General features: G+C 39.5%; 2 long non-coding RNA genes across 2 annotated transcripts; one reads left to right on the top strand and one right to left on the bottom strand.

Moving 5' to 3' along the window:
• Positions 1–37,201: 37,201 nt before the first annotated feature.
• On the bottom strand, positions 37,202–38,392 carry LOC118566438. Its single transcript, XR_004933011.1, has 4 exons — positions 38,312–38,392; positions 37,513–37,582; positions 37,366–37,396; positions 37,202–37,254 (listed from the first exon to the last, which is right to left on the bottom strand). It is a non-coding gene; the product is annotated as an uncharacterized LOC118566438 (long non-coding RNA).
• A 4,003-nt stretch (positions 38,393–42,395) lies between these two features.
• LOC105936196 lies at positions 42,396–110,025 on the top strand. The gene is made up of 4 exons (XR_001166847.3): positions 42,396–42,988; positions 90,584–90,859; positions 104,397–104,452; positions 108,479–110,025. It is a non-coding gene; the product is annotated as an uncharacterized LOC105936196 (long non-coding RNA).
• Positions 110,026–144,179: the final 34,154 nt, after the last annotated feature.

The raw sequence follows: 144,179 nt of genomic DNA, 5'->3' as shown, positions 1-144,179 counted from the left end.
GTCTGTGAAGCAGCAAGAATCTTATCACCACCAGGTGTATTTTCTGTTGTGGCTACATTGGTTTTACAGATTTGTATCAGGCAATTCAGTGAGCTTATGATTCATAAACCGATTTCAGGAACTCTTACTCCTCTCCTCCTTTAGTTTGCTCTCCCAAAGAGCTAAAAGTTGTATTAATGGATTTATCTTAATCTTAATAAACATAACTTCTTCTGTCTTCTGTCTCATTCTGTCTTCTGTCTCATTTTGGTCAGGCTTGGCCAATTATTGAAGGCTGGCTTGTGACTTCCCGACTTAATCTTGATTGCTCGGTATATTATCTGTTTTGCCATCCTTACTTTTCCTGTCACACCTCATTGGCTTTGATAAGGCATGTCCCTGCATTTTCAAAAATACAAAGGGATGTATGTAACATTGCAAATAACTTGGGATTTAGACACATGGGTAAATATATATTAGCTTTGTTACTTAATTTAATATATATACTTATATAAACCTCCAGTACACCCTTGCCATGAATACTGGTAGGAAAATGCCTTCTTTCTTCCTTTTATGAAACATTTATTTTAAACTTCCACAACTGCAAATGTGCAATCTGGACTACAGTGAGCAATCTGTTTCCCTTTTCTTTTTTTTTTTTTACCTTTAAACTCATGGAAACAGCGAGCAGCTAAGTTCCCTTCAACTCAGCAGGTGCTACAAAAGCTCATTTCATAAACACCTGCTGGGAGTTTGGAGTATGTTGAACTCTGCGGCTGACCGACGCTGGAATGCATTCATCAGCACCACAATTAACAACATACTTTGTATACTCCTGGTAACCATCAGGTTAAGACATGTTTATCCTCGCCATAAGCTCGTTGATAATGCCTTAAAGGTTTGGCCAACTTTATCTACAAGAGATCCTGGATCGGTCGGACTCCCAGTGCTGACCTCAGGTTCAACCTCTCCACAGTTTGGCGGTCAGGACAACCTAAAATTCCCAGGATGAGAGAACTTTAAATCTAAATGTTATTCTTCTGAGCCCTCAAAGGATACATTGTGTGGGTATCCAGAAGGACATACCAGGCTGTGAAAGAGGCTCTTTCTTGTTTTTTGCCCATTGGCCCCCTCCCAGTCTCTCCGGGGCGGCCTGTCTCTCTCCGACAACAGCTGCTCGCTGCCTGTGGAGGCCGGGGGTGAGAGGTGCAGCTCCAGACATCTGTAGGCCTCGAGCCTGGGCCGCCTTGGTCTCTCTTTCTTTTTCACACACACATACATTGGAGGCCACAGTCTGCCCGGCACAAAGAGCTACATTCATTCCCCTCATACAGTCTCTACTGGTGAGGAGACTGTCTATAGCTCACAGTCTCTCACTCTTTTTATATCACCTGTCATTCTCCCAGGTAGTCGCTCCCTTTTCAAACTCTGTTTCATAAGCTGCGATGGCTGCGGATTGCAGGTAGATGAGGTGCATTGACGCTTGTCTTCCGTCTAAAGTGTGACTGCCTTTAAAAAAAAAAAAAATCTGTGAGAAAAGGGTATGGAGTCAACTTTGTTCCTAAGTTAGCGTTTTACCTCCTCACCCTGAGAACAGGCACTCCAGTGCTAAGGGCTTGCTGACTAAGTTCACAAAGGGATACTGAGAGAAGCCAAAGCGAACAGAGATCCTTTGTACAGGATGAATGTGGCCATGAGAAGTTTGGAAGCAGCATGGTTTGTGAAGCATCACAAAGTTGCTTTCTAAGAGCAACTTCCCACTGATTGCTGGCCCTATAGGCCATGCATTGGCTTTGACACAGCTAGTCACCCCACACCACAACAACGTGGAGTTAGTGTGAGAACGTACCACTCCCCAAAAATGTGCTTTGAATAACATATGCAAGTTGGTGTTGGCATCACGACTCGGATTAAACGGGAGGGACTGTCAAATGATCACTAACACGACAACGTTTGTTAAATCTGCATTTGTTTCAGGAATGATTACCATTTGACCTCTAGATCTAAATGTATTTGATTCATGGGTTTATGTGATTGAGCTGATTGCAAAATGGATTATATACATTTCCAAGAAAGAGACTGCCAGGTTTTATTCAGAATCCTCTCTGTAGCAACACATCTGAATCCAGTTAGGTTTGCTAGCAGGCTTTCAGCTAGAATTAATCCATCCATGTTGACAAGGTGGCTGGATTTCTGCTGCAAGAAATCCTGATGCTGTGGAGCGCTTTTGATTTACAACTTGAAAACAGCGATGGAGGCACCCTTTAGTCAGAGAAACAATTTGTTACCTTTAACACTAATGCTCAGACATTATTACTCACCAAAAAGTTGCACTGAGGTTTTAGGTATCTCCTTCTTCTGGCTGGACGTGCAGAAATATTCAAAAATATTACACTCTATACATCAACATATTTTTCAGTGTGGCTATTTGACTACTAAAGTAACAGAGAATTAAATTATCAGAAATGCAATAAAATATGGGATAGTTATTGATATTACAGCATATTGACATACTGTTTTACTAAGTTGATGTCAAAAATCGAATAAAAAGAATCTATCTATCTATCTATCTATCTATCTATCTATCTATCTATCTATCTATCTATCTATCTATCTATCTATCTATCTATCTATCTATCTATCTATCTATCTATCTATCTATCTATCTATCTATCTATCTATCTATCTATCTATCTATCTATCTATCTATCTATCTATCTATCTGTCTGTACTCAAAACTCTTGGACTTTCGGACTCACCATGAGTGAGGGACAAACAAAAGTGAGCAGCAAATGTCACTCATATTGTGGAAATCTGTGATACATGGTGAGGAATCATAGCACCTGTTTGGTCCGTGCTACCTTGAAGCAGGTCTTCATTATAAAGGTTTGCAGTTATTCAGCCTGATGCTTCAACCACTTTGACCTGATGAGGCCAATCTAAGGTTTATTCGTACAAAAACAATCTTTAAAGGTCAGGTGCTGACTAGGTTAAATTACTGTAACCTTAAGAGCCTTTCGCTTGAGCGCCTCTCTAAATATCTATTACTTTTTGTGCCATACACAGTCCTTTGTTGTATCTTTGTTCTAAGACAGTTTGGTAAACATGTTTTAGAAAGCCTTAAATTACCCTGTGTTCCATCTTGTAGTAATTCAACATCGTTAACTTTTTTGGGCACATGGTAATATCATGTAACCTGTGATTTTTCTTTTTAAAAAGGTCTTAAAAATTAGATACTGCACATTATTACTGCATTTGGAAAGATATTACCCCACTTGTTGCTTGTTATGCTAAAGTTTAACTGACATTTTTTTACATTCAAAGGGATTACACTTGCCCGTTTCAGTGTCAATAACTTTCTGTTTGCCTTGTGTAATCGTCTTACAACTCAGGTTCTTTTTTATTTCTCAAACCATCAGTTTGCCTTTCTAATTTAGCTGAACTGTTTACAGTGTGGGGGTGGCCAGTTGTAACCTAAGATAAAGAGTAATATTAGCCTCAACCTCTGTACTCTTTGTGCAGTATATGGAAAGTCGATTCACTTTGGACTCAATCTAGCATGATGACTACACTAGGAGAAAATGTCTCGTGTTTCTTCAGAATACAGGTTTGCAGATGGCTATACTTTCCCGAACCTATTTTAGCATTATGACATAAGAAACTCTCAACTGTTTCCCAACGTCATGCATCTTACCAAAGTGTGCTGCTATTATCCTGTCCGTGTAAAGAATTTATTTTGCATACATCTAAAAGAAAGCATTCACTACAGCGTTAACAGGTTGAATAGGTCATTATTTACAGCAAAAGATTTCCATTTAAGAAATTGCGGAAAAAAGCAGATTTTCAGACACACTGTCTAAAAGATACAGAACCCTTTTTGCTTAATATTTGATATCAAATCAGACTGAAGTTTTCCTGTTAAAACTTCTTCTTTTTTGCTAAATGCCATAATAATGAGATCTTTATCTCTTTCTGCCTTAGACTTTAGAAGTTTACACACTTCAAAATACATGTGCCTTCACAAAAAAGGGAAAACCAGATGAAGATGATGATGTCATGATTCTCCAAGCTTTTGATTAATTCATGAAATTTAAGTTAATTGGAAGCCCACTTGTTAAAGAACACCTCAAACACACAGCATTTTTGAGTAACATCATGGTGAAAATTGAAATATATATTAGCTAAGATATCAGGAAGAGAAGATAGATAATGGATTGACAGAAAATGTTTTTGATGTCAATCAATTCCCACAATTCAGCAGCAAAATTAGCCTTGCTTGGAGCCAAAGTGTGTCATAGTTTGAAGTGAGAGTGTGCTTAAAGATCTTTTTCTGAGGCCTTGTAAATGTGACGCTGATTCTTTATAAAAACTAATATCTCCCCCATATCGTTTTTAAAAATACAGTACGCCACTAAGCGTTGTTTTAAACATGCAAAACGTATAGAGGCAGTGTACTGGAAAGCTAACCACAGAAATATTAATATGTTTTTCCAGATATCCAGCTTTGTGTGGACTAGGCCTGCATTGCGGATCTCTCACCTGGAGGCTTGGTGTGGGCAGAGTGTTTCAGTCACGCCTGGATGCACTCATCTAATCCACCTTTGAATATCAAAGAGGCTGACTGACAGCTACTCACTACCTAAATGATAACTGCACCGGTTAGATTTCGAGGCAAAAAACAACTTTCTCTGAGCATTCTGTTTTTGTAAATTTTTCATTGCCAAAGATCTTGGTCGTTCCTTAGATCCCTCGAGCAATTATCCAAACCACATTCTGATCCTCTTTAAGAACCTCCTGGACAACTCCCCCCATTGTACGGTCGTCTCCCGCAGCTCTCTCATCTCTGAGCCCCCTGCCTGCCACTCAGCAACACCGATCCCTTTTGGATAGCTCGCAGTACCTCACCTCCACATCCGACTGGAACCTTTCCCTCTGGGCAACCTCCACCCTAATGACACAGTCAGCTTAAGATCATCCTCTTATCCAAACTTTGCCTTCAGTCATAGCTTTCTGGAACTAACTCGCACTATCTTCCCTACAGACATTGTTTCATCAATAAACCTTTTAAAATTGTTTCCTTGTCCTGAGCGTTTCTCCTGCACGTGGGTCAAAAACGGTTCTGCGGTCATGACAAAGTCAGCATCGCGCAAACTCAATGCAAACTCGTATTCCCATCTGCCTCTGATTAGTGACGACATTAGCAACGCCAAATGGAAGATATGGATCTCATTCCTCCACAGACAAAGCCTTATTCACTGGCAGACAGCTCAGATGTGGGAAGATTTCAGTAAGTCTGACGTGAGCCAGTCCGCTCCTCCTGGGTTGCAAGTATTTCTTTGAGCAGGGAGTTGTTGTGACATGGATAAGTCGAAGAATGTTGACTTAGACATGTGGAAATATGGATACCAAGACAGTATTCAGAGACCTGTGCCATCAGAAAGAACATATAAGGAGATTAAAGCTCATACTACATCAAACAGATGTGGGAATTTCTTCTAAATGATAAAAAAAACACGGAGCAAGCTGTCTGCATCATCGTTTAACGTACCTGCAAGGAGTCTGTTCTATTAGCACATCAAACAGATCTGTGTGTTTTGGATCACTTACAGCATATCAGTAACAAAATTATCTTGTTTACCCAATTTGGGTTTGGCCATCATGTGGTTACGCTCTTGCTTCAAGGTAAATTAACATCCTTGCCAGATCTAGAAGTGACAAAACACAGGAAGCCTACTGGGGACAGTTTGTTTCAAATAACTGTTCTTTACTGTGTGACTATAGAGCCCAGCACCTAGATGAAGTTTCACCCCACACAAGTAATATCTTAAATATTAAGAGATAGATACAGACAGAGGTTAAAAAAAGGATCCCTACATTCACGTGCAAACATAGCAATTTCTTCCAAAAAATAAAAAAAATAAAATAAAAGGTCACATCTTGATGTTCAAACTGTGGTTAGCACTTCAACAGTGGCAGCAGCAACAGCGTAATTCTCTTTGCTGCACGGGCTTTTACAGTCTCGGGTTTTACCACTGCTGCAGGAGCAACACATTAAATCAAGTTCAGAGGTTGTTGACCTGTAACTAAGTTCTGACATAAACCGCTCATAATGTGTGTGACTCCCAAACCATAATATCTCCACACACACACACACACACACACACACACACACACACACACATAGCACTGTCCCAATCTTTCACCATAACCCTTTCTTCTGTAAAATCTTTTACCACCAAATAAAAACATGTTTGAGAAATACGTCTGGATGACAGCTATGAAGAACATCACTTCAATAGACTCATCTGACTTGGGCGTGCTGTTTTTATAGCATTGATAAGTGCTGTGGTACAAAACCAACAAGCGAGTGTTTTCTTATGTCAACAAAAGGAAGACTTGCTGTCTACCATTTGTTGAATCACTTTATAAGATTATCTTGACCCAGAGCACCAACAGATAACCCCACTAAGCACACCTGATTTCAATTAAGGGCTGGTTAAAAGGGTTTCGCTGAACCGCGATCATCTGGATCAGGTGTGTTAAAGCAGGGAAACATCTAAAACATGCAGGGCGGTGTGCCTTGAGGACCAGGGTTGGGAAACACTGGGTTAGACTAGAGGAGTGTGGTGGATTGTTAAAATGACACACAGAGAGGGGATCCATGTCAGAGGTCCAAGGATTGCAGAAAGCATGGCTGAAAGGATAATCCGAGGGTCACAACAAGCAGCACACATGAAAAGGGGACTGGAAAAGGAAACGGGGGGGGGGCTTAAAGGAGTATACAGTTTTGAAAAACCTGAACTGAGCCAAGTGTGGGCTAGTGATCCATCCATATGCATCTTGGCTGGTTGCGTTGCATGATGGGCTTGTATATGATCCGCTTGAGCGGCCATCATTTGGGCTCGTAGAAAAGAAATGCACAAAGCTATGTAGACTACAAATTCCTCAAAGTGACACAAAGCCTACACAAATTGAAGCAGAGCCATTTTTACTATTGGCAAGTGCAGGGCCAGTTTTTGATCACCAGGATGCAGTGGCGTAATTTTGTTTTCTGTGCCCATGATGACATCTTTGTGCAGAGCACATACAGAGTTAGCATTTCTTTAATGCTTACCTGCCAAAATACCTCTCCATGCCCAATTAGCTAAAAAATTGTAATAAAGACATGAACTCACGAATAATTTAAAAATCCTCATTTTATTCTGTTGATAGTATTACTGTTGCATTCATTTCATTTTTACATATTCAGTAAAGGTACAAAAAATACATACTGTGTTATATTTTGCAATGTCAATGCTGACATAAAAGTAAAAGCATTTTATACAGTTAATCAAATCACACTATAACTTAACATCACAGCCTATATTTACAGTGCAGCGCATGACCTAAAGGGTCATCTTAATGTTAGAGAAAAAATTTACGATACACAGAAAACACCGCCACTCTAACTAAGATTTTTTTTTTCCACCAAACCTCAGAGAGATTGTCATACTTAACAAAACTATACATACAACTCAAATAATTTCACATTTGGTTAAGGTACAAACCAAAAACTTCTAAGTGTTGTATTGTAATTTAGACCAATACAAAGTTGTGCACAATGGTCAAATGGAGGGGATAAAGTTGTTGTTGTTTTTCGTTTTCATTTTTTGCAACTAATCTAAAAAGTGCGACATGCATCTGTATTCAGCCTCCTAACTCTTATATGCCTAAATCAAATTCAGACCAAATGTATCTTTTTTGATCTACAAGTAAAACATCTAATTCTGGATTTAGATTAGCAGTTGATTGACGAGGCTTTCACCAAGGGACCATTGTGATAATTCACCAAAAGGCATGCAACAGTAAAAAGTTGGTTTATGCTGCCTGTGATTGAAAGAGGACTGACAACTTAGCTCTATTTGACAGAAATGTGAGTTTCCACAGCTCACAATAAAGTAAAAAAGGAATTTGGCACAAGTGTTAACAATGTGACTTACTGTTGACCGATGTATTTGAAATCTAAGGGCCAAATCCTTTTGCATCAGTCTCAATGACAGATAGTTGATGAACAGGAATATCTCATCAATTGGTTGAAGAAACTGGGCAAAAATAGGTATATTGCAGGAAATACATTATGACCATGGGGTGCCAAGAGTAATATAAAATGTTAAAAAACAATTATTATGTAGCTGTCTCTGAGTGTAAAATCCTAGTTTAAAAAACACTTTATTATTAATTAGGTCACTGTGAGCTAAATAATGCCAATGTGTTGGTGCCATTTTTTAACATGTTATTTTACATTTGGCTCTATAAAGACTTCATAAATACAGCAACACCTGTCAGTTTACTCACAGCAACTATTTTTGGCTCAGAAAACAGCTAAATATAAAGATAACAGCCATATTGGCAGATTTTATTGTAAACTTAAATTCAGTCTTTCTCTCCTCAGCACATCACAGTCTCTGAGGCGTTGGAGTGCAACGCTCTCCTCCTCATGTCAGCACAGCGCTTTAAACACAACAATGCAGCAGACAGTAGCCGGTAGGTGAGACATAGTCACCCAGACACCGTCCTCATTCCCATTGGTTGAGATACCTGGAACCTATATCTTCTGATTGGTTGGGCAGGCTGACTATCTTCCCTATACCTCATTTTAGGTGGAGTACCGAGCAGTGGCGGCTGGCCAGTAGGGGGCGCTCGGGCGCCGCCCCCTTTAAATCGTTTAGATAATAAATGATTTCTGAACTGCAAAGTACTTAGAAATGTATTTATTCATACTGTGTGTCCAATAGACATGTTAGAATTTATTAAAATAGTAAATACATAATTCTATTTAATTGCTCACATTGTGCACACTTCCTCCTTTCCTATGTGCGGGGCGCCGGTCTAATGGGAGTGAATGTAGGCGCCGCAACTTGGGCAAGCACGTGATCTGAGGCTGACTTTTAATTGGTTATCTAGGTTTTTGCATAGGGGCGCAGAGCTCTGCGTCCCGGACACACCTATTCTGTTGCGTCATTACTGGTAGAGTGTCAGTACTGGCTAATTTTTTTAAAAACATTGTGTGATTGGACAATCCCCGATTCGACTCAGCTCAGCTGCAGTTCGTTAGGTTGATTCACGGTTATGCTTGCAAAGTTGAGTAGTTTCAAAATGAGAGAAAATTCTGTTTTGTCTTTACAAAAAAAATGCTTTTACAAAGCGTTCACTTGAAGAAAAAAAACAGGATAAAGGAGCTTGGACCGGATCGTCTTAATTTACAAATTCAGCAGCAGGCAAGTGATCTCTCCACTCCATGGTTGGACAAAGCAGTGTAGGTAGTAGTCAGCCAGTGAAGAGGCGTTGGATACTCAGTGTAGAAGACCATGAAAGGATTGCTGCAGGTGAGTTGTTGTGGAAAATCACTGTTACACTGGTTTATAGTAATGTTATTTAATATATTAGGAAGATGTGCTTTGTAGTTAGAAATACCTTTAGTTGTGTCTATGCTGTGTAGGTATGTTGATGTAATGTTTGTCAGCAAGATATTTTATTATTTAAGTTGTACTGAAGTTTATGGGTAATGGGGAATAAAACATTTGGTTACTGAATTTTGTATAATCTTGTCCCACAACAATGCTGTAACACATTTCATAACACAGCCTTAAAAAATGGCAGCAAATGTTATTAAAATCAGGAAAACAATCTAGAAGAAGTCTTTTCAGAAACTGTCACGCTCTTGAAGATCCTCATCACCACACCCATGACCACAGCTGAAAGCTGAAAGGTGCTTTTTAACTCTGAAAAGAATCAAGACTTTTCTGAGAAACTCAATGACTCAGGACAGGCTGAATGCATTGGCCATGTTGTCAATGGAGAAAAGACTAGTCACAGAGATGACTGACTTTAACAAGAATATAATTGAGAAATTTGCTGGGCAGAAGGAAAGGAGGGCAAAATTCATGTTCAAATAGTGCTATTTTTTTAAGATTTGCTTTGTTTGTTTTTCATTTGTTTGTTTGTGTGCGCCCCCCTCAGTTTTTTTAGCACCAGCCGCCACTGGTACCGAGTGATGCCTCACCTTGACTCCTCAGTATTCTTCTTGTCACTGTGGCCAGATTGCTCAACCTTTGTCCTTCATAAGTGATAACATTTTTCAAAAAAAATTTTGGACTTCCAGGTTGTATTGTTTCTATGTGGTGTTTTTACTGAGCTGCAGATTTCCCTCCTCAACGGCAAGGCTGACCAGTGTGGTCCTGGTGCACCTAAATCCATTAAGCCACATCACATAGGGCAATAAAGAAGCTGCTTGCGGACACTACAATGAAACCACTGTATGATCTTCCTTTTGCCTTGATTTAATCCCTGTGTTTTGCTTGATTTTCATTGTGTTTCAAGGTGAACTCTGAAACACTCACCTATAGATTCTCTCTCATGAAATCTTCTTGAACTAAGTCCTTGCGGTATCTTGTGCTGCAACCTCCTTGAGAAAACAGGACAGCGATCTGTAACTGTAGATGTAATGATTTAAATTCTGTAGCTTGTTCAAATTAAGATTTTGGATTTTGGATTCTTGATTCCTGATCAATTACTGTTCCATTGTTTGACTGATGTTCTTTTTCTGAAATGCTGTTAGTGTCAAGCCAGGTCTGTGCTCTCCCATGGATAGCATTTTTGCTCAGTCTGTATTGCATTGTTGAATTGTGTCCGCTGAAATGAACTGTCATTGGGCCACAAAGTGGTTCAGAAGCTGTTCTGGGTTATTTTGTGACCTCATGATGAGTCGTTGACAGAGTTTTTTTTTTTTTCTTTTGCTGATCAGAAACAACTAAATATGAAAATTTCTTTTTGACATTATTTTAAGGTTTTGCTCCTACTGAGAGGAATGTTTTGAGCCGGATGGTGTGTGTAATGTTCAACTCAATATGATAAGAGTCCTACGTTGCCGAGTTTGCTGTAATCAACAGAACAATTACAGTTTCACATCTTTCTCCCCTCCTCTTCAACGCTCGGAGCAGGGTTCATTTGAAAGGCACTGTTTGTTAAGGCTTTAGCGGTTAGTAAGTACTTCCTTTGTTTGGTGGGAGCACGGAGACGGGGGTTAATATCTCCCAGGGAGCAACACACAAAGAGGGCCTTCAGCTCTCCTGGCCGGAGAAGGGTTGGCTGGATGAATGAGGCCAGGCCACGGGGCAAAGGTGCCAGGGAGGGCACTTGAGGGTGGGGAAGTGCAGGGGGCAGGAGGCAGAACAGAGCTTCACAGGTCAATGGGGTATAAGAGCAGTGGGATAGGTCGAATTCTCAGCAGGGGGTAAATAATCAGAAGAGGTATTATTTACATCTTTGTTGCAGAGGTTAGAAGAGTTACAAGAGGTTAGGATCACTATCAGTATACAACTAAACTAAAACAACAACTAAGAAGACAAGACTCGGGTGATAATGACCTTTGGCTGTAAGCTCAGTGTGTCATAAAAGCAGAATATATTACAGCACAGTGTTGATGTTTTGAGAACGTTTAGCGTTTGCTGTGCTCTGGACTTAATGCTTGCTCATTCCAAGTAGTGCAGTCGATATACTGTAGTTGAAAACAGTTTTCCTTAAGATAGTGTGCATTCATTACAAACGGTTTCATGGCTATTCACTACTCACTCTGAGAGACAGAAATAATCAGAGACATGAGTAAAACTTTATCCCATCCCTTTTAAAGTATTCATAAACCCTATAAATTATTTTGCAGTCTCATACAGGTTCTGTTCCTGGATTGGCCTCCATTCAGTTCATGCATCTTCTAATAATTTCTTACTTGGTTTCCTATCTAATAACATAGTACTCTGTTATTATCGCTAAAAGACTGGCTAACTTATCTGCCAGAAAAAATAGGAGCAGAGATGACTCATAACTGTCAAGCATTAGTTATTGCAGCATAATAACACCTAATTGATACACTTTTATCGAAGCGTCTTCCTCACAGTCTCAGGCGGATCCTGTCTGATCCATGAATGGCTCAGACAGGATCCGAATAGAATAGAATTTAAAATTCTCCTTCTAACGCATAAAGCCCTTAATAATCAAGCTCCATCATATATCAGAGCTCTGATTACCCCGTATGTTCCTAACAGAGCACTTCACTCTCAGACTGCAGGTCTGCTGGTGGTTCCTAGAGTCTCTAAAAGTAGAATGGGAGGCAGATCCTTTAGCTATCAGGCTCCTCTCCTGTGGAACCAACTCCCAGTTTTGGTCTGTGAGACAGACACCATGTCTAATTTTAAGACTAATCTTAAAATTTTACTTTTTGACAAAGCTTATAGTCAGAGTGGCTTATGTTACCCTTAGCTTTATTATTTTATGTTGGAAATATATTTTTTAAAATCTTAGCAAACTTCTGATAAATTGAAGAATTTTGTTCTTGCAAATTTCTGACTTTACAATGTCAGAAAATTTCTTAGTTTAAATATTGAAAAGAACAGAGCCATGTATTGTTAAGCCAAAACTTCCTTCCATGAGTGAGAGCATTGGAGATGGAACGTCACTGGGTCTCCCAGCATGACAATGATCTCAAACAAATGAGTGGCTCCGTTAAAAGCATTTCAAGGTCCTGGAGTGGCTTAGACAGTCTACAGACCTCAACCCTATAGTAAATTTGTGGAGGGAGTTAAAAGTCCATGTTGCCCAGTGAAAGCCCCAAAACATCACCGCTCTAGAGGAGATCTGCATGGAGGAAAGCACCAAAATACCAACCACAGTGTGTGCCAACCTGGTGAAGACTTACAAGAAGCGTCTAACCTCTGGCATTACCAACAAAGATTATGCTTCAAAGTATTGGGTTAAACTTTTGTAATTGACCAAACACTTTCCCACCACCATTTAGACATAAATTATTTAAAAATCCTACTATGTGGTTTCTTGAATTTTGTCTCTCATGGTTGAAGTGTATCTATGATGAAAATTACAGACCTCTCTCATCTTTCTAAGTAGGAAAACACATCTGACCAATTACATTTTGCCCCACTGTACATGCCAATATATCATGTTAAGCAAATTAACAAGTATTCTGATGTTTTTATTACTTATGTTACATTCCTTGCAAGTTAGTTCATGCAAGGAACTCAATCCTCTTTAATTCCTGTGCAGAACTTGTGGTCACTATGGCTTTCCACAGATTAAAAATAATTATTTATTACCACAATAACAAAGAGCAGAGTCAGGGAGGAGTCATTTCATGTTCAATGCTGTCTTTTGGCATATAATGATCTAGCTACTTTCACTGTAAATGTTCGAGGATCATTGTCTCAATTTGACCAGAGTTTTGCAGCCAAAACTTCTGATTTTGTTAGTATATAGTTTGGAGAATTAAAAGCAGTCCTTGGTGGCTGTTAATGAATATGTGGTTCTTTAGTCACTAGAGATGCAAGAGGATGATAAATCGCTCAATACACCTCTGAATAATGTGCCCCCCCCCCCTCACTTCTGAAATGATGTGTATGTCCCTGTGCAGTAGGATTAGTAAATCATCTATAATTGCATTGCTAAAACAACCCAGGAAAACTTTGTAATCAAAGTATAACATCAAGTCATTTAAACTTCTGGAATATTTATCTCGTCAGTTCAGTAATATTTATCTTGTCAGGTTGTTAATCGGTGTCAGTTGTTCTGGTGTTGACTAAATGAATAACAGGTGCTCTGAAGGGACAACAACAAGATGACCTGAAAACAGTAAGGGTTTTATTATGGTGGAGGCCACAGACACTTTTCCCTCCTCATTTCAGGACTATTTTTTTCAGTAGTTTTGTATTTGATAAAGGTCAGCGTTAACATTGGCAGCATGAGGCGATACCTTGACCATTGCAGGCAGTCCTACTCCACCGGGATGGAGCTACAATACAGGACACTGCCAGGAGGTTTGCTGCGTCTCCCAGGATCTCTCATGAGCATTGAGGAGATTCCACGAGACAGACAGCTACTATAGAAGAGTTAGGAAGGGGTCCTTAAACTATCGAGTGCAAGGAAGAACAGGATGAGTACAGCCAGGAACCTACAAAGTGACCTCCAGTGGACACAGGCATAGAAGTCTCTGACCAAACCATTAGAAACAGCCTGATGGCCCAATGATCTCTGGTAGGCCCTGTACTTACTGCCTGACACCGTGGAGCTTGACCGGCATTTAACAGAGAACACCAGAACTGTCAGGTTTGGAGGGCAGGTTCCCTCTGAGCTCATGTGGCAGATGTGAAAGGGTCTGGAGAAGCTGCTGGGATCATTATGTTGCCTGCAACATTGTTCAGCATAATCTGTTGGGTGGTGGGTCAGTGTTTGTCTGGGGAGGCATATCCATGACCTGTACAGACCTGTACAGGATAAACATGGCCGCCTGAAGGCCATTAGGTATCAGGGAAAAAATCCTTGTTCGACGGTACAATGGGTCCAGGTTTCCTCCTAGTGTATTATGAATCTGGGCTTCATGTGGCAAGATCATATTTAGGTCAGTTCAACACCACCAGGTTGCACCTCAGACTATCCATCAGCTCAGTGATGCTCTGGACAGCATCTGGGAAGAGATACCCCTGGACACCATCCGTCATCTCATAAGGAGCATGGCTCAATGTTGTCAGGCATTCATACCAACTACCGTTTTGAGTAGCTGCATTAAATTTTCATCAAACTGGACTAGCCTGCTCACGAGTGTTTTAGTTTTACTTACTTGGTGACTTCAGAATAAGCCTTTTCTTATAATTTTGTTCTAAATGCAGCACCCTTTCCACATCACTATGGATATCCAGAATTATATTTTTGTTTTGATATCTGATGTGTTTTGAAAGTGTTCCATAAATGTTTTTGAGCAGTGTATTTCTCATAGCACTCTGAACCTTTTAGTCATTTGGTCAACATTACAAAGAACAAACACATGGTGAACCCCATTAAATGTGCATTGTGATAATTACAGATAATGTGGTAATAATTGCAGAGAATTTACACCAGAGTGCAGTTCTTCTATTCAAATGGGGTGTGTCCAATAATGTGTTTTTAATTAGTTTTACCTTACCCTTATTAGCACTGTAATGGTGCATATCTCTTGTTAATTAGAAGAAAGAAAAATGATCCCGTTGTGGCTAAAAAAAATAAAAAAAATAAAAAATTGAAGAGGGAGAGAGATGTGTCTCCTCTGAATCAAATCTTCCTAAGGGTCTCCAGCTGGATTCCTATTGCGATTCAACTAACCAGTGGTCTCTTTGTGCTGGTTCATTCAAGATTTTACCTCTCACATCTGCACACTGTACTCTCTGTGTCTGACCACCATCTATTACTTCCACTTGAATACTGCTGTGACCTCTTCAACTAAATGTAAGTAAGTCTTGCTGCTAAGTGGCTGATGGGAGTATTTTGAAAGTACCAAAGGTACATCATTACAGGCAAACCCGATATACAGAGTAAAGTTTTAAAAAGTTTATTGCGATGATGGGTAGTGGCACGATAGCAGAACCGGACTGAACAGAAACTTATAGAACCAAGCTGACCAGAAGCCGTAGACTGAAAACTTGATCCAAAGCCACTTGATGCGTATCCAGCATATGCAGAGCAGATAACAGAATTCCTCAGGAATCCTCCCGTCTAAACGGTGCACACAAACACTGGCAGGTGAGCTAAAGGGGCAGAGTGAAGACAGGATCCAGGGAAGCACAGAGGTAGACCAAGGGAAGCCGGATTGGAAGGTATGCAGCCAAAAATGTTAGCATGTAGTAGTGTAACTTAGTCCTTTTAGGAACAATAACCTGACTGCATCCGCTCTTTAACAGAGAAGGCTGTTTGAGGCAACAACAAAAAACATTAAAAAAGCATTTCATGCAAGTTATGCATGTCCACAGAAAAATCCAAATGTATATAACATTAAAAAATAGAAAATCTTTTTTTTTTTGAAGGAGCCGTACTCTGATCATTTGTTAGCCTCAGCCTTTGAAAGTTGCTGGTAATCGTTTTGCCCTTTCTCTAACCTTGAAATGAGTGTAGTTACTTTACATTGAAGCTTGAATAATTTCTGTTTCCCTTCAATTTTTTTTTCCGTTCTTGTGGACCTTTTTAATATTTTCCCAGTTCTGCAAACATTTCCTCCCCTGTTAATAGCAGTCTTATCCCATAAATGATCTCATCCAATCCTCACAGCTTTAAATTTGGTGTTCTGTTCTAATTCAAAGCAGTCCTTTGAAAGAATAACATTTACTCTGTTTAACCCACCCTCTCCACCTTTGCACATTCTCCAGCGTACAGAACTTCAGGAGTGTGCCAATAATAGCTCCCCTCCCACTTATTTGCCTTCTCTGCACCACACTCTCCGAGTAGACGTCAGCAGAAGAGAGGACAGGTATTAGGGTACCATTAGAGCCAAATCAGTATAATCTATCGGACTGCATTCCAGTCAGAATAAATGTTTTATATCTAAACGGGGATATCAGTAATAGATACTGATTGTTCTCATTTGAGGTTAACCTGAGATCTCTGAGTCTCTGAACTAGAAATAGTCCAGCGGTGAATAGTTTGGAGAGAGTTTGCCAAATAAAATAATGTTGGAAAGTTTACCCACTGTACTTGGCTCTTGTAATTTCCTTCAGGTGCACAGAGTTATGTAAGTTATGTGCCCTTGGACTTTTTCTTTCCAAATCTTCTTGTACTTTATTTATTTTTATTTTTTTATACGACCAAGGTCAGAAACAGCAGACACTCTTTCTACAGTTTCTTTGTGTTGAGGTTCATAAACCAGCTTGACAAAAAAAGAAAAAAGAAAGTCCCAAAAACTTGCCAAAAACTACATCTGTACAAGATGACAGAATGGAACAAACTATTGCAGTTGATGCCATAAAGCCATTTACACTTCTAAATGTGAACAAATTACACTTTTTTGTAATGTCCCTGAGTCTTTTCAATCTTAGTAAGATGATATATTTCCAAAGTGGGGGAAATATGTTGCACAAAATTAATCAAATAGGACTTTTAGTTTGGTTATTTGGACACACATGATCTTTTGAGAGACATTGTGTGGTCCGAATTCGCAGGCACCGTGAGATAGAGCATGTTAGAGTTGGGTTTCTTTGTTCTCGTCTAACAATGTTTGCCAATAATAACTTTTAATCTGATACACAGACTTCCCTCTGTTGGGGAGTCCAAAATGAGTGAAGTCATTGGCTTTGTGGTCAGTGAAAAAGAAAATATGATTTAAGAGAGTGGGTAACCATGACCTGAGCATGCCTTGCAGGCCAGAACACTTCATTTTGGGTTTTCAGCTGGGGGAAACAGAGTTCAACCAGGACACCACTGCACTCTCTTAGCCTCCTATTTGTGATATTCTTTTTATACCAAGTTATTAGTAAAATAAATATTTCTCATCCTAATTTATTTTGTTTTCAATGCTCAGCCGTTGCCTTCTCAATGAAAGACAAGGACGAGTTAAAAGTAAATATATATATATATATATTTTTTTTTTTGCAGACTAGTAAAATGGAACCTACATTTCTCCTGTTAGTGAGCCTATGTAAACAGCAGAGAGACATGTGTCCACTTTTGCAGACCAAAGGACTGCAATGGTGGCTTTGACAGGTGGCTCCATTTATTACCCAAAACATAATAGGTATTAAATAACCCATACTGCCAGTGTACAAAGGGAAAGGGAAAAGATGCTAAGCACTAAGCAACCGTTTTGCATCCACCTACACTCACCAGTCCCGGTATTGGTTATGCTCATTCAATTGCTTGTTAACACAAACAGCAAGTAAGCCAGTCACACGATGGTAAATCAGTGCATATAGGCATGTGTTGAGGACGACTTGCTGAAGTGCAAACTGCATCAGAATAGGGAAGAAAAGTGGTTTAAGTGACTAAGGAACAAGGCATAGATGTTGGTGCCAAACATGTTGGTCTCAATATTTCATAAACCGCTGATTTACTGCAATTTTACCAGACAACTATCTCTTAGGGACACAGAAAATGTTCCACAAAAGAAGTTACATCCAGTGCGTTGCAGAAGTTGGTAAATCCATCTTCAGAAAGTAGTTTTCCTTCATCCTGTTCACTTATCCAGCTGATTTTAAACCAGTGATCTCAAACTCAAATTCTCGAAGGCATGTGTCCTGCAACCTTTAGATGTGTCCTTTGCCCTAAACACCTAATTAAATTGCAAAAATACCTCACAAATACAAATAAAATACAATTAAGCTCTGCAGGGCTCTGCAAATGAGCGCATACTGGAGTGAGGTGTGTTGAAGCAGAAACTTTGAAAAGGTGCAGGGCACCGGGCCTCGAGAACTGGTGTTTAAGACCACTGTTTTGAACAGTAGTCCCTGTCTATGCTGTGGAGCTGGAAATGCAAATGGTTGAAACTAATCTGATGCATCCTGTCAGCAAAGAACAGGAAGCCATGGCTTAAACAAATACATGCTCCCCAAATTTGGAAAAAAGGCCGATTGGAAAAAAGGCTTCCTGATCTGTTAAGGCTGAGACACACCAGATCAATTCAATTCAGTTCAATTCAATTTTTTTATATAGCACCAATTCACAGCACATGTCATCTCAAGGCCCTTTGCAAAGTCAAATTCAATCAAATCATACAGACAGATTGGTCAAAAAGTTTCCCAAGGGAACCCAGCAGATTGCATCGAGTCACTCACCCTGAGCGTAGAGCCACAGTGCACAGCTGTCTGCATTGTCGATGGCTTTGCAGCAATCCCTCACATTGCAGCATTCCTTCCCCTTTAACAGGAAGGAACACCTCCAGCAGAACCAGAACCAGAATCAGGGTGAACGGTTATCTGCCTCGACCCACAGGGGGTCAGAGAAGTCAGAGCAGAGACACGCACAAAAAAAGCACAGAAGCTCACATTGATCCATGAATGTTACAGGGTACTGGCAGACCATGCGTCTACCCTGGGCTGAAATCCTTGAGTCAGAGAAGAACACTTCCGCTTTGGGGAAAATACAAAATAAAATCTCTGAACCACAAGACAAACTGTGGTTCATATAGGTTCATCCTGGAAACACACAGCTCAATAAATAATCAATAAAAATTTCAATAAACAGTATGCTTACCCATTGTTGGATCTAAGAAAAACAGAAAACAGAGCGTAGCAACTTCTTTGAGCTTGTTCAAGCAGCTATTGCAGCTTTATGTTTACTGCCAGGCTTGTTTATGCTGGCTTTAATTTTTTTAATGCTTACAAACGGTTATATTTAAATAATTCAACCTTTAATTTGCTATCCAAAGATTGGCCACTTTATAGTATTTGTAAAATCGATGAAATGTAATATTTATCTTATTTGAAATATAAATAGACATTTACTCTCTAGGAAAAGTAATAGAAAAAGATTAAAACCTGTTGCAGTTCAATTCCTGAATGACTAAAACAAATTCCACCATTGTCTTTGTAATGACTAAATGAATGCCTGTTTATCCACTGTTTGTCCACGCCTTCATCATGCATTGCACCAAAAAGTGTTTGCTGAGGTTTTTTCTTTCCCTCACGCTGAGGTAGATTACTCTTTTTTATAATATTTGGAAATAATTATCTAAATTAACTTTTAAAGACTTTGTTCTCTTAATAGAAAATATTTTCAAATATAACACATACGTAATAGCATAAAGTATGGTACAGAGCAACTATGGCATATAAATGACTGTAAACCTTCTGAATGAACCAATTTGTAAGTGCTTTTAGTTTTAATCTTTTCAGCTGGAAGTTTTCTTGTAACAGCAATTATCTTTTTTGCAGTTGACATAGTGATATATTGCTTTCCATTTACCCCCACAGAAGTGTTGGCATACATTCAGAAGGCATTCAGTAGAATACAAGAACAACTCTGTCAGCTTCAACTCGTCTTGAATGCTAACAAAACAAAGCTAATATTTTTCAGGAACTCGACGGCAGCTAGGTCAAACAAGTCTATCATCATCACAGACAAATTTAACTTGTATATACGTTCAAATATCTGGGGTTCTTAATTAACGACAAATTGCCTTTTGAAGCACATATTCAGTTTACTGTAAAGAGACTGAAGTTTTTACTCAGATATTATTTTTGAAATAAATCCTGTTTTTCTTTTCTCTGTGGAAATTTGAGGACTCAACTTATTTTTTACAATTATGGACTGTGGTGATGTATTGTACATGACCAGCTCGGCTCAATGTCTTCACATACTGGATAGCGTGTTTCATGACACTTTGCAGTTGACTCCAAATTATGGAGCCCTAACTCATCACTTTCTGTTGTACGCTAAGGTAAAATGGTCATCTCTGCATGTTTGTTGGCTTGGCCAATGGTATGTTTTGATTTACAAGGCTATTCTTATTGTTATCTTTCAACTTTGTTGACTTTAAGTAACAGAACCTACAACCTCTAGTCTCAAGACTTGTAATTTGAGTGTTCCTCGTGTCAGAACAGAAAGGGGGGAAAGAAAGCTTTTAGCCTTTCTGCTCCAACTTCATAGAACAGTTTGCAATTGGAGCTTAAACGTAGGACACTAGTATTTAAGACAATGATAGATCCCATTATGTTTAAGTTGCAGAAGTAATATCATTTTACTTTTGTCATTTGCATATATTTTATTGTAAGTTTATGTTTATTGTGACAATGTGTTGTAATTGACTCTGTGTGCTGCCAGTACTGACATGTCTCTCTTGTCAAAGAGATCTTTTGATCTCAACGGGACAAACCTGGATAAATAATATTATTCTAATTTTTATTATTTAGCAGATGCATCAGCTGAAGGATTGAAGTGTTTTGCCTGTGGGTGAGGTATTTCCTATTTTTTGATATATAGAAATTATTTTTCAGATACTGTTCATCTAATGAAGACTTTTGAGGCATAAATGTTAATTTATTTTGTCCTCCACTTGTCCATTTTTTTTTTTTTTTTTTTTTTTGGACACTTGTCCATTTTTACTTGTTTTATGCCCACAGTAACATATGCTCTCATTGCCAGGTATCAGTTCAAGGCATAAATATCTGTGAAATAATATATTTTAGGAACAAAAGAGGACCGTGCCACACTATTCAAAAGAGGCAGCAGAATGGGTGCCAAGGCGTCGGTACAAATTGCCCAGTTAGAGCCAGCTCCCCAACTGTCCCCAGCCCCAGCCATTTCCTGACCTTGCCCACACCTCCACAGCGGCAACTGTGGCAAAGGACTCCCCAGAGATACCTGGTAATGCTTGAGAGGAGCAACCTCAGGGTAGGCGGCCCCAGGTGGGGGCAGTCTGGGAGAACGCGAACCAGAAAGTACAGTGTGGACCCTGTCAGCAGCCTGGATCCCAGAAACCAGCAAGTAGATGCCTATACATGTCGACATATGCTAAATCAGAGAGGAATATTTCTGACACCTTGTTGAACATGTGCCAAAGAGATCTAATCTTTTTATTCAGGTTGTTTTAGCTTATCAAGATCCCCCTTGTTACCGCCTTTGAAATATGTATTTTATTTTCCACATTTCAACAAAAATAACAAAATTATTGCTCATTCCACTAATCAAAAAAGGAATTGAGAACCCTGCAATGATATGCAACCTTAAAAAATCTGCCAACAGAAGAAATTAATGCTAAAAGAAGGGCAACTACACCGCAACAAGTGGTTTTTAAGCTTCATATTTTGTTTTGTGTTTTTGTCCTGTGTCATACTGAATTACAGAAGATTTCAAGGTAAAAGGGGTACAACTAGGTACTACCAAGATGTATCTAATAAAGTGTGTGGTGATTCTGCATGCTCTTTAAATACGTAATTTTCTCAATATTAATCTTGCCACTTTCAATTGCAAGTATTCAGTATTTTTTTTTATCTCAAGTGAGAGATGCCTTTGTATGCAGAGCATTTCAGACCAGAGAGAAATGTCCCGGATGTAAACACCCTACAGAGACTCTAATACGACTGCAGCCCAAAGAACAGATGCAATGTCTAGACTATAACTTCACAAAACCTGTGTTAAGATATATTTTACCCTCCCAATCATTTGACAACATTTTAAGATTATTGAGTTTGATTAAAGCCAGATGAAAAGTGTAAGATTTAAGACGATTTACAAACATTAGCTGGATTACGGTGATGAAATTCAACGACGAGTGCTTTGAGGGCTTTGTCCAGGCACACTTTGTTTTTTCAGTGACTAACCCATAGGATTATGATGAACAGCCTAATTCTTTTCAGAATCACACCTTTTTTAAGGACACCTATCATTCAAACTCTTGCTTATTACTTTCTTTTGAATCCTATTACTCTGAGCGCCATCTTTCCTCTTCCACTCTTCTCATCTATTTTGCTCTGTGCGGTTGTAAAGCCTTTCGTGACTAGCTGTCATTAATCTTCACTCTCCAGGGGCAGGATCTTGACTGCATGCCAGGAGGCGCTCTTACAAAGCCAGAACAGCTATCCAAAACACAGAGATGCTTTCTTTTTTGCAGAGCACTACATAGCTAAAACTCACACCCCTGCAGCCCTTTCAGCAACATAGCGGCACACAACAAAGTAATGACTCTGTACGCAAAAGTGCACATTACACCAAAAGTCAAGAGCATTTGTTCTTTTTCGAGCATTTTTACACACATGCCCTTAAGAATCTTGGTACTCCTCTTTTTTTATAATCTCACACCTTTACCCGTCTGATGTAATTTGTGGTATTCAAACCCCTTTAACATTTCTACTTTTTGTCACAGAGGATTTATGTGATGCACCAACACAAATTTGTGCAACGTCATGATTGCAAAGCGGAAAGAAAATGATATATGGTTTTTGAAATATTTCAATTAGTCAGGATGTTGGAGAACCACTTTTTTTTTGTGATTACAGCTGCACATTATTTATGTTGTATCTCTACCAGCATTGCACTTCTAGAGAATAAAAGGTATTAGAAAAGTTACTTGCACACTCATGCACAGTAGGATTAGGACATCAGGTTCCCAGAACATCTGGGAATGAAGATTTCCAGACCTCGCCACGGACTCTCAATTAGAACAATGTACAATTTTTTGAACTTCACAACTATGCACTACCCTTTGTTGGTCTTTTATATTAAATCCCAACAAAACATTGAAGTTAGTGGTTATAAGAAGTTGTGCGAAGGCTCGAGGTTCTGTATACTTTAGCAAGACACCTTACATCCCTTCTATATTTGTGAGGCTTTCATTTAATTTCTAAATCCTCATTTTTATTGTGTTATGTTTATATTTCAGCAAACCTTGTTACGTTTAGTCTGTTTTTAACCTAAGAAAGACACAAACAGTAGCGCGGAGGGGGGAAAAATCAGTTACAATAACATGTGTCACTCAACCAGTTAACATCAGAGTGTGATACGATCAAACTGCACACACCTGTTTACCAGAAGCAACAAAGAGCACAGAAATGCTCACATACCTTTCCCAGCATGCATCATATTTTGTAATCCTGTTCACTGTTTGTTATATTTTGGAAATGTATTATTATATTTTTTTTTCTCACATTTAATCATGTGTGTAAATGTTATGATGGAATTTGTCACGTTTCATACTTTAGCTATGTTTCATACTGGCTTGGATGAGCTCTTAGCTGGGTGAGGCAGAGTTTACCTAAGTGGCTGAGCTCCCTAGGTGAACTGAGCCACAGCGTCATCCTCAGTGTGTTGGCAGCAGACTCTGGACTTTGTGTCGGAGACAGCAAATAGCACACCGCAGCAATAGGGAGAAGAATGAGTTGTAATTTCAGCAGTTGCCTGTCATAAAAACCCAGGTCGTTCACCATCATAAAGAGCTACTGTGAGATTTATAGACTATTGTTGGCAATATAAATGTCAAAAAGAAGAGACATACATGGGAACAGAAATTCAGCTCTGTAGTAACACCATCTGTCCTTTGTATTACATCTCACTGTCTTCTTTTGCAAGTTTACATTAAAATTATACATAAACATATATATGTATATATATATATATATATATATATATATATATATATATATATATATATATATATATTATTATTTTTTTTTTTTTTTTTATTTCTTTATTATTATTATTATTATTTTTTTTTTTTGGACACATTAATTATCATGTCTGAATTAAGCCAATGCACCAATTTTTAGAGCAATACTTGAAACATACAACTCACTTGTGTGACATCTTGGTACAAACAAAAGAAATTCTCAGCTTTAATGTCAAACAGTGAAAAACATAATTAGTCTTTATTCATACAGTAAATATTTGGTTATTATTTATTTCCATTTGCAAGCCTGCAAAAGCAGTTAACATTTATGCTCTTCTTAGGGTTAAGGTTAGGGTTATTTGAGCTACTTTATAAAGTCATAATTTTAGTTTTATGAACATAAGTTGTTGTTTTTTTTTTCTTTTATAACCTTGCAGAATTGATTTTCTGTTTTTCTTGCAAACCCTCTCTTTCTGCATTTCCCTTTTCAGTGAGAGGAGATACAGTCATCTGCACAATAAAAACAAATAAGGGGCCACCAGCAATAGCTGTGCTGCAGTATCACTTTCGAACAACAAGTGCACCATTCAGCCTTCATCAACCACATCAAAACACACACATACCCTCTCAGAGCACATCAGCCAACCTGTGCAAACCACCAACACGCACTACTTAACTCACCCGCTTCCCTCTGCCCTCAGATCCTTCAAAGCTCTTTTGCCTCAGTCTAGACAGACCACCATGCTTCTCCTGAAACGTTCCTGCCATCTTCAGTGATCCAAAAACAGGAACTTTAAGCACAGTTCAGACATTTGAATAAATAAATACAAAGTGACCATAATGTGGGTTTGTTTTGGGGGAACTTTTCAGTCTTTGAAGCTTGTTTTTGGTGAAATTCCCATATTCTTTCTGCACAGTTTATGAGCTGTGGATGTGTTGCAGATGTGAAAATCGGATGAAAAATGTTGCAAAGGTGCAGCCATGTGTAGCTGTTTGAGAGCAGTATTTCTTTAAGGTTTTCTTTCCTCCATTTGAAGCCCATAATTAACTTGTTGGGTCTGGAACTAATCATCTCATGAAATCCCATATAATCACATATTGTGCATGCATGTATTTAGATTCAGAGCTCTGGCTGTCAAAAAAGTCATGTTTCTCATATATCCAACTAGTATTAAAGACAAACCTAAACATCTGAATAATCTTTTTAGCTTTAAAATACACACAAAGCAAGAGCTGTAATGCCGAGATGGCTATGAGGATTAAAATTATGTTGTAGATGCATTCATTACAAGAACATTGTGACTATTTTTCTCCAAATGTTTCATCTCACTAAGCACTTCTCTTCAATGTTTTGTCTGCTTTGATCACATAATATGACGCTAACACTTAGTTAACACAAGTTAGTACTTTACTTTTGAAACAAAAAAATGATTTGGATATGGAAACAGCCCAACATAGACAGGTTGAAAGCTAAAAAAGTTTTACTATGCACGATTCAGCCTCTCTGTTATAATTTGGGATTCTTCAATCTTATTCTGTGTCCAATTCCGGTTATATTATCATCCTATATTAATATTTTATTTTTTCTCCTTACAAAGCTATTCACATGGTAACTTGCCTGGTAACTCAAAAGGGGACGTGTTTCTAGAAAAGGGCAGAATGAATTTGCAATTTTTTTTTTTTATAACCTTAGCTACTATTAGTACAGTGGGTGTTACATGTCACATGATGCTAATTCCAGCTTGTAATGTAGTTGTTATTTTAAAGGGACTTGCAAATGAAAATCTTTAGCTTGTTTGAAGAGAACTTTTTGTCCCCTCCCCGAGGGCGTCAGTTAGCCTGTCATATTTCACTGCGCTTGTCTCCAGGGGAAACACATTAACCTGCCTCAGTTGTCACGCTACACTCATAGCTAAGAGTGAGTCAACGTCAGAGGGGATGTTAGACCTCGGCATGCCAATCGCGCACATCAAAAGAGCAGGACAAAGTGACTCCATACGACTGGCCTTTGTGGCATGGCGTGCGGCAGTTCAAAAGGAGCCGGTCAGTGGACCAAATAGGAACAAAATGTTTTAGAGCAAGGCTTCTTTGAATTACAATAATGACAGTAGCGGAGTCAGGGCTAATTATACTGGATTTGTCAGTCATGGAAACAGTTTATTGCTGCTTTGAAGTGGTTTTGGAGTGTGATACACAGGAACATTCCCAGAAAGTGCACAGTTCATCACAAATGCTGGTTCCCCTGTAAGATTTATGTTCAGTAATAGCACAAGTGATTTGAATTAAAAAGGAAATTATAACAAATGTGCAGTTATTTAGTAATCATTTTTTGTACCCAAGAGTTATGCTATTTTTGATATCTTGATATTTGCTCCTGTTGATAAATCTAATTAAATGTTTTGTCATAGCAGAATATTTTTATTTTTTTTCAAAAGCATGACAAGCAGGAACCTGTGATGTCCTGCTTGACTTTGCATTATTTAACTAGGCCAATAGCAATGCAATATGCAAATACCTTCTATACATTTCATTAAAAAAGGGGCACACAGTAGTGTCGTGATCATCCTGTTAGGGATTTGAACTTATGCTGCGCTCCATTTACCTCTGAGGTTGGAACTAGGAACTGGGAATGGTGTAACACCTGAGTGAACAGTATTCCAGTTACACAGTAAGAGAAGTTGGGAATCCACAATAAAAAAAAATAAATAAAAAAAACAAATGTCAAGATTCCAGTATGGCGACGGCCAGAAAAACTGTTGTTTTGTTTGTAGTACTTCTTATAAACATAATTTAAAGCTGCACTTTCCACATACAAACACCACTTTTAATCTGTTCAGTTCAGATTTGCATCCGTTAAAATAAACATGTTTTCATTACAGCTTCTTGATGCGAGGAGCTGCCATACTGGATCTGACAATCAGCCTTTAAAAAATTCCCCGGCAAAAGTCTGACTTTAGCGGCTATTACAGTTGATTTTGCTGATCTAAAGTCAGGATTTCCAAGTTCCGACTGCAACTGGAATGCAGCATTAGTTTCTTTAGCTATTATCTATACTTCTTCCCTCTTCTCCTATTGCTGCTGTTTCAGTTTATGTATTGTTAATTAGGTTCCTCGCCTCTTATGTTTATTTTGTGTTATATTCTCCCTGTCTGCCCCTGTTAATTATCCCTCCTCTCCCTCTCGGTCTCATTGTTTTCAGCTGTTGCTCGTCTCCAACTGATTGCCCTCGCATGCTTACTTTGCTTCTCCTCCAGTGTATAAATACCGTTTGGTTGTCATTGTTCTTTGCTGAATAGTCCATTGCACTATGCCTGGTTCATGCTCCTGGTTTCCTGCCTGTGCCTCCAATGTAAATTACCTTTTCATTATCATTAAATCCTCTGACTCTCCATGCGGCTCCCTGATTGCGTTTTGGTCCGGCAATAACTTCTCAGAACATGACAAATATGAGCTTTGTCACTTGCCAATGATGATTTTTTTCTTTTAGTAAATATACAAAATAACTGAAAACAACATGCATGACAGGAAATAAAAAAAAAATCATAAGATTTTAAAACTGACCACTTATGCCCCTATTTTTTTAACAAGCATTGCCAATTTGTTCAGTCCTACTTCCTAACAATTTTGGACAATTTACTTCAACCATAATATAGCACTTTGTTTCTCCCGTTGGTTAGAATTTTTGATGAATTACGGAGATGAATAATACACTGTTTGAAATCTATTCTGCAATTTAATTTCATTGAGTATAACATTTTCTGAAGATCATACACACACTGTTCGACTAAAATGGGGCTTTTATCTCTGTTTGGATCATTAGATTCTTCCAAAACAGATTAAGATGTGAGAATAAACATGAAACAACTCTGAAAAACAGCCTGATGATAGATAATATTTATCAAAGTTACAAGTTTCTTACAGATCATGAATAATTATGAAAAATTACTTTAAATCAACAGCTGAAGATTGGATCACAAAATTATGTATATAGAAAACTAGTGGGATTTACTATTTCTTACCACTGTTAGCAATACATGGTAATAATATAGGATTTTCCCTCATTGTATGTATTCAAACAGGAAAGTATTCACAATTTTGCAGTGATATTTGTGATACAGAATTGTTAATTAATTGCCATTAGCAACTTTCACTATGTTTTCCATGTGCAGCAACCGTTTTCGGATTCAGAATTTAGGCTACTCTGACATCGCTTGTTGGAGATATTACTTCAAAGGAAGTTCTGGTTGCATTTCCGACCGGAGACATTTAACAATCCAACTTCTGAGTACAAAGAGAGTGCCACAAAAAAAAAAACGTTAACACATGTGGCCGGATACACAAGCACTCAAAGTAAAATCAACACACTGTCAGAATTTTTATAACTTCACACTTCATAAACAGTGTTTCATGTTGCAGAGCCATACTCAAATATGTTCTTCTCTCGCCACCACACTTAATGACAAGAAACAATGGCTCCTTTACTAGCTTTGTGTGCAAATTTCAAGAGAAAATTCACTCCAACCATAATATTGCCACGTTGTTAGTCGGTCTCTAGGCACACCTTGGGGTGTGAGGAAGGACAATCAGCTCTTTCACAGCTCTGACCCAGCTGTCACACCTTCCATCCGGGGCATCCACTGGCTCCATGCACAAAGGCGATTGTTCCCAGAGGAGCAGCAATGAACTGAGCGCCAAACAATAGACACAGACAAACAGCAAAGGTTAAAGTTACAGGAGAGCAAGGGGAGTTGTAAAAGTGTGTTTGCACGGAGCATTGCTCCAGTCTGCTCTCACTTCAGCCTCTTTAGGCGAACAAACACGAGAGATTCTGAGAAGTATCCCTTCTTTCTTTCGGGTTGGTTGCTTCATATTCCCAATCAAATAGCCCCTTTGTCTGAATGTTTTGTCCAAGCAAAGCTGAACAGTGCACTGCATTGACGAGACGCAGACAGATTATCTTGTTTGAATGGCTTTTCCAGAGCAACAGAAAGGCCAGCACAACAATAGGTAACTTGTTGGAGGCACAACAAATCTAATATTCATTTAACATAGACTTGTTGTAAGCTATCCATGGGGGCTGCTCGCGCTGGTACAGTAACTGTTTGTATTTGCATAATACACTTCACCTCAGCGGGGCCGCTAATTGGGCCAGTTGGATGGAGCCAAAAGGCCTCTAATAAAAGACTGAAGCAGGACAATTATCAAAGGAGACAACAATGCGGGGATTGAAATAATTCCCTTTGTGTGCTGACCAACACACAAAGGGAATTGTGCGTTTGGGATTTCTCCAATAGGAAAATCTCTATTACATATAGCTCAGTATAAGCTGTCAAAGTCAAGTTTGGAACACTGGCATAGGTATGACGGGGCGTTGCGGTGTGTCAGGACGTGTCAGACCTCTCCTCAAACGTACAGTTTGTGTTGGAGAGCAGCTTGAAGGAAGTGCGTGACAAAGGTTGGCACAGGTAACAAAGCTGGCTCTCATACTCCAGATTTGGGCTTGTTTTATTACCTTCTGCAAGAGTTCAACATCTGTTAGATTGCAATCATTCTCACACACATCAATAATAACCACACGCAGTTTCTTATCTTTCTCAAAGCTGTAAACTGAGTAGGCACAACACATGAAACAAAGTAAATTTCCCAAGAGTTAAAATTAATTGACAAAGTCTGTTATAAAACATATTGAGGTAAAAAAAAAAAATCTTGAAGGAAACATTTTCTAACATCTATCATCCTGTCCCCACTTTGTTCTGTTCTGTGTTTTGTGAGAAAAAGAGCCAATCAGTAGTCAGCGGATTAGAGGCATTGTGCGTATGGTATGGGCAGCCAACCACAGGGTCAAAAACGCTTGAGGTCGACAATCATGCATGCACACATACACTTTGGCAGTTCAGAGAAGAAGATTAAACCAACCTGGATATTTTTTTTTTTGACTGTGGGAAGAAGTTAAAATAAAGAAATTCCACATGTGCTTAGGGAAAACTCTGCACAGAAATTCCCGATTTAAACTGGAAATGTTCTAGCTGTGAAGCAAATTCAGTTTCATAATGCTTGCTGTGGTTGTAAAACATATATATCTTATATCTATATATATATATATATATATATATATATATATATATATATATATATATATATATATATATATATATATATATATATATATATATATATGTCTGATATATTGGAGAAAAGATGTAACACACTGGCACATTTTAGATATTAAAGTGATTATTGTGTTATTTAAAATAAGAAAATATGTATATCATTTATCACATTTTCAAAATTGGTACCTGCATTTTTATTTCTAAGTGTGTCCTCTATAAAATCTCATAGTTTGAGGGTCTGAAAAACAATTGTACCCACTCCCCCTGCCCCTACACCACAGAACCGGCGCAGATCCCTTACAGCTTTGCCTGAATGTGCAATTGTTTGGGTTGGACAAATAGTAAGGATGAACAAAAAACACATTTCTGCAAAATGATTTCTAATGGTTATCATTGTGATCTCAGATAATCTCATAACAAATTTGGTTGAGTGATAAAACTATTTGAGTTTGAAAAAAAAAAGAATCCCAAGTAAGTAAGAAATGTTATTTTTTTTCACTTAATCACTACTATCATTGTTGTTGACACCCCTGTTGGCACGTTGTATAAAATAGATGTTCTTAAGCATTTAAAGAGTAAGTAAACCCTCATTCAACTTTTTTTCAGAAACTGCATAAATAGGGCTTTATAGGTACTGTCTTTATATTGCTGTGCAATTTTAATGCAATGTAGTTTAATTCTGCAATATTTGGCCTAAAATCGCCTTAGTGCTGACCTCTATGGGTTGAAATGTGGCTTCTACACATTTACTATTTCTAAAAACGAATATATCTATGTATCTTGGTTCATGTCCACATCTCAGCCTTGGGTTTGGCAATAATAGTGCATTGGATGCACCTCGTAACTTGGTACTGAGAAGTTGGAGTGCCGTAATCTCTGATATAATAGCGTTCCAGTTTCCTGCTTGTGGACCCTAATATTCTCCATTGTTCATTTATGACCTCTAGAACCCCTTTTACAGCCAAAACAATGAAAAAAAAACACGTGGCGTTCCAATTTCCAAGTACAAACTGAATGCCCATAAAACCTCACTCAGACACACGCCACCATGGCAAGTCAGGAGCTGGAATTAAAGAAATACAGTGAACATTGATCATTAATATTTTTTTCAGGTGAGTATTTTATTACCTATTACCTATGTTAGTTTAACATTTTAATTCAGGTACTTGGTTTACTTTGTCACATCAAATTCACTGGTACTTTCCATCATCCAGACCACACCACCACTTAACCCATTCCATTCATCCCCGCACTTGGGCGTCTCTTGGCACTGCTGACTCTGGTGACATTTTTCTAAAATAGGCTGGGAGCAGGGTTTTGCTTTTACATCAGGTTTAGTTACACTTTAAGCATGATTTAAATGTATACATACGTTTTTTTTTAAGATTGTCAGCATCCAAGTACTTTCAATTAGTGATCTATAACCTTATTTTTTCCTTATTATTATTCATTACACAGAGATCAGTTGTCTTCGCCACTCTTCCCAATAGGAAAGGCAGGAGAACGTACCAACCAAGTAATGATGTGTTTAAATATTTATAAATCGTGAAATACTATCACAAATATCTAAAAACCAAGACCTACCCCATCTACAGCTAGAGTAATAATTGAGAAGAACCACTGGAACTGTGGCAAAAAAAGCTGGACAAAGACCAGTTTATTTTGACACGGTGTACATTGACTGTGATGTTACAAAAGGTCAAAAAAAAATATCTAAAGCTGTCAGAAAACGAGCATGTTTTTAGTTTTGAAGTACATGCATTTTAAGCCTTTTACCGCGGGAACCAGAACCTTTTCAGGACGCTGTGCACACAGGGATGGGATATTTTGCAAGCATATTATCATAAAGGCTTCACAAATGTTAGTGTGAACTAAAGAACTACTTGGCAAATTGTTGATACCATACTATAAATCAGAGCTTTGCGCCTTTAGGTAATACCTTAAAAATCTATACAGAAAGAGTTAACTCTTTCACATCATTTTTTCACCTTGTTTTGCCTTCTTATTGAAAGTCCTGATCGAATCCTGATGAAAATAGTATAATTATCGGAAAACAATTTCTGCATTCTGTTCACATGACTCAGAGATGTTCTATGGGTTAACATCCATCATGGTTTGTGGATCATCAGAGTCACAGTTTGTCTCAACTATATATGGCCGAATTGCTTGTGCCCAGAGTTCTCAACCTGTAATTGCTGTATTATTCAGGGAAAGAAATTGATGCCCTGATGTTAGAAACCTGGATGTTTGCTATGCAGAGGGAGCTAATTTTTAAGAGTACATTTAAAACTGTTTTTAATTATAATTGTACAGTTTGTCTGTCTTTTACATTGTAATATATTTTTAGTACATTAAGAAGCATATTTTGCATTTAATCAACTATATTTATTATTCTTGTCTCCTAAGCCTTCTAAGCCAGCAGAAAATATTTAAGTTAATTTAAAGAGGTGCCAGTACAACCTGGAGTTCTGTTATTAGTCGGTAAGCACATAAAGCCGTCAGTCAAAAGAAACTTCATAACCTCCATAGGAAACAGGTGCTGAGTCAGTGAGGAAAGGAATGTCAGAAGAATGGGGAGGGAAGGACGGCGTGTCGGTGTGGATATGGGTGAGAAAGAAAGTGTGAGGACAGCGTACATAAGTGGTGAGAGAGAGTGTGTGTGTGTGTGTGTGTGTGTGTGTGTGTGTGTGTGTGTGTGTGTGTGTGTGTGTGTGTGTGTGTGAGTAACAATGGAGGGGAAGCCGGGGAGCTGAGGAGAGAACAGGGGGAGGAGACTCTCCGGGGGTTGCGTGCGGACATCAAATGTTTACCTGTAACAAAAAGAAAGGGGAAGGTGTACAAGGCAGAAAAAGGAGAGGAAAAAAAGGCAGTGGTTTACAGGGGTGGGCGGGGATCTGTGAGCTTCGCACGCAACTTAACAATACTACCTTTATGAAGACTGTATTGCATTAGTCAGTGAGCACACACGTTTGCACACAAACACACACTCGCGTAAGGTATCAGAGACACTCACACATGGCGTCGAAATTACCAGGAGTAGATGACTGAATTCTTACAGCTTTCAAACATATTGGAGAAGGGAAAAAAAAACATTTGTGACATAATTTTATATATATATAAATATATATATATATATATATATATATATATATATATATATATATATATATATATAATTAATAATTATATATATTTATATATATATATATATAATTATGTCACAAATGTGTTTTATATATCTAATTTTTCATTTTTAGTTATTCTAAACCTTACCTTAGGGATGTGGGTTTCCTGTTTGTCTTTTATTATATGCTGGCCTTCAATCTGAATTATAGTCAATATTCAGGCCACAACAACTTTGTAACCAACAAGCACCTTTCCTTTCATTGTGGGTCTTTTTCCTTGGCTTTGTTTCTCTCCCATCTAAAGAATCACAACTCTCAATCTCGAGCCTTATGTGCCTCAAATAAAGAGCTTGAAATAACATGGGCTGGTGTAGATTAGATACCGCATCACAAATAACAGTTGTATGTTTATTTTTAAAGTTTTACACCTTATTCTCGGGGACCCTAATAGCGAGGATATTTATAATCACCTCAGTGTCATATAGTGGGAGGATAGTTTACATTTGCTCCAGCACTGATTGGCAGCTAGCGTGTAAAAGGCAGCGTTATTTGGATTTAACCCAGGGCGCCTGCGGTCAGAACGATATGTGTACTATAAATAATTTGGCAATTTAAGTTGTATGATTGTGTGAGCAGAGCGGGTGCAAGATAGCCGCACACACTCACACTTACATCAGGGCTTTCTCCCTGGTGAGTGTCTTCAGTCAGCGCGCAGGTACAAAAGAGAGCATTGTTCAGCTGGCAGGCCCCTGCGTGCCGACTCCCCCTCCATACCTGAGCACAGAGACAGGTGTATTCCTCCTAGTCACGCATATGCCCTGCCACACTCCCAGCTCCCGGCAGAATGCTTGACATCATCACCATCACACACACACACACACACACAGACACACTCCTCCAAAAGCACAGAGAGACTGAAATGTATCATATTATAATTAAGATCTTCTAATAATTAAGATCTTACTGTTTTTCGATTATAGGTTTAAAATATGTGTTAAGATGATTTAAAGTGGACAGTGAGACTGAACACCAGAAAGTTGGCTGAGCTTAAAAGTGCTTTTTAGATTTATTAGACACTCAAGTACAGAGCCAGTGCAAAGCTTTCATGCTGTAATTTTTTTCCATATATATATATATATATATATATATATATATATATATATATATATATATATATATATATATATATACATAATTATGTCACAAATGTGTTTTATGTATATAATTTTTCATTTTTAGTTATTCTAAACCTTACCTTAGGGATGTGGGTTTCCTGTTTGTCTTTTATTATATGCTGGCCTTCAACCTGAATTATAGTCAATATTCAGGCCACAAGCACTTCAATGTTTATCTTTCTCAGGGTGGAATGCCAATTCAACAGGCGACTTCAGTTGCTTTTAGAAAGAAGAAAAATTTGGGTACTCAAACTTGAATTTATTGTGGATTTTCTCTATTCTACACTTGGTCCAAATTATACATGCAGGTTTAAATAAACAATTCAAATGCCACTAATATTTGATGAAATGTCCCTTAGCAGGTTGCATCTTTTTTTTATTTATTTTTTTTTTACCTTCAGCAATATAAATCCATAATGCTGATTAGATATTTGACCACTACTCTTGGAGTTCAATTCAATTTAAATGTTCTGTCAGGAATTTTTGGGATCATGGTCCTGTTGTGTCACTTATATGTCTGACGTGTCCAGTTGGAATACCTTAGATAAAAAGGGTGTTCAAGAGCAACTCGGGTGCCACCAAGGCAATAAGCTGGATGCTGAAACAGAATTGTTACAATTCAGGGTGAAGTTAATTTAACATTGCCATAACTGAGAGGCTGCTCTCCAGAAAACAATAGCCTGCTCCTAATTTGGCACTTTCAAATAGGTGTGGTAATATCCTGCCCTAGTTCTGTTTCCCTGCCAGAGGTAGTGGCACATCGCACAATGTGACTGTGACATCAGAACTGGTTTTGTAATTGTAATAGCAGCACAGATTAAGTTTTTTGGAATAACACCTCAACACTTTGCAAAATTCCCTGAGGATGCTTGAGAAATGAATGTTTAATAGATCATTAAATGAGCTCTACCAATTTTACGCAGGAAGATTGGTCATGTGCACAGCCAGAATTACAGTGACTGAAAAAATGTACAGTGAAACTTAACCAAATTTTAGTTTGGTTGTTTGGATACAGTCGTCAAATTATTTATTTTTAGTTTCTGTAAAATGTCATAAAAAATGATATGTCTCTTGAGGAATAAAAAAAGTACAACCCCAAAATGTTATTCATTCTGACCTAAAAAAATTAATAAGTAAATTGGCAAAATTACACAGGTACATCACATCTGGTGCAGATAATTCTTTTTTTTTTTTTTTTTTTTTTTTTTTTTTTTTTTGCAGATAATTCTGACATTGCGACTCATAATTTTGAAAGAGGTTTGCATCGCTTAAACAATTTAGTTTTGTGGGCTCCTGACTGTTGAGGGGAGAGTGCAGTCTAAGGAATTCAAAATTAATATTTCTTTTGATTCTGGTGAGCGAAGTAAATCAGCAGCCTGAAATCAGTCTACAAAAAATCTACAAGCAGAGGACATCTACTGCCAACATGCCCAAGTCTGATCATCCAAGTAAATTCACCTTAAGAGCAAACTTCTAAATACAAAGGTAAAAACATTATTACTGTAGACATCACTGTTTCATTTAATGGAATACGTTGGAATTTCATCATTTTAAATGATCTAACTGGTCATTTATTATATTTAGGTCATCAGCTGACCTTATTCCCTGAGCACATGATTGCAGTACTACCCCTAAAGGCTTATAGGCAATTGGCAAGATTGGTGCATCCATTTATGTGATTTCTTCTTACCCTGATGCGTCCATCACTTTTGAACAGGGCAAATCTGGACTCAGTAGACTGGATGACTTTCTAACTTTGCTCCAGAGTCCAATACTTATGCTCTGTGGTAAATTGAGGCATTTTTTTTTCTGATTAGCCTCTCTGATCAATTGTTATCTTAAGTGTACACAGATGTTTGGTCTGATTCACACGATTTTCCTTATGTGGAAATACTCTTACTTTCACTGCTGAACATGGCTGTGAGCGCTGCTTTTGTTTAACTAATCACCTTTCATGAACATTAGAGATAGTTTTACAGCCATTTCTGTTGTGTGAATATTTTTGTTCCTCTGAATCCTTCCAATTTTAAATAATAAATCAGAGAGTCCTTACTCCACCTTTAGAGGTTTCAGCAGCCTACTGGGATGTTTTCTTTAATTGATGCATGCTAATAATTTGATCGTTCTGGTAAAAGCTTAACAACTTTGCTATGACCAAAAAATGTGTCTTCTGACATGTTTTTTTTTTAAGAAATGAGAAACAAGTCACAGATTTGGTTATGGTTAAATAGCTTGTTGCTAACTGAAATATAATGCATCTATGCAATAATTATCCAATGGGAGGCTCATAGCCACTTGCCTTGTTAAATCCAGGTGTTGACTTTTGTTTTGGACAGACTGTGTACATCATATTAACCATTCACAGTATGCACCTTATACAGAAGGGCCTGACTTTTCTAAGAAGATTTATTTTTTCATATATTTATGAGTTTGTGTGTTTTTTTTTGTCGTCGTTTTTTTTTTTGTCTAGAACTGTGCACAAATTCTTTAAAAACAAGCTCAGGATCGTTTTGAGCCTAAAAGAGAAGCAAACACACATTATGATATCTACATGTACCAAATTCCTTCTTCAGCGTGTCCCACTTGGTTTTAATATTTTGTAAAAATATTCCATTTCCATGTTTTCAAAGTTAAATTTAAAGTTGGCTTTTTTATGGGTCCTATTAAGACTAAAAAGTCCAAAACCTGCACCCATGAGTGAATATTGTTATGAGTTGACACCAAGCTTTATGCTGATTTAATAGGCGACGGTGATGCAAGATATGGAAGTCATCCTGTAACTGGCGGGTTGCCAGTTTGATCCCCTGCTCCAACCGTCTCAGTTGTTGTGTCCTTGGGCAAGACACTTCACTCACATTGCCAGCTGGCGGTGGTCAAAAGGGTCCGGTGGCGCCGATGTATGGCAACCTCGCCTCTGTCAGTCTGCTCCAGGGCAGCTGTGGCTACTAACATAGCTCACCACCGTCAGGTTGTGAATGGGTGAACGACTGACAAGTACAAGCCATTTTAACATTTTAATGGATACAATTACAGTAAAACAAGCAAAGTACATTTTGAAAAATGTGTTCATAAAAAAAAAAAACATGTTTTATGGTTACCTTTCCAGTAAACTTCCATTCCTCTTGTCCACTGTTGGATAAAATGCACAAATGTGTGTTTGCTCTCACAAATTTTCTCTTTAGCTCTCACAAATTTTCTCTTTACATCTTTGTATTATTAGGCATCAGGGTAGAAGAATTTTTTACCTGTGGCCATTCTGATTTATTTCAACCTCCAGCCCATCAGTGCATGTGGCCGCATGTCCTGCGTCTGGTTCTGAAAAAGGAATTTTCTGTTTATAGGAATTTCTTTCTTTCCAGTATCTCCTTTTGCCCACAGCCAGATCAACGTGGAGGATTGAACATAAATGAAGCAATCCATTGGCTATGTTGTTCTAACCGGTACTGTTTTTTATAAAATTTGATTGTTACACTGTGTTATAAATCAAAACATGTAAATAAAAAATATACTTTCATATTGCGTAATTATTGAGCTCTAATTGTATAAGATTTTTGTAATTGGTTTATTTTGAACTGGATTCCAAAATTATTACATATAACTAACTGGAACTGTTTCTTGATCTTGTTTCATAAAGTCAGCTAAAATAACTCGTATTTTAGAGTTAAATAATTAAATTAATAAGTCACACACTAATGACAAATATCAAATCTATTCATAAAGAGGATTTAAAAAAAGAAAGTTTACCAAAAGCTTTAGAGCTTTACAGTCAAAATAAAACAAATAAATAACACAAAGACCCAATTAAAACAAAGAAAAACAGCAATCTACTAAATTAAAACTTAAAATAAACACACATGCAGAAACAAACAAAAAAGATCAAAATCGCAGCAAAGTTACACTATCTGCCTAAATATTAGTCTCCAGTGAAATCACATGCAAACAGAGGAGTCTCTAGCAATCATTTAAATGTCAGTAGTCTGAGCAATGTGTTCATAAATCGGTAAATTTATCATTTTGAAGCAGCTACTGCGAAGTGGTACTCACTTTGTTATTTCGGGCTAGATCTTGAAACACCAAAGAAAAAAAACTGGTCGGTTGATTATAGTGCTCACACAGGTTTCTGAGTGTGAGGAGATTCAACTTCAGAAAGTTGTCAGGTAATACAACCAGATTCCTGTCAACAGAACAGCTGCAGGGAGCAAGTGTTTTAGGCACAAAGAGGCCATGTTAGAATTTAGCATGTCCAAACTAAGTGACTTCCATTTTAAAATTAATAAAACACAGAAAGTTCAACTTCTTCTAAGAATTGACTTTACAGTTACAGTCCAATAGTGGTTCCAGGAACTTTTTGAAGCAAAGTTTCTTTGGCAGGTAGACCAGGATGTCATCCGCAAAACAATGGAAGGGGCAGAGTGTACAAAAACAAATAGCACATTTCAGCTGGTTTAGAGCAGAGACTTTAATACCAATCAGCATTTTAAGTCACAGCAGCAAAGAGAGAGGTCTAAAAGCCATAAAATCTGTGAATTTTCTGACTCACAGGTTGATGAATGTTATTTAAAGCTTTTAAAATTTATATTTCAGTGCTCTGCTATGCTTTAAAACCTGATTGTAATTTTTAATTACTAATAATGGAAAACATATGTGAGTGTACTGAAATGTTTTTGGTTGACATGGATTCAAAAGTGGTTGGAAGGACGTTCTATCATAATTTACATGGTTTGCTTTCAAAGGTTCGCTCTTTACTAGACCTGACTCTGGGAGAACCTGGAAGGAATCCAGCCTGATCAGTGTCATAGCACAAGAGGATTAGCTCTTTATCCTGGGTGCTTACGGAGGAAAAAAGTAAACAGGACATTTCTTATAATGCAAAATAGGCTAAGGAGTTATTTTTGACCGATTCTTACATTAGTAATCCTTACCCACTTAACTCCTTTTAACATGCTTCCAAAATGTTGGTCAACAAAACACATGGAGGTCTACAAACTGGCTGAACATGAAATTGCATCTGCTGTCCACATGGGAATGCAGCCTCAGGTTTACTAGATGATTTTTCCAAATGAATTCCCCATTACACTAAAAAAATAGTTTTAGAACACTCTAACTGTTGTTTCACATATCTCCTTTCTTTCCATCTCATACTAAAAGACGGTGTAAGTCCTTTTAGGGCCGGAATTAATGCATCCTTCGGTGCCTTCTGGTCTCATAGACCCTTGTTGTCTATCCTGTCGCTGAAGCTTGGCCACTTAGAGCCACATAAGGAAACATTTGTTCCCACTCTGTTTGAATGGAGCCTTGTGTTGGAGGTAGTCAAAGAGATACAAGGGAATAGGACATCCAAACAGTCCAACACAAGAGCTCAGCTCTGAAGCCCCTCTCTGTCTGAGGCGGGCTAGTAATGAATGTGCTCCAGTCTTAATCACTCTCAGAGCTCATGCTGGAGATATGAGTGACTTGATTGTCCTCTGTGTTTTGTATGTCTGAATCCAAGGCGGCCCTAGAGGCTGTGGGTTCTAAATATTTGATTAGACTACAGAAGATTTCAATGTGTTGTAAATTTGACACCCCTCTGTGGGAAAGACAAAATTAATGTTATTGCTGCTTAAAACCATCCAAGAGCTCCCTACGCTCTTTGTGCCTAGTTTTCCTCTGGATTTTCACATGCATTCCTCCCATCTGTCGGAGCAGATGGGTGGAAACCTCAGAATGGTTTTTTACTCTCTGGAGATGATTAGCCCTGTCACACCAATCTGGAAAACATTTGAGTGCTGATTACTACAAAACTGGGCACACACACATTTTCAGGCTCTTGCGTCCATGCTTTGGTATGATTACAGACAAATGCATCATGTGAAAAACAATGATCATCCATTTTCATTCAATCTGGCTGTTTTGTGAAGCTGAGCATAAAGTAAATGGAGCTTCTGGCTATGTTATTTGCATTCACTGCATAGTTTTGGTTTAAAGACTGCTACCAGTTAATTACCCTCATAAGATATCAGCCCCTGCTAATCCTTTATTCAGTCTTAATTCATCAATAACGAACATAGTGAGAATTTGTGTGAGAGAAGCGAGGTCAACACAGTGAACCAGACAAAAATGCATAACCCTCTTTTTCTTTTCCTTTTTTTTTTCTCCAACGTAAAAGAAAACCCTTCACACAGCAGCGGTGGCTCAGGAATGCGAGACAGGAATGCTGCTGAGTTACTATAAAGGGGGTTTGATCACTGCAAACAATGTCTTTGTGTTTTCATCTCCAGCTCTAGTCACGCAATGCCATGTGCGCAAACCTCAGCAACTTTTCAACCCTGCACACAAGCAAGCCATCAAGTACCTGCAATTGACAGAATTGCGTGCAATTCAGGTACTCCTGGACTCCGCTGGAGCTCGTCCAATGGAGCTCGGGAAAAGCTGGAGTGGAGCTTCACCCGCTGCTGCGCAGATAGAAAGTATTAGCATGTGAAATTGCATGTATTGTAACCTTAGTTAAGGTAAATGGAAGTGACTTGCAGCAGCGTCATGCCTCTTGAACCTTTTCACACTTTCTCACATTAAAACTGCAAACTTCCCTGTTTTTTTTCTCTGGAGTTTGCATGATAAGGACCAACACAGTGCTAAGTGAAAGGAACACGTTAAATGATTGTTAAAAATACATTACAAAAAAAAAAAAAAGAAACTCAAAATTGGAACCAAATATCTTTAAAAGTCACCTACTTGGTACATTAAGTCTACTTCTGTGTCATTTCAGATGAGTACAAATACAGCATAGGTTTAAAGCTGGATTCATTTATAAAAAAAAATATTTCAAGCTTTGAACATCTCACCTTTATTACAACAAGTATAAGACGACTACAAACCCACCAAGACATGACCATCTGCCTATACTAAGAGGCAGGAAAAGGAGAAGCAGCCAAGGGGCCTATGGTGACTCTGGAGGAGCTGCAGAGATCCACATGGAGAAGAACCAATACTACACATCACCCTGGAAGCTCCATCCCTATGGGAAAACATGGTTGTAGCAGCATCATGCTTTGGAGAAGCATCTTTAAATACATACCATATCCTCAGATTTCAATATGTAAAACAACTTTGGGACAGATTATATATTTTTTCATTCCATTTTATAATTATTGCATTGGTTTTTATTTGTCTATCATATAAAAATATAAAAGTGAATAAACATAACTGGTTATAAAAGGAAAAAAGCGTAATAATTATACAGTTTATGGTTACTTTTGGTGAATTTAGCATTTCATAATGAAAGTGCATGAGTTTATTTCATTAATACCCCCTGAAAAAGTAATAAATATACTCATTGTTTCAGGGACTTTATCTTTAGATTGTTAATGACAAATGCAAACAATTGCAAATACAAGTTGATATAAGTCAAAGCACATTTTAAGAGCAGGCATGCAGCTCTATTTCACTGGCCCAAGCTGTATCACAGGCAATCAGGTAACAATGTCTTGTCATTCTGTGCTCCACTCCTTAAAATCCAGTCGTCTTTTTTGTTTTCTCTCCATTTCAAGTTTAAAGGAAGCTATGATCCCAGATATACAAGCAAGCCTGGAGGTGGTTAAGACATGAAAGTGAGGTAACAGAGACAAAAGATTCATTCATGGGAAGGTGATTCATCTCGGCATCTCTGTATCTGTGCGCAGCGACAGATGATCATTATTACTCACACACACTGCTCACACGCAACCTGGAATCAGTCCAACAGATCACAAGCGATTACTGCCAGGTTATAATAGTTTTAATATCTGAACCAATGCACTTCTGTCAGAACACCAGCATATACTTTTATTTTAGTCTAAATACATATTTAACAGGAAATATTTTTTTTTCGAAATTAAATTTTTTATGTTTGAAGTAACACATCCTATCACATAACCTGTGTTTTCCAAAGAAGATATCTCTTTTCATAGAATTTAAACAGGACTTCCTTGATTGTGTCAACGTAACACAGTAACATGCGTTTGAAACAGATTTTTTTTTTTGTCTTGTAGTTTCCAGACGTTCTTAATTTGACGTTATTCCTTCCGCGTTAGACGCCGCACCGGTTGACTCCATTTACCACAATGCAATTCGCGGTCGCGTCAGTTGACAGAAGCGTGTGTCTCACTGCCCTGTTCAAACTATGGCTCATTGAGGCTGCGGCTCTTCACGGGGGAGCATCATAACCGCGGAGCAGCAGCGGAGAACATCCCTGCACCGAACCGTGAGGAGGATCCAGCATCTTCGAGTCCCGACCGGAGATAATCTCCTGGATCCATCTCGGTTAAGGATCCATGCCATGGATTAAGGGGTCAAACCAACCAAGTTACGTTTCAGCGCTGACACGTGTGGAAAAGTTATACTTTCTGCCTTCAGCTGGAGGATTAAAACTGATTTAAACCAAGGATCGTTTTTAATGGAATAGAGGAATTGTTCTCCCCCCCAGGATGAGTTGGATCTGTTGCTGTTTTGCTCCTGCTGTTGAACAAGTCGGCTCACGGACACTCGCTTCTCTCTGGAAACACGCACAGTCCAGAGTGGTCAATAAGAAGATGCGTAAGGCTACCCTACTTTTTTTGGATATTTGGAACTTATGCTCCCTATCGGATTTGGACGTGCCACAAGGAAAAATACGGATAGAAACATCCTGGAATATAACCGAAAGCTGTGCTTGGTGACTTTCCAGTGATTACTATGGTCAAAATGAGCCTCCTGAACAAGCAGGTAGGTGGAGGGAAAAGTCAACTTCTTGCTATTATAGCAGTAAAATGTTATACTTGAAAGTGTTGATTAGTTTTCTTTCTGAAGCTTATTTAGGGGATGATGGTTCAGCTTCTCAGTTGGATCTCTGTTTGGAATGATCTTTTATTCCCAGAGCGTTCTGTTTTGGTCAAAGGTTCCATGTTATCTCCCTAACACACCCCTATGGCCAATTTCTTCTCTAATTGCGCCTTAAAGTCAAATTGTAATATCTCTTAAGGGTTGTTTCTACTGAGTGAATATAATAAATCTTAACACGCGCATGTGCAGACACACACACACACACAAACTTATAGCAGCAAATCATACAACAAAATGCTCAGTTTGCCATACAAAGTGTTGTATTTGGGTAGAGTGTAAATGATGCAAGTCTAACAGAAAAACAAACCAAAACAAAAAAAAAAAAAAAAAAAAAAACTTGTGAATGAAGCAGATAAAATCCAAATATTAACTTTTGTGATCATTTTGGTCATTTGTTTGTCCTCCTATTACAAACAAACAACAATACCAGGGGCTTTGTGCTTAAGGCGCCACAGGTTACATGCACCAGAAATAGTCCTAACCGGTTGTGTGTAATCATTTGATGTGTTGTTTATTGGCAACCGCTGGCTTGCCAACACGTTTACCGCTAGCCTAGTATTAGCGCTGTCGCTAAACTGGCCAAAGTGGGATGCAAACTTAAACTCTTGCTTCAACACAGAAAGTCTCCCAAACACAAGCAGCATTATTGTTCTCAACAGTAAGCTGACATGTTTGTAGTTATTGGTAACAATATGATCACATCAGCTTTAATACAGACCTGCTCTACTGGACTCTGGACACGTTAAAATAACTAAAGGCTAGCTGACCTGATGTTTTTATTTTTATTTTTTAAATTTATTTTTACCTCAATCAAAATGATAATTTTGTTTAATATTATTCAATCTCCCATTTACCAACTAATATACTCGGCTGCATTCAAAGTAATTTAATTGGCTAATATTTAACACCCTCCAAAATAAATTTTTATAGTGTATGTCATTTAACATGCAAGCTTGTATATAGTGTAGCTATGCACCTGTTTGACGTCTCAGCAACCTGTTCCAGGTCGTTAGAGATCGCTTACAGCAAAAAAAAAAAAAAAAAAAAAAAAAAATGTATGTGTGCACAGTGTGGGTCCTTGAAAGCCTTCCTCTCTGCTACAGCGACTCCATTCAGGTGACAGTGACCTGGTTGTGTCTGGGTTGTCCTGTCCTGGGAAGTTCCTTTCGCTATCGCTGGCTCCCTCTACCTGACGATGCAGATGTGCCTTCATTTCTCGCACACACGTGATCTACAATAAAGAAAACCCCCCTAATTGTTTTTTTTTTTTTTTTGCCTTACTGTATGCATGCATGCATACAAACTGAAAGGAACTTATCAACCCCCCCACCCCCTTCCACCCCCTGTATTAAAAATCTTCTCCAAACAAGACCCCCTTTCTCCGCTGAAGAGGGACCCTCTGTCTAATGCCAAGTGACTCTCATGGCCAGCATTGACGGTGGGACACTCGCTGCACAAAAGGGGCTGAAGTGTCAAATAAACTCGGTCAGAGACCCCCCCCCCCAACACAACACACAAGTATTCCTTTATCTGGCACCCTGGGAGGCAGACAAAGACAGACTTTGTGTCAGTGAGCTTGACTAAACACAGGAGTTTTTTTTTTAGTTTTTTATTTTATTTTACTCTTCTTCTCACAACTCTGGTCTCCTCCTCCTCCTCCCCCTTTCGCCGTTTAAACAGCAGAGCGGGAGCGTGGCTCTGTTGACGTGACCCCCCCCCTGCCCGCTCGGCAGCTGTACACGTAGGGGTCATAAACCCGAATATGGACATCAGTTGTGGAAAATGATTACATTTGTAGACTTTTGTCATTGCTTGATTCCCCAGTTGGAAATTATAATGCAGGAATCCACTTTCTCTCTGGGCTCTGCGTGCGGTTCTGGCTGCTCTGTCATACGATCCGCTTGCGGTGAACCGCAGCCGAGAAATATACACGCCGGAGTTGGACGTAACAGCCCCGGTTTTATTTTGCTAACCAGTTTAGCGGAAATTTCTCATCACCTGCACTTCTTTGTGAATTGAGGCTAATCTGTTCTGTCGTATTTCAATAGAATGGACTTGATTTTCTGCGGTTTTGCCCGTTGTCTTGTGATACTCGGTTCCGGATCTGAACCGTTTCCCTTTACTGAAGAAAACAACACCTAACTGATGAAGGAATTCACCCTACCCCGAAATGTTTAGAGCCGCTTGGTTAGATATTTCAAATGGAAACTTTCCAGTAAACGTGGTCAGTTCAGAGTGGCCCCAGGGATGCACATGTGTGTATTAGCATGCCCCCCCCCCCCATCCCCTCTCTTTGGGCATGCTAATGCTCATGCTAATGCTCAGGCTCAGAAAGAGAAAACTACCCCCCCCCCCCCCCTTGCATAGTGCTTTAGGCAAACAGATAGAGTTGCTGTGGTCGAGTGTGTTAATGGTGTGTTTATGAGCTTAAGTTGAGTAGCGATTTATCATGTCTGGTTTCCTGACTTTGATCAAGCTCATTGGTGCAACTGCAGCACCGGAGCTTGAATTTAATTCATATATTTAAAAAAAAAAATCTTTATTAAGCAAGATGGCCTGATTTTTGCATAAAAACAAAAGAAGTATTATATCTTGGCACGCACAGGCAAAAAATTGAATTGCTGGACAAATATTTCCATCATTAGTGTCAGAGTGGAGGCTGTGAACCTCCATGTAAAATATCTCTTGTGTACCTTTGCCTATAGAGCGCCATTTGAGCTCAGCTCAAGTGTGTTTAGAATAGGCTCTAAAGTTTGTCTAAACAGGAGAACTGTCATTTATTAGTCGTGCAGGAACAATGGGGAGCTTGTCTCAGGGGTGGTGGTGGCGGAGGGGGGGGGGGGGGGGGACTTAGGTGGGGGGTCGGTGGAGCCAGGGGAGGGTGGCTTGAGATTGGGCAGCAGCCTCGGACCAAGAACAAGCCCCTGTCTGATGAAGAACTGCTGACCCTTCCTGAGTAAAATGGCACCTTTGTTTCGAGGTGTATGTGTTTGTGCCCGTTTTGTTTATGTGCGTCTGAAAGGGAGAAGTGGAGGGGTTTTGAAAAAGCTTGGAGCGAGTGTGTTTTTATTCTGTCTGTGCTCCATTTAGGATTTTTCCTTTCCTTCTTCCTTATGCGTGCTATGCTAAAGTGTAGAGAGAATATGCACTGTGTTCTAAAGCTCTGCTTTAACCTGTTTTTTTTTTTTTTTGCATCACATCCCTTAAAGGGGTGTCAAGATTCCTCTCATAAAGCTCTTTGTCACAGATGCCACACACAGCTTCAGCCTCCCCAGATGCTAGGACATCAGATCAGCCTTTAGACTAATTAGCTATTTTTCAGTTTTTCTCTGGCTCTTTGCCACAGTTGTGCCAGCTTGGCGTTTTGTTTCCCTTTCTACAGGCCCACAACAGTTTACCGCGCTGTAATGATACTCATTAGTGAGGGATGCTTTAATTTTTGAAGTAAACCCTGAATGAAGATGGGGACTTAGGGGAGGAGGGTGAATGCTGGTGAGTAACAGCTGCAGATTTAAGATTTCCTGCTGGGAAATTAGTTGAATAGGACACATTTTTGGATATTAGGAGTATACTAGTTGAAAAAAAAGCCTATAAGCATTGTGCGTCACAAAAAGTTGTTTTGAGGGCTTTATAAGGATAATGTACCTAAGTAACATTTAAATTTTTTTTAAGTATAAAGCTTCCCTTTTCACTTCTGTTATTTATGTTTTGGAACCTTGGATGGGTGCACAACAGCCTCATGCATCTTTCTTACATTGCTCTTGACCCCAACAAACATAAGTGTACAAACTGTAGAGCAAACAAGCAAATACCCACAGCCCAGCACACGGGCCTCTCTGTCTGCACAGATGGGCAAAGAGTGGTCCATTCACAGTCCAGTTTAGTCCCCACCCCGCCTCACTGTAAGGGCACTATGGATGCGCACATAGGAGAGATGCATTCAAGCAGTGAAAATGTCCTTATCTCACACGAAAGAGGGCGAAAGAGAGAGAGAAATAATACCAGGTGGAATTATCTAGATATTTGAAAAGCTTTAACTTCCAGATTTTTCTCACAGCATGGTTTCATATTTTATCTCTGTTTGGGAGGGAAATGTCCTTGTTTTGGGTCCATCCAACCTGAATGGCCTTTTTCTCTGCTGGGTATTGGACACAATGAAAACTGCACTGCATGTCAATGACCCATTCCTATCTAAGTAACCCATCCCTCATCTTGTCCACGCTGTTGGATTTCTTCTCAGTTTTAGTGCAGGATAAAATAAGCATCTATCTCTTATATAACAAAAGACCCGAACATTGGCTTTTTTTTTACCACTCTTTATGGAAAATTTAGATACAGGGATTATCTTGTATTTAGGTTTTATGACTATAAATAAGCTAAAACTCCTTTTCAGTTAATTCTGTGGGAATCAGATTTTCTTCTGAGATTATTTTGTCAATTTCTGGATTATAATAACACATATCTGAATTGAAAGATTTAATTAAAGTATTTTTCAGAGTACTTCCTTACACAATGGGAAAACAATTACTAATTCAAAGTAGACACATATTTCTTAGACTCTGCTGCCCTCTTGTGGAAACCATATGCAACAGTTTACAATACAGGGAAAATTCACTTCTCTGCAATTCTCATCTTGGCCACTTCAATGTCGAAGTCAGTAATTTAAAACTTGTAAAACAGTTTTTTTTTTTTTTTTTTTTTTTCACAATGGAAATGTGATTCTTAAAAAAATCTTGTTTTTTAATGTCATTAATCCTAGCAAAAACTATATTTTCATAAAAGATTAAAAAAAAAATTAACAAATACATTCAAGCAAATTAAGGTTTTAATTATATATTACATGTTCAGTAAATTAGAATTCAAAAGTTAAATTTAATAACTTAATTAGCTAAGTGAACTACATTATTTAGATTAATTACACTCAGACTGATGTTTTCTAGTCTATATTTCAAATAGTTATTCCTTTATTCATTTATATAGCCTTTTACTATAGCCAACCAGACAGCTAAAGCACATTGCAATGAATTAATAAAAAAATCTTTCAGAATCAGATAAAATAAAACAGATAAGCTTACAAATTTAAAAGAATAAACTGTTAGAATAAAATTAAATATAATGCCACTGTGCTACTGAGTATTAACATTAACTCAGTGAATTATGATACATTTTCACTTGCAGCAAATGAAAACACAATATATAAAAAGTAGATTATTACATCAGACCAATAAAACAAATCAATATAGAAATCTGGACTTAATGAAAAGTGTGCTTAATACCAGCTAAAAGGTTGTATTTTTGAAAGGTACTTTTAATCTGACAAACAAGCTTCGTCAGAATGCTTATATTGTATGTTTTTATTTTATTGAATGCATGTTCTAATTTATGTATTAACTGTGCCTTAAATCCATAGTTCAATATTTACATTACTATTTTTAATAACAACAAGCATGTTTTATATTTCTTAGGTATCTCCTCGCATTATTTTTCAAATGTCAAATGAAAGGGATTCATTTTATGTTTAAAAATGAACCTCCTTACGCTACAACATTTTACTGAAAGATGATTCATTGAATAACCTGAATCTTAATAACATTCCCTCAAAACTATGTACAAGAAAAGTTGAAAATTAATTGACAGTAAAGGTAATCTAAAAATACTCAGGTAATGTTCCAAAATTTAACCTTAAAAGTCAACCATTTGGTTCCTCTGCAAACATGACGCAAGTAACCGTATAAATAAAAGCTTTAAATTGACAAACAATCGGACTCCAAACTAAATAAGAAATGTACGAAACATAAACTAATTTGATGGACACATCTCTTGGAGAATCTCCAAAAGTTATCCTTTCATGCACTTGTTGCAGAACTATTTCTCTCCAAGTTGTATTTTCTTTAGATTACCACTAGAGGTCAGACTTTACTTAGTTTTCTAAGTATATTACTCTAAATGAAGCACAAGTGAGGAAAACCTTGTTTTATTTATGACATTGAGAGAGAACTGCAGAAATTGTTAAAGGACCAATTCCATTTAAACTGCTACTTTTTCTGACTTTGGTTTATATTTTGCAGCAGAGATCAATTATTGTATGTTACTTGACAATATGTTAGTCATTTATTGGTATAAAATGGAAATAATTTAACAAGTATGCTTCATTTGATCTTTTACTTGTGGCAGATTTAGCCATAGTCAGAAATAAAGTACAAAACTATTTTTTATTATCGTTGTACTACAAACAAACATGCTATTACAAATGTGAACAGATCTATAGAAAAAGGCTGATTCTAAAAAGGCTCTTTGGACTTTGCAATCTCCACTGGTTATAGCTCATGTGGACACATTTTGATTCTGTTAATGAAAGTTATTATTATTTAAGTCTAATAATTGATAGTATTTCCAGAGTCTAAAAGCCACCTGATTAAAAATAGTTCTCATAAAAAACTACTTTAAAGCTGTGTTTTAAAGATTGTTTATTATTACACCTAATTGCTAATTACGCTACTACTGCCGATATCAGATAATAAAATACTGGGTTTTGGATCCCTATTTAAAGGTCTTTTTAAAATAATGTAATTTTAAATTAGGTTTTTGTATCTATGTTTAGAGCTTAAAGTATATGAGAAGTTCATTAAGCCTGAAGGTTATTTAGCTATGTCCTGCTTGTTTGCTTGAAGACAAAATTCCAAGAAAACACAGATTTTATTAATCAAATGAGTTGCAAAATTACCTTTTTTTGTGACCTTGAAACTTTGATTTCATCAAAGATTCCTCCATATGCAGCAATTACAGCCTTGCACACCTTTGACATTCTAGCTGTCAGTTTGTTCAGGTAATCTGAGGAAACGTCAACCTGATGCCTCCTGAAGCTCCTCCCACCTTACGGTCAAGTTGCTCCCACAAAAGCTCAATAGGGCTAAGATCTGGTGACTGTGATGGCCACCCCATTATAGGCAGAATATGACATTGAACATGCATAGAAGCTATTTCTGGTTCATTTAATGGCATTTAAATTGAAGAAAATTGAACGTTTTATTAAATATGTAAGGACATTTATAACTTTTGAGCGGCAGTGTAGAATTATCATTAGATGTACACTGCCAGTCAAATGTTTGGACTCACCTTTGTCATTCGATGGCTTTTCCTTATCTTTATGACTTTCTACATTGCAGACACATAGTGACGACATCCAAACTATGACTCATAAGTATATAGAGTTAAATATCAAACGCAAAATTGTGAAAATACTTAAAAACTCTTTCTTTTTTTTGCATTTTCTAAATATCCCCGCTTTGTTTTGTTTACTCCCTTGGTCACTCTCTGCCTTCTCTCGATGAGCTTCATGAGGTTAGTCACCCGGAGTTGTTTTCCATCTGTCTGGAACGAGTTCCTAGAGGTAGTAATAAAAATAAAGACAAACCATTGAATAAGAAGGCGAGTCCAAACTTTTGACCGGCAGTGTAAATATTAGTGTTACTTTCATGATGCTTTAATTCATATTTGTTCATGCATTTAAATTTCTATCCCATTCGCATTGGGAAAAAAAAAAGGCTTGAATAACTGCTGACTTTTTTTAAAAAATCCATGTCTGACTTCAGATTAGATAGATAAAAGTTTACTTTCATTACATTTAGAAAGTGCCCGAGCTGAATACAGTGTGCACAATCAAAAGTGAGCATTTGCAACCACAAGATGGCAATGTGGTTACATGAAAAAGGGCTTCCCTGCTTGAAGGTAAGCCTACTTTACACGCTACAGTAACCCTATGATCTATGGAGTAATGGATGTAGATTGGCATTATTATCTTCTTATTGCCCCTCATTCCGGCTCATCTCCCTTTGAAGATCAAAGTGTTAAAGTGCCTCTGTGTGTACCGACGCTGATAAAAGCAGAGCAACCTTCAATAAAGCCAACTGCTCACTCTGTACCTCTCGCTGTCTTGACCCCTTTTTCTGGCCTTGCGAGTGGTAACGCTGTTGAATCAACAGTTCAGACTTCAAACTTTTTATGACGGTAGTACGAACTAAGTATGCATGAAAATAAGCATAACTTGGAGCTTTTAAAAACATGAAAGTCAACAGCACCACGGATTGGGGTTATGAACATCCGTCAGCCTGTCTTGGCTGCAAAAATTCTGCAATGTTGTCGGGCTAGCTTTGCTCCACCTCAGTGAAACTCTGTTTGAATGAAGGTAACAGCAATACAGGTGACTTAGTTTCAAGAGCAGGTGTGGCAGCTTGTGATTGGGTGGCAGCACAAAGCCAGATCTGGTGATATGTCTCGGTTCCCACAGTGTCCGTCTATAAATGTGGCAATGCTACGAAGGTTCTTTCGTGTTTTCAGTTGGTATCGACTCATTTCCGTGCAAAGAAATGTTTTATTGTATCAAATCTCGTGAACCTCGTAAAGTAATATTCCCTTAGTGGGAAGATGTCTTCTGATGGGGCACATTTGTCAGATTAAAGATTTTTGAAAACAACAAACATTTAAGCAGATATTAAACATACATTTCAATAAGCCAATTTTTTTTATTGGTCTGATGCAATATTTAAAATTTAAATGTTGTGTTTGCATTAGCTATGTGCAGACACATCAAGCCTATATGCAAATCATCGAGTGACTAAAATAAATGAACTTTTCAATATTATTCAAATTTGTTTAATGTTACTATTCTTATGCATCAGGTTGAGCTCTTGTAAATGTTGACTATTATTTTTGTTTACCTGGGTCTAGTTCTCATCTTCCTCTTACTTCTCCTTGCATGCAGTTGAATGCTGTTCTGTTCTGTTTAAACAAATCAAAATGGAAAAACTGTAATTTTTGCAGGTTTCTGCCAGTGGGAGATTTAAGCATAAAACTTCATGGGAGTAGATTCTGATTTGAGGCAACTTACTTTTTAGTTCATGCGTATGGACTGCACTTCCAATTGATAATTGGTGTGTTATAACAGTCTGTTGTGTATGTGGGTTTCGGTTTGTGTTTATGTCCAAAAATAAAATAAAAATAAAATCTGACAATGCCTTAGCTCGTCTTAGGTTAAGCTGTTTATTTGTAAATCAAGGGGACTCGCGTGTATTCAGTCAAAAAGTGCTGAAAGGAAACCAGACATGGCCTTCTTTAATAGACGCTTATTCCACAGCGCTTTTCAGTATGGGTGATACGGCTCACCCCCTGGGAGCTATCGTGGGGTGGTGTACAACATTTGACAAAACAAAGTTACCAGCTGTGCCCTGGAAAAGTTTTCCATTACTTATTGTAATTTGTGCTCAATAAGGAGGGGTTAACCTCCTCATATCGCACACAGTACATCCACAGTAAGGAAACATGTCCAGACACCAAAGGTATTAAAGTTGGATGTAGATTAAAAATTATAATTTTGTGTTAAATAAAGGGCTAATTCGTTCTTTCTTTAAGGAGTATGGAGCTCTAGTTTCTAAGCTGCTCAAATATACAAATGAAAATATATTTTTGTAAAATGTAATTTTATACCTACATTTAATTTTACAAAAACGGATGAATAAGAAAAAAAAAGAGTAAACAGCGTTTACTATGTTTTTGGTTATTATTTTTGGACCAAAGACAACTGTTAATTGAGAGCCATGTAAGCGATAATCTACTATGGATTTAAAACGCCAAGCTGGCACCATGGATTTATGTTTTACTGAAACATAAAAGCATTAAACAAGTTTTGAGAAGCCTGTTTGTAGAAGAGAAAATTAAGATTTATCTTTACTCAAAAAGGAAAGAAAGAAAGAAAGAAAGAAAGAAAGAAAGAAAGAAAGAAAGAAAGAAAGAGAAAAAGTTAAAATTATTTCTCCCCTTATTTTATGAACCCGGTGTTGCACATTGAGAGCAGAAGGTGGGATTTGCCCAGGGTGGCGTTCATGCAAGAACTGCTGCTAGCTTCTTCACATTCACGCTTTCCATGGCCTGCTTTGCTCGAGCAAAGAAGGAACCTCGACAGGTTGCTTATCAGAACCGCTGCTATCTACTTCTGGTCTAATTATTCTTTTGTTTCCTGTTTGGCCGCAGTGAAACCTAGGAGTTTTGCGCAGTTTACCTCCAGAAATTGGCTACTAAATCTGTTTGGTGTTTCAAGAATTCCTCTTAACTTAATAAAGAATCACTGAAATCCTTCATCAGCTTTTGATAACAGCTACTGGAGATTAGTGGAGCTGACAACCTGACCGGGCCTGTTCTGAGCAGACAGGCGGGAACTGTCACAACTCCTAGAGGAGATCTATGTTGTCCCCCCCCCCCCCCCCCCCCCCATCCCCCCTCTCTCCCACACACACACACACACACACTCACACACACCCCTGAGCTGTTTGCTGCAGACAATCAGTGGAGGCAGGTTTTAAGGTGGAGCTGTATTAGAGATACAGAGGAGGAAGTGTGCAATGAATTTTTTACCCCCATGTCTGTCTAGTCATTGGCTCGGGCGGACCTCTGTCTACTCTTCAAGTTAATCATTGATGCGGGACTTTGCTGTTACTCTGAACTTTGTAGGTGGGCAAAGCTTCAGGAAAACATTTGTTCATTAACCGCGTTTTATATTTTGAACCTCAGAATGGAGGCTCTTGCGTTACCCGTGTTTTGCAGCTGTGCAATAAAGCGTCACACGGTGAGCCTTTCTCCCCGAGCATTTATTATCGCTCTGCGTCTTTGCTCCCTGCAGTCGACGTTAACGGGGTGTTGTTAGCGGCAGCCGCTCCTTTACAGGCTTTTCCTACAGTATGCGGTGCGCTTTTTTTTTCATCTTTCTACTGGGGTCGCCTCCACTTTAAAAGAGGCAATTAGAAACTGGGAGCCACCTCTGCACAATGAAAATCTATGTCTTTTCCATCTGCTGCTTTTCCCCGAGCCTTAATGGCCCTCAATCAGCAACGGGGCTAAATGCGCTTCACGTGTGTAGGTGCATTAGCAGCTGTAGAAAGGGAGTCTGCGGCCTGATCTGTCGTGTTGTTTCAGTGGACACGTGTTTAGTCGTAAAAGAGCGAGTTTAACAATAGCGCGCGCACGGGGAGTTTTCAGTGCGGTGAAAGCAGAGGGGTTTGAGTCAGGTGGGCACGTGTTTGTGTGTGTTCCTCCAGTGGTTTAGAATGGCAGCTTTCCTTCTGTGTAAACTATGCAAGCTTAGCCCCTTTCAGACATCTGTCTCATTCCCTCTCTCTCTCTCACACACACACAAGCACAGACACATGCACGTTGCTCTGCACCTTTACCATTCGTTTCAGCGTACCATTGATTTAATGCACACCAAATTATGAAGAATTTCAATTTTTTATTTTTTTTTTTTAATTCAAACCACTGCTGAAAGTTTGGACTCTCATGCAGGTGGCTTTGACCAGGCAGAAGTCACTCAGGTGAGACCTGACTTTTCCAGCCCTCCCAGAACTGTGGCGCCACGCAGCTGACTAACCAGGCCCAGGGCTCTGGAAGGCCGGGACTTGTTCAAACCAGGGAGGAGAGCCAGAAGGTGGATTGTAGCGAGAAACATTTTTGGAAAATGTGAGTTAAGTCGGGGACTTGGTGGCTACAGATGGCAAGTTTTCCTCAAGCCAGCTGCCAGCTTATCAACTTTAATGATGTGAGGGCAATGGCCAATCTTTCTGCCCCCTGAGTTTCGGTGTCCTTTTTGCCCGCCAAGGCAACAGGAATCGTAGCGGTGCACCAATAAAGCTCCACATGGTACTGATTGAAAGGTTATAAACTTCTTCTCCGGCCTTTTTAAAAGCAAATGGGATATTTTTTAAAGACCTGTCGTAAGACGCACCCCTTTTCGGATCATTAGAAAATATTAATTCAGTATAATTGATTAAATCTTTGGGTTCCAGCAAAATTGATAACCATTCTCACAAGCCAGTTACCAGTAAGGAGGGTATACCAGATTTCAAAAAAGAGAGTTTCAAAACCGCAGAGATCTTTCATTATTTTGGTTTTATGCTTTAAAGACCATGGGACAAAAATGTGACCTTTGGCCTACTAACAAAACGGCATGTGTTGGGGAAGTCTAACTCTGTACGCCACCTTGAATGCACTATCCCTGCTGTGTACCATAATGGTGGCAGCATCATGCTGTTGGGATGCTTTACTTCAGCAGCATCCAAGACGCTGGTTAGAGTTGATTGGAAGTAATTTGGAGCCAATACAATCTTGGAAGACAGAAAATTGTTGGAGGCTGCAAAAGACTTGAGACTGAGGTGGAGGTTCACTTTCCAGCAGGATAATGACAGTAGGCAGTGAAGCAATAGAAGGGCTTAGTTTAGGCCTGCACAATATAAGAAAAATGGGTAATTGTGTAATTTTTGTTTAATACCGAGATCCCACTATTGATGATGAATAATCTGCATCTTCTCACTCTTTTCCATTGTCACCCCGCTATCTTTGTAAGCTTTAACATATGGTTGACTTAAAGCTGTGTAAACCAATTTAGGCCTAAAGCACAGTGAAAGTCCATCCGACTGCCTATGTATTACTGGCATGCAGAGTTCGATACATTTTGCCAGAAATATTATAACCTACCAAATATTGCATCTGATCGTGACTATTGATCTCAAGTAGAACAGTCTAACAGACAAATCACAAAGCATATTTATGTGTTTGACAGTCCAGGTCCAAATTATCCTCCTTCATGGAAGACATTTAGCAGGGTCAGGTTACTCTGGTAACAACACAAAACATATATATAACATATATTTTTTTGTTTTTTTGTTGCACTTGTGTAATGTTTCTATTTCAGCGAATGAGAGTGCATCCTGCGTCATGTCACCATCGCCTAACCCTAGTTTTATTACCCTGTGTGATGTGTGACACCCTGTGTAATGTTGCAATGATGCTGATGGGAGGCAAGCACTCTGCCATTGAGAGGTTACTTGCTATTTTTCCCCCATGTTCGATGGACTAGTTTATCATTAGGCTCAGATTTATTACTTGACTTCAGATAGTACAAAAGTAAAACCAATTTTACACTAGAACAGCCGGTAATCACAAAAACGTAAATGTTTTTGCACATTTTCCAAAGAACTGCCTACACCTATGGTGTACAGTGAGGCAATAATGTTTGCCCAGGTCATAAAGAATCAACAAGAACCATAAAAACACCTTATGATGTCTGGGTTTCTGTTGCCTGGCTATTAAGCTGTAAAGCCATAAAGCCTTGATTGGACTGATACAGTCGAGGAGAGTGCAGCAAAGATGAAAAGGAACCTTGCATTGCCATACTTTCATAATCCTTCACTGGGCTTGGTTTTTACCAGTAAGTACACAGTTAGATTCTTTGAATTCCCCGACCTCACACCCTCGCGCTCGTTTGCCGCCAAGTGCTTCTGGCTGCATGGGCGCTTGTTTGTAGCACATTTGATGTCACAGAGAGTTCAATTAGTTCTTCAAGTACATGCGTCGTTAGATTTGCCATTGTAGTTTGAGAGAACTTTATAGTTTGTTAGACTGAATTGTAGATAAGGCAGAACAGTATGCAGGAATGTTTACTTTGAACCTTGCATAGACTCTGACTCGTATTCAGCTCCTGTGAAGGCAGGCCATAGCTGACCACACCAGTGGTTTGGACAAACTGCTCCTCTGCCATTTTCCTTTTGTCCTTCATCTCTTCTATCTGTCTTTCTATAATTGTGTCCCAGACCCAGACATGTTCATAAATAAACAGGGTCTTTCCCTCCCCAACCAGACCCAAGCCATGTTTATGTTCAGGCCTGTGCTAGGAGAGGGGGCCATCTGGACCACTGGGTCTGCCTCACCACCTTCTGCTTGGGTTCAGGTGGAATCAAGATGTGCAGCTTAGGTTTGCTTAATAAACGGACAAAGGCCTGAGACACACACTGTAAGAACCGGCAGGTATGTTTTTTTTTTTTTTTTTTTTCCCCAACCCTTTATTGAGGATTAAACAAGTCTTGTCCTACGTTTCACACATTTTATTGTTTTAGGACATCAGGAAGTGTTTAAAAGAAGAAGAAAAAAGACCGGATTCAGTTTGGCTTTAATGTAAGAGAAGTAATGGGGGCAAAAGTATTCACAGCTGTTGAACTTTCTCACCGTTTGTCACATTACAAACACAACTCTGCTTTATTTTTTTTTGGAATGTTAGTGACTATTTCAACTTTTGTGGAAGGAAAACAATTCATGGCTTTTAATATTTGTTTTGTACAAAGTTTGGTGTGCATTTGTACTAAGCCCTTAGATGTTGATATGTTGTAGAACCTTTTTAGGCTGCACATCTTTTATGATATATATGTCTACGCCAGCCTTCCCCCTTCTGCTCCAGCTCAGTCCCATTGGACAGAAGTGATTTTTGAACATTGATTTTTAAATCTTGCTATAGATTAGGATTTAGGTTTGGATTTATAATTATGCATTGATCTGAAGTCCTGCATTGTATCACCAGCTCTATGTTTAGGGTTGTAAAACATATATTCAAAATTTATGAATACTTTTGCAAGCCACGGCTTATATCTGTACCGTATATCTATATTTTTAAAGGCATTGCGATGTCACATTATCCTCCATCTTATTGAGATGCAGAATGTGCCCAAACATGTTTTGTTTTCGTAATTACGCCAGAGCACATGTTGTTCTTTTCAGTCGGTGGCAGGTTAATCGGCTAGTTCCTGCGAGCTGTTCGAGAAAGTGAGTGAGATTTGTCAAGACAGACAGTAGAAGAGATTTCTGGTTTATTTACATTAGCTGGATGTGGTCTCCTGGTCTTCATTTCATTTGCTCCAGGAGCTGGGCTATTAAAACTAATGAACACTTATTACCCTGAGCTGGATCCTGAGCTCTTTGCTAAACATCCCTTCTGTAGCTGTTTGTTTTACTTCTACCTGATTATTCAAACAGAGCGGTAAAACATGTGGCCGAGCCTTTAGCCCCTGGTCTTTGCAGGTAGCCCCATAAATAGTCTAATCTATGAAATGTGATTGGACTGCTGGGTGTTTTTTTTTTTTTTTTTAATGTGCGCAAAGACGGGTGGGCTTCTCTTTTTCTTTCCTGGCCATCCTGAAGCGTGTAAGTTTGTGCTTTGTCATTGTTTGAAAACCGAACGGTGCATCTCAAATTTTATGACCTTTGTCTTTTCGTGAGGAATGACGGGCTCTGCTGGTGACCTCTGATCCTGACATCTGCTTCCCAAATGTGTGCTGCACATGGAGCCTATAATTTATCAGGTGCCTTGGTTTAAATTTGCATTTAAATTAGAGATGCATTGATCAGAGGGTTTAAAGCTGGATTTTGATCTGTGGTTTTTGTAACTTTTTGACCAACAGATACAGATTTAAAACCATTTTGCTTTTACATAGGCATAGGAGGCATAACTAACAGCATAAAAACTATTATTTCTGCCCTTTCTGCCATTCGTTTTATTACTCTTATTAGGAGGTGATTGTTTTACAGAAACACAAATGAAGGCAAAATGATTGTGAACCTCATTATATTGTCTTGTGTGTCTTGAATTAGCAATAAGCACAGTTAGCATAGTTCCTAATAGTAACCAAACTGACTCTGTTCATTCTCTAAAGAAATGCAGAACCTTTCCCAAACTTAGAGCTTTCGTAAAAGGCTTTGAGAAGGCATTTTGAGTTGACTTTAGCAATTGATATCAGCAGTTAGAATTGCTTGAAGTGTAATCTACATAATGTTGATCATTCCCCTAACTCTGTGATTTCCAAAAGGCAACAAACATGCAAACAAAGATTGAAACGCCAAAGAATAAAACTGATAAGAGCTGGGCAATACATCAAATCCAACAATGGTTTCAATATCAGTATTGGCTAAACCTTAATAGCAAAGGACAGCTCAGATGCAATATTTAGTAGGACAATATGTTTCAAACAACAAGTCTTCATATTCTGCTTATCGATCAAATAATCAGCCGGTTTAATTGGTTCCATCTGCCCTTAATCCCTCCGGCTGATCTATATCTATCTATATCATTAGTAGTTTAGATGCAAAAGTGCAAGGAGCGTTGCGAGGACATTAGTAATGGTTGAGAAAGAAAAGTCTCTTGTTCGTGTGGGTCAACCGTAAAACAATATATATTCTTTTCAATTTTCTCCCACCTGTCGCAATAAAATGTTTTCTTGATACTTGGCAGCCCGAAAACAACAACTTCTTATTCTGTTTTATTTTGCTATATTTTAATCATGTAAAGCACTTTGCATTGTCCTTGTACTGAATTGTGCTATATAAATAAATTTGCCTTGCCTTGCCTTGCCTTAACCATTAAAATTTAATTTTTCCTGGTACTCATTCAACTTGGTTTTAAGTCAACTCGCTCCTTTGTGAAATCAACAAAACACTCTCAAGGGACGTACACATCGACAGACAGACATCTCCTACCAATGTAGGAAGTGGGAAAGGAGTGAAATGACCTTCACCTGCAGGAGTCTAGCACTCTATTGTGACTATTGTGTGGGTTTTGCAGAAAACAATTTTATTTAAAAAAGTATAACTCTTACAGCTTTTGGGCCCAGTGACTCATTCATTTATTTAACCGCCTCCTCCTTCCACAAAAAAACAACAACTCTGCACTGAAGAGTGTTTGCTTGTTAGCGTGAGCTGGGAGCCTTTTGTTGCACATATGTCTTCATCCGTGCTGTGACCTTAGAGCTCAACGTCACTCCAAGTAGCTTTGGGAGTGCAGCCTCAATCATCCCTAGGTGGAATTTCCCATCTGTGAGCGTCGTCTGTTTCCTTTTGTTTTACCTTAATTAAATCACGTGAGAAGACGCACCTCAAACAGTCTCCTCGTTGTTTAAGTGTGTTATGAAATAAAATGGTGCATCTTTCAGAAAGCAGTGCAGAGGAGAGACGAAGATACAATGACAAGTCTGAGAATGCTTTTTTTCTCTCAGTGGCATTACCTCCGCAGCTCTGAGCAGGAAGCATGCCAGCTACTTCTTTTTTTTTTTTTTTCATTGAAACCTTATATGGTCGAATTAAAATATAGGACTTCATGTGCTGATATGTCTGGGTCAGAGCGACAGTTCTAACACTCTTGTATTACATTTCACTTAACATGGTATCATTGTAAAAAATCTGTAATTAAATCTAAAGCGCAAAGCACCACACCTATAAATCTAGCACCATTATAAAGGCCTGTGCTGGCTTGATATCTGGACTCCACCTACGTCAACGCCTGCAGCTGGCACCCACTCACTGTGTCCGTGTATGTACCTACGCTTTAGACTATATCTGTCCCTGTTGTGCTTAGTCACTTCTACCACTTTTTCCTCTAAAGAGTTTGGGGGATCTCATAACAGTGTGAAACCTTTTATAACCTCGTTTTTTTTTTTTTTCTGAAAATCACAGGTCTTGACGGCAGTTTAGCAAATAATGAAAGGAAAAGATTAGAACATTACACTGTGATGTCGGAGAAACCTATTTGACCATTAAAGTAGACTCTGGGTAGCTGTGTAACTTAAAGACACGGTACAAAAAAAAGAAAAAAAAAAAAGAAGAATTAAAGACAGACAGGAATCTTAGGGGTTCAGAATGTGTTAAAGTAGCTACTGGTGGAGGAAATCCTGAATCCTCGCTACAGGGGCCTTCCTCTGTGAGGGTTCCAAGAAAAAGGTGCACTATCAGGCGGTTCAGAGGCACCCTCACTGTTGAAGAGAACAAAGTCTTCCCTCCTTCTTCCGAAAACATCTGAAGATGTATTTTTTTCTTTTACCAGAGAATAAATGACAGGGGTAATCCTTTGGTGTCCTGCAACCCCCAGCTGACCGTTTACTTCCTCTTTGTGTTTTGCTTTCCACCGCTTTCTTTACCTCCCCCTCTCATCAGATAATCCTTTCTCGCATAGAGTGGTCAATTAAGGGAGCTTAGTTGATAGAAAACGAGACCATTTTGGATGCAAGGAATGTGTGAAAGCGTAGCAGAAAAAAAAGAAGTGGGTTGTGACTGGCCCTCAAAGTGCAAAAAGGAGGGAAATGGAGCTTTTTTGTGGGTTTCTTTTCCTGAAGGATGTTCTTTGTCACTGTTCGAGGGTCGGACACCGACCTTCGAACAGTGGATTAAAAACTGTGTCTGAAAATCTCACATCCCCGGCTCCTCTTTTGTTACACGAGTGGCTTCGATGAGTGATTGTAGACGTCACTGGGAGATAATTCTGTAACTGTAACGTTTCAGTGTACTGACCTTAGCATTCCTGAGTTGTCTTGTGGATTAAGAAAGACAAATAGGCAATATGCTGCACAGCACTCACAAAAGTACATGCAATATTTCTGACCTGCTTGCAAAGATTAGACATAAATAACCAGGATTATGACTTGGAAAAACGATCTGGTTCTCTAGCCTGTAGAATTACAGCTCGATCCAGTCCATTTTGAATTCAGGGGCATGTCTGTCACAGGACTATATGTTTAGAGTCGTGAAGGACTATTAATTTGTTATTAGGTAACTATAAGAAATACTTTTACAGTGGGTTGTGAAAGCTGTAGAGATGGTCTAAGCAGGTACATTTCAAAATATCCTAAATTTTGATCATCTCAGTGAGCACTGTTCAATGCATCATCTGAAAACAGAGTAAAGCAATGCACATCTAAAAGACACGGTGAGTTTGCAAACTGGAAGGCCATGCAAGAAAAATATTTATCAGCGATGAAAACTCTGGATAAGCTGCAGAGACCCATAGTTTAGTGGGGAGAATCTGTCGACAGAGCAACTATTAGCCATGCATTTGTTAAACCTTGCAAAAGAACCTGGTCAGAGTTTATAGGAAGCTGGATGAATTTAAATATTGGGTGAGACTGAAAGAAAAGTTATTAGAGGTTGCAAAACACTTGAGATAGGGTTGGGTGTAAGTAAAAACTCTGCCAGAGTAGACTGATATAAAGTGATCAATTGCTACTTTGCCTTGCAAATCTTGCAGCGATCACCCAGCAGGTGAATTGATCTTCAGACTCTCGCTATCCAATCTGGCTAAGCTTGAGTAATTTTGGAAAGAAGAGGGGGGAAATACTCATTCAATATGTAAAGCTATATATCTATATCTATATATATATCTATATATATATATATATATATATATATATATATATATATATATATATATATATATATATATATATATATACTGACATTTCTTAATCTATGACAAAATGCCAGTAAGTTCAAGGTGTTGGAGCCCTTCTGCGAATCACCGTACTTGTACAGATGTTTGGGAATTCTGTATTCTGAATTCTTTTTTTTTATGCTTTGGGTTATGTGCACAGGTGAAAACCTGCACACATATCTAATAGATTTTAAGATGAATGAGTCGCAGGCCATTTCTGCAACGGTTGTCGAAAACCAGCTGGGAGTAAAAGACATGAATTCTGTGTACAAAACATGCAGGAGACGTGCTTTGGAACAGACTCCACACTGTGCCACTTGGAGAGGAGAGACGAGGTGAAGGATAGAGGAGGGCGGGGGGTAATTGCCACATTAAGGAGAAGGAATTCAAAATAAATTTAATCTCCCAATCCCTTTTGCCCTCCCCCTAAGTTTTACAGTGTGCATGCTCTGTCTTGTTATGGGACACCAGCAGCGTACAGAGAAGGAGAAACTGAGATGTTGAAGGAGTTTGAGGTTCTGGTAGTCGACTAGCTCCGCTAGGATGAACGTTTGTGAGAAGCTTCATGCTGAGAGGGGCAACTTATTGTTGAAAACCTTAAGTTTTATAGTTGTTTGTTCTGTGTATATATGTGCACACCCATCCAAAGGAAGTTTATCTGTACTCTTCTCGGCCACTACCTTTCCCTTAGTGGCACTCCTTCGTGGTTAAACAGTCATTGGAGTCTGATAAATTATGGAGTTGGAGGTAAAATGAGCAGATTTTGAGATCAGACTGAATGCTTTCTGAGACGTGCATTCTTGCTGTTGGCAACTTTCTTGCCAAATTCTCCAATCACTACGGTCTATGGCAATTGCCTAAAATGAAAGATTGTCAAGCTTGCAAATGGCAGAAGCCTTGTCAGACCCCTGTCACTGTGCTTTTTCAGGTCTGTCAGGAGAACATGTGGCATGCTCTGCTTTTATGTTAAATCATTCCTTCTTCTTCCACAGCACTGGTAACTTTTTGCATGCTGAGGCAGGAATTCAGTGCAGAGTCCTGCTGGCTCAGACGCAGCAAGCATAAACATTGGAGCTAAGGCCTTCATAACACACACAGTTCTGCATATCTATTGTCAGTGTTAGAAGGGGATTTACTTTTGTAAGACTGTAAAGATTTTCCCCATAGTTGTTTCTTTTATTACTCTGGTTTTAACATTAATGTGCAATGAATCTGTTGTCAGAAATGGAGTACATTGACAATAACTTTTATGTAAAGAAAACCCACTGGGCTTTGATAGTCTTAGAGCAACAAAATAACTAAACAAACTGTTTTTGTTCTCGCTCTATATTAATCAGCATGTTTGACAATAGTTAGAAATGGGCATACCTCTGCACTATTTTGTACTCTGTGGGTTGTGATCATTTGATTGCAGTCATCCTTGCATGCTGGAAATGCTAATAATTTGTTAAAACTGGATTCACAGATGTGTCACTTCAGGCTCACTTCTGTGGTTTTAATAGCAGCAGGCATAATAAGATTCCCAGTATCAAGAGATGCCCACGTCATTTTCTTTTTAAATTACAAGTCTGACGTGTTTAAGGGACAAGTCGAAGTCAAATATGCTGTCTTTAATGATCTCTAGTCTCTCTATCAAAAAATGACTGTAGGTCATACATTCTAATCATCACAAAGATTAATTTGACCAGTTTTAACAAATTTTTGTTATTTATAGAATTATAAATAATTTCATCACGTAAAAAACTGTTAACAGCTGTGAATCATTTTTACAACTGTTAAATTATTCGGATGTAACATTTACCCAGTAGAAATATAGTTATCTATTTATGGTAAAAGGAAAATAATAGGTGAAATCCATAATAAATCATACAGGAAGTATTTATTTTGGAGAACCACAAATCTCTTTATAAAGACCTTTGCTTAACGGCAAGAAAATAAGATGCTAATGATAAGTCAAGTTTATTTTGTTTTTGAATGACCCAAAGTCTAAGACCCAAAGTTATCCAAGAGTTTGGTTTGAGTGATATAGGTGTGGTCTTCACTGTGAGGCTACAGCTAACTTAAACAGACTCGTATAGACTATTCCAATCCTACGGACCACGAATAACCTGTGTTACAAATCAGATGCAGCCTTTCAAAAGGCGGTGTATAAATGGTACTGTCTGAAAACATTAGAGAACGACATTCAGGGCATCAAGCTACACTGATGAGCAGTCATTTGTACTACAAAAATGAAGAGGGGATAACATGAATCATTACATGCGCTAAAGATTGTTCATAAGTCTTTATGAAGGGGTCACCAACATGGTGCCCGTGGGCACCAGATAGCCCCCCTGGATTATATGTGGTTCCTTCAAGCTGGTAAAACAAAATAGCACAACCCTCCAATGAGCTGCGTGTAAAATGTTATTTTATTAGTTTCTCTTCATTTTTAATCATAGATTAAGAAATATTTCATAAATCAGGGGAAAAAACAAAAGCACTAAAAACATGTTTATATTACATAAAGTTAAGGTGAGGTCTAATTATTCTAGTTCAAAGGTCAGTACTGGTAGCCCTTTGTATAACACAGTTCCAATGAAGTAGCTCTACGTTTAAAAAAAGGTTGGTGACTCCTGCCTTAGAACATGAGTCTATTTCCAGTCCAAAGTCTTTGTTTTTCAGCTTATGACTGAGTTAGGTATAAGTTATAGACTTGAGTCCTCGTCTCTTCTAGGGTTATAAAAAGTTCTGGTTTCAGAATCACAAACATTGCCATACCTTTCCCGAGGTTTACATTCACTGAGATGCCAGAGGGAAGTACAGCAAGAGCTTTTCTCCAGAGAAACGCAGCACTGCCCCTCCCCCATCTGTTGCTGTCCACTGCCGGACAGCCGGCTACAAAAAAAAAAACAAAAAAAAAAAAACACGATTTCTGCTTGCTTGCAAAAAAAGCAAACATGGACAGTCATGGTACTAGTGATGTTTTATATTTTGTAGCAGCTGTGTGCATAACTGTTTAATTTACGTTTTAAATAAAATAAAAATGACAGGTTGTACGTTTTGATTTCATTTCTTTTTATTTAAGGTCATCATGCTGCAAGAATCTCATACTGGCTGAAGCGTAAATAGCATTAGCCTGTTAATAGTTCCTATTTAAGTCGTCGGCAACAGCAAGGCGGCAGGAGGAGTTGTTTCATTCAATCAGTGCTGCATAAAAATGATCTTACTTTTCAAGCGTAAAGATTACAGGATACAAGTTGCGCAAGTCTGTTACTATAGCCATTATCATGTCTGACTCTTCCATCTGACGTTCCACAGGGGCAGAAAATATCTTTGTAAAACAGCAACAGGAAGCCTTCTCACACATTTTTAATTAGCCTGGTGTTGCTTGATTATTGGGTTCTCTGTTTGAAAAAAAACTTCCTGTTATAGGAAGAAATGTATCCCCCCCGCCCCAACCTGCCGCCACAATACTGAACGATTGACAGCCTGATTGCACAGGATTGTCTCTGCCGCCTCCCCACCATCTCATTAGAAAAACACCCGCCTGAATTTTAGGGCGCTGACAGGCTGATTCCGTGTGATGTGTTTTGCCTCGCACGCTGACACGGCGTTCCCCCGGCTGCCAGGGTGAACACTGCGCCCTGTGTTGATGGGGACGGCAGGCGAACAGATCACATTTCCAGCAGAAGCAGGAAGTGAGAATTGGAGGGTTCCTGCTACCAGGCCCCCTTCTTTCCTTCAAGTCCTACATGGAGCCAAACTGAAACCATGTGTGCTCTTACCCCGTTGATCTGTGAGCACAGCCGGCCTGGCCGCCTGGTTGACTGGTTGGCAAGGGATGTGAACTTCCTAACAACATGTGATTTCAGGAAACATTATTTCCCTCCCTCTTGCCATTGTTATTTGAATCCCCCATTTTTGTGTAACTTTACTGGGGTCTCATTGGAGAAGTGGTAAGTGATTCCTCTCTGTGTCAGGACTCTCGAGATGCGTGCTCCCTCCCTTCCTGAGCTTTCAGTCAGGGTTAGGCACACGATGGATGTGATTGGGGAAGTACAGTAGTGTGTCCCGCGGGGTCACAGGTCATTTCCCGCTGCCATGGGTTAACTAGGAGCAGATTAAGAGAAATGTTTCAAATTCACAATGACAAGAGAGGAGCTCAAACTTGTTTGTGTATAGCTAAATTCATCATCGAAAATGTGCAGTTTCACTGAATAGGACCATCTTTTTATACTAGACCTTTGTATTGCTGGAAAGAAAAGGTGTGGTCTTTTTTTGGTCTCCATCTAATTTGCCTACTTGTTGATTTGCATTCTGTTTTTGCTGTGCTGAAACTTCCTCTAAGCATTAAAACTGTGCCCATTGCCATGTATTACAATATTTTAGTCAGTCTTGACATGCTGAGGCTTGGGAATACCTCTTGGATAAGGCATTTATGTTGATGGAAAGCGAGGGTGGATGAGGTTTATGATTCGGTAAAATACCCGTCTTTCTTTTCAGCCCTTCTAATGCAAAATGGCTGTTTACAGAAAACACTCGCTGATGAAGGGATAATCTTGGAAAACATGTATTTCTTTGGCTCAGCCATTGTGCCTGAAATAGTTCTGTTGTTTTTTCAGAAGAAATGCCCATTAAACTTGTAGGGAAAAAGTGACTTTAGAGAGCTTCAAAAGTAAAAAATAAAAATAAAAAGGCAGGATGTCTTGCTGGTCCTTCAGCTTCAGAGCTTGCGACTTCCATTTTTCTTCTCCTCTATCTCATGTGAAAGTCAGTTCTGAGTGCCCACCATCCCCACTCCAACAAACAATTTTTTCCCAATGAGACATGCATTGTGGGGACACCTGTAGGCTGCCATCTCCATTGACGAGGGGGGGGTTGAGGGATGGGGGCGTGGCAGCAGTACAAGCTTTTAATCAAGAAGCGTTGACTAATCACCCAAGGATTAGCCCCTAAAACAAGGCCTCTTTCATTCTGATACTTTGCAATGCGGAGACGTTGGGGGGGTTTGGGTGCAGATGGCACACTGTACGAGTGTGTGCTTTGTTTGATCACGCATGAGCATTGTGCATGTGCACACATCAACCGCATATATCCTGAGGCTGGGTCCGCTTCTCTAACCAGAAGACAGCTCTGCATATTTCTCACAGTAGTCACATATTGTGACGGTGCAATTACTGGTGTTTATTACCCCCAACCATAGCCATAAGAAGTCTAGAATGGGGTTGTATTTTTGAGCAACCATAGCCTTCGTGCCATCTCTTGCTCTTTTGTGCATCTGTGTGCTGGCACCCTCTGACAAAGATTGAGTTTAGCATCCCATGAATTGTTTGTTTAAGTGTTTTTGCGAGTGGGCTGTGGACCTGTATATTGTTGCATGTAAATGAAGCAAGGAGACTCTGTTAGGGCTCTGTGGCAAAATTCAGACCTGATGTTGCCCAGGCCCCTCTGGTGTGTATTTTAGTGTCTGATGAGGTAATTCATAACATGCAGTACACACACTCGGCCATGAGCAGAACAGCGCAGGCAGAAGCAGAGTTGCACGCCCAGATGTAACGCTGAAAGAGAGAAGTAAACCTTGCGTTGCTCAACACCAGGTGTTGGGTGATTGCTCCAGGATTTGCAAAGCAAAGTAGTAATTGATCACTATCACTCCACTCTGGCAGAGTTTCTAGTTGCCAAATTAGAGGAGAAAATGCAAATAAGATGTTTACTTAAAAAAATATATGTTCATTTTCTCTTGAGCGTGTGTTGATAACTGTTGTATGGTAGAGGCTTGAGGAAAATTTGGTTAGTAGAGAGGTTTTGGACTTTTGCAAAACCTTAAGCCTCAGAAAAGGCTTAAATATAGGTCTTCACGAAAATACGATATGCTCTCAAAGTGCTTTCAACTCTCTGTGAGAGAAATTTGTGGTGAATTTTAAATACTTCCAACTTGCCTAAGCAGATAAAGGTCAAGGTTTTTTGATACACAGCAAGAACTGTGCTAACCAACATGGTCCACAGGTTTTTTTTTTTTTTTAACGTATGTACCAACATACATCTGTTAACTTTGCCCTTTCGTCTCTAACTGTTTGCATTTCTGCTCATTTTAACTGACCAGAAGTATTTTAGCTTGAATTGACTTGGCAAAAATGTACCTTTTTGTTTATACACCTATAAGCCTGCGTCTAAAACTAATCAAGAGTCAAGTCAAGAGTATTTTATTGTCACCGTGGCGAAATCTGTCTTTGGCCACTTCACTAATGAATATTTATCTGCTGTTCCAAACTGTTGCTTTATTGTTTTCATTAGGCACCATTATAGATAAAGCTATGGAAATTCATATTTGATAATTCATTCATTTTTCATTATCAATTTATTATGTTAGTTGCACCAAACTGTCAACTTCTGATAGGATGATCACTCCCTCATGGCGATTCCTTTTTCGGAAGCTTTGGGTGTGCTGATTTCGGAGAGACACGCTGGAACAGAAATCTCAGAAAAATTTGACTGTTGAAGAAGCCAGACCTGAACCAGTCACAAACTCTGATCAGCCTTTGTTGATCAACCTTGGGGCGACAGAGGCGCAGGAGCTAGGGGGTAGGTCCAATGTTAACACAATGGAACCGGAAAAACATCCTGCAGAGTGGTTTGATTATGAAACTGATAAGACTCAATTATTGAGCTTAGCAAATATACTTTAATGCAGCTTATAAGCACACAGAAGGCTACAAGTTGGTCTAGATACATTTGTCAGTTTCCCACGTTATCCCATGTAATCCACTTCTACCATCAGCTAAGATTTTTTTTCCTTTGCACGGTGAGCCTCTAAAGCTTGTCAGTTTCAGGTTTCACGCTCCTATCAGAGTTACCTGTGACACACTTAGCCATCTCTGAATAAGGCATGCTGAAAGAGCCAGCAGGGGCCCAAGACAATTCTTGTAACATGACAAAAGAACAAATTAGGGCAAACATGACCAGGATTTGTGTAAATTTCAAAAGCGTCTGGAGTGGTAGCACGTTCCTGAGGTCTTCTTTTGTTCATTTGATTAACCATGACTGAAGGGTCTGTTTAAACTGGGTTTCTTTTAGGCTGTCAAGAGATTTTGTATGGTGTCCGATACGTCACAGTGGGACGAACCTCTTTGTCAATGTGTGGCAGGTGAGTGGGAGTACAGTGTGCCTTGTCAGTCACATTTACTTATACTGGATGTAGAAGAGGAAGAAATTACACTTTTTTTGTCCAGCTTCTACCATCATAATCTGCTACTTGACACTTTATTGGAAAGCTCCTTCAGTCCACTTGTTTCAGAATAAATTGTATTTCATATGTTCTTGAGAGTCATATGGATGCTTGTCGTTTGTCTCTCCCCGGGAACAGCACCAACCATGCGTTAGAGGTGTTGTGTTCTACTCATCCTATGTGGATATGATAACAAAGGAAATAAATGAAATATCACTAAAGCATTTGCGGTTTAAGAGTTGGAACGGTGAGACATGATTTAGAGCGGATGGGAGGAGCAAGAAAGAACCTTGGCTGCAGATCTTGAATTAGGATTTGTGTGTCTGTTTATACATATGTGTGTGTGTGTGTGTGTGAGTGTGTGTGGGGGGTGTAAGAGGCTGTCGTTATAAAGCACAGTGCTGGGAACTAAGTGTTTGGCCCTCCAGGTGTGTGTGCTGGTTTGTTGTCGGGGCTTGCGAGGCCTGCTGCGGAGGCGGCTACGTGACAGCCGTAATGATAGGTTGTGGCGGGTGAAGGCATGAGTGTGTGTTGTTGAGGGCAAGTGTATACTTGGCTTTAGCTGACATAGACATTTGCACACATATACAAAAAACAGAATGAAGACGGTCAACAATGTGCTGTGTGTCAGTCTCACATCCCACACAGTGGAAGCAATTAGACGCCCGACATCAAGACGAGTGAGCACTTGCCAAGTTCTACAACTCGGGGTCAGATAATCCTCAACCAACCAGTTCTGTGGAAAATAAAGACGCTCAGATAAGTTGACAGAAGGGTCAAACGGAGGTTGAACTGTAATTCGACAGAAAGCGCATCAGGTGCCTCCTCTCAGTCACCGTCCTGATCACTGAGCTAGATGATTCACATCTTCAAGCTTTTCTGGGAGCATTTGAATCAAACTGAGATAACTCAAACAGTCAGTTGGTTATTTATTTACTTTTAAATGAGAATAGCTCAATCAGAGTGATGTGCAACAAGCTGGAAAGATGGCCTCCTGTCTTACAAACCTGGTCATGAAGACAATTTGTGTTTTCTTTTTTGGGTTACCTGCTTTGAGAACATCAGAAAATAATGCCTAGAAGTAACTTCGGTATCTATTTTTAAAACTTGTTTTGAATTTTAGCTTCTCTGGTTTAAGTCTGAAATTAAATATGGATGTGCAATTTAAAATATGCCTCTGAATGTTTCTGATATTAATTTGGTCTCTTTTTTATAGTACTGTAAAACAAGCTGAAAGATGGGAAATGTGTAAAAACAATATCTTGAGACATACAGGACAAATAACCATACTTGCACACAGTCACACCTAAGGACAATTTAGAGAGACCAACTAACCTAACAGCCGTCTTTTTGGGCTGTGGGAGGAAACCGGAGTACCTGGAGAGAACCTATAAATGCACAAGGAGAACACGTAAACTAGACCTTCTTGCTGGAAAGCAAATGCACCACAGTGCAGTCCTCACAGAGGGCTAGGAGCAAATTATATTTGTTAAGTACATTGTTTTTAGCTTTAATGTGTTAAAGAAGTGTGAAATTGCCCTTTGGATGGTAAGCTTTGACCCATAGTCGGCATGAATGATAAAGTCTATTTAGATAGCCTATGAATTGTACTTAAGAGACAAACCTCACTGAAGGCAAGAATTTACTTGAACAGTTTGTGCTGTATCATCTCCTCAGTCAGTATTTCAAAGAGAAACACAAGCTAAGAACTGTTTATTTCCAAATGAGCTTTTTGGGTATTTTTGACAAGTGCTATTGATGGAACTTATTAAAGGAGATATTTACTTTTCTTCTGGTAGTCATTTATTATAGTTATATTCCTGCTTGACAAAGATGCTTATTGTTGTGGCTTCCAGCAAGGCCTTGTGTCTTGAGGAAGCAGATCCGACTGCGGCTCTTCATCCCCCACACTAAAAAGCTCTAAGGTGGACATTTTTTTTCCCCTTACCGCCATTGTCTTACCACTCTTGCCGCATCCGTTTGCCCCGTTCTGCATTTGTCTGTTCTGCGATACCACAAAATGCAAAAAGGTGCATGCATGGAAAGAAGAGCAAGTGGACGAGACAACAGGCAAGCTATTGTCTTGCCTCACACAGGGTGCCCTTGGAGCTTCTTATGTCTGCACGTCTGATCCGAAAATTTGATTTGCGGTTTTTAAGGCAGTTAAACTGGAAGTGCTTAATGTCAAGATGGCTCTTAAACATGTCAGGTATCTTCTAAAGGTGAGAGGCATTAAGATAATGGCACACACAACAAATGATTTTCAGACAGTCATCGCGAAAATGGCAACGTGCAACAATCTGTGCCCAAGGGAAAATTAATAAAATTCATTGCCGTTGACAGAGGAACAGTGGGAAACCAGTCACTTGGTTTAGAGGCTTTTGTCCATAAGGATCAGGAATTATTACTAGGTTCTTGGGAGATTATTTTCAAAATAGACTTTCTATTTGAATTTGACTCCAACGGGCTGAGATCAAAGGCATCAAGAGGATATTTCCTGCTGTCTTAGTGCTTATGACTCGTTTAAAGAAATCCAACTGTTGACAGCAGCTGTTCCGCTCAGTAACTTTGACTTTGTCTTGCAGAAGCTGCTGCTTAGTCAGTCCCGCACTGGTACTTTAGCATACCCCCCCCCCCCCCCCCCGACCCATGAACAGGGGTTAGAAAAAAACTGCTTCATGCTTAAGACAACACTATTAAAGCCTGAAGAGATACGTCTTTCTTTTATTGTTCACCAGGTTCCCTTCATTGCATTTCTATTCCCATCCCACAAACAAAAGTGTTTAGAGGGAGTATCGGTGGATATATTTGTGATTTCTCTCTCTCTCTCTCTCTCTCTCTCTCTCTCTCTCTCTCTTTTTTTTTTTCTTTTTGGCAGAAGAACAATGCTTTAGTTTAGACAGTGCATTCCTGATTGTTGACACACTGTGGTATGGAGAGGGATTAGTGAGAGCTTGGCTTTCTGATTCTTCTGCCTTGGCTCATGAGCAACACCTGGATGTTTCCATAACAACGGACATCACAATGAACTGCAACTTCGCCACCAACCGGTTCGACAGAGAGTCCCTTGTCCAGCTTTCTGTAAGGAGGGTCACTTAAGAGAGTAAAAGAGGAACATTTGCTTGATATTTCCTGCCAAGGCGGTTTTTATTTTTATGTCCTCTTAAGATTTTTCTTTTTTAACTCCCAACAGAAATTTTTATTGGCTGTAGATTTTAGTTTAAAGTTTTTGGAGAAAAAGCCATTCCTACTGTGTTAAAACTGGTTACCTGAGTATGACGAGCCCAAATGTGTTTTCAGGGAGATGGTCTAATAGCTAAAAGTGAGACATGATTGTTCACTAACATGTAGATGTCTGAGGGTCTCGCAGTGAACTGCTCTTCAGCCTCATCATCAGTCAGGAGCCCACAACACTATATCCAGAATGCAGGAGAACACTTCCTCTATCATCACAGCCTTTAGCGTCCACACTGGTGCTTTTTTTTCTTACTTTTGCAAACATTTATTTATCAATTGTGATCATTTTAGGTCTAAAGTATCATTTTCCTTCGGACTATAAATTAAGGTAATGTTTGAATTGTTACAGCCTAAGCCCAGTCTTGAATCCGATATAGAATTTTGTGAGGGAGGTAAAGATTATGGTGTTGGCAAGGAGGCCTAAGTTCCAACCTCATCAGAGCGAAACTGGCAAAATAACAGTGGAAACAATTATAAAATGTATTACTAAACTGTAGAGAAGGTTTTTTTGCATTACTTAAGGAACAAAGTAAATATCGTATCGTAAATACAAACTAAAAAGCGTAAAAGTCAGAGGCTTCAGGTTTCCTGGGGTGTGTCGCCCTTGGGCGAGTATCCTGGCGGAGCCTCGGGGTTTGGGTTCTGTGGGGTATGCTGCATGGGATGTGGGCCGGTGCACGCCCGGGTGTCTGGCCCTACCGGGGCCTCTGGTGTGCTGGGGGGCCCTGGGCCTGTTGAGGTTTTAGGGGGGCATGGACATTACCATCTAATAGCAGATACTTTCCCCTGCAAGGGAATTGCACTCTGCTAGTGGGGGGAGAGGAGGGAGGGGGAATGGGGACGAACCCAGCCTGGGTGTGTTTTGTCGTATGTGTGTTTGAGAGTTGTTTGAATGGTGGTGTTGGGGTGGGATTATATTCTCGGATGGGGAGGGGGGCCGTGGGAATGTGGCTGTTTGGAGCGCTCCATGTCCGGCTCCCTATCTGGTTCCTGGTGTATGTCATCTCCTGGTGCGGGTTCCATCTGGGGAGCGGGGTCTGCATGGTTTGGGCGGGCTGGTTAACCAGAGGAGTTTAATTTATTTATTTGTTTAATTAATTAATTCATTCATTTCTTATTTATTTTTTTATTGATTTTTTTAGGTTTGGTGGGTGGGTTGGGGGTGGTGGTGTTGGTCCTCGTGTGTGGTTGGCTCATGGGTCCAGGGACAGGCCCTGTCCCTGGGTGGTGCGGCCGGCGGAGCCCCCCTCTCCGGGTGGCGAACAGAGGTGCCTATCGGAGTCAGTTGGAGAGCTGGCTCCCTGGGAGAGCATGAAGCTCCTCAGTTCTTCCCTCCCCATCCCGACTCCTCCCTCTGCCTGCTCCATCACGTTGCCTCACATGTAGGACCTTGGGGAGGGGGGCGTTGTTGGAGGGTACCACTTCTGGATGACGTCCCACACCCCAATTTTATTAGGCTTTTTAGACATTTTCATTTACAACATTTTCACAACACACATATATGTAGGGCTCTGTTTGGGGGCAGGGGGGCAAAGACATCTGGGCGGGGGGCTTATTGTGTAGGCCTCATCCCTGATGGCTCTCCCTGTCTCCATTCACATTTAGACATTGAGGGTTCCGGGTAGGTTGCTTGGAGGGGGTCCGCTGGCACCAGCTATCTTCCGGGGGTGGGGGGGTGCACTGTGCCGGGCACCACCTTTGGCTGTCCCAATTTTAAACAGACTCGAGAACAACACACACCAACACAACATTTGAGCAGGCAAATGGAGGATTGGGGTCTGTCTCACACCTCTGTTCTCTGGTCTGGGGCCTGAAGGAGGAGCGAGCCACCTGTTTGGGGGTCTTGGCTGGCGGCCGTTGTTGGGCTTCGGCAGCTGGCAGGGACTGGGGCTGACACCACTGCCCTCCATGGGAATGGGCGGGGGTGTGGGGCTGGGGTATGGCGGGGAAGGGAGTGGGGGGGATAAATATTCATGATTTATTTGGGTGGGGAGTCGGCGGTGGGCTCTGGTTGACTAGCCCGTCCGGGCCATGTTGGCACTGTCCTCGGGGGGCCTGTCCCATGGTCTGTCTGGCCTGGATCAGGATGGGGGGCCCGGAACGGAGAAAGAACCAGGAAGGTTGGGTTGTGGTGCAGTCCCCCCCCCCCCCCCCCACACACACACACCACTCCCCATCTTGATTTTAGGGTTCACGTACCGGTCCGGGTGACTGGTCCTCCTTTGGGGTGCCGGCACCTAGACCTGGGAATATGGGATGTGTGCGATAAATGGCGTCACCCCCCCCTTTTTTTGTGTTTGTGTGTTGTGTGTGGGGGCACTGGGGTAGGAGTGAGTGATTGAGACTGTGTGTGTGTGTTTTTTTTTTTTGTCCATTTGTCAGGTTGGGTTTTAACTGCGGAAGCATTGTAACAGCTGTGTATGAACTGTAGCTTGCACTTGCTAGGGCAATTTGCTAGCTAAAAGGTTGACTACACGGAACTTCATAAGTTGACAAGTATTTACCTGGTGTTTAAGTATGGTTGCATGTCCACTGCCATAATGACTTCTTTGGTGTAGTTTATGACTCAGGCATGGACTGACTTAATAGCAAGAGTCTGTTTGAATGCTAAAGGTAGCTGGGTTGGCACGTTGGACTGTTTGTTTCTCTTTGTACCAGTTATGTTTACTGTCGGGGTTATGCCATTTCAAGTTGTTAAATGGGATGTAGAGCTATCAACATCCCTTACCCTGTTGAACAAATTTTATGCACAGCTTTTATTCATTCCCCCGTTCTTTCTCCGCCGTTGCTGTAGTTGACTGAGAAACGTCCGCAAAAAACAGACTTTAATAATAGAGGGGAGTCCATAGGCTCCTTTTTGTCTGTGTTCTCACTTATTTAGTTTTTGTTGTTGCAGTACCTTCTAAAAGTTGTGTTCTAAAATGTAAAGTTTTACATAAAAATGTTGTGCCTGGGTACAGGTTCAAATAAAACTGCAGTCGTTTGGTACACATGAATACAAAACCATTAGAGTATGCTAAACATTTTTGGTATGTATTCATGTACCTTCACACTACTATTGTTTAGAAATTCCCTGTTTCATATAAGTTTCAATGTAAAATATCTGGTGTACCAAAGAATTAGAAATGTCGGCTCAGTCTCGGACTTTCAGGTAACATCACGGTCTACACAGAAGAAGAAAGCATAGGAATATGACGTTACCCATACCCATATATCCAGTTTTCTTTCAGTTTCCTTTAAATTTTCTACTATGTGTTCCTAATGTGCATGGTAAGATATGTATTTAGTGCATTTGACTATCCTTTTGTTCGGAGAGAGGGGATGTTTCTTGGCAAGCCAGACAGAGGACAAATATGCCAAATGGGGAAAACCCATCAGTTTGAATCCTGTCTGAGTCACTCAGTGTTTCCATCTTGCTCACTGTTCATTCACCAGGTATTTATTGTGAAATAATGATTTCCACTGATGTTTATATTGAAAATGTTCACAGGTGTTGCCAGCTCATTTATTCTCATGAGTAGAGCCATTCCAGGGAAAATAATTTCTCACTTGTTAATAGAAATACTTACTTGCAAGCAAGTCTAATCCAGTGGAACCTCTGGATACAGATTTAACTTGTTTCAACAGGCAGTTTGTATCTAGAAAATTTGTATTTGGAAAGATGGTTGTTTTGGGATACTTGCCAAAACATGCACAGATTTCAAAATTATAGTTATGTGAAGCACAATAGAATAATGAATCCTAGAGTTACTGAACAGTGAAATAATGATAAAACAATAGATAATAAAGACAATGAAATGAAAGTTGCCCCGTTATGGACAGGGAACCGGTACAGTGTGTGCCCCACCTCGCATCCAATGCTGCAAACAACACATGGCGCTTACAGGCTACTGGCAAAACAACTTTGTGGTGCGAGAGTGGTGCAGTGGTCGGCTGTGTGCTCTGGATCGTGTGCCTGCTAAATAGATCCAACACATTAATGTTCGGAGGGAAATTCGTAATCAAGGCAGTGATTTGCCGTATGTTTTGGGAAGAATTGAGATTCCATTGCATTCGGATTTAGCAGTTCTACTGAATATACAAAAGCAGCTGTTTGGTCAATTAATTAATGTGTTGCTCTGGTAATACATTTAAGCTCAATTCAGGTCAAAAAAACACAAACAGGCTTAGTCTAAGTGAAATTTATCTGTGTTAAATACAACAGCTCCCAGTCTGTTAACAGTGAACGTGCAAAATTCAAAGAGCAACATCAGTGGGATCATAACTGACAGCAGGTAGGTGTTGGCATGCTGTTAAATTTAGCACATGATTTGCAAAAAAAAAAAAAAAAAAAAAATGTAAATCACCTGTTCTTCCTGATAGCAGACATATCAGACAGACGTGTTTACAGCTGAAAGTGCAGGATGAATGGATTTTCTGGAAACCGGACCTTTAACCTGATCAAGAGTGCACAGCAGGTGGCTTGTTTGGCGTGGTCTCTTTGTTTACACAGTTAGACACCTGTTTGATTGCTATCGATGAACAGGAACCACAGGGACACACTCCGTGTGATGCCATTGGCTGGTTTTTAGTGTCAAATTAGTTCCTGCTTGAATGTTTGGAGCATTTGCAGAAATGTCCTTCTGCGTTTAGTTTTTTTTTTTTTTTTTTTTGCAGAAATGGTTGACGTACTTACATTGTTTATTTTATCAGACGGTCATACCGTATCTGCGATGCTTGTGGATCAATAAGAAAATATTCTTCTTTCTGCAATAAGGCATTACTCCGAGGTTTTTTTTTTTTTTTTTTCAGTCTAATTAATGTTTTAGCAATGTCATGCCGATGAGGAAGTATTTTTGGGACAGCTTATCCTGGTGTAGGCACTAAGGTGTTTGCTTTGGAAACAAACAAAATTCCCCTGTCCATAATGAAGTGTAGCAGGCATTAACCGTGGCCCTATTGAGGGCGGTGTGCAGCGTGGGAAGTTTGGTGAGCTTCCTGACCCCACGCACCACCACAGCACATTGCCCTTCATCACGTGATAAAGGAATGCGCCTCATCTTTTGTTTTAGCATCCACTGCACTCTTTTAGTTGAGAGCAGTTTTGCATACTATAGACTAGAGCGATCACTAGCTTGGCATCTTGCCTCCCCATTCTCCTCTTGAGTTTTTTTTTTTTTTTCAAACAGGATTTGTGGGAAGCTCTCCTCTGCATCTTTTAAATCACTTTAAGCGCCACTTTCTTTTTTTTTTCACTCAAAGCGGGCACCAATCTAATGTCATCATTTGGACCTGCTCACATCCAAAGAATCAACCCTTTTTTTTTCTGTGCTTAAGGTTTTTTTGAGCAGGGGAAAACAAAAGACTGGTGCAGTGAAGCGCATCTCGGCTTGTGAGCTGAATAGAGGGGCCCCTTTCATGGCTGTTTATGAGCTCCCCTCTTCAAAAACACACATACAAATCACATCCAGTTCTCCCAGTAGCTCCCTCTGAAACAGGGATGCTTGCACCAAGGGAAGAGAAACGGGCCGACATTTAATGGGGCTTCTCTTCACTTCTGTCACAGCTTGCATATGTCCGCATCAGCCCAACTGTTTCGATACGTCAGTGTGTTTTCATATATTAACCACCTTACATAACAGCAAGATTGGCCTCATGCCAGTCTTGGCATGAGATATTTTAATTTTTCTGATTTGGGAATTTAAAAACGATGATTTGTCACTGCTCTAATGAAAGACAGTTTGCAAGTACACAAATCCATGGGCTAACAACATGTCTGAAGATGGATCGCTGAATCTGCAACTAATGACTACTGACAGTGAAAGGAATGAATTTCATGCCTTAATTAAACCCAATCACAATTTTTCAAACAAATTGGGGCCTCTGGTATGATCTTAGGTTAGTGGACTCCAAACTATTTAAACAGTATTGTGAGAATAGTGGAAACAGTTCTGGATCAATTTGGCCTTTTTTATAGCCACGCGTTGCCTTTTCTTTTCTTTCTATACCTATTTTGTGTCTGCGAACAAACCATTTCTTATCCGTGTGTGCAAACTGTGGCCTGTAAGTTTGTTTCTCTTTGTAAAAAAAATATTTTGATGGTTACAAGATTTCTCAAATCTAACCCATAATTAAATGTAATTGTATGTTATTTTCTAAAGACTATTTCGATTGAATTTGTACTTGATCCTTGTTGCCTCATATGAAACATAAAAGATTATGACCTTTGATTAAATCAAAATAGCTCTGAGCAACCGTATGTCCTGTAGATATTGTTTATTGAGGTTATGCCGCCATATTTCCCCAGAGTATACTATGAGTAGATTATAGGAAATGACTTGCTTGTCGAACTCGGTTGAAAACGTCCCTGTGGCGAATATTCATTGATGCACAATCTGTATTAAATGTTATCCCCGGAAACATCTTGTGCAAAATGAACACAACTACACAGGTACAAAATAGTGAAGTGGTAAAATGGCAGCAAGCATGTCGTAATAATCACAAAAAATACAAGACTATATTATTTTTAGACATAAAACACTGCTAATTTGGATTTTACAATTTTGTTGCACCAATTTCAAGTGTAGCTCCAGAAATGGAGCATTTTGAGTGTGAAGATCTGAGCTGATCTAAAACGTAGCCTCCTCTTTTGTTTTTTTTATAATAATATATTAATATAGCAATTGGTTTGTAAATCTGGACTGCCTACAGAAATGTATTTAATATTTTACCCAACCCTGTCTTACTGAAATGCACAAATATTTACTTGAAAAAGCCGTCCTAACTACTGCTTACTTATGTTAATGTCAACCATAGATGTGATCATAACATCATGGATGCTAGCACAGACTATTGAACATTGATGAGTTCTCAAATGATCATCCTCCGTCCCTCTAAGTTGACCTTAAAATCTGGATTTAAATGATGAGTTTCCACGTAGCGGCTTTATCTGATTATCTCAAACCAAATAATACTCATAATTATATTAAACAAAAATAAGACTGTGGTTGAACATTTCATACATCTTGATCCCGGATTGCACCAGTTCTGTAACTGTTGCTTTGTGCTTTATGTCTTTTTCCTCTGCAGTTGCCTGTTCCTCTTGAGCAACTCTGAGCTTGTTTTAGGTTTAGTTTTAAAGATACAGTTGATTGACTGAGGAACAGAATGGTTCTGCGTCAGCCATATGCACTGAAAACATCATCATATGAAGGCCTAAGGATCCCAACCTTTCAGTACTGGTTGTGATGGCTGTTCCAAATGCATGGAAGTTCACTGGTTTACATGATGATAATTAACTAAAATATTTCCCAATTGTTTTGCAGTTTTTGCTAATATGTCCCGACCTTCCTGGAAAGCTCTAGGGAACCTCTCTCCTAACATTTTGCAATGCATATTTTATAGAAATATCAACTTTAAGCTTTACACTTTCATGTGTTGCTGTTTTTTTTATTGTCATTTTAGAAGTTACGTTTTTGGAATTCAGGTCTAGACCCCACTTCAAATTACGTAAAATATATGCTTTGCATTTTTGGTGATCAGTGAATTATTACTTAGTGGCTCTTCTGTACTGCTACTCTTTCAATCTCCAGAAATACCAAAGCGAAGATGTATAATCAAACTTCCTAACGTGACTATAAAGAAAAACTATTAGACGCACGCCTCTCTCTATTGATTGTTAGATATGGCCAGAGAGCTGACCTTCTCTTGACAAATGGCAAGTCACCTACACTTGAAGGAGGTCTCCCCTCAACTACTTTTTTCCGTTTTGTGTTACATCCTGTTCAACAGGTACGAAGCTTGACAGACAGCAGGAATGTGAGCTGAGAGATTTGTTTTGTAATATGGGCCCATTCTTTTGGTGTTCTTGAGCAAACAGAGCAGTGCTGCGTCCTGTTTTTTACAGGTTTCACACGTCACTGTTCAAACTCTCAAATAGGCCGGTCCCCAAGTGTACATTTAGGAGAGCAAACATTGCTCTAATACTTTACCAATCTGACCTTCTACTAACTTGATACACACAAATAGACAAACGCGCACACACCATCCCATGGCTCTATCTGAAAGGGTGGGTGAAATGTGAATTTTTATCTAGAATTAGCTTTGCTCTGACACAGTTTATGTAAATGGAGCCTTTGCTTCATACCAACGCCCGTTCTCAACCAGCTTTACCAGCCCCGGAGCATTCAGCATGGAATTTTTTTTTTCATTCACCTTAATGAATGTCTTTTTATTGTCTTCATGTGTGGCAAAAGCAACGTTTTCTTAGTGCACCACAGCTCTTATAAACATTCAGGGTGGGTGCTGCATGTCATGTTTAAGTAGCACATGAGTGCAGTGTTTTTGGCTCCATACTTTATTAAAAGTTCTGCCTTTTGTATGCGTGGGTCAAATGGTCGGAAAAGCTGGTGGGAAGTCTGTGGGAAAACGTGAAAACTTATAAAACGATGGATTCTCAAGTGCTCCACGAATTCTTCCTAAATGCAATAAAATTGTTTTTATTTTTTTAAGTGGCACAGAAAATATGGAGGAAACGCATAGTGCTCCTCGGGTGTATGCAGAATGCTGCATGTCACAGGCTGATTTATTTTATGTAAAGCAGTAAGTGTGTATGTGTCTGGGCTTGAACAATACTGTCGAATTCCCTGCCATGTTTTTTTTATTTTTTTTTGCAAACATAAAAGAATACCTACTGCTTTTTTAGATCCCGCTGTAATCCTGTCTTTGCTGTCCTTTTTTCCCCCCTGCTATGCCCCTGGTATACAAGGCATTCCTTTGTGGTTGTGTAAATTGATTTGGGCCAAAAGCTGGAGAAACCAAGATGGTAGAGAAAGCAAAGAGATCGAGGGGGTAAACACCTTGTCATGCTGTGCCTGGTGCACGATGCGCGCTCGTATTTTCGAGCCCCGTTTCAGCAGCAGTGGGTAGCTGGCTTATCATCAGCCTCCTCAGCTTTTTTTTCTTCTGTCAAGCGTGGCCTGCCTTAATCTCTCCTGTGTACTGTAAACCGCACCTAATAACCCTGCGCGCGATTAAAGCAAACATCTTAATAACAGCCTGCCTCATTATCAGCTCACATTGGGAAAAACGAGTGGTTAAGCCTGAGCTTTGCTATGTGGGCTCATGGAGAGGCCAGAGAACACGATAGCCTGCTTACTTGGTGCCTCTCATCGAGATAATCCAACAACATGAGCACGTTTGATTGCTTTCCTTTTCTGAATGTAGAAAATTGTCTGCATGAAATCTTCTAATGGGGTCTAACCTTTGCAGGTTATTTAGAGACTGATCGCAAAAGCAAGGATGAGCTGCAGAACTGAAAGTATCATGTCGCTCTAGAGGGTGCTGTTTACTGAGAAAACAGCTTTTTATAACACTCCTGCAGCTTTCACTCAGAAGGCCCCTCTCTTTTCTTTTCTAAAAACCAATGTTTTAAACAAAGATCCTGAATAAAGGAAGTATATTGTTATCAGAATTTGTTCAGATCTATCTTAAATCCCAACAAAACAAGTCAAAATAAATGTCAGTTCCACAATGAACGATGAAAAAAAAAAAAAAGCTGCTTCACTCTTGCCACGAATGAGTGGCACTGTGGTGCAAGACATTTTTGGACACGTCATTAGCCGTTGTAATCCTACTGTTTCCTGCGCTTGTGTGTGTGTGTGTGTGTGTGTGTGTGTGTGTGTGTGTGTGGGTCCACAGTCAAATACAGGCATAAAGATGTTTACACAGGCTTCACACTGCCAACAAGAGCAGATGATGAGCTGTCAGTCAGACCTCCGCTGGCATAACGTTCACGGAGAAGAATGCATGCGCAGAGATGGTTACACCTGTGCCGTCTGTGATCTCCTGCGGCGGATTGTAGGGTGTAATCCCTAACATCGCTTGTGTTTATGCTTGTGTTTTAGTTACAGGCCTGACTCCTGCATGCTTCTTGAGCTTATCTGGGACCTTTGTTACAATTAGTCCCTACTTTGACTCCAGGGGCACCCTCCTCTTCTTGCCGCACACAGGCATATAGTAGTAATATCCTTTGAAGTTTTACCAAGAACCAACAAAAAAAAAAACTAAATTGCAACCACAATATTATTATGATTATAACTTTCTTATGGCCGTTGGGGGAGTGTGAACCAACTTTTCATTTTTTAAATTAAACAATATGAAAGGTGTGGGTCATTCTAAAATAAGTCTATCACTGTATGTTTAGGTTCTTTTTTCCCATCTATCTTCCCATCAATTCTAACCAATTTCCCTGCCCCTTCCTGACAAAAATCTCCCCTCAGCATGGCTGCCACCACCTTGTTTCAACATGATGAAGGTTTCTGCCGGGCAATTGATGGTAACAAGTTTCCGCCTCACTTGGCATTTTGCATGTAGATCAAAAGGTCAATTTTGGTCTCCACTGACTAGAGTGCCTTCTGCATGTGTATGCCGTTTCCCCTACATGACCTGTGCAAAACTGCAAATGGAGCCTCCGGTGATTTTCTTTTAATATTTGCTTTCTTTGTGCATTCTTCTATAAAGGCCAGATTTGTGATAATGCTATTTAATCACTGCCCCTTTACCGATTTTCTTACCTAAACTGTCGATCTCTGTTGCTCCAATAGAGTAACTACGGGCCTATTGGCTACAACTCTAATTGGGCTCTAAATGCCCAATTGAACAGCGTCTTATGTGATGTCTAAAGCTTTGGTTAATGTTTTATATACTAACCCTGATTAAAACCTCACCACAACTTAATCCATCACCTGTCTTGTGCTCATTGATAAAGATAAAGACTTGCGGTGTTGGTCTCTGAGGTCTTTGCACAACAGCGGTACTGACACTGAGAGTTGCACTCAGCTAGAGTATCATTACTGACTAAATGTTTTGAAGTTGGTTGCAGTGAATTGTATGTTGGACTATGAGAGTAAAGGGGGAAGAATACTCCTGCTTTGTAAAAAAATCAACTACAGTTTATTGAAGTTTGTGTAACTTAACGAAATGTGAAGAAGTTACTAATACTAAAATAGGTCATCCTATAACTATGTTCTCAAACTTAAATCCTCAGGCTGGTGTTCTGCAACTTTTAGATGTATCTCTTGCACTACACACTTGAATGAAATGGCTAAATTAGCTCGGTAACATGCAGTCAGTCTCTGCAGATCACCGCCAAAGTAATTCAATTCAATTTTATTTATGTAGCAGCAATTCACAACAGATGTCAAATCAAGGCACATTACAAAGTCAAATTCAAAGACGGATTGGTCAAAAAGTTTCCTATCTAAGGAACCCCAGCAGATTGCATCAAATCTTAACAAGCAGCATTCACTCATGAAAGACCGTAGAGCCACAGGGACAGTCGCCTGCATTGCCGATGGCTTTGCAGCAATCCCTCAGACTGAGTATGGGTGAAGCTACAGTGAAGATGAAAACCCTTTAACAGGAGGGAAAACCTCCAGGCGAACCAGGCACAGTCTCAGCGGTCATCTGCAGAGACACAAAAAAGCACACATTGATCTAGGAATCCTTTCTATGTTATATGGTAATGGAAGATGATCTGCTTCAATCGGATTGTGTCACAGCTAACAGAATGCCGGACCTGGTGTACCTACTATAGAAAGAAAAAAGACAGAGAGAACAAAAAGTCTAAAGTTAAATAAAAACAGCAAGTATTGTGAATTGGAGAACAGTAGAAGCACTAAGCAGAGTGAGAGAAATGGATCTTGATGTTCTCCAGCAGCCTAAGCATATAGCAGCATAACTACAAACATAGCTCAGGATAACCCAAGCCACTCTAACAATAAGCTTTGCCAAAAAAATAAAATTCTAAGCCTAGTCTTAAAAGTAGACAGGGTGTCTGCCCCATGGACCAAAACTGGGAGTTAGTTCTATAGGAGGGGAGCCTGATAACTAAAGGACCTGCCTCCCATTCTACTTTAAGAGACTCTGAGAACCACCAGTACACCTGCAGTCTGAGAGCGAAGTGCTCTGTTGGGAATATATCGGGTAATCAGATTTCTGTTATATGATGGCGCTTGATTGTTAAAGGCTTTATATGTGAGAGAAAGAATTTTAAATTATATTCTTGATTTAACGTGAAGCCAATATAGGGATGCAGAGACACATCTAAAAGTGGCAGGACACTGGCCCTCAAGGACTGGAGTTTAAGACCCCTGCTCTAACTGATTCCATATTTTTGTTATGTAAAAGCAATATCTCTTCTAAATTTAGAACACAAAAAACAACACGTTTCTCATGCACTGGTCTTCCACAACAGGATCATTTACAGGAACCCTTACACTGGAACTGTTTCCTTATGTACTTACTATTTGAGGAGGTCTTTTTTTTTTTCGTTGTTTTGCATGGTTAGTATTTCGTCATAAGTGACGATAGCTTCAGGGTTGAGCTCATAAACGGGGAGGAGAAACTTTCGATGCCAGATTGAACTCATTTTTTTATTTTAGTAAATGTACTAAATTTAGAGTCCAGCCACTGGCAAAAGGTTGTTCCAAACTTACTGAATAACACACCTTTCGAGAAGTGACTCTTTACATCTGCTATTTTTATACCACTTTTCCTCTTTCATTTCTTCCGTTACACTCTCGTCTCTCTCTCTCTCTCTCTCTCTCTCTCTCTCTCCCTCTCTTTCTTTGACAGACACTCAGAAGTTGTTCTGTGTTTGGCTTAAAAGGCATCGGGTGGATTATAATTGAGAGTAGCCTAATTCAAACTAAAGGAAGGCCATGCTTCAGCCCTCAGCTCTGACGTGGGTGGAAGTGAAAAACCAGAAAAAGGTTCTCTCTCACACACCCTTCGCATGGCACTCTTGTAATGATGGCATTTCAACTCCTTAGACTTAGCCAGGCAATTAGATAACAGAATCTGAGTTTCTACTTTTATTAGCAGACCCAGCTTTGACAGCGCATAAGGTAAAAAAAAAGAAAAAGAGAAACTTCTGCTGACCGAGAACGATTACAACACTACGTAAAGTCTGGCCCAGCATAAGAAGAGTATTGAAGCCTTATGTGTTTTTTTTTTTTTTTCAGGATGATGTGATCCATCCGTCTCTCATCTGTTTTTTCTCTCACCGATTTGTTATGGACGGCACTACACACTGCTGTTCAGTGGTCAGTGTTTTGGAAACGGGTCCTGCAAGCTTTGAATCCCTTTTTTTTTTCGTTTGTATCCCATATTATCCAATTTCACCCTGGGATCAATAAAGACTTTCTAGCTTTGGCTATTACAGGCTTTAACTTTGTTTCACCTGAAATAACCTAGCTCAGTAAAGTGAAGATTTAAAAGGTATGGCAATGTAATATACCTGTGGAGTTGGAGAAGAAAATACTTGCCTTCCCTTCTTTTTTTCTAAACACGCTGCTATAATTGCATGCCATCTCACAGTACCACAATGCTTCTGAATGTAATAGTTCCCTTAGTTTGAGTAGAAATATGTCATATTGAGGTTCTTCCAGCACCCCACCAGCAGGCAGCCGGTTCCAGCAGCTCCCACTCAGCCCTGAGTTTATCTTTGTTAAATCTATTTATAGACTTGTTGTGTGTTCCTATTTTCCCCACTTTGCTGGTATACATTATGGAGCTTACCATGTTGTGGACAACTTTGTTTTCTTATTTTTGTTCCACGTAATTTGTTTTCGGAGACCGCGTGATCGGCCACGCTCCTGTTGTTTCTACCAAAGATCAGCTATTAACTCTTGATAGCTCCATTGTTCTGCCTTCCACGGGCGTGACCCTATACTCCTGACCTGAGAAGGAGGAGACACAGGACCTGAACTGGCATCGAATGCCACAACCAAAGGAGAATGTATGGACCAGTCATGTGGGGCGGCAATGGCACAAGGAGCTAGGGCGTTTGTCCTGTAACTGGCTGGTTCAAATCCCCGTTTAGATCATCTCAGTTGTTGTGTCCTTGGCAAGACCGCATTGCCTGCTGACAGTGCTCAGATGGGAGGGCCTGGTGGCGCTGATGTATGGCAGCCTTGCTTCTGTCAGTCTGCCCCAGGGCAGCTGTTGCTACAACGTAGCTCACCACCGTCAGCATGTGAATGTGTGGGTGAATGACTGAATGTAATATACGGTGCTTTGGGGGCTTCTAAGCTTGATAAAGCGTATTTAAAGTGTATTTAATTTTAAGACATCTTCCAAAAAAACCCTGTATCAACTTCTAATGGTGTCACTGGAGACTTTTGCACACTCTTGTTTTTACTCTACTCAAGGATTATGGAATGGGGCTTTCCTTATTTGCAAAGCACTCACAAGAGGCCAAGTGCTTGCACTGCAGTCCTTCCCAGCTGCAGTTAGAGCAGGGGATCCTCATCCCCTTACCATGAAGTCTCCAAATTAACAGTGGCAGATCCCCTTGTCTCAACGGGGTATAAATGTTACATTTTCCTTAGCTGAAAGTACTTCAAAATCAATGCATTGAAATAAAATCACAACATTGTCACGGGTTCTTCTTGGTTTATTTAGAGTAATGAAGATTGCATACTTTTTTTATTTTCATAGTATACTGGGATTTGTAGCCAAGGTAAAGAATCAAACCACATTTAACAAAAAACAAACACACACACACACACACACACAAAAAGGTGGTGTCTCTTTTGATGAATTTTTGCATGTCACTGCCTGAATAAAGGTAAATGATTGGACTTGGAAAACTAGAATTGTCAGAGGAACATTGATTTGTTGTTCTAAATGTATTCACTGTGTACTTTACTCACTTCTGGTCTCTCCTACAACATTATTCATCTCTCCTATAACCTCCATTACAATTATGAGCAAATTGAACATTATGCAAATAAGGTGACGATGTCATTCAGCTACTTTTGGGAAAACCTAATGCTATGCTCCTTGCTTAGGAGAAAGTGACACGGTCTTGGTTCAAAAGTTCACTTCATTCTTGATTCTTAGAGTAGAATAATCAGTCATACCTGATCTAGCAAATTACTTTAGGTAATGTAGATTTTTCAGCTGAGAAAAACTAATAATAATCTTAACAATGGTATCTTTGAAAGCGTATAATAACTAATAACTTTACAGAACTTCTCTTCAAGAAACCTAAACTATCCCTTGAAAGGTAATGTGTTTTCCCCTTCTGTAACAAAATGGATTTATGCCAGAAACATATACTGTTACCATATTTCGGGCCTGTAAAACTTTTATTTTCTCTGTTGGCACAACTGGTAGCCAAATGTTCTTACCTCTTTAACTTAACATGAAAACCTGGAACAGGATTTATTGGTTGATATTTGCTGTGGTACACTTTAAAGATCATCTTTATCCTCAGAATGGGATCTTTACACAAATCATGCCATTACTCTACTTTCCAAGGCTTCAGCCATCCATACTGTACTGTAGCCTCCAATGATTCTGTTTGCTTAGCTACTCTCCCACCACCCATCATGTCCCTTTCCTCCGTCCCTCCCTGGCAGTCCCTTTCCCCTACTCTCACCAAACAGTGGGAGCCTGTCACTGTGTCACCAACAGGGTGATGCCCCTCTCTCAGCCTCTCGGGGCCCATTTGTTTCTGTAGCGCACCATGTTTGCCCAATCATTGGAGATCCGGATACAGGGATGAATTGTTAACTACTGCAGGTCAGTCATTGCCTCCCTCCTTCCACTTCCCACTCCCAGTTTTTTTTTTTTTTTTTTTTGCTCTCTCAAACCGCTGTTGACTCATCTCCATAGAAACCAGGCAAGGTTTTTTTCCTTCATGTGACTGCCACCAGCCCACTCCACTGCCACTCTTTGCCACCACAACTTCCTATTCTCTTCATCTTCTCTGTTGGAGTGCCCAATCAAAAGGCTGCAACGGGTAGTCATATAAATGCAAAGCACTGATGATGCAACCCCCTCTGAATACAAGGGGAGTAATGGATATGTCATATGGGTTTAAAATTTTCAGATTTTTTTGCAACATCAAATTTGCATGTGGTTTTCAATGTTTACAGTATATTGCAAAAAAAGTTATTTTTCCTATTATAAAAATGCTTCAATTGCAAATATCTGTAATCATAGTTACATAAACCTAGTCTAAAAGTATGCATGTGTTGGTGTGTGAGTATTATTTGCTCAGGGCAGGTGAGTGTTTGTCTACCTGTCTCCATTTATGTGATCAGTGTTTGCTCAAGGAATGCACCACGTCCGATTTGTCATTGACTGTTATTGTTTGGCTCATCCGACTGGTGCCTCGAGGTTCAGTTGCGTTGTGCCCCGGCAAGCGGGAAATATTTGCTTTTCTTGGTTTTTCCTCTTTGGCTTTGCATATTTGCACAGGGCTTTGACAGGAAAGGTGACTTATAGAGAAGTAAGTCACTTCTCTCTAGTGACTTATAGAGAAGAAATGAAGTACTTCACCGAGTGTGAACTAGTGGAAGATCTGCATTAGGACATAAAGTCTTTGGTTAACTTGGTCAAGTTGAGTATCATTAATTTAAAAGATTTGCCTTCGCTTTCTATCTGCATTGAAAGCTTCTGTTCAAACCTTTGGCAGCTAAGAAAGACATTTTTAAAACAAAATACTACTTTAATAGAGACTGAAAAGTATGTTGTTGCAGACATCCAATGTCCATCTTTTGAATGCTCTAACCAGATACAAATTTGAACCATGTTATACACAGATGTAATATATTATTTTCTCTTTTATACTGTTTTCGAAATATATTATTGTCTTGATGAGGGTGCTTACTATTTTTTACACACGTAAACCCAAAGTTATCCATATGACATGCATATTAAGGATTAAAGTAAGTGTTTGATTTTACCAACATATATCTTCTGAATGAAGGTACTCTTAAAATTTGAATATGCAAGACTCTGTGGAATGAGCTAAAATTTAAAATGATGGCAAGGAGGCCTTCCATCCTTAAAAACTTGGATATATAACAAACTTATATGACAATCATGGAAAATGGCTGATTGCTGTAATGCCTATAAAGATTTTCCACTGAAAATCTTGAGAGGGGAATAAATCATTTTCATCAATCCATATTTATATAAAATGTCAGTGAAAACATATATTAATATATTCACAATAGATATTCCTTCTGCATTGTTCTTTCAGAAACAAACTTCTTGGTTGGATGAAAACTTTAGGCTGATGAAGGAGCAGAGGTGACGTCACACCACTTTTAGAGGAAAACAGGATTTTTGCACGCAACAGACAAACGTTTAGAGATTGCTTTGGCAGAAATACGTTAAATCTGTTGAAACAAATAAACCCAGATTAGTGAACTTTATTGGTTAGATATGAGAAAGTTTCATCAAATGTATTCCTCTTACTCGAATTGAGTGGGTCAGTTCAATTCAAAATTACTTTGTTAATCCCATTAATGCCATTAGATGGATTACACACAGCGTCTGCAGCTTTATATCTTTACAGACTACATATTTATTTTAGACGTTAGTGGCATTTAGCATTTTTATGAGTGTCAAAGTTAAGACAAATTTGTGGGTTCGTGGTTTTGTTCCTGTTTTTTGTTTCTTGTTTGTCGTCGTGTACCACCGTCTGGGTGGTCCTCATGGCTGATTTGATCATAATCACCCAGTCCCACAAATCAGTGTCCGGACTCTGGCCAGGAGCTGATTCTGTGTGCCTCACTGGAGCGAGGGGCTTGAGGCATTAAGCTAAGACCCCCGGCCGCTGCCCTGCCCCAGCCTGGCCACACTTCAGCTCTCCACACCACCTTTAAAATAACTTGTCATGCATGACATCCTTTTGGAAAAGGGCTCATTCAAGAATAAACCAGCCACAACGTAAATAGAGTACTTGTTTTTAAACCATAAACTATAGTTTTATGGCTTAAAACTTTTCTCTTTTTTTGTATTTCAAATATTTTTTGTTCAATTTCACAGAAATATGTTTGCTTTTGAATAAATGTGTTTGTTACAACTGTCGGGTAACCTAAAGTGCCTTTGATATCCTTCTCTAATACTACTCTCAGAACAAATGTTTCCACCTGATCTAAAGATTAAAGTCACATCTTTGTCTTTGTAGGTCCTCTGCCTCTCTCTGAGCTTGAAGAGCAAGGATGAAGGCCCGTCAGAGCTGTCTGCCTTGCATACATCACTCTCCGCTGAGCTTTTATCTAGCCAGACTGGTCTTTCCTCCATCCAGACCCGGCTCCCGGCAAGTGCACCGTCCTGAGACCTGTGGCATTAATAAAGATAATGCTGTTTGGAATAATAACAGCCAATTCGACCCAAAAGAGGAAAGAGACAGGACATACAAGTGTCATGGAATACAAAAGAAATCAAGATGAAAGGCTGAAAGGTGAGTCTGTGCACCTCTTCTGCTCTCAGGTGGGATCCTATATCAACATGTACACATTCGAGCAGTATTGAGTGGGTTCCTATGCCAATTTTGAGCCTTAGAATCATGACACAGACATGCAATTGGTTCTTTTGTTTGCCGAGATCACAGAGGGAGCCTTTTGACTTGTCTTTCCTTTTATTTTTATAATTTCCTCCTTCTTTCCTTTCTCTTCATTCACAATTGTGAATGCAATTTAGTTTGATGAGCAGGTGGTCTTTTTATATACATCTGACAGTGCTTTTGGTTCCCACCTCTGGCGTGTGGGGCTTTCAGTTGGAGTCAGTCATGTAGGCCAGGATTAGAGAAGTGAAAGAGGGGGTGGAGGTACAGTCAGAGTCTAGGTAGTGGCAACCTCAGCGCCCTGCTGTCAGAACCACGCAGAGTTGTGCTTGAAAGAGTTATTCTGTTGCTTAAGCTCTCAGACACACCCCAGATGGCTTTTGTGCCAGCTGGGGAATTACTTTGGGACAGAAGACTCCTTCAGACTTCGTAAGTCGCTGTGCACAGCAGGTAAAGAGTTGTGGTGGAAGCAGACAGAGAAAGCAAGATGTTGTAATTTCTTCATTTCTTAGGTTTCACAACTAACACGCTGGGAAGACCTGTTGTCTCTATTCTCCCCGAAATAAAGTGGCTTTTTGAAAGCCTAAATATATACAAAATCTCATCAGATTTTGCACAAAATTCAACCCCTAGTGACATTTTTGTATTTCAGTTGATTTGATGATTGCTCTATGATCACCAATACACTGAGCCAGCCCAAAAGGTACAACGCAGACTTTTGAAATTCAGTGCACAGATACAACCTGCTGAAACAAGAAAATAAAAAAAATCTCTTAGAGGTATGTCCTAAAACCAACAGAAAGTTTGGAATTTTTGAGTGATTTTGAGACTTTAAATATATAGAAGTTTGACAAGTTCCTTCTAGGGATTTTAAGGTAATCGGCTGCATATATGGTCGGTGTTCCTTTAAGGCATGGTCGGAATTAAAAGTTATTAAAATGGTGAGTTTTGAGCAGATCTAGGGGGTGGGGCCAGGCATCAAACTTTGCTTTCTCACCACTAAATTTGATGCACTTTAACTTTCACATTGAAAGGACATAATTGCGGAAATGACTGTATTTTTCAGCAGAGTAGCGTTCTCGCTTGGTTTGGAAACTGTTAGCGGGCTAGTTAGCTTCCACAATAAAAGGTTACAATACCTGTAAGTCTGCTAGTAATCTTCACAAGACGTAGCAGCAGATGCCAGATGTAGGCGCGTTATTGGCTTGCTGTGAATGTACACGTCATGACATCATTGTTGGCATCGTCGTCATGATAAAAACAGAAGAAGAAGACTTTATTGTGTGACAGGACTTCTTCTGCACTGTGTTCCAGGCTTCTAGTCCACACTGTTTTTTGTGGCTGGGCAGAATATTCTCAGATGCTTCCACTATATTTCCTTTTAGTAGACAATAATCGTTTTATATAAGAATATTGATGTTATAGCAGTAAGTAACCCAAGAAACTCAAGATTTTTTAACGTTTGTCAGAGTCAGATGGAAACGAGGAAAAGGGACCTCCTGAAACGTTCAGTCCTGCACTATTTTACAGGATTCCAGCCCACACACTATTTTTTGATGCTGCTGGGGACAGAGAGATAGAATATTTTCAAATGCTTCCACTGCTGTGTAAATTAAAAAATTTGAAGTCGTTTATTCTGAACTAAAACAGCTATTGCCTCAATCATTCAGCGCTGCATTTGTTTGTCAGGCACTGATAAAGACTGAGTGAAAGCCATTGGTTAGCGGTAGCTTCCACTAATCACCTTATTTATTCAGTGATTTAGCGGTGGAGGAGTGACACTGATTAATTTAAAAAAAATAGAAATATATACATAAATAAATACATGTTCGATAAATATATAAGCATAACATAAATAAACAAAATGCAGACAAACAAACATAAATAAATGTAAGCAGTAATTAAAATGAGACATAAATGTAAATATCTCTTTCAATTAGCTTATTTATTTATTCCTCTTTGATAATCACCTCATTTATTTATTTTCATTATAATTGTCAACTTTGTTTATCAATTAGTTTTTAACGGAATCTATTTTTGTGTATTTTATAATACACTATAAAAGATATTCTTCCCTTTTATATATTTTTATCACATTTATTTATTCTACCCTATTTATTTATGCCTGTCCTTTTTCCATTTCTGTACACATTTCTGCCTCATTAGGAGGGTTTAATCCTTACAGCCACTACTATAATCACTTTATTAATTTGCTGTTCAATGTTAATATGATACTGGTATGAATATGTTGCATACCTACATAATCAAGAAATTCACTTAACAGCTAAAAAATGTTTTTAACACCAGCAATCCAATCATTTATTCATTTGATGCATTTTTGTGTTTTTATTTTATGCTTATATACTTATTGAGCATGTATTTATTTCTGTATATATTTTTATATTTATTTTTGAATATGTCAGAGTCAGTCCTCCAGAGTAGTGAGGCTAATATTTTTGGTAGTGGAATATGAGTAAGGAAAGCTAACTTCTTGGTTGCCTGTGCCCACTACTGGAAGTGAGATAAGTTGGTCTCACCTAATTTCCGACGCAAAGACAAACACTTTTCGTGGCAGGTTGTGAAGTTACGGTAGTGAAGTCTGATGTCATTCTGTGGCAATACGTCTGTCTCTAATATCCAAATGTATGATCAAAACTTACCCAAACCCACCGAAAATGTATCTGACCTCTAAAAGATGTTTAGGCAAAACAATTGTGCCTAGCTCAGCCCTAAGCCATACTTTAACTATTATGTTTGGTGCACATTCATAGCGTTTTAAGACCTACAATTTTTTTCTTCATAATTTTGGATATTAGTTATTCAAGGCCTTAGGGGCCTTACTGATTGAGCCAGGATTCAAACCTGGGTCCCCTGTATCATAGATGCAGACTTAGCCTGCAACACCACAGAGGGATTCTACATGAAAAAGCTGTCCTTCAGCCAGTTTGAGTCAAAACACCTTCTCAGTTGTCATGTTGACAACGATACGGTGCAATACCAGTGAAAGCAGTTTTACAAATAAAAATAAAAAAATACAGCCTCTTCACTTCACTTCTTTGCCTTTGATCTGCAGTTTTATGACACGGAGCAATTAAGCAACCATGTTACTCCTTGAGGGAATTTATGCTTGATTACATTATACACCTTGCATTCTTCTGCAATAACTCCATGGTGACACATAAACAAGCAATCAATATTTTGTCAATAAATGAAACAGGTTTGCTGTTTCATGTTGTCATTCATAAACAAGAGTCTTAAAAAAAAAAAATCTTTGGATTTTATTTATCGGGTTGCATGGTGGGAAAATTTGTAGAAATGCTGCATTTCAGCAAGAAGGTCTAGACTCAAATCCAGGGCCCCTTATGTTTGGATCTTGGTTGTCCTCTCCATGAAGTCATAGGTTCTCTCAGGATACTCTGGCATCCCCCTACTGCTCAAAAGATGCAATGTTGGGCTCATTTGCCACTTTAGAATGCCCTTGTGTGTGAGTGTTTGCGTACATGGTTGTGGTGCAAACATATTTTTACCATGTCAACTTCCTATGTTTGTTTATTTGCTAAATTTTGCTTTTCGGAACGGTAAATTAATTCAGCCCAAGTGTTGCCTGAAAAATTAGAGTACTTTCATCACTAAAATATGTTAAAGGCAATATCAAATCATCAGCCCCCAGAAAAAAGGCCCAATAGAAAGCTTTGTCAATGTGAAAAATAGAGTGGTAAGAACATAGCCAGAATATCGGGCTGTGGTGCTTGTGGTCTGATCTGTAAACCTAACTGGAAGGAGTGAGTTGGTTAGGCTGCTCTGTTAGCCATTTTCTGTTTGTCCCCCAAGCGTTTATCACGGAGGTTTCACAAGTGGCCACTTCTACGTGCACTGATAAACAGCGAGGATTGGATCCAGACCCTGCTGGGTTCTAGCTGGAGCCCCGGGGCTTGAAACCACACAGGCCGGGAATGTTAGTCATTTGTTTGTTATTGCTGATATTCGCCTGGTCCTAATCCTTGCAGGATTAGCTGGATTACATGTTTTCCTCATTTTACCTTTTTTTTTTTTTTTTTTTTTTTTTTTTACTGTTGCAGACTTCTCATTTTACATGGGAATATTTACAGGCCTCGTTAATTAATGCATGGAAGACACGTGTGCAGTGGCATGCATATAGGTTTTCGCTGTGCATGCATTCCTGTATCGTAAGTCAAATGTTTTTTCTGTCGGATGTTTGTCGTCAGGGTACTTTGACAGATACACCCAGTAACGACATCCTGTGACCAGGTTTAAGAAAACTCAGCTACGTCGACTTACTATTTTTATTTCATGTTAGGTCATCTTGCGCTGTGGTTTTCTTGAGGCTAAAGGAGTGTTTAGATCTAACAAATCGGAGCTGAAGAAGTGTTTTTTTTTTTTCCTGCTGTTGGTCGGAAATACTCCAAGAGCCCCGTAGGAACCAATTAATCAAAGAGACCAAATGTCAGCGTGGCGTCACTGGATTCGGAAACTACTGATGTCATGAAGGAGGAATAAGTGGTTTGAGGAGGACAAGCGTGTAGAGAAGCTACTGGCTTTGAGTTACCTGGGTTGAAGACTGAACTGCATTCACTTAGTCACGTGAACTCTTTCAGCATGACCTTTTCAGGGCTGATTCCAATCACTTCGTAAATCTCTCTGCAGTTTCCAAACACGAGCTTGCGCACGCTCATTAACGTGCCGTCCTCTTTCAGCCACACAGTGAGTTTGTGGGTGAGAAAGTCCAGCAAATCTGCTCAGACGCCCTGCTTGCAATCTCCACTGCCCAATTCCTCCCACAAACGCACAGAGAAGGGGATACACCAGTGTTGCAGGACTGACAGACGGAAAACATGTAATTATCTTGGTTTATGGGAGGCCAAAAGGTTAAGAATGAAGGTTCCTAATTTTATGAGATATTCAGGTTCAGCTTGTCTGGGTGTGGATCTTAACTCCATTAGAGTGAAGTGTTCTATACGCTCTAATTGTTACCGTTTGACCTAAAAATCTCGCTGTGGATTGAACTCACCAAAACCCAAGTATATTGGAGTGTTTAGAAATTTACAGAAGTGTAAGAAATGGTTTTAATTTATTCATTAGTTTATAGCTTGTATGAAATTTGGCAACCCCTTAAATACTTCCCATCCCTCAAACCACTCAGAAGTGGATACTATTGGTAGGTGGGACTAACAAAATGAATGTTCAGCCCTCCCTCCACACCCGTCCCCGTCCTGCAACCAAAGTCGTTTTACTTGCTGCTCATGTAAAAGCTCTGGAGCCCACACAGTCACGGCTGAACTTCATGTGGTGTTGGTTAATTGGCGTTTTTTTTTTTTTTTTTTTGGTAAGCGCAGATATGCTCCACTATGCATATCGTCCTCAATGTCCCTTGCGCTGTTTGACTTTATAAAGTGTCTGTTAATTGGCTACACGGTCACAGTCTCCTGCAATAACCATCCCCTGTGGTACCTGCATGTGGCCCATTTGACCTGGAGGCACTGAGGTGAAACTCTTGCATTCAACAGCCTTGACTTTTGGTCATTTGCCAATTTTCTTTCTTGTCTAAACACCGTCTTTGTTTTTCCTCTTCTCCTTTTTGGTGTTTAATAGGATATTTGAAGGTTATCTCTCTTTTACTGGAACGGTTTTGGGGTTATATAAGCAATATCCAGTTCATTTCAACACCTTTCCATAACCTTTAGAGTCTGCTTTTGCGTGAGTGTCTGTCAGCTTCTGTCAGGCACTTCCACCCACTTCCGTATATTTTTTTGCCTCCTTAAAAACCAAAGAATGGCCTCTCCTTAAACTACCAGTAGATTTGATCATGCCTTCTCCCTGCACACAGCCAAGCCTCCAACTGAGCTGCATCAGCACTGCTCAAAGACCAGGGAGGACTGTGATCCCACCATGGGGTGTATAGCTGTGGCTCTGGCTGTGCTTCACGTTAATCCCCATCTCTTTTAACCACAATGGAAAACATGTGCTTTCTCTGGGTAGGCTACAGGCCCACCATGGATGAGGCAGTTTACCTATGCTCTAAACTAACATCTCACAGCCACGGTGACCGGACCTGGTCACAGGTTATGTTATTCTATGAAAGAAAACTCATAGATAATAGTTTAGTGACATTTTTATTTGACATAGGCTGATTTGTCAGTTCATACCGTGTGAGATGTACTGATCAGAATCCTATGGACGATTTCAATCTCAAGTTTTTTGAGAACTATATCATAAAAATATCCAAAAATAACATTAAAGATATTTTTTGTCAGCCTTCCTGCCATGTGTGGTCATTAATTATTTCTGCAAGCCAACCAGTGGCAACGCACAATGTTTGTGTGAGTGAGAAGTTGCTTTAAAACTTTATTTTTATTTTTATTTTTTTATTAAGGAGACTTTTTAAACTGTCTCTCTGCCATATTAGCGATTACACTGGTTAACACAACAGGTAATATTAAAATCATCATCTCTGTAGTTGTTAAAGCAAAGCCTTCCAAAAGTCTATGAGGATTTCTAAATCCAGTGTGATGCTAGCCTGGCCAGCCAGACTGAATTACACTGAGCATAAATCAGTCTGGTAAGGCTCCATTTCCTTCAGCCCAAGACAGACTGGACCAATCACAGCGCAGGAGGCGGGACCTTTCGATACATCAAGTTCAGAGGCAGAATCAACCATAATGCAGCAGCACTTTTCTGCTACCACGACAGTCAAGATACACAGAGAGATTTTTCTTGCTTGGTGCCTTGAAAGATTAAGAAAGTGCATGAGAGTACACCATGTATATGAAGTATTAGATAAAAGCAGCAAAAAAAAAACATTCACTGGAGAGTTTGCTTGATGACATGACATGTTTCATGAACTAGAAAATATAAAATAAAAATAACAGAGCGCGTCGCTTGGAGTTTTTTGTGTGACATCCGTAGTTATCCGATTGGTTCTAAGCTGTCCACACTGACCCTGTGAACAGGTCGATTTCAAAGGCGGCACCCAAAGTCCCGCCTTTGAAATCGGGCTCTACCCGCTCCTCACCAGGCTGATACGCAGTGCATACGGCGTACGTCAGTCTGGCTGGCCGGGCTAATGTGATGTATGACAGATGTGAAATAATCACAAGGCTAAAACTGAGCAGCTTTGGTGTACTCAGTTAAGCTTTCCTATTATCTGCTGAAGGTTCAACTCTTTCTTGCTGTCTTTCATTTAAATGAACAACTCAAATGTCTCAACATTTCATATAGAAAGTAAAGCTTATTTTTCTAAATACCATCTTTTATCCCTGCGCTCCTCTGACATTTGATAAAGCTCTCTGATACTGAAAATATCTAACTTCCCATCTGATCAGAAAACATCAGATTTTAAGTTTCCTACTGGTCGGTTATCAATCGCTGCAGATCCTGATATAATATAGTCAGGTCACACCCTCATCTCTCTTTTTTTTCCAGAGAAAAAGTGTGAACTCTTTTGTTTTTGTAAGAAAAAACTGGGGTGGATAGTTTAAAATTATCCTAAAATTACAAAAAAGGGTACAGAATAAGCCTTTGGGAAATGACAAAAAACAAAAAAAAAAAAAAATCTGTTAAATATTTTCCATTAGTTTAGATAGAAGTGTGGCAGAAAGCCAGTGCTATTAAAAAAAAAAAACAAAAAAAAAAATATTTTTCTGTTTAAACCAATTATGTTTGGGGAGATGTGTTTCATACTGCAGTTTAACCCTTTGATCAGTTTGGCCCGGTTATCTGTGCTAAACAGGAAGTGCTTAACTTTTAGTTTTTCTGATGGCTGAGAGCTGCCAAGCTTCTTTTATGAGCCTTCAAAATTCAGCATTTTGCTTACTGCTTAATGGTTTTAAGAAACAGAATATAGGCGAGGTATCTATAACCATTCCAAGAGACTTGTTGTTGACTCCTTTGACCCTCTTCCGTCCACCATGTCGCCCCCGCTATGCCGGTTGTACTTGTAGGTAAGTTAGGTTCAGTGCAAGGTGACAATTTCCCAACTCCCTGCTGTTGCACTTTGTGACCAAATCACATCCTGGCCTCCACAGGTGGGAAAGGTGATCCGAAGGTTGAGTGATCTCTTCCGAGAGTAACGGTAACCACCGCCAGCTTTCCCATGTTGCTCTGCCCCGTTTTGCCCTTTCCTGTCACCTTATCTGAACAGCCAGTGCAATCTAAGCTCCTCTGTTCTGCACGCTGCTCATCTCCACTGGTGCTCTTCTCGGATGTCTCTGTGCAGACAGAATAAGCTCACTTGGGCTGGATTTGAGTTAAGGTGACTGACAGAGTCCTGACCGCCCCATTGTGGGCACAACCATCTCGACTTCCAGCCACCCACAACTTCCCACTGTCTGACCTCTAAATCGGAGAGGGCAAAGCCGGCACAGACAATGAGCTTCACATCGCATTTTTGAGAAACAAATTTATAAAGATAGAATTTGTGACTGAAATGAGATTTGATTGTCAGATGAGTCCGAGGGTATCCCTGCATTTTTGATGTTTCCTACTTGCCTGAGCAGAGACTTAATGTATATTATTTATGGCATGGTGTGGTTCCTCTTGCTGTCTGGGTTTGATTAAGAGAACCGGTCCCTCAACAGGCAGTCAACCAACTTATTTCACCATTTCTCAGAGCCAAAAACTTTACAGATCGTCAAATACTTTCATCACCTGATTGTCAACATAGACACAAGCCGCCCAGAAGTATTTGCCCACTCACCCCGCTGCCCTGCAAAGATTCAGCTATCCATGCATTTATTTATCTGCTAACTCACTCTCTCGCTGGAACGTTTAATGTTGTTTAACTTGAAATCACTGACTGAGGCCAATTTGACACTAATTGAAGCAGAATAAATGACTGCCGTTTTTGTGTTTTCAGTACGTGGTAACCTGAAGAGAACTTGAATCATTCGCGAATCATCTATCATTTGCATTCAAACCAAACGCACTATAAACATGTTTCCACATGTGCTCATTCCACAGCGGCGCTGCCAAACAGCAGTCGGAACGCTGCTGAAAGGAAGCTTATCAAAGCCCTCTATGATTTTCCAGGGACTCTGTAAAAAAAAAGAGCTCTATTATTCTTAGAGTGCAGTCACTAAATATTCCCTATTTGTTGAATCCTTGGAGTTTTATGTCTGTTTTTGAGTTAATATTTCCTTCCTTTTTGTGCTCCCGCAAAATCAGGAGGGTTGGTGCGGCAAAATCTGATTAGGTTGAGATTTTTGTGCGCTTGTGCATGTGCATGTGCCTGCTTCATGGACATGAGCCCCTTAGCTTTGAATGTGGGTGTGTACTCGCAGACCTCAGCTCAGCTTGGAGATGTAATCTGATTTGCAGAAGGGAACGGGTCGTTTCACATGACTAGTTTAAAAGACCGCTGGCGCAAGGTTGTGCCAGTGTCCCTGATTGGTCTGTGTGTATGTGCTTTTTATTCGCATGCTTGTGCGCACGGACACACACACACACACACACACACCCACACATAACATAAACCATTTATTTGTTTTCACAAAGCACTCTGTGGAAATATGAGTGTTTGTTGGTACAGGCTGCCACACAGTAGAAATGGAAAGGTGTTGAAGTTTGCGGCGCAGCTCAGCGAAATCGGGGCTGCTGCATTTATTCCGTTGGCCTCACTTAAAAATGGGATTTGTTTGGGGAGAGCTACGTGAACTAAGCCCACCAATAATTAACAGCCGATTACACATCTGGAAACGAGTATAAAACTCTGCTTCGATGTCCGCTGCCGCTTTTTGTTTGCAGCTTTCTGTTTATAAATATTTCATAATCAAAGGTTTATTTTTGAACTAATGGCGCAGCAGAAGCGGTGGTAAATAATTGAAATCATCCTCTACAGTGAGTTGCAAAAGTATTCATACCCTAGATTGTATTTTTTTTTTTTTTTTCACATTTTGTCTGGCTACAACCACAAACTTCAATGTATTTTATTATGATTTTATGTGATGTACAGACACACTTTAGCAAATACTTTTAAAAGTGGAAAGTAAGTAAGTAAGTAAAGATCTGAAAAATGTAGCTTGCCAATGTCTTTAGCCACCCTTAGTCAAAACCTTGTAGAACCACCATTTGAAGCAATTGGAGCAGCAGGTGTTTTGGACTGTGTCTTGACCTGCCACCAGCTCAGAGACTGAGACTAAAATGTTTGTCCATTTGTCTTTTCAAAACAGATCTAGATCTCAGTCTGTTTTTATTCTTAGAACCGAGTCTCAATTAGATTTAGTTCTTAAATTTTGATTGGGTCACCATGCATTGCGATAATCTCTTGATCCAAACCATTTCATTGTGGTTCTGGCTGTATGTTTAGCGTTGTTTTCCTGCTCAAAGGTTAAGCTCCACTCTTGCCTGAGATGTTTTGCAGTGTAGAAAATGTTTACCACCAGTATTGCTCTGTATGCAACTCCATCCATCTTCTCATCAGCGCTGACCAGTAAGTCCCCAGGCTTCGACACTAGGCTTTACCTTGGGTGTTTGTGCTCAAGTACAGTGTTTTGTTTTTTTTGTTTTTTTACATACATTGCATGTTGTGTGTATGCCAACATTTTTAGTTTTGGTCTTATCTAACCAACTTCTTCCATATAGTCACTCTATTGTTGTTGCCTATTTTGCACACTCTTCTCTCAGGAATATCTAAATGCACATTTCTATAAATGAAGATTTAAATCACAAAAGCACCTTATTGCCTCATTATCTGTTATATGTGACATTTGATCTCTATCTTTTTTAATCTTTTATGCATGCTATATTGTGCAAAAAACAACAACAACCTGTAACCTTTGTTCATTGCTTGTTGTCTGTTACGTGTACTCTTAGCCGGAATGTCCAAAAATAAATTATACCCCTGTAACACACGATGACGATAAGGAATCTTTGAACTTCTTCAATATATTAGCCTTAACCCCAACATGGTTTGTAGCAAAATGCAATTATGTGGGTTTTTTTTTTAACATTAGCTTTCTTTTTTCCATTTTTTCCATAAATGTCGGTTCTGTGCTCGAGTAACAGTTGATTCTTACAACTGAGCTGTGGATCTCTGCAGCTCCTCCAGAGTTACCATTGATGTCTTGGCTGCTTCGCTGATTAATTATCTTATTGCATGGCATGTCAACTTAGGTGGATATTCATGTCTTGGTAGATTTGCAATTAAGCTGTATGCTTTCCATGTTTTTACACAATATACAGATTGGCTGTAGGATGTAACCATAGCATGCACAAATGTTTGTGTGTTTTTTGGGCTACTAATAAACGTAATTTTATTCCGTCTTGAGATCATTAGTTGTGGTCATGTCAAACACAAGTAGAAGCCATGAGATGCACTAAGGGCTGTTTGTAGCCACAGGATTGTCACTGTTTCCATGTATTGGGGTTTTAAAAAAATGTAAAACAGATCTTACATGTGAGCCATGATCTCATAGTTTTCACGCTTGTCCGGTGAACGCTTTTGAAAGTGTGTGGTTGGCGTTTGTGTGTTTTCTATCCCGTCTCATAAGCATGAAGCTCTGATCCCATCAGGCGTGTCAGCAGGGGCGTTTTTTTCATAAGGTAGTAATCTCACCGCACAAAGGGGTGTCCAATATTAGAGAAAGCCCCCACCTCTGAGCTAATCAAGACCTGACTGGCTCTTCTGCTTGCTCACCAACCTCTCTAAACATTACCTCATCTAGCTAAGCCTCATGCACCTACAGTCCTCTGCTGTACATGATAACTCACTTAACCCAGGGTGATGGCTTGGAAACCAAAATTGAAACACAAGAAAAGGGGCATACAAGAAGCAAAAGCAGCACATAACTACCTGTGGCGTCTGCTGCCAGGGCAAGGTGTTTTTTGAAAGGAAAGAATCATTTTACCATGTCCTCCAGAAAGCCTGTGAAGCAATTTCCCCAGTATTCAGTTTCTCTCCCCACTGTCTTATTATTGCTGTTTTCCCCCTCAACTGTTGGAGCCTTCAACCTGAAAGGAGGTTTTTGAGTTTGGGCTTTGTGTCACTCGGAAACAGTGCATTTGTTGCCGAGGTAACCTATTTGGGACAAAGAAACGTAGACGCAGCGAGCACCTTTGACTTTGGGCTGGATGAGGAGGAACCTGGGCAGTGATTAGTTCAGCGAGTGCAGCTTTTGGCTGAAACATGTTTGCATAAAAAAAAACCAAAAAAAACAGTAGGTTTACTGAGCCAGGTCCGACCTGAACCTGTTAACCGTAATGTGGTAACACAGCTCAGATTTATGTTGCGTAATAATAAGCAAAGTGTTCTTGTAGACCTTCCTTAAAACTTTAGATTTAACAGAGATGGTTAAACAAACTTTAGAAATTAACCACTAGTTGCAAACATTGCTAAAGTTATTATCTGCCTCAGAGCTTCCTATTGACACTGAACTACCTGGTTTGATGAGCCTGGGCTACGTTTGATCACCTGCCATTCAAAATCTAAAATACTCATACTTTTCAAACCTGACTGGATAAACCTACACTGAACAGAAATTCTTTAAAATTGAGTAATTAATTTGTTATTCATCTTAGAAAACCTGTATTAATTATCAGAAAACTCAAAAACAGAGCCCTTTTAATTGTTTTTAATGATATTTGGCATAAAAAAATCTATCAGGCTCATCTTAAAACTAAAGAACCAAAAAACCTTATTTTGTGGACTAGTTATCTGAATTGGAATATTTGCCATGAGTTATACACATTACTATTTGTGATTTTCTAAACCTTTCCTTCTGAGGATGCATTTAGATTATTTTCCCACAAGTATTCGCCAAACGCAGCTTTATTGTTGTCTCATTTTGTCAGCTGGAGGTATTCTTATTACTCTAATTATTAATGGTGTTAGAGTTGTATGTAACAGTATAAAAGGTTTGATCACACTCCTTTTCACAACTCACTACCACTTGACTCTTTTAGGGATACCTGGTCAAGACAATAGTATTAAATTCAGAGCATCAACTACGAGTATAGTCACTGAGATGGCAATGACGGCTCGGAAAGGATTCGTCAACCGCTGGTCTTCTATTATTTATTTATTTATCTATTTTTTTATATTATTATTTTGGTTTTTGCTTTGCATGGGGTTCCAGATTTGTTAACTTGATTTTCTCCTGAAAAACATGCCAAGTGGGAAGAGCAGAAGACGGGAAAGATAATCATGCCCATCACTTTATGATGTTGTATGCATTAACTGGCCATTGAAAAGGGAAAGTATATTTAATAAACTTAGTGTGCACAAAGTCTTTAAGTACAATATTCAGTTATTGTTCTTCAAAATGAGCTCCCGGTCTCGTTATAGTAGGTTAGTGAAGGCGACTTCGGGTGGAGCTGACCCAGGCAGAATTTGACTCAGTTTTTTTGTTGAATCTTCAATGGTCTGCCATCATGGAATGCCATTCTGAATCATCTTCTTCCCCCATCTTTTTATCTTTTTCAGGTGACCTCAGGTGAATAGGCTGAGTAATGGAAACATTATCTCAACAGTTTTAAAAGGTAGGGATGTCTCTGATTTCTCTTTTGTCATGGCTAAGTGGACTGTTTGCTTGCACACATTTCAGCCCGATTACTAATTCTGACGGTTGCCACACACACACAATTCCCTTGTGTTACAGTTACTGATAAACACAGGTTTTCAGACACATACAATTATCACATATCATCAGCGTAACGACAAAGGATTTAAGACCTTCATTTTCTTCTTTTTCTTTTCTTTTTTTTTGGATGTAATCTAAATCATGACAGCTAAGTGAAGAATCCAGTGGCACTGAGATATCACTTCAAACACAAATTCTGCCAGGAGCCTCAGATCCTTTCAGTGGAACTGAGAACATGTGCTTTGATGGCCCACCGCAGAGTCGGTGGCCTTCAAAAGAACCCGTTGATGGGATTGTGCAGGGCGGCCAGCAGGCTGAATGGCAGGTACTGCGTAAGTTTGTCTCTGTGTGGTCGTGGGTGTTCTCAGTGGAGGTCAAACATGCTTGACCCCATTACGAGTAGTCATTTTCTATAGTTTTTTTTTAGGCTCATACTATCTTTCTCTACTGTCTACCTGGTTCTCAGTAAGTCAGAGGGAACTGTGTATGGCTGGGAGGATGCCAACAGGCAGGTACGGTAGATGGGCTTATGGGGGAGGGCGATAGGGGCTGGAAGCACTAGTTGAAGCCCCAGGCACAAAAAGACATACATGGGCAGGCAAAGACTCAAAGGCAGGTTCGGACCTGGATTTTGTGCACCGATGCTGCTCTCGCTGGCTGCGCTCCAAGGTGAGGCACAGGAAAGAAACGTGGGAAGGGAAAAACCAGAGTGGAAGCCAAAAAAAAGTGAAAGATCCAAAAAAAAAAAAAAAAACGCTGAAAAAGCACCGGACCTGACCTGACGGCAAGTAATGCCGATTGATTAAAACAAACCAAAAAAAAAAAAAAAAAGTCACAGACCAGATACTGTGAAGAGATCAATGAGTTGAGGCAGAATGGAAAACGAGGAAACGACTGCGAGAGTTAAGTCACATCCTGTGTGTTGGTGGAACGTGACTTCTTGCAGGTAAACCAGCTCATCGGTGCAGACAAGCAGAAAAAGATGAGAAATGGTGATTGATGACTTCTAATCCTCTGACAAGTTGTTCCTTCCCTTCTTTCGGCGAAAAGCGGGCGGGACGGGCCGGTCACACCACTTTGCTGCCATAACAACTGCAGGGTTGAGTGCCTGTGGTGCGGGGGTGGACGGTATTATGTCATTTTGCTGGAGAGATGACAAGAAACAAGTGCAGGTACAGCAAAGTCATGGTTTTCAAGAGGCCACCTACCTGCGTTACCCAATCTGACGTTCCACACCAACCCCCTCTTTATCTTTAACTGTGTTTGTCCCCTTTAAAATAAAATTGCACATATCTTTTTTTTTTATCTTGAACCTTTGGGATGACACACGAGTCTTTCAAATGAGAACTTCAAGCCTGCACTTGTTTAGGCTAATCTCTGACTTTTTTATGCCAAATTCGAAGCTCTTTTATCCAAAAAGGAATCTGTGCAATGCGTAAAAGGGACAGTTCTGGTGCTATTTCAAGTGGAGTTGTCCGCTGTTATAAATGGCCACTTCTTCAGCTCTGTTTAGTAAAACAGAGACGAGGTCTAACCAGATTTCTGCCACCTTAAAAATTCATAAAGGTTCAAGCCAACGTTTTTTATGAATATTTACGTCGCTCTCGTGTTTGCATTGTTTATTTGCATAGAAACCTGTGCTAATCGACCGCGTTGGTCTGTCTACTGTTACTAAATATGTTTTATGAGACACACATTTTGCATGTCAAGCGTTTTTAGTGTAACAAGGTGGAAAAGTATTCTATGTTAAAAGTAATAAAACTGCATTCACAGGAGTTCCTTGTAAACATTCTGGTGAAGGTGTTAATCAGAAACACTTAAGCAGCATTTTTCCACATGGAGTACTATATAAGCAGAGAACAACTATGTCTTTAATATGCAGGACCATCTCAATACATTTTACTATTATCAGAAAGGCTTTTTTGAAACCTGTTTTATGACATACAGCTAATTAAAATCTGAAATTCAGCTTCTCAGAAAGTTTGACTAATACATACAAGGCCATTAAAGGCAGAAACGCCTACTAATGTAATGTAGAGTAGTTATTATATGCACTCAATACTTGGGTCTCTTTTTGCTTAAATTACTACATCAATTCAGCTTAACATGGAGGTAATAATCCCGTGGCTCTGCTGAGGTGTTAATGAAGCGCGGGTACATTCAATTGGCGTCCTTCAGCTCATTTCTAGTGCTGGTTCTGGTGAACCACATTTTAATCTTCACAATACCTCACTTTTTTCTCAAGGAAGTTTACGTTTTAGCTGCCCAATCAAGCAGTAATGGAACTGTCTGCAGTGTTAGCAGGTACTAAGTCTTGCTGGAAAATAAAGTTAACATCTCTATAAAGCTTGCCATCAGATGTATGCTTGAAGTCCTCTGAAATATCCTGGTAGATGGCTTTGCTCACTTTATAGTTCATGAAACACAGAAGATAGACAACAGAAAATGACATTGGCTCCCCAAAATGTTCCCTGTCTTCACGAAACCTGGACCGTGTCATTCTGCCCTCTTCCCTCAGACTCTACAACCTTGTGGACTCTATCTACATTTCCAAAATATGACATTGATCCACTAAGAGTTCATCCAGCCCTTTTTCACCTTAGTCCAGATAAGACAATTCTGATTTGATCTTTGGCTTCGGAGTATTTTAACACAAGGACTGTGACATTTGAAGCCTAGGTTCTGGATATGTCTGTGTGCGGTGGCTCATTTCAGCTCTGATTCGAACTGCACTCCACACCTTGTGAATATTCCCCAAACTTTTGCATCAGGTTTGCTTCACAATCCTCTCAAAGCAGTTGTTTTTGCTGTTGTTTGTGCACATTTTTCTACCACACGTTATCCTTCCACTCAACTTTACTATAAATATACAATAATTCATGGAAGGTGTCATTGAGTTTGAATAGACCATTACAGGGGCATGTGATTCAACTCAGTTTATTTATATAGCACCAATTCACATCACATGTCATCTCAAGCACTTTAGAAGGGCTTTGAAACCTGTGATACTCTAATTTATTCAGATGCAGGGGTACACGACTAAATACTTATTTGTGAATTATATTCTATAGCACAAATGGCAGTGATGTTAATTTTGATAGATTTGTGTGTGTGTGTGTGTGTGTTTGTGTGTGTATGTGTGTACTTGTATTTGCAGCTGAGTGAGCACATATTTTTCATTTTACCCCCCAAAAAAGTTTACTTTAAGATAATTTTAGGAGCTGTGTTTGGTCCTATTTTTTTTTTTTTTTTTTTTTTTTTTTGGCTAGGGGTTAGGTTTAGGACTAAGGTGTCAATTGGGTTTAGGGTTAGGGTTAAGAATGAATGGAAGTCAAGGCAAGCTACTCTGTAAGCATTTTAAACAAGGATGTGTGCGTGTGTGTGTGTGTGTGTGTGTGTGTGTGTTTTCAATTCAGAGTTGTTTTAAGGTGTTTAAAATTAACCTGAATTAGCTATGTTTTAATGGGCTGTTAGCGCAAGTCTCTGATGAAAATTGCTTCTCATTCTACACATTTGTCCAAACACGCAGTAGGTAAGACACTGACTGCTCAAAATCTCTCCATATAATCCCACTTTAAATTCTGAGCTATTCCATATTTGGGTATGGTTAATAGCATTTGTTTTAATAAACCTTTTAGTCTATTAGGTTGTTAAATTAATTATGGATAAGATTTTTTATATATTGATTTATTTTCCCCTTTTACAAGTAAATCTCACTAAGACATGGAGTCTCATTTTCAAAAGTCATCTACTTTTAAGACATAAATTACTCAATCAGAAATCAAATACTCAAGAAAAAAAAAACAGGTTGAAAAGATTACACGCTTCCAATTGTCTGTACTTTGGCTTGGAAGGTTTGTGGATGTCCAAGGTTGTGTACGTTTATGGCCCAAGTCAATCATAACTTTCTGTATCATGTTTCTAGGATCGCACCTAATCATGGGTTGGACGGTGGACCTGCATCCTCCTGCAGCAGATGTTCGGTCCTGGCACGACAGATGACAGAGTGAGCTACTTCCCTGACGATGTAGCTGTCAGGATCGAGCCAGTAGTCGAACTTGGAAAAAGCTGTGACATACACTCAGAGGCAGAGTGAGGAGGATTCAGCAGCTCAGACACTGTGGAACACATGTGTCAACATCTGGATACACGCTCAGTAGAAAAATCGATGTAATAAATGTACTAATGCCACAGTTACATCAACCATCTTCACATTGTTTGACTTTCTCATTTTTTCCTGAATTGAATTTGGATAAATATTGTTCCTGCATGTGCATATGCTCTTGATTTTCAGCGTTTCTTCATGCTGTGACATTTATGCTCGACACGATTTCACCAACCACTGGAAAATTTAAAGGACAATAATCAGATGGACTTTGTATTTTTATACAGTTTTTTTGCACACATGAAATACAGAACATAAAATCTATTCTGTACAGCGCCATGCAAAGGTATTCATGCTTATTGAACTTTTCAACAACAAACTTTAATGTATTGTAAAGGGATTTTATATCAGGCTAAAACAAAGATCATGATAGTAATTTTAAAGAGAAGGAAGACACTTTTTAAAAAAAAAAGGTTTACAGATACAATTCTGAAACGTGTGGCATGCATACGTATTCACCTTTTGCTGCCATTACAGCTTCAAGTTTTATGGGTATGTCTCTGCCAACTTAGTTTCAGTAGACACTGAAATTCTTCCAATTCATCTTCGCAGAAGAGCTCAAACTTGAGTAACACTGAAAATCTGTGTCTGTGAGCGTTGGTTTTTGTGTTTTGCTAAAGATCTCCAATTACATTTAGGTCTGGACTTTGACAGGACCATTTCAACAGCCTCTAACAGGCTTTCTTCCAGGGTTGCTCAGTATGCAGCTCCACCTGTCTTCCCATCAGTTATGACCAACTCCCTGCTGAAGAAACAAATTCCCACAGCATGCTGCCCCCACTACCATATTTTACTATAATGATGTTGCAATGATAGTTTTCACCTTTCTGAAGCTGGTCTTATTTAGAGATAGCAGAGTAAGGGGGCTAAAGACAAAAGCATGCCACATACTATGTATCCATTAGAGTCTGTTCTAAACTTTACAGTTGTGCACTATTGTGTGTTCACAATACAATGTATTGAGGTTTGTGGTTGTAAAATGTATAAAGGTGAAACATTTCAAGGGCCATCAGTACTTCAAAAAATGAACTTGCTTGTGATCAAGGTGCTGCACAGAGCCGGTTTATTTAGTGGAATTACCGTTTCTGTCTTCCAGTTACCTTCACAAAGGCGCCATTGTTTCAGGTTTTATTGATGAATGCAAACCGAAAACACTCCCAAATGCATTTCTTTGTGACACATTGGCAGAGTTTTGATGTAGGCTGAAGATCCTGGCAAATCCTTGCATTCTGATCATGATTTATAGCTCTGCCATTTTTGTTATGTCTGCAGAAACCTGATAGCAGAAATAAAAAAAGTATATTTAAGCTGCTGTATGTTTGTTCTGTATCTTCACTTGGGAATTTATCTGACTAACAGCCAATAGAATGTTTTTGTTTTTTTTAATGGTATTTGCATATCTCTTCTATTGTTGTAAGTTATGATTTTGGTTTCATCACAGGTTTTGTGAAGGTGTTTCAATCATAAACCACATCATTATTTTGGTATGTGATATTCATCCTCATCCAACTTGTCTGCTTAGTTAATTAGGTTTTCTCATTCTACAGGTAAGGTGAGGGTTTTGTTCAAAAGCCATATAGGTAGATGTAAGTTTTGTAAAACACAAAGCTCAGTCATAAAGACTATACAGTGCAGGTATGAAGCCTAAAGGCAGTCCTCTGGGGTAGGAAAGTGACTCTAATGGTTAATTTTAACTGTCCTGTTTAGGGTTGAATGATTATATAAAATACAACTACAAAGCTTTTAAAAACTAAAATTCTGTGTGCAAGTATAAAATGGTTGTGGAGTTTCCATACTTTACACGGGGTCAAATTTATGGATACATATTTATTTAGATATATACAATCCCACTATATATGCTTATTATTGATATAGAGAAAAAAAACATATGGTTTCTGTAAGCGTTATTGAGCTGCTGGTATGATTCTGGTTAGATTTTTGACCACTCTTCTTGGCAGAATTGCTACAGTTCATATAAATTGGTTGTTTTCCTGGCATGGACCTAGCTTTTGGGAATAGTCCATACATTTTTTTTAATGTCGGGCCTTTTTGAAAACGTATCAAAATGCTGCAAGTTTATCTTCTTTATATGGTCAGAAAGCAGTTTTGATTTGTGTTTTGGATATTTGTCTTGTTGGAAAGCTTACTTTTTGTAAAAAAAAAATTTAACCATCTTAGCCAAACTCTCAGCCCCAGATGAAAGGAAACAGAATGTCAAAGGAACCCCTGGAAACCACAAAGACTCGGTCCTAACATAAACTGCAAACTGCTGGAACATCAATGTTGCTGTCAATAGTCTAGTAACATGTGGACTGTGTTGGTGTAAACAAAAACATATAGTTTGCATTTGCCGTATAGTTAAACAGTAGATTTACATCGGGGGTGTGCAGTAGATACATTTGTAAAGAATCTTTCCCTAAAACGTATCATGTCACCTGCTCTGAAAATAAAACCTCTAGCTCTATTGTAATTTTCAACTGAACACATTGAAAAGCCATATGCCTTCCGGAGAAAGGGTTTGTGGTCGTACTACGCAAAGATGGCCACAATGACACAAAGTATGGGTCCATCCGAATACCTTTATTGCGTAAGGACTCTTTAGCCAAAGGGAAAGAGCGTCAGCAGTCATCATAAGTGGTGTCCAATTAGTGCAGTCAGTAAGGAAGGTTGTAGGAAAAGGAGCCTGTATGCTTCCTCCCACTGCTAATTTAGCAGAGGAAACTCGCAATATCCTTTACCGGTGCTAAGGAGCTTTAAGAAATTCTACAAAAATAAAAATGGCGAGGGAGAAGAGAGTGCGCACTTTGCAGTTCATTTTCAGAAGGCTGTAGGCCTGGATTTGACTCGCATCATCCATTGCGTCTCCGTCATGTACTGACATCGAAGTTATAGGCTGCCTGAAATCGGCACAGCAGTCTGAAGCTCCTTTCCTCCCCACAATAGAGTTCTTACTGTTGACCCCGTGAAAGGTCAATTACCAGGAGCTAGGAGCTATTATTAAGGTATTTGGGTGGAGCCTATGTTTAGAGGAGTTCATTTGAGGCATTTCAACCTAAGAACACTCCAGCAACTCTCAAGCATGGTAGCATTAAGATGAGGGTCTGTTTGCCAGTGTTGCTGGGGTAAACTTTGTAAAGTGCCTTGAGATGACATGCTTCATGAATTGGCGCTATTTAAATAAAACTGAATTGAATTGAACTGAATGGTGAAGACCAACCAAATTCTATAACTTCATGTCAATTTAAGATCTAAAGGGTAGAAACTTTGACACAGTTTGCTGTTCAAGCAACAGAACAATCCCATATACACATTCATGTGGGTAATCGAATCGAAAAAGAATGAAAACAGCACTCCTACCTGACCATAAAAATGTGTTAACTATGTGTTAAAGGAAGCAAAACATTGAAAACCACCTATACCAATCATTGAAATAAGAGTGGTCCAATATTGAATTATGCCAGAAAATAAAAAAATGTGTTTTGTCTACACGTTGACAAGAGACATTATTGGGTGTGTGTATAAACTTCAGTTTGCATACATAATTATAACCCTGTCTGACAGGGATGAAATCCACAATAAATTCAAAGAAGAGAAACTGAGTTGACTCTCGTAATATTAATAAACCCTATATAAATGTTTTTAAATGACAAGTTTACAATGAAACTAAAACTAAATTTGTGTAGTCACATACAATTTTAATAATTCATTTAGAGATAGTGAATCCATTGGATGTTGGATATGGAGCTACCAGGCAGAAGGAAAAGAGGAAGACTCCAGAGAAGATTCATGGATATAGTGAAATAGGACATGGAGAAGGTTGGTATAACCTTCTCCATGTCCTAAGAGGGAACAGATAGGGTTGCCAAGCATCTGATCTGCTTTAGTGGGATCAAACAAAAGAAGAAGAAGACATTTTGAGGGGTATAAAATATAAGTTCCTAGGACTCTCAGAGGAGGAGAAGCTCAGCCTGTTGCGATTTTTTTTCTTCTTCCTGCAGAGGCATTTTAAATCACTTTTGTATGTGTGGAGTTGACAGAGAAGTAACTTATCCCAACTACTGGGAGTTTTTCACCAGTCATGGGACCAAATCCCCACCGGGCCCGTTTCATGTGTCGAAACCCATTTCAGTGAGCAGTAAATGCAATTATTCTTTTCAATTTGTCTGAATAAGTCCAGGAAAGTCACTTCCTATTCTAATGTCATCTACTTTCAATGTCTAGTGAGAATAGGGGCCGCTTCGTCCCACTGAGGGAAGGAGCGTGGGTGGAGGTGCTAAGGGTGTGGTCATTGTGTGAGGGGTTGCATGCAGTCATCTTTTTTTCAGTTCAATAAAACAGAGCAGACTGTACCGGGCTTCATGCTTTTATTCACTATCTTGCAGTTTTGACACGTTTTGTCAAGCATCACATGGATTAATTAAGGATTAATTAATTAACTGCATCTGAAGCAGACACAATAAATGCAAAATGAAATAAGAGATTAGAGGGCCCTCTCGTTGATGTTGTGTAACTTGAGCCTCATGACATCTTTATGGCCATGCTTGTAGTCAACAACATTAACATGTCCACAATGCATTTCTCTTCTTGTCTGCCTCCCCCACTTCTTTTTTTCCAGTTTTTTTTTTTCACACACATACACATAAACACATCTCTTGGGGGGGGGGGGGAGAAAAACTGACCTCTATGCAGCTCTCAATTCACTGCACTTCTATAGCTTTGAATGGAGCGGCTCAACAAAAGGTGACATAATTTTCTCAGGGTTTGATTGGCCCCCTCCGTGCCACAGGATGACATCATATAGCCCCCGCAGCAACACGTTAACACCACCACCAGCACCCTCACCCCTCTGTTCTCGGATGCTGGGTTGTAAAGACAAGAGCGCTAGGCCTGGGCGGTGGGGCAGGACTTGGCAGCGCATGGCGTCGCAGCGTGGCTGTACATAATGAGCCCAGGCAGCGCCGCTCTTGTGTTTGTGGTAAACAGTCTTGGGAAATGATACAGAGAGATGGGAAGAAGGGGAGGGGACGTGAAACACATTCTTGGATATAATGACTGAGTTCTCCTGGGTCCTTTAAGTCGAGGGAACATTTTACGGACAGAAAACGTAAGAGAAACTTATCAGCTCATAAAGTTTGTCGCCAGCTAACTTCAGACGAACCAGTGAGCTCTTTATTGGAAGCTGTCTTGTGAGTTATCATAAGCACCATTGAATCTAACTATTAAGCACTGAAGTCTCTCCTCGTCTTGTTGTTTTTAGATATCTAGAAGGTCCTCACAGTTGGTGTAGGAATATATGAAAAACTATGTGAATGTTGCAAAGGTTTGATGCTAAAAACAGTGTCTATCACAACCATATCTGGCTGGTCGATTTGTTAGTCCTCTTTTTGCTGGCTACGATTTATTTTCTAGTTTCAGAGCTCTGCTATCACAAATCTTCAGATACCTCCGGTGTAGGAGACGTCATGAGAACTGATCAGCCAATCAGAGAGAGACTTCAGGAGATGTGAAAGCCATGTTGAGTTTGAAAAGCAAACAATTGGTTCAAAAATTTTTCAGCTGCGTTCTTTAGAGCAACAGCGACAATACAATATTCTTGAAGCTAGAACCCTGTCTGATATCTTGAGCTGTTTTTCACATTCAAGGTCCGAAAACCTGTAACCATTCTATGAAAAATAACACAAGCTCAAATTGAACGTTTAACGAGCAATATTTAAAACTAATTAATTGTGATTTCTGAGCTTCAACAAATACTGGCAGTCATGTTTGAAGGTCTTAAAAGGCATTCGTTGCAGGTATATAGAGATGGTTATGATTGCACAAAATGTATACACATTTTTGGATATTATTTTAATATAAAAATACCATATTTTCAATTTCAAAATGTAAATGAGAAAACAAAAATCTCACACAGTGTTCAAATCAAAGATTTAATTATGTGCTTTAGGGGTTGAGGTAATGTTGGCTGCTAATCAGTGAATATATGTAAATATTTTATGTCTTACAACAGTTTTCTGACCATTGCTGTTGTTGTTGTTGACCATTATAGCAGTGCTGATAACTTAACAATTGTGTTCCATACACGATCTCTACCAGGTTATTTTTGTCAAACAGCAAGAATTATCCACATTTGTCTTCTGTCATTTTGGTAGAAAACTGCATATAGCAGTGTAGTGTTTTCAGAGGCAAGCCCACCATCATGTTCATTATACCATTAGTCAAAGAAAAGTTTTCTATTGGGTGTTTACTACATCAAGTTTTAACAAAAGGTAGGAAATCATGATCTTTCTAAAGTCTCAGGATCAGGAGAACTAGCATTGGCTGCTTAGTTTATTTAGGCAAAACCTGTGATACTGACTAAAAATGTCAATTTTCATCTTGGTGTTCATCCAGTACCCTTACAGACTGTATTAGCATCACGCATACAAAAGGCCACTTCCTCTTGGAAATGTCATTAATGAGGATAATTTGAAGTGAGGTTGACATGCTGCCCGGAGCCAAACCGTGTTGGTTCCCAACACTCCTGCAACATAGACGCCTTTAAACACACTCCAAACCATTTCCTCAAATTGGTGTGGTATTCAAAGGGAAAGAAAAATGACGAAATTGCAGCTTGGTTTTGGAAAACTTCCATGCTTCAAGCTGATTGTTACTTTTTGCGTTAAAGAGTCTTGTGAGATGCATGGTATTGCTTGTGTTGGTGTACATTCAACCTGTTGAAATACTTTCTTTTGTTTTTTTTCTTCTAAACTACTTCCTTTCCATCATAACAATTATGTTTGCCATACAGAAGTTCTTCTCAAAGCAGTTCATTTTTTTCTGTTCTTAACATTTCTGCTGCTGTGTTGTGATTAGCTCTCGGTAGCCCCCACCCTTAGACTTCCTTGGAGGGCAGAATTGCTCCAGTGTTAATACTTGAACTTGGATAAGCACCGACTGGGTTTTGGCTACTTTTGGCATGTCGAGGATGTGTGACCTCCCAATGTCACTGAACCACTCAGCTCTTCATGCACAGGAGTGGAAATCCACTACCCGGTCATCTCTCAATATTTTTCCAAAATTCCTCTTGATAAAGGTGATTTTTCTCCAAGAAATTTTCACTCTCTCTGTAATCCTTATGGGTTTTACCTTGACTTTGTAGTGAATTAATTTAATTCTTGCGCAGCAAATAGACTGTGAAATAAAAGGTATTTAAAATATCTTTGCTGCCCTATTTTTTGGTCACTTTACAACCACACATGTCAGTGTAATTCTATTGTTTTTTGTGCAATAAACCATAGCAAACTGGTGCATTAGACATTGTGGAAGGAAGATTATAAAGACAAGTTTCACACCCAAAACTACGGGGGCCGACCATTTTTGTTGGTTTCTGCTAACAACTTTTGGTTTGAAGACAGCTACTCTGTATTGTGTTAAATAATAATAATAATAATAATAATAATAATAATAATAATAATAATAATAATAATAATGATAGGCATGAAAGTGTCACGTCGTCTCCACCTGCATGTAGCACGGTGGAGAATACGCCCATTTTAGAGGCACCGCCATCCATTGTAAAGAAACGCTGACCTTACTCAATCAGAAATGAGTAGCACAAGTAGAAATAGCTTGATTATTTTTTTCCCCCATACCTACCACGTACATTTTTAAGCACATATTGGTGCAATTAAGCTTCCATATTATCAGTGGGTATGTCTCTACCAGCATTGCACATCTACTCAATACAGATTTTGCATATTCTTTGCAAAAAGGTTCACACTCTGCAAGACTGCAACGAGAATCTCTGCAAGAATCACTTTTCAGGTCTTGCCACAGATTCTTGATTAGATCTCAGTCTGGACTTTGTCTGGGCCAGCCTTGCTCGTCGTGGACCGTCTTTTATCTAAACCATTCCAGTACAGCTCTGTTTTTTTTTTTTTTAGGGCTTTTGTCCGGCTGGAAGGAGAAAATCCAACTCACACTTAAGGGTTTGATGGTTCTAACAGGTTTTCCTCAGGGATTACCTTGTAATTAGTTTCATCCATCCTTCTATCACCTCTAACTAGCTTCCTTGCCCTGCTAAAGAAAACTATCACCACAACATAACGCTGCCACCTTCATGTTTCACCACAGAAATCATGGCATGTTTATTGTGAATTAAAGTGTTCTTTAACTCCAGTTACTGAATTTTCTTCATTATGTTGTTTGTTGACTAAGGTTGTTGATTTTCTAACAAGACCTTCACATAATAAGTACATTTATACTGAACAAAAATACAGGGAGATTTGGTTTGTTTGTTGTAGGATGCGTTTGGGATGGATTTTATTTTGTGGCAGTTTTCTTTATTTTTCTGCTTAATCTCTACTTTTGAAGGGTGGTGAAAACAAATTCAAAGCTCACTTCCCTTCCACTTTACAAGTATGCAATAATTTATTTATCATACAACATCCCCCTAAAAAATACATTATGTGTGAAAAAAAAAAAAACCTGCAAAGCTCTGGTCTTCCCTCATAGTCATAAGCAACACATTGTCATGTCTTGTGTATAAATAGGGATGGCCTTGATTGGCAAGCTAACATGGATGAGGGAGCTACATGGCAATCAATCCTTCATTCTCACCCACTTCATCAAATCGCCTCCGTCACTCTCCTCTAATCCTCATTGAGACGGAAGAGGGGGAGACTCGGAAAGCAGGAGAGGACGAGGAGGAGGGGAGTGACAAAGCAGGCCAAAGGCTCCGCTGACATCCATGGGAATCTGCAGATCCATTCATTGGCAATTATCGACCTCAATGCGGAGAGGCAGCGGCAAGACGAGTGGCGGGGGCAAGGGGGTGTGGGAGAGTTTCGGAGGGTGGAGTTAGGCATAATAAAGGCGGCTGGGGGGGAAGGTCCGTCCGAGAGGGAAATAATGGTGGACCAGGAGAACCAATGGGATGCAGTGAGAGTGAAAGTGAAAGCGGCGATGGTGGTAATGTAGGTTTGCTTTTAATTCAAGTGAAAGATGACGCGGGCTTGACCTTCTGAGCAAGCACATTTTCATCCAATGCTTTCTTGTCTCTCGTGTCTGGTTTCTGGACAGGTAATCACAAAAAAAGGACATATTTAAAGACATCAGCTATATGGCTCAAGTGTTTCTCCTTAAAATAAACGATCAAAGAGCGTCAAAGTTAAACATTAAAGAAGCAGGCTAAAAGAATTCATGCGTATTTATGGGTTCCATCTTGCTTAAAAACACGCACACACACGGACACTCGCACAAGTATCATACATCACTCTGACAGGGCGTTTCACTCCTGGATGCAGAATTCAGGCTAAGAGACCACCTCAAACAGTCTGCATTGTCCCCGCCCGGTGAGAGCGTCACTCGCATCCTGCTGCACACCACATCTGAACTTCCGCCAAGCGCGAGAGAGCCAGATCCTGTCCGACAGCGAGAGCTATGACAAATGATTTATATTCTTTCCAGATATATTTCAGCGGAGGGAGATTTTGCAACTTTAATTTTGAGTGGCCTGACCTTTACTTGCTGTCAAAGAGGAACCACTGCGTTTAGGTGAAAGACTCTTAAACTTTCGGAGGTTGAGTTTCTCCATCAGTGTTGCTCATTTCTTCTCCCTGTGAAAAAAAAAAGTTAAGTCAAAGGTCAAGTCAGCACTCACCCTCTTCGTTAGAAAGTCCAGGGACATTTTGAAGTTTACCTCGGAAAACACTGTCAATTCAGGATGTCTCATTATGTCTGTGATGAATTTAGATAGATGGTGTCAACTTCTCAGCTTCAGAGATAAATGATGTTTTAACGTGAAGCTGTCAGGCTGAAGCGTTGTAGTTTTCAGATAAAAGTTCTAAGCCTGAATAATAAATCTAAAATTCCGGTTCAATAGCTTGAAAATAGGGATTATTTACTGCTGGAAACCCTGAGTCATGTGCTGAGTAAATACAGAACAGAACAGATACACAGTATAAAGATACTTGGTAACAGTTTTCTTCTCTTAAAACTATAGTGTTAAAGCTACCACCTTTAGAAGGGTTTTCTCTCTTGAGCATTATATTAAAAGTAACAAAAATATTAAGTATTACTGTAGTCCATTGCATTATTGCATTATTTGTCATAACATGAATGAGAGATACTATATGGGCAAAAGCATTAACTCACCCTTCCAACACATTAAATCCAGGCGTTTCAATCACTTCCAAGCCAAAAGGGATGCTGCAAGAAATAAGGAAGACATTTAATCTAATAAAAATATCACCCATATTTACCCAACATTTTTCCTTTTTGTTTCCTTCTCTTCCTCTATCACGGCCTCCTCACCTCTCTTTGTGGCCTTTAGAATCTCAGCCAATAAAAACATACATGAAGTGTGGCTCCTGAGGGCAGGAAAAGTCTGATAAACAAGCTAAATATGTTATTTTCGTACAACATTTGCATGCAAAGTACTTGAAATATGAAATCTTACCAAACATTGCACTCAAGTAGTTCTTTGGAATTGCAATTTTGGTCACATGGATTTTTAAGTGACAACTGCGACTGAACATACTGCGAAGCTCTGATCACAGGTTGGTGACGTCAAATTCCTGGGCATGCTAGCTGCTTCCAGAAAACAAATAAAGTAGAGTTGATTGGAAATGACAGTAATCCCGCAATGAAACTGTAGGACACGTAAAATGCTAGAGCAGGAGGGCAAAATTCTGCAGAGTCAATCTCTACAGACCCTTCTGTAAGAAAATACCTGATTTTCATGATAAAATCAATTATGATGAATACTGTTGCAAGGATAAGCTATAAAGACATCAGGGTAACAACCAGTATATTTCATAAAATGTTAAATTAAGTTAGCAGTTGTTGCTGTCAGTGAGTAGTAATGGTCAGTAAGAACATTTAGAATCAGATGTGCATACCGCTAGCTCATATACATTTTAGTACAAAATTCCTGAATGGTTTAGACTAATCCCAGCTGCAGAGAATGCAGTCAATTAATTTAGCTTGAAAGGTGTGGTGACAAAGCATGCCAGTATCTAATTATGTTTGCATTGACCAATGTGCTGCATCCCAACCTGCAGGTATCCTTTGGTCAGTGTAACGCACCTACCTCTTGACACACAAATAATCTCTTTACATGGAGCGCGGATAATTAGTTGGTTGTTATGTAAAAACGGCAGAGAGTTGAGGGAGCCCAAGAACTCTTGTGATCATCTATTACACTGTTTGCAGAAAGTTTTGATGCAGCAGTTTGCATGTTGTGGCACTGTTTGGTCTTTTTATGCTTTTTTTTAATGGTAAATCAAAATGTCTAGCTTATCAGAACACAGAGTTCCTGTTCACTGTGCACACACTTGCTCTCATAAATAGACATTATCTCAGAAAGCCAATCGTTGAGCCAGATAAGACTTGTCATTCTTATCCTGCCGCTGGTCAATAGCCATCAGCTCAGAGGGTAGCGAGCCTTAGCTTACACAGCCAGGAGGCCCCCAGCAGCAACACATGAATCCACTAGCTCACTTCGCTGCTATACCCTCCTTGCTACAAAGGATGCCACAAATAAGAGGAATGAAACTATAATTTATCACGTTTTTGTTATGTAGTCTTATTATATTTTGTAGATATAGAATTTGTGTGAGGTTATGGACAGATGAAGGGCAGAAATGGAATCAGTCTTGCATGCTGTGTGCACAGAAATTCATGCCTGCTTTTATCTTGAAACAGAAGATGGTCGAAATCCTGTAGAGCCAGGCTTTTTGTTCTCCTGCGTTTGTATTTCAAAGGCCGCTTTGTCTACCTATTCACCCTGCTTGAAATGCAGCCCGGAAAGTTGATGTTTCACGATCTAATCAGAGAGCTCCAGAATGTCCCTGTTCCTGCCAGAAATTTATAAGCTTTCTGTTTCTTCGAAAGCTCAGGGTTCTGCACCTTTCATAGTTCTTTACAGGATGGCACATCCATGAGCAACAAGGGTAAAATGTTCGATAGTTAGCCAATTTGTATATTATATTTTGTTTTTAGTGCAGAATAAAATATTACCTTTTGAAACTAAAGTGGTTTAATTAGTGTTTCTTTTCATCTATGAATAAAATAGGATTGGGACACATGAAAAAACACCCTGAAACAAGAGATGATCATCTATCAGTCAGTTGATTATGCAAACTGCTAATCTTTCAGGTGATTAATTGTGAAATGTATTTTAGAAATTGTTTTCTCTTTGGAAATGTTTGATTCGGTTTTTGTAAAAGCTGGCCTCTGTTTAAAAAATATATTGCACTTTTTATGGCAAAGCAATAATATGAAATTTACATCAACCATGATTCTGAAGTGAATTGTATTTTTGGCCAGCACAACAAACGGGGCCCTCTATACCTACTAGCATGCAGGGTACAACTGGCGTAATCTTACGTTGCAGGAGCACAATCTAAAAAAACGAAATAAAAAAATAGACTAACCAATTATCTAATTTGATCAAAATCATGATTTCTTTGAACAACCATCACAGTCTCCAAATTGACACCGCTTAGTCTTCTATACCATTTCACAAGGTAGGAGTATGAAGAGAAATGGATCTGTAGCTGACCATGCTAACAAGATTTTCTGGGTTCTTCCTGGAATGTCTGTTGCAAAAAAGCTATATTTTTGTCTCATTTCACAAAACAGTGGCATTTTTTTTTTTTTACCAAACTCAAAATGTTTTTATTTGTGATGGTAGGACAGAAAAAGGCATTTTACCCAGCATGGCTCACAAACAGCCTGTTAGCCTTTAGATTGTGTCTGATGGTTGTTAGGGAAACTTAGTGACTGCAAGGTTCTGCGCTTTGCTGCCATTCTCTCACAGTAACCTGTGAAGGTATTTTTTTTTTACCTCCCTCACCGCTCTGCTCACTGTGCACAGCGTGTACCTTTGCACCATGGAGAAGAAAGTCCTCACAAATGTAAAGCATCTGTGATTATTTTTAAAGAAATTAAGTAAAAATATAGACAAGATTATTTGGTTCTATTTACTGATAGAAATAAACATTATATTTTATTGTGAAAAGAAAAAAAAGTAGTAGAGTATAATGAGATTGGATTCACAAACCAGATTATAAGGCGCACTAAATATTCTTCCAAAATGTGTAACATCACTCCGCACCTTCACGTACACAGCTCTCTCCTGAGAGGGAGAGCTATCCGCTTCTGTCGGGAGGACAGAGCAGTTGGACTACACTGCCTTATAACGTAAGGCCAAAATAAATGTAAACATGAATGTAACTTTATATTGAATTAACTTTCTAGGTTCATTGTTGCCAGTGTGTACTCCAGGTGCGGGCTACCTAAAGGCTCCCACATACTTGGGCGTACTAAACTTGGTGGACTCTCCCCAGACATTTCACCCTTCGTAGTCAAGCGTACTGTTGCCTACGTTTCTTGTGGCAAATTCCTACATTTCCCACATTTTCTGCCAGCGGGGCAAAGCGGCGGAACAGATGGTAAAATGTGTGATTAGCTAGCTGAACATCTAGAGCTGTTTCTTTTCCAGCAGGCTCCCATTGCACACCTGTCAGTGAGAACAGAGAGGAACTGTGATGCCGTGCGTCCTTGAGACCGCCTTCATCGAGCAGCTCATTGTATCAAGCTTGGTGTTGGATATAAAACAGTTTGATGTAAAGACTTCTTGGCTCCGAGAAGTTCATAGTGTGACACGTACATGAGTACCTCCGCCTCGAGTACGCGTGTACCTCCGCAGAGTGAACTACACCCAAGTATGTGGGGGCCTTTACATGAATGCACTTCTAGTTTTGACATTAATGTCAGGCATTCTTGTAGACTCCTCTGTTTATTGCTCATTTAAAAAAAAAAGTACACAAATGTGGTGTGAAAGCCTTGTTTGTATTGTCATGTCAGGTGCATGGTACAATGCATGCTATGATTCAGCTCTTTCTGGGTAGTCTCATTGTTCCTACTAGTGGATAAAAGGCAGTCCCACATCAAATCTTCCTGAGAAAGACGACCAGCACATATCCCATCTCCACCTGAATCAGCTTGAATGACTATCTCAGCTTTTGGAGGTTTGTGTAACCTGGCACCTGTCTGGATCAGGGCCTGGTTTACCATGGGATATATATGAAACTACCTATTGTCTGATACTAAATAACTCTGAGAGCATGAAAATTACGCTTATCCTCTTTCTTTTTCTGCTGTTCTACTATGTGAGAAAACAAAACTCTTAAATCCTCTTGTCAAGTAACCCTTCTTCACTTGTCGTTCCTTAAAAGCATAGGAATAACAACATTAAACACTGTTTAATAATGGTGTTATTCACCACCAATCTTTCTTGTTATGGTATAGTCTTGATACACTTTACCCAGTGCACCCATTAAGTCCCCTAGGAACTCCCCTTGTTGATGGGAGAGCAACAGTTTGCTCAGTAAAACAGAAAGAGGGAAGTGATAGCGACATTGCGGTCTAGACTGGGGAAACAGTCATCTTAGCTATCTGAACCATTCCTTCTGCATAACTCTGCTTTATGTGTTTACAACCAATGCAGATTAAAGTCCCGCTAAAAGGCAGTGTAAAGCTCCACCCAGAGCCAAGATTCACATATCATTTGATTAGTGTGATATGTGACCATAATGACGACAGTGGTGGTGGGGTTATCAGGAGGGCATAGTCAACTAAATTATTGTCCAGGAAGGCTTCAATTAATTTCTCTGACTTGACTTTAAGAGCTTATTTCTAAATTGGTGTGAACTTAAACCATTTAAAGATGTTATTTGTAACTAATGATTTCTTATACATGGAAATACTTAGTGTGACTGATTACAAACAGTGTAGGAGGGATGGGAGGGAAGGAGTATCTTGGGAATGGTGCACATCCTGTCTCTACCTCTTCTTCCCACTGTTGGTTCATGTAACAGCTGGTCATCCCAGCTCCAAGAAGCTCAGGCTAATGTGTGGGTTGGCAGAGCCTCTCCTAAGAGTCTCCAGCTGAACTGCGGCTTAGCCTGGAGTGGTGCTCTGGGGTTCTCTGACCTTTTGACCGCCCCAGGTTAACCTTTTAGTTTCATCTCTCCCCTGGGCCAAACCCATTGCCATACTGAACACATTAACCCACTGACCCCCTGTGTCCTGCCCACTGATACACAGGACACCTCATTTTCACTCAATGGCAAGAATGACTTTTATCTCAGGCGTCAGGTATTCAAGTATAAAACGTTTAAATTAACAATCAATAAGATAAAACACAAATATATGAAACAAACAAGAAAACAATGAAATGTGAAACATCAGTATCTTGCAAAAGTGTGTTGAAGTAATTGGCCCACATAAGCTTGTGCGTAACTTTGAGATGGAAGGGAAATTTTTGGGGTGGGTCTGTACAATCTTTTCACAACTAAAGACTTTTTACCCATTATTCCTAGCAAAATAACTCAAGAATAAGTCAGACTGGATGAAGAGACTCTGCTTTGATGTATTGCCTCAGGGTGCAACAGATTCCATAACTGATTTAGGCTTGACTTTTGACTGGGCCATTATAACACATTACTATGTGTTAAACTAAACCATTTCATAAACCTAATTGTGTCTAAGAAACTGGTCAACACTAACCAGTTTCTTCTTCCCTGTTGAAGAAAGCGTTCCCACAGTATGATGCTGCCAACACCATGTGTTACTGTTGGGATGGTGTACTCAGGGTTATGCAAGCAGGATGCGTGTTGCTTTCTTTCAACACTGACTTTGTTCATGTCAGCCATTCACAAAGGCCGGATTTGTGGAGCTCCAGACTAATAGCTGTGTCATCAACTGATTTTCTAACTTAAGCTCTGGATCTCTGCAGCTCCTCTGATTAGCATGGAGGTCTTGGGAGCTTTTGACTTTATCGACGTATATACCAGGCTTGTCGATGTAGATTGACAGATGTCGTTTGGTTGATTTGGAGGTACGGCAGTTCAGCATTTTCACAGTCTGAGCCAGAAAGCTGTGTACCTGTACAATGTTCTCTCTCTCAAACTCTCAAACAGATCCTGGACAAACGGTAGGGACGCTCCAATGACCATCTCAGTGCCCGATCAGGCCCTCCTCTCTGCAACCTAAAATATCTTTCAGAGTAAGAAATGGCCACCCTGAATGTGAGCAAAAAATTTGTAGCATGATTAGACATTGCGGAACAGGGCAGTTTAGGACATAGTCACACCAAAAGCTGGCTTAAAGTTCATTCAGCCATGATTAGCGAGACGTGCTCAGCATCTGCTGATTAAAGCTGAAGGCTAAGTGTTCGAGGCTGTATGCTGCAGGGCTGCCGAGCTGGTCAGGTGGGTGGCTGAAGGCCGAGAGACTGCCACGGGGTAGCACAACTCCTCCCTCATCCCCTGATCTGGCCATCATGCACAGGACTAAGGGCAAAAGCTGGGGATTATCTCCACTGCACTTCCACCTCTACCACCCACCATCTTTTTGCAATGCAACACAGAATCATACTTCCCTTTCCCTTTCTTCCAACTTCCAAGGGCAGTGAAATGCATGCACGATTTTCCTATCAACCCTCGACATATTGACTCAATTTTAGCTTCCGTAGCAATTTAAACACAAAATCAGCTTTTAGCCAAACTCTGTGTCTGTTTAGAAGTAATGCTTGATTTCCAGTGCAGCTCTATTTCCCTTTGTCATTTAAAGCTCCAAGAAGCTGACAGGAAACAGTTCTTGTTTTACATGTTCCTTCTAAATTCACCTAGACTACTTACCCACACGATCACTCATCACTTACCGATCAACTCAGACAGTTTTTGGAAACAGAAAGACTGTAAAACTGACAAGTAAAGATAAGAAAGTCTTGTCTTAATTTCATTTACTGAAACATAAAAATAACAGACGACGTTCAAAATTATGTCCTGAAACCTGCATTTGACTTCTCCTTTTGCTTTAAAAGGTCGCACATCAGTCTTTTTAATGCGACCAGCATAATTAGACGACCTCCCAACTGTTAGACTCTGGATTTGAACAATGACCACAGGACCTAAAGGCCTTTCCCCTCATCCACTGGTGGGCTTCTTTCCACAGGACACTGCTTTAAAAGAGAGCTTGAGTTTCATTTCCTCATAACTCATGGCCTACTGGGAGCTATCCGCATTTCTGCAAATTCTCCTCATCTGTGTTTGTTGTGCAGGAAGAACATGCTTGTAGTACTTTCTGATGAGCAGCTTTTCTTTCATGATGTCATTTATAAGTTCTGACAAGCATCTTGTCCATATGTGGGTTAATAAACAAACATTAGGCGAATGAGACGGCTGCCGAAGTAAACGCCACAACAAACCCGGCTTCATGATCAGATGACTTCAGCTGTAGCCCCTGGTTGACCCTGCAATGTGGAAACCGAAGGCTTAGATAGTAAGATTAGGTAAATTACCTCATGATAATAAGAATGAAGTTGCTTGGCTTGCAGAGATCCAGTGTCGGTGATTGCTCTCGCTTGTGATTTCCATCTAATCTAAGTGTTGCAGCCACGGGGGGAGAGAGGAGTTGAGGAGATTTGTGTCATTCCCTTATGCATTTCTTTACTTGGATTTTGCTGATGTAAGCTGATATCAAAAAGATTAGTGTCACATTCAAAGATGGAGAGCAGCTTTGTAATGTCTCTTTCTCAAGTTTAGACAAGCTCAGCAAACTAAAAAGGCCCGCAAGAAAGGGATGTGTGGTGGCATGTTCTGACGGTGTTGCCTCCTACACACCCTGGCTCAGTCTCCAGGGCAGAGGTTGCAGTCACTGTGTCTGTATGTAGGTACAGGGTTACTGCACATGTCATATTAGATGTAAGGGTGAGAAGCCCTTTCATCCCATGTGGGCCATATGAATCCAGATGTGATAATGGCAAAGAGTTTTAAGTAATGTGATGACCGCAGTAGCAGAAATGATTATTTCAAGGTTTAGATCGCTATTGACAATAGGTTTCATAGAAGGTTCTAGCTTGAACTGACTGGACAGCCTTTGTTTTGTAAAGTCAATTTTTCAGTTTCTGCTGCTATACATGCAGGGTGAGCAAACCATTTTAAGTTGTATTAAGATTCATAAAATGATCAGTTGCGTCAGCTATCAAAAAGACATAAATCGCATGTTTTCAAAATACGTCTGAAGGGTTAGTTCTTGACCTATGCACCAATCCAAGAAGATTAGAATCACTTTATTATGACTGATCATAAGAAGAATCAACAAGAAACATTAATCAAAAATTATTTTCCAGTGCAACACTGATCCTCCCATTTTTCTAACGTCCAAGAGCCTATCGTCAGTGGTTGTTGGTTGAGGAGTGGGGTGCACCCTGAATAGGCCGCCAGTCCATCACAGGGCAACAAAGAGGCAAACAGGACAAACAACCTTACACGCTCACAATCATAGCTAAAAGCAATTTAGAGAGACCAACATGCATATCTTTTAATTACTTGAGGAAGCTGGAACGTCTGGAAGGAACCCACATAAGCATGGAGAGAACATGAACATGAATGGATTTCCATGCAGAAAGGGATATGAAACCAGAACATCCTTGTTGCAAGGCAGCTGTGCCAACGATTGGTTGCCATGATGCAGCCTCAAACTATCCAGTACATTCTTCAGATATATGGTATTATCAAGATCAATAGCAAAAAGATACAAAATGATATGCTACACTAATTGTTCTCTACTGCTGTAGTCGCATTTTCAAAATATTATCTAACCGTTTGAAGAGCCTAAAGGAATCAAATGGGGGATTGGTCCGAAGACAAACTGTTCTGGAACAAACACCTCATCAAACTGACTGGAAGATCTTTGTAAGCCAGCCACACCTTCTACTTTGGCACATGTCGTTGGATAATGAGTTGGTTCCTCTCTTTAGATTTAAGGCCAGGTTAGATATAAAAATAAACACACTTTTTGTTTTAAGTGATACAGAACATACATCCAAAGTGTTCGGAGGACAAACTGCAGTCTTATATAACTTTACACCAAAATAAAAACGTAGAGTTGTGGACAAGGTAAACAAAAACAGTTATTGCAACCAAATCTTCAGAGAGGTTGACGACTCCTTTTTCTTATACCTTCTTGATGGATTCTGAGGTTCTGTCTTTCTTTCTTTTAATGTGTAAGACTGCTGTATTAGCAAGTGACATAACTGATGGAGCCAATACCAGCAGAACATGGCATCTACAAGTTGCAACCCTACCATCAAGGAGATGAAAATATCTTAGAAGAAATGTAAATACAGTCTTTTGAATTCTGGACACAGTCAACAACGTTATTAGCATTTACTTTAGCCTTGTCATCTACTTAACCATCCGTTATGGTTTGCAGATCCTCAGAGTGATATTGGTATTCTGGCTAAAATAATGAACCTTATGCTGCTGGAACTAATCTGTACTCCTCTTTGGGGGGGATCCCTCCAGAAAAGAGACGAAATCTCCATATTCTAAATTGCTGATCAATCAAGCATGGTATTTACCAAAGCCTACCAACCACAACAAAACTCGCTTTTTTGTATCCATCTAACGTCAATCCTTACGACACGGTGCTCGTCATGTGGAAATAATGAAATGTTTTTCTAGCACACACTTTTCTTAAAATTTTGTATTTGCACTTTGGAATTTGCTTTGGAAATTCCAATTGTTTTCATCTTTCTGTATTTGTATTGCAATCGTACAGTTGGTGCAAGAAAATGCAAATGTGGATACTTGCTTTAAAGCAAGTCCATATAAGGATGAAGAAAGGAGAGACAATGGTTAAAAAGGCTTTCAAGGACCTTGGCACCTCAAGTGAAGGAGGAACTGATGCATGCATATGCAAAAGGGAAGGACTGTATGAACATATTTCTGAAAGTAATTATATGTTATACTTTGTATGCAGTTGTGCATAATCTGTGAGGCACATCTACATTAAGGTAGAGACTGGTGCACTATATAGACGATTTGTCTGAGAACATCCTCTCCACCTTCTCCTCTTCCTGCTTACAATGCTCCTTTGCATGGCCTCTGTAAACCATTTAGAAGGCACGTAGCAGCTTTGCTCCTGCCTCCACTTGCCCATGTCTGCATGCAGATTGCCCTCACACACTGCTGGCAAATGGCCACGTAAGTGTGTGCAGACTGCTTTGGCCTGCACGACCGTAAAACCCTCACCTGACAGGCTATTAGGCCACAATGCTGGTGGAAAATGACTCGCATCAAAGTGGACGCCTATCGTTTAATCTCGCGAATGCAACAGGTATGAGGACCATCTGGGCCTGCAACTCAGATTAAATGCAGAGCTAATTCCGCCTTGCTAATTCTAGCAAAGTGCAGCAGTTCTCATCGAGAATCAGGAAGTTCCGGGAGCAAGGCAGGAAGTCCAAAGAAAGAAAGTGAATATACTGGTTCAACAAGACAGGGTTTACAGAAGAGAGACAATTTGTCTTTTTTGTCAGGTTTTGTAATAATATTGTATGCACTGCCCTAGTTGTCAGTATGCAATGACAGCAATGAGAAGGCCCCTTTTTTTAAAAAAAAAGGCTTATATATGTATTAACCAAGACAAAACAACTTCTATGCATGACTGACACATCCATTTTGTGCATCAAGGTGCACTCGTGGACAAGGGTTAGGCACATTTACATTTAAGGTAAAGTTTGGATGTTTGAGTGAAGGCTGCCAGCAGCTCGAGCCTCGAGGTAAGACCGACAAATGTGTTAGCCTAGCTTTGACGACACCTGGGGCTGTTTAGCATCTTGGCTAGAGCCACGCTAAGCGTCTGGAGAGGGTTCAGCTCAGTGGGAGAGAAATAAAATCTACAAAGAGAAAAATTACTTTCTAATGTAAGCTTGGAGCGAATGCTGCTACATGTCTCTTGTCAGAGCTGTAAACCAATTCACACTTTATGTCTCACTTTGGCCACAGTACATTTGGTTCAGTGTTCAGTGCCTTGGTTTACAAGTAATCTTAATTAGAAAGAAAGTCAAAATGAGACATACATAAGATTATTAAAATTAGTCTATGAATGGATAATTATGCAGACCAAATGTACTGTTATCATTTAAACCAACCGAAACAGTGAGGATAGTGAGACAATTGTCAGACCTCTACCTGTCATATTCCACATAGTAACAAGTGCCATTATGAAAAGATGTTATTCACTACCCTTGTCTCGACATTTTGCTTTATCATCTTACAGCTCTCCCATTCTTTTTTTTTTTTTTTTACTTTCAGCTACTACTTGCAGCTCTGGCTTTAACATTAAAGCTTACGTATCTTTTCTCATGATTTCTTTCAACACATTATACATTTCCTTTTTTTTTTTTGTCTTTCAACAGGATGTCTTGCATCAGCACAGCAGCCGGGCGTTCTGCTCTTTGATGCACTAAAGATTCTTTCACTTGCTTTTCCATTTAGCCCCTCTTGTTCTTTTCGTATGAGGGGTTAGAACTTTGGTCGCAGTTGGCTGTAATCCTCGTTTTTGGCTCCACCTTCTGCACCAGTACTGCACCATGGCAGCTCAGCCCTTCGTCAGAACCCCCTGTTTCTGACCCAGTCATGTGAGAACCCAGGGTAAGCCCTCCGTGATGAGTGCAGAAACGTTTTGCTCCTTGTTCGGCATTGACCAGACTCAGCTTTGACCAGACGAGACAACCGCAAACACTTGGTTGGCTCAAGCGTGCTTTTTATTTTGAGGCCGCTGTCCCACATTCACGTTCTGTGCTTCGTTTCTTTTTTCTTAATCTGTCCTGAAGAAAACTACAAAAAGCAGAGGGGCTGATACAGTAAGCCTGTCGAACGGCTCCCCTCTCCGCAGAGCAGTGAGGTCATAGACTTTGAGCCCAAGCCTAAAACTTGGCATGCTGCATGTGAACTGATTTTGAATCTCCTTCAACACTTTGAGCCTCATATTCCATCTTCCTCTCATGCTGCATGCATTTGTCCTTTTCTCTCGGAAATCTGACATCTTAACACCTCATCATCCTGCAATCTTCTGGTCTGGAAAAGAGGCCGCACAACATATGGGATCTATAAGACACATAGAGATTACTCATCTATAAATCTCCCAGGATCTCATCCATGGATTGCGGACAAACGTTCTCACACAGCAAAAAATCACTGGTGTCTTCTCCTCTTGTGCCATTATGTGATGTGTTACATACTCACTGTCAAATGGGCTACATGATAATAGCTTATATTATATTTGGGTTGTATTTCAAGTCAGATTCCAGTGCCTTGTAAAAGTATCCACATCCCTTGAATTCCCTCACATTTCATTACATCCTGAACAAAAACATTAAAGTGCTTTATTAGGATTTCAACACAGAGTAGAACAGAATGGTAAGTTGATTAGGTTTGTTAACTTGCTGGAAGGTGTATCTCTTCCCGCTCTTTTCTTTTCTCTGAGGATTTCTCTGCTGTGATAACCTCACACTGAATAAAGCAGGGTCACACTCTTTTCTTGGGGGGTGTTTCCGTTTATTTCTGGAAAACAGCTTACACTGAACATGTCGGCAGTCATCTTCTTTTTCTGCTTCGCCCCTGAAAACTAACTCACCACTCCCTCTGGTGGTCTGGCGTAATAACAAGTTAACCTGGACAGAAAACTAAATCACTATACTACATCTGCACTTCTCTCCATCCCCTTATAAACTTGGACCAGCATCTCCAGAGTATGGTGCTGCCATCACTATGTTTAGCCAATGCCCGTCTTCTAGCCTCCATTTCATACAGGCAAAATGTAAGGAGTGCTTGATTTTCATACAGGACCGTCAAACGCTGTGCTTGCCATGAGGCCAGGAGCACAGAGCACAAATGCAGTATGTTGATGATAATGTCTTTCTGCTTCACATTTGCATGTTCTCCTTGCATATGCATAGTTTCTCTCTGGCTACTTCCTCCAACAGTCCAAAGATGTGATTATTGGGTTATTGGTCACTCCAAATTGTCCTTAGGTGTGAGTGTGTCAAGCATGGCTGCTTTTCGTGTGTGTGTGTGTGTGTGTGTGTGTGTGTCGGTTGCCCTGTGCAATCCGCCGCAACCCTACACAGTTTGGAGAGTATAGACAATGGGTGAAAGGATTCCTTCATTTCCATCACCTTTTAAATGTACATTTTACTCCAAAATGATTGGATATGTTCTTTCAAATTATGGCATTTTTACTTAGGTCACATTTCTGTATGTCTGTGATCTTGTGTACAAACGATTCCGATAGTGAGACTGCATATGGTGGCATCTTCTAAGTCAAGGTCTAAGTGGACATATGCCAGCTTGTCTCAGGTTTGAGTAGCCCAGATGACGTCATAGAGAGCTAAGACACAGAGTGCAATTAAGCAAAGGAATGCGAGGCACAGGGCTGCAGGCCTGACGGTGCACGGCACTTTGTGCATCCCCGAGACCAAATTGTTTTTAAAGAATAACTATAGCACTGATTTGACATAAGTGTTGTGTACTCTCCATCACTTACTATCTGAAAGAGCAGCTATATATTTATCCTTTGAAGAAATTATATCACCTGAACTGTCCATCTCAGCAGCTCCTTCAGAGTTTCAGCACGTCCTTCAGAGCTTTGGCTGCTTCTCTGATTAATATTCTTCATCCAGCTTTTGGACGTTGGCTTGAATGTTGCTCCATTATATCACCATAGCAATGTTTTTTTTCTAACCAAACCATGCATTAAACTTCTCCACACCTGTACCTGACCTGTCTGCTGTGTCTCTTGGTTGGTTTCCATGACTGAGCTCATCTGATCTGTTTGTTCACTATTGTTTCCTTACAAACCTCAGTATGCATAGCAGGTTTGAACACTTAAACTATTATATCCTAACACGTATCACATCAAAGCAGTCATTTGGAGTTGGAATATTGTGATGAAGACTACGGTTCGACATAATGTTTAGCTATGATTCATATTGAAATTAAGTAACACAGGAGAACTTATTCTTATGACTGAGGAGACTTCTGAGGGCAATTGCTTGGATGCTGTTTTAATTAGGGCCTTCAGATAGACACAAATTCACAAGGATCTGTGGGATGTTGAGGGTGTTGGCTTTCACATTTAAACCAATAATAAATAGTCTTGTGTAATAAGGCCAGATTAAGTGACCGGAAAGTAAAATCTTTAAAAAAAAGTTGAGCACATTTGGTTTAAGTCAGCTCCCTACTGAACAGTTTGAAAGCATTACCATGTCAGACATGTGCCAAGTTACTGCAAAAAAAAGAAGAGAACGTTGGCATAGTTTCCATGTGCATTATGATGTGACTTATACCCTGCAGCTCCAAGGGCCTTTTTTTTGTCACCATACAGCACTCATTAGTTATATCCTTCTCTTGTTCAAACCGTGCTGAAATTGGATACATGATGGGACATGAAAATAAGTCTTGAGAACATATTGCTTGTCAGTTACACATCACCTTGTTTTGTTTTTTTCCCCAAACAACACCTTCACAGACACAAAGGTGCCTGCATTGTCTCTGTAATGCCCCTTCTGCTGGGTTTATTTCTTTAGTTTACACTGAGAAAAAAACAGAATCCAAAGAAAAATAGCATACTTCCTGCATCAGAACGTGTCATGTTTCTGTCTGACACAAACAGCGCCTTGTCTCCCAGCGCAATTTACCTGTCCCGTAGTCATGAGGGCTGTTGTTCCCCTTCGCTTCATCAGGGAGCAGAACACAGTTCACTGGGAGGACAGGCTGATGTGGATGTTGTCTAGGTGATGCAAAACTGCTTGACAATGAATCTGGCCTAATCATCAAAAGGGAAGAGCACAACTGCTTTATTGTTTCTCGACGGGCGCAAGCAAGTATAGGTTTTCAAGAATTTTCAAGAAAAAAAAAGAAATAGAACTGCAACATAAACAAAACTGACTGGAACACTTAACAAATTGCAAAATAGACTTGAGTTCATTTGTAAAGATGTAAAGTAAATCTAAAAGACTATTGTGCTGCCTTGGCAAGTCTGGTACGAAATTTATAAAAGGCTGTGCCCCACCCTGCACTTACAGCCTACTGTGTCGAAGGCCTCAGGCCAAGCTCAATGAAAAACTGTATAAATACACAGTGCACTGCTCAGACTTGTTTGGCCTGTCACTGTAGCTGGAGAATATCACTCCAAAGGGACTGTCAGCAGCTCTATATCTGATTGCCCAGTGTACACTTGGCCTTTGGTTTTTTGACACTTACTGGTGCACATGCAATCAGACCTGCAAACTAAAAGGAGCCATTAAGATACATAAAGTGTGATAATGCATTGTTCTGCTTTTGAATGTTGGCAAAACACAAAAGCAATGTTTTGCTCTTTATCCATGAGTATTTTGACAATTGAGGCTCATGAACAGATGGGATCAAGCAAGCTTTACAAATCCCATTCATGTCCTGCAACATAACAGATTTTATTATGCATCATTTCAAAAGCCTCTTTCTGATGTTACAATGAGACTGGAGTCCTTCCAGATCTAACTGGATACTTTATAATCCCATAGCTTTAGGAATAAAGGTTCAAATTAAAAGGGGAATGAGAGAGAAATTAACATACTTAGGTGGTGGTGGTGGTGGTGGGGGTGAGACAAAGGTTTTCTAGTATAATCATGCTTGTAAAAAGCAAATTGTTAATTATTTCCCATTGGTGGAAAAGGAGTTGTAATTCATGTATCAACACCATGACCATAGCGTTTCAGAGGTTACTGGAATGTTCTGATATGAAAGTCCTGAATAAAGGACACAATTGATTATGCTAGATTTGACATGCAAAGATGCATTTAAAAGCTTGGAAATTTTCTGACTTGTAGAGATTAACACACAACTAGCTTACTTATAGACAGCTGGTTGTCTTGTCCTTCCTATTCTGAAGAGGAGCTACACCTACTATGCCTCGCAACCACATATTTGTGTCACTGGATCTTATAAATTATTCTTAACTCTTATCAGCTAAAAGAAGCAAAGTATAAATTGAAAAAGCTTCAGTTCTGCATCATTCAAAAAGATTTTTTGAGATTGCAATGTGGTGCAATGTGGCACCTTTCATTTTTGTTCACAGGTGTTACTTCTTACTATGTGATTTTTTTGCTGATGCGGCCTTGGCCAAGGGACCTATCCCAAAATCGCCTACCAATCTGCATATTGATGAATAAATATGTTTGCTAAACATGTGTGTTTGTTACCACAGTTGCCAACAAGTTTGTGAGCACTGTATGGGGTGGTTAAAACAGATATAGAATTTTAGCACTGAGTCGTCTTGCAATTGGAAGGTTGTGGTTTCAATTCCAGCTTCCCTTTGTCACATGTTGATGTGCCCCTGGGCAAGGCACTTAATCCTAAATTATCTACTGAACTGTCGGTGTATGAATGTATGCGTTGGTGAGTGTGATTGGGTGAATGTGGTTCTAGTGTACAGCGCTTTGAGTGGTCAGTATGACTGGAAAAGTGATATAAATTCAGTCCATTTACCATTTACCATCCATCCATTGGAAAAAATGTCTTGCCCATTTTGGGGAATCTTCAAAGAAATTGGCCAATTATTTCTTCACCAGAAAGTACAGGATCTGCTCTATAGTCTCTTCCCAGTGAAAAAGGCCTTGAAAAACAGGACCCAAGACTCTCACAGTACCAAGACCAGAGAAATTTCAAAGATTGGGGGAAATGTGAGCTGGGTGGCTGTCGAGGGCTGGGGATCTGATATGGCCAATTTTTGTTAGTATCAAGCATATTTAAATTCATACGAAAGATCATCTTGCTTTGATGTGACATCAAGCCAAAATGTTGGCTATACCTTAACCATTAATAACCTGGGAAAATTATTTTTTTAAACAACATATTATGTTTAAACCATAACAATGTATGTTTTCCTTAATTCAAACTCACTAAATAGTTGGAGATTATTTATATATTAAAAAAGGGCTTAAAAATATCAATGGAAAGCATCTCCAACCATTTTCCAATACTCTTTGTATTCACTCAGTTTTTTTAAGGGTTTGCATGTAAATCAGCAGTTATTAATATTCAGATTATTTTGTAAAGAGACAACAAACTTATGCATTATATTTCTCGGCCATGGAAATTCATTTCACAAAGCTTTCTATGTATTGTTTTTGGGCTGAAAATAATCAAATGCAACATGAAATGTGGAAGTCTGAAGCTACTGAGCTTGTAGAAAGTTGGTGACCTGTTCTTTCCCAAAATGTTTGCAGATGCGGTTTGTAAGTGCAGGCGCTGTGTTTTATACACCTCTCTTCAAGGAGGTGATTAGAAGACCTGAATTCAATGATCTGAAGGGGATAACCTCATACATCTGCCAATAAAGTGCATATGAAGGTTTGTGCGTTTACAAAATGCAAGACAAGAAAACATGGTCACTGACGTTTATGATCCTTCTTTGTGAAATTCCAACTTTGTTCATAGTTGAGCGATTTTTCATGTTTATTGTTACACAATTTGATTTGTTCTTGCTTACAAATTATTCTCTTTTTTTAAGAAGTTTTTTAAAAATTCTTTAAACCTCATAAAAAAGTTACTTCATTATATCATTGGCCAGATTAACATGTTTATAAAGCAACATGTAAATTAGGTAAATGTCTAGCTTTCATTCATCATTCATTTATTTATTATGCCTGTGCAAAATCTAAAATGTATTCATTAGAAAAAATTGACTCAGATTGGTCGATAGGAGTAAGAGATAATTGTCATTGAGTGCACCTAAATCTGTACCTTCCTCTGGGAACCTTTCCTCAGTTATATTTGTTTCTTTTTGCGCAGTATCTATGCAAACAGGCAACCAGTCAGAAAATATGAGTCACACAGAGCCGGTGAACTAAAAGCTGGAGTTCAGTAAACTGTGCTGGTGGGTGACACATGGTAACTGGTATGTGCTACTTTATGTCATTCTATTTATCTAGATCAAACACTATTTGTCTTGTACATTAAATTGAGTTACAGTGATAAAAGCATACCTGCCAACAATTCAGTTTATACACCACGTACTGCTTGGAAGCACTTTGATTTAAAATATTTATGTATATGTTATACATATGTTGGCTTTGGTGTAAGAATTTTCAGTTTGTTACCTTTAAATTCCAACTTTATTAATTTATAAAACAGTCAAAGACAAACACAGAGGCCAAAATCACAGTATAGAAAAAAGAAAGCTAACAGCAGTGGACCCAATAAGTATAAACGTGGACATAAAACCTTTCTAAAACATACAATCATCAACCACAAAGTATGAAAAGCCGTTAACAAAAGATGTGTTTTGAAAAGAGGTTTAAAAATGACCAGGGACTAATGTACAGCGGCAGATCATTTCAGAATTGAGGACCTGCTACAGAGAAGACCCAGTTGACTCTTAGCCGTGTGGTCATGGATAACATGGATTACTGTCTCCAAGTGCTTTTTATAAGCATGGACTTTATCTTGAGAACAATGCCAAAGATGAAAAGAAAATGTAGAAAAGGACTTCTCTGGACATGGTGCTTGTTCAACCGTATTACCTCCAGTTGGAATGTGTGAACATTGGAGTTTAGGATTATCACTGATAAGCATAAAGTAAAATAAAAATCATATATACACAACTGTGGTTATGAAACATTGTGGTATCCAACATTAGAGATAAGGGTTGGGTGACGTGGTGTTAAACGACGTTATGGATGACAAAGACCTGTCAGCACTCCCAGTCATGTAGGTGCACGGCCATCTCTATGGTGATAGCCGACTGTTTTCTTTAATGATAGTCGACCGTAAGCCTGTGTACATCTAAACTTACAGAAGCATTAGTAACATCTGTCAAAGAGGCCGGTCTATGTCGAACGTGATGAGCTCATCGGCTGCTGTGTGGAAGTGCAAAGCCTTGTGCTTGATGTGCCCACACACATCAACGCGGAAATTCAGCTTTATTTAAAAAAAACAAAAAAAAACAAACAAACAAACAAAAAACCTCAGGTGCTGACGTTATAATGTCGAAAAGAACGAAAAGAAACGTTACATACACTCAGAGGAACTCAGGGGGAAGAGAATGAGAGCAGCAAATTAGCAATATTGTTCACGGAGGGATGTTTGGGAGCCTGCATATGATGTTATCGCTGCCATCTGATTGTATCGCTCCTCAAAGTTGCCCTGCAAGATGCAGGGCGGGGACCGAGGGAACCATTGTCACGTCTCATTGCTGTAACCTGGATAACAATGTAGATGTTTGCTGCAGGACGAAGCCTGAAATCTCAGCCTGACGTTCCCTGGCTTCCGATACACATTACCTCACAATCACGCCCTGTGCTGTGATGAGATGAAAATGATAGCGAAACGACGTGATTTACTGATGTCCAGATTAAACCGAGCTGTCATTTTCAACGTATAAATCTGCTAACTGCGAACTCGCCCTAGAATAGGAGCCATAAAATGTGTTTTTTCACGTTTCCTCTCACACAGATGATAGCTGGTGAGTGCTTATTAAGCCAGGGTACAAAAAGTGCTCATTAAAACTGAAATTGATACGGGCCTGTATCTCCAGTTGCTTAACGCCTTTGTTCAGTATGGGAATGCCTCTGTAACCCAGAGTGCTTGGCAGAGAAGCACCGACTCTTTTTGGCTCCGTGGCCTGTTGTTTCTTTGTCAATCACCCGGCCCTGGGAGGAAATGGCTGTGTGGGACAGCAACATCCTGGCAAGCACCTTAGACAGCTGATACCATGGGAATGCACATTAAATGCAACTCATTTATCTCACTGCACACTATCGCTGTATATAGAGAACATACTGTAGTTTGTTTTAACCACTGAACGGGTTGGTCAAGATTACTTTGAACCGCTGTGATATCTAATTTTGTGATCTGAGATTTTAATTTTTTTTTCACATTTTGATTCCAATGATTTCCTTGACAGCAGCAGCTCGACAGAACTGCCGACAGTAAGTCTAGTTAAGGTGACGGAAAATTTAAAGAATAAAGGAATTAAGGGGGGGAGGGGAAACAGCAAGCAGAAAAAAAAGTTCATAGAGAACTACAAATATGAAATACAATGCTGTGCAAAAGACCTGAACTATTACTTATATCTTTGTTTACTATACCAAAAGAGTTTTCAAATAACCATTTGTAAATTTTGATCTTTGCATGCAATTTACTTGAATCTCCTTGTTTGAATCCATTGAAAATGCTCAAGATAACACCGTGTGAAACACTTTGAAATAGTAATTTAGTGTCATCAAGATACTTCCTAAAGACCTATCTCCCAGGTCCTATATAACCTGGGAAATAGGTTATATCTACCAGGTGTTGTAGTTAATCCTATTTACTATTTTAGTAAATAGGATTCTTTGTTATTTACTAAAAGGACTGTTGTTTTGCTGGAGTCATTTCTGTTTGTCCTCTGATCAGTGGTTTTTGATACCGACAATAGGAATCTCCACTCAAGACGACATCTGGAGGGGATCTTAATACATTTTCTGTTTAATTTAACGGTTATTGATGCCCCGACCAATGGCAACAATGATAGAGTGGAAGCTCCATCCATCCATCCATCCATCCATCCATCCATCCATCCATCCATCCATCCATCCATCCATCCATCCATCCATCCATCCATCCACCCATCCACAACGAAGATTTCAACCAAAATTCAATTAGAAAATTAGAAGACTTTTATTTCAATTCAACAAAATATTCTCACACCTTGGAAGGAAAAGATCAATTAGTTGGAGTCAGTGAAAACTTTTTCATAGTACCGTTTATAAATTTCAAAGATGATTAATTACAATTTAACTACACGGTTCATATTTGTCTAAAGTCTGAAAAGATCCTTAATAAACTGTACAGCATATAGAACATAACTTATTATTTGAAAGTTACTCCACCCTGAAGTTCTTGAATTTGGTAATGTTACTGATGGTTTTCTGAGAGAAATAGAAGAAAATAGAAAGATACATGGAAAATACCTGAAATCATTTGGTGTTAGAAGGGTTAGTAGAAGCCATCATAATCAGATCTGTCAGCACCTCTCCCTGCAGCCGCTCATGACTTTGTAAGAACAGACACAAAACACCAAACATAATGGTTGTGAGTGCACACATGAATCACCCTCTGATTGTGAGTAACATTATCAGACCTATTCAGTTCAAATGGAGGGTGATATGAAACATATATCCATATATTTTTTTAAGTATGTATAAGAACCTAATTTGTAATATTAGCAAGTGGCCAATTAATAACTTTGCAGCCTGGCTGAGAGAAGAAACTTTCCAAATGATTTCCGAACTGAAATATTCCTGCTTGTAAATCACATGCAACCAGCACCAGAATCAGTTCATACTTCTAATCATTTTGTTGATCTTCTGAAATAACTCAGCTCAGCCCTTCACATAAAAAGTCATGGATGTAATAACATTGAGCTGGCTTCAGGGGAGTTACACAGGTAATAATATAACTTATAGTTTCATGATTCTGCAATCAGTCTGAAGGAGTTTAAAGCTGATTCAAGCTAATTTGTTCAGTAAGGAGCTGGAAAGTGGAAATGGATACCCAGTATGGGACTTAAGTTCCACTGTGTTCAAGAAAATGACTTCATGGGACCAAAAGCCTTCAACTGTGGCTCCTGTATTTCCCCCATAGCATGCGCACCGTTCACCACGGACTTTCAAAACATGTGGTATGCAGATTTTTACATGGAGATGGTGACGTTGGTCAAATATTGCAGGAGTCAGGGACAGCAAAAGTTTTAGTTTAGGTATTTCTAGAGCTACTGCTGACCTCTGCAACATCGTGACACAAATAAACTAGTATATTCACGAAATGCCGTTTTCAAATTATGATTTCCTTGAGTGAAAAAGCTATCCAAACAAACCTGGCATCTATGAGAAAGTAACCCCCGCTGTTAAGTCAGAAAGTAACTGCAACAAACCAGGATTAGCCTTCCCACTAAAGAGAAAAGGGAAACCTTTTAGAAGGTGTGTGACCCCTTATCTAGTGTAGGACTAGCAAATCATTTCAGACAAAACAAAAGCAGCATACTGACGGCCAAACATGGCAGTGGTGGTGAGATGGTCTGGGATTGCTTGGCTGATTCACTACTTGAACAATTTACCTGACGAAAACCATAAATTCTACTTTCCACAAGAAAATCCTGAAGATCCTAAGAATGTGCTGCCATTAGTTTACGATCTTACACACCAGCATTACCAATTGTGCGTGGTTTAAAAAAAAAAAAAAAAAAACGGTTTAGCCTGGCCTGGTCAAAGTCTAAAACATATATAACCAAAAAGCAAACACAAAAGAACTGTGAAAATTCATTTTCAGAGCACTGTATTCTGTTTTTAAGTGCATTCTTGGGTTAAGTTCAACAAGCACCTGATGCTACGCATATTTAAGTTAGCGTCCTGGAGCAGCATTGCTAAGATGAGATGTCTAATAATCCACATGCTTTGACATCATCACTACGAACTGATCGCAGACACGCACTTTCACTTCTCCATTTGTTCTCGTGTCTGTCTGAGCAGGGTGACATCTTTCAGCACCTTTTTTTTACATTACGGTGGCTACAAAGGGAAGTTTTAGCCTGTTGCCGCATCTAAAGCCACCTTCCTCTTGTTTCATTTCCACAGCGTCATGACATCGGGAACGTGACAGTTTACTTCAAAGTGGTATGTGGTTTAACCTCTGTGGCCAGTGTTTCTGCTTTCTCCAGAGCTGGCTGGGAGCGTCCTGCGGCTTCAGAAGGTGCCCTCCCATCGCCTCGGATTGTACAGATTTCACACATTGCCAACATACCGTCTTGGTTTGGGGATTCACAGCTTCTGTTTCTGCACATTTAATCCCTTTTACCCACATGCAGCATGGTATGCTAGCTTGCTTGTTAAGATGGCAGCACGGATAAAAAAAAAAAAAATCCCACTTGTTATAAAAGTCGTCGCAAGTATTAGTGTCTACATAACAAGTGCTAAGGAATCTGAGTAGAAGAGAACCGAAAAGCAATTTTAAAAACTTCCCTACAAACTAAAAAAAGAAGAAGAGAGAAATGAACAAAACATTTACCAAAATGGGTTAATATCAAATAGGTCAAAGTTATTATGGAAATTCCAGATGCAGTTCTTGGACTGCAAGTTTTACAACTGAAGTTGTTTAACCTAAAGTAAACCCGTATAACCTCAAGCATTGTTATCTTGGATGTATCCCAAACTGACAAGCAGTGAACTAAAAAAAAAAAAAAAAAAAAAAGAAGTATTCAAACCGTTGTAAGTCACCACTCTGGGAGCCAAATTTATGGTGAGAACCCAGCAGAGAGCGAGCAAGCAGAAGTGGAGGATGTGCTATGAATAACAATATCGGTACTAAACAAGCCTAAACGCCCCCAACATCAGGCTGTGTGACACAGAATCAGCCCAAGGGTCGTTAGCCGGAATAACACCACCAAACATGACACCATTCACAGTACCTTCAAAAGTATTCATATCTGTTGAACTTGTTTTTTTTTTTTTTAAATCTGGCCACATCACACCAACAAACTTCAATGTGTGTCATTGGGAATTTATGTGGTGGACCCATTGTTGTAAAGTGGAAGGAAAACACATGTTTTGTTAAAACCCTTTTAAACATTTTGGGGTCTACCACAAACAGCTTTGCCGATCTGCTGACTGAAATGTTTGCCAGTTCTCTTTTTGACAAAGGGGGTGGATGGAGAAGCCCCTATTCTCCATTGGATTTAGGTCAGGACTTTGACCTCACACATCAGTATACCCTGAGATACAAAAGTTTCTGGCACAACGTCACCAACATTCAAGGTGCATGAAGAGGGTAAATGAAAATAATTCCTTTATTCTTTTATCCCCTGAGATACAAAATCTTATTGTAGCTCTTGGTGTTTAGGATTGTTGTCGCCTACAGCCTGTACAACTGCTGTACATCATTGATTGTGTGATGTGTTATCTGGTTTTTCATGAAGCTCTTTGCTCACTAATGTTCTCTAACAAACCTCCAAGGCATCTACTGTATTATATTGACATTAAATTGCACATAGGTAGACACTGGTTTCAAAATCAATAGGCTTTTCAGGGGTATCCAAATAAAGGGGGGGGGGTGATTACAAATTCACACCAAGTCTTTTAGAGAAAAGACTTGGTGTAACCTTTTTCCTTCTACTCCAAAACTGTGCGCTGCTTTGTGTTGGTCTGTTGCATAAAATCCAAATAAAAGTTGTGGGTGTAACGTGACAAAATATCTGATATTGCTTGCTTTTTCCAACACTGTTATTGCATACGAGATTCATTGTGAAACAGTTGTGATAAACAGTGACCCTACTGCCAAACCTCTGCTGCTGTGAATGGAAAGTAGAAAAAGGGGAACAAATTGGAAAGCAGTAATAATAATCTGAAACAGTGCAGCCAGGAACCTGACATCCCAGGTGCCCAATCTAAACTCCTTTCGCCAGGCATTTTTTTCCCCCCTCCTTTTCCAAACTGTGCACACATCTTTGACAAGAAGTCATGTATCACAAGAAGATTTTGTGGGGTCTCTAAAAATACATTTATTGTCCTTTTTCTATATTCACATAATCCCATAACCCTGTGGGTGAGGAATTACGATGAATCCCCAATGGGTGAGCTGGATATGCCCAAGGCCTCCGTGTTGCAAAGCCAGCCAATGAGACCTGGGTGAACTGCCAACGGCCAACAGGAGGGGTAGCGTTTGTCTGTTGACAGGAAGCAGAATCCTGACAAAGGGGAGGTAAACCTAACTCTGGTGCCTTATTTTCCATGCCATTTAAAGACTAAGGAATCCACCCAAAAACGCATTTAGGGACATACAATGCTCAGCAGTAAGGGTTTTCAAAGATCTTCCTATCTCATAAATCAATCGGTTCACCCTTTTTGGACAACATAGCGTTCGGCATAGACAAGACCAGCCCTCAGATTTGATCGTCAAAGGTGGAGTTGGTTATGGTTTAGAGATATTGTGTGGATGATGTGATGTAACCACCCCAATCACACTTGCCCTTCTAAGGTCAGGTTAAATTACCTCATTGGCTGCTTTTATGTTTGTTGGGTCTTTCACTGTCTCCCATGTGCAAAAGCATGACCTCATGGGTGCCGTTAAAAGCCAACAGGCTCTCTGATGCAACTGACCACCCCCCCCCAACCATGTTGCATGTCACAATGCAAAGACAATGTTGCAAGTGAATGACCCGATATAATCTCCATAGATTCTTATAGATAGAAAACATTGTAATCATCCTGTCTGCGGAATTTGATTGAATTGACTTTGTAAAGTGCCTTATGACGTGTTGCGAATTATCACCATATGAGCTAACTGAATTGAGCTGGATTAAGTTGCTGCTTTTTTTTTACATGGCTTGTGGAAAATTGGAACTTGAACTTTTTGTAACTTGAACTTTTTATAACTTTCTTTCAACAATGGCTTGAGAATTTTCCATAAAAGGTGTTGGAGTGCAACAACACCTGAGCTGTAGATCTTTGCAGCTCCTTCAGAGTTGCAATGGGTCTCTTGGCGACTTCTGTGATTAATCTTGTCCTTGACTGACTTGTTATTTTAGGTGGATGCCCCTATCACTGTGAGTT

The sequence above is a fragment of the Fundulus heteroclitus genome, chromosome 16 (genome assembly GCF_011125445.2).
Source record: "Fundulus heteroclitus isolate FHET01 chromosome 16, MU-UCD_Fhet_4.1, whole genome shotgun sequence".
NCBI lineage: Eukaryota > Metazoa > Chordata > Actinopteri > Cyprinodontiformes > Fundulidae > Fundulus > Fundulus heteroclitus.
The sequence above is the reverse complement of the archived record's forward strand: the minus strand, read 5'-3'. Positions and strand labels throughout refer to the sequence as shown.